The sequence below is a fragment of the Dipodomys merriami genome, unplaced genomic scaffold (assembly GCF_024711535.1).
Source record: "Dipodomys merriami isolate MVZ:Mamm:240054 unplaced genomic scaffold, mDipMer1.0.p SCAF_16, whole genome shotgun sequence".
NCBI lineage: Eukaryota > Metazoa > Chordata > Mammalia > Rodentia > Heteromyidae > Dipodomys > Dipodomys merriami.
This window is the reverse complement of record NW_027202937.1, coordinates 26,235,520-26,354,051: the sequence shown is the minus strand read 5'-3', so window position 1 is coordinate 26,354,051 and position 118,532 is coordinate 26,235,520. Positions and strand designations below refer to the sequence as shown.

Sequence of the window (118,532 nt, the reverse complement as noted above, 5' to 3'; positions counted from 1 at the left end):
GGAACCTCCATACTACTTTCCAAAGCGGTTGAACAAGTTTACACTCCCACCAACAATGCAGTAGGGTCCCCTTCTGCCCACATCCCCTCAAGCATTTAGTGAGCTTTTTGTTTTTTTGTAATATAATCTGTTATTTTTCAGATGTTATACGAAGGGGTTACCATTTTCATGAGTCAGGTGGTGAGTACATTTCTTAGACAATGTCACCTTTTCCTTCCCTTTGCTCCAGTTTTTCCTTCCCTTTTCTACCCACGAGTTGCATAGTTTATTTTCTACATAGTATATACTGAGGACCATGATTGCATTTGTTCATCCTTCCTCCCTCCCTTTCTGCCCCTTCTTTCCCCCCTTCTCCCGACAAAAGAATAACCTAAAAGCAAAACCAAACACCACCATCACCAATAACTACAAAAAACATGTTTCCATTTCTTGGAATTTGTTTCGATAAACAGTATTTTGAATGGTCAGAGAAGTTACACCTTTGGGTTTCTCGCCTAAGGGTATGCTCCTTTAGTCAGTGTGTTTGTGTCTTGTGTAAGTTATCATGTCCAGGTATACTTTAGATCTAACTTCCACATAAAAAATAAAAATATAATTGAAATTGTATTTTATTTTCTTTAAGTAGTTGTACAAAGAAGTTGCCATCCAACAAAGCAGTTTATGAATACAATGCATCTTGACTGATGTCACCCCTTTCACCATTTTCCACTATCCAAACCTTCCCCCTCCTCTCAATTGTCTTAATTTTGTAGGACATGCATTGAATTTTATGACCGCATTCTCTCCCCTCCCCCTTTTCTCTCTTAATTTGTCTACCTCACTCCCCTTGATCCCCTTCACCTTTCAAGTACACGTTTCCTGGTACTTACTTTGTTGTACTGTGAGCCTTCCTAAGCAATTACACCATTTGAATTCTCCCTCGGATATAACATATTTCAGTTAATGAATTTGTGTACACTGATGTCTTTTTGCTGCCTAGATTTGGGGGTTTGGGAGCATCTTCATTGCCAGTTCTTTATCAGAAGTTGGTTTGCTTGATCTTTTGTTTTTGTTCCAATTTATTCTATAGAATTTTGATTCATTAAATCTAGTTTCTAGACTGGGTAATGTAAGAGAAGATCATATGATTGCCTCAAAGGTGTATTTTATTTATACACTACCTGGGAAAAACTGCTGTGTATGGCAGGTCCTTCTTTTGGCAATTCCTCAGGTATATACTTTCTCCTGGACTGCACCTCTAAGTTGTTTTCATTTATTTGTGCAGAGAACCTGCTAAGTACCAGTCACAGGGTAGAACTGGTATTCCAAGCAGAATGAATGTGTGGACATTCACTGATTTAGAGTCATGAAAGGATGTCTATTTCAGTAAAAACAAATAAATAAATACAAATAAAAGTTCAGATGGATGGGCTGGGATAAAAGACCAGTGAATGAGAAGCAGAAGAGATGACTCAGAGGCATATTCATTTAGTAATTTCTATGAGGTGTCAGTTGTGGGCGTGGCCCTTGGCTCTTGGGGTCAGTCCAAGGTGGAAATACAGAGAATTTTCTAATACTATCATGAAGTCATGGACATGGATGAGATGAACTGCCAGAAGAAAAGAGAGCTAGGAGCCTACAAATCCACATCTTTTTAAAAGTAGGGACAGAATGGGTGGGGTGAAATGGACAGAGTGAGTTTGATCAAAGTTATCTGCATGTATGCCATAAACATCACAATGAAACCCCTTTGTGCAATTAATTTATGCTAGCAAATATGCTTAAACATTGAATCATGAGGGGGCTGGGAAGGTGGTTCAGTGGTAGAGTGCTTGCCTCACATGTATGAGGCTTGCCTCACATGTATGAGGCCCTGGGTTCGATTCCTCTGGACCACATAAGCAGAAAAAGCTGGAAGTAGTGCTGTGCTCAAGTGGTAGAGCCCTAGTCTTGAGCTGAAGAGCTGAGGGGCAGTGCCCAGGCCCAGAGTACAAGCCCCATGACCAACAACAACAACAACAACAAAGTAAAAATTGAATCATGATTGAACAGTCCAACCCTTCTCTTCATTTAGTTAAAATATTCCTAGGTCAATACATATCTTTAAAAGAAACATGGTTTTTCCAACAGTAAGAAATTGTTCCTTCAAGAGAAAAGCGGGGATAGAAAAGTGGGCACCAGAGAAGAGATGGCTGAAAAGAGAAGTCTGAGAAGCAGCAGAATACCCTTGGAAAATAGGATAATTTAGACCAAGGAGAGAGGGATTTGCAGAAGAGAAAGAAATGAGGAAAGCAAAATAAGGATGTTTTTTAGAAGAAAGGCAATTGCAATTCCAGGAGGAAAATTAATGTTGCACTTAAATTTTGGTGCAAAAACTACAGACTAAATTTTAGATGATATGAGCATGTAAATTGGAGAATGTATGTGAGAATTTATGAATTCTAAAGATCTTGTAGAAGAAGAAACATATAAGTCCTTTACTTAGCCATTGGCCTTTCATTTCCATTGCAACTAGGTGCACGTAATTATCTATATGTTCATCTGTGGGTGTTTTGTGCCACCGTTATTTCTCCTGACATCCTAGAATTGCATGGTGAAGAGCCACCCCTTCTGTCATCTGAAGTGTCACCCCATGCCTCACTCCAACCCTGTCTCAGCCTCAATGACAAGTTTGTGACCTAACATTTAGTCGATGAAAAAGATCCAGAACCTTTTCTGAACCTTTTCAGAACCTTTCTGACTATAACTCTTCCCTCAACTCTCAACTCTTCTCCAACTGATGTCAAATGATACACATTATCTGCTAGAGAAATACTTAAGCTCGTGATTAAAATTTTAATCCTACACTCAAAACTAGTTTTTCATGGTTCATTAGTCAAATTTCCAAGTGGTGGAGGTGAGTTCGCTTAGAAGAGGAAATTTTGGTCTTGTTGCCTTTGTACCTGTAGCAATACAGCACAGCGTGTGGGAGCATGTGGGAGAGGAGATACTCACAGGAAGCTGGATGGGGGAGATGGAGAGAGAGAGAGAGAGAGAGAGAGAGAGAGAGAGAGAGAGAGAGAGAGAGAGAGAGAGAGAGAGAGAGAGAGAGAGAGAGAGAGAGAGAGAGAGAGAGAGAGAGGAGGGGGGGAAGCTGAGACTGATGCTTCTCTATCCCTTCCAAGGACACATCCCAAATGGCCTACCTTCCTCCCCTAGGCCACACCTCCAAGAGATCAGTCCTCTCCCAATGGTGCTATTGAGTAAGAACCAAACTTTTAATATAGGCCTTTGGGGGATTTTCAAAACCCAAACTATAACATGTGATATAAATAAATAAATAAAATCCTTCGTATACTCCTATAATACTTTATCTGAGTGACAACCTCTGTCCTTGTTGCTATTCTATAGACTCCAGCATTGTTAATTCTTTTGATCTTGGTTCAAACTAAATGTATATTTGTCAAAATTATTATTTAGGAGATGGCAGTTAAAAAAATAAACAAAATGAACCTGAGCATTAATAGTTGCCTGTGATATCACAAGTCATCACAAGGTAGCAGTGTTCCACAATATTTAGTTCTGGAAACAATGTGCAGTATAGTGTGCTTTGTTAAGAAAGTCAGTGATTTCACAAAGTATAATTTCCCTGATTAGGAATGAGATACACTTATGTGCGAGTTGGTACCTAATTATTTGTATTTTTTAAAACAAGGATAAATAGATAATACATAATAATAAAAAAATCAGACAGCTATAGTAGGTGATTTTTTTGTCTCTATCAGTCCATTATATTTCACTTGATAAGCACTACCAAATAATAGAGTATTATTATTGTATTGTTAAATTGCATATCTTGCTACTGTTAATGTTTTGGCATGTGTCACTAAAACGTCTTTTCACTTAGTTAAAAATGTCTTCATATTTTGCAGTGCTGGGGACTGAACCAGGTTTTCATGTACACTAGGAAAATGCTATGACTGAGCTATCTCACCAACCCGTAACACTTTCAACCGACATGTAATAATTTACATATTTGTAGGACACAGTGTGATATCTCAATATACACTAGACAATGTATAACAGATAAGGAGAAGTTATAAGATTCATCACTTCAGACATGTGTCATTTATTAGCGTTTGGGACCACTCGGAAGCTTCTTTTACTCATTTAAATGTTTTGTATTTAATTTTGTTTCTTTTGGCAGTACTATGGATTGAACTCAAGGCATCAAGCTTGCTAGACAGGTGCTTTACCACTTGAGCCATGCTGCCAGCCCCTTTTTTTTGGGTCCGGTCGTGGGGCCTGAACTCTGGGCCTGGGCACTGTCCCTCAGCTCTTCAGCTCAAGGCTAGCACTCTACCACTTGAGCCACAGCGCCACTTCTGGCTTTTTTCTTTTTGCTCATGTGGTGCTGAGGAATCGAACCCAGGGCCTCAGGCATGCAAGGCAAGCACTCTACCACTGAGCCACCTTCCCAGCCCCGCTGCCAGCCCCTTTTTTGCATTGGTTAGTTTTGAGGTAAGGTCTTGCTTTATACCTGGGCTGGTCTGGGCTGCAATCCTCCTACTGTGCTTCCTTGTGTCTCTGGGGGTGACAGACACATGCTACCCTCGCTAGTCATCATGTTTCCCCTGTGGTTGGGATGACATGATACCATGATACCATGTCCAGCCATTGGTTGAGATTGAAGTCTCATGAACTTTTCTGTCCTGGCAGCTTCCAACAGTGACTCTGTAGTCTCTGCCTCCCAAGTAATCATCTTTAATTTTAAAATAAAATTTAATTTCAGAATAGTTTTAGATTTGCAGAAAAATTGCCAAGCTAATGAAGAGATTTACCCAGTGCCTTTATCATGAACCTCTGGACATTTCTATGGTCTGTCACAACTAATTAACCAATCCCCTCTGTGTGTGTGTGTGTGTGTGTGTGTGTGTGTGTGTGTGCGCGCACGCGCATGTGTGCGCGCGCGTTTAAAATTAAGGTTGGAACTCAGTAACTCTCGCTTGTTTGGTTATTGCTCTACCACTTGAGCCATGCTTTCTGTTCAGTATTATGCTGGTTATTTATGAGATGGAGTCTCTTGCACTTTGTGCCTAGGCTGACTTTGAGCCACAATACTCCAGATCTCAGTTCCTTGAGTAGCTAGGGTTAAAAGCATGAAACATTGGCTCTGGGCTAATCTTGATATGTTATCATAAATTGAAGTCTCATACTTCTTTCATAATTTCTTAGTATTTACCTTATTTCTTTTCCTGGTCTATGATCTCATCCAGAATACACTATTATATTTAGTAATCATCTATGGCACTTCTGCAAAAACTTAGAAATAGAACTATTGTGTGGTCTGGTATTCCTACTTTTGATTCTATATTCAAAAGACTTGAAGATCTCCAAGTGGTATCTTCACTATATTATTCATTGCAGCATTTCTCACAGGAGTCAAGTTATTGAAACAACTTAACTTCCCAGAAAGAAAATATAGAAGATACGTATAGTAAAATACTCTTCAGCCTTAAAAATAAGAAGATCACTAGTATAATGAGGCATGCCTGTAATCTCATCAACCAAGGAGGCTGTAGAGTTCGATACCTGCCTATACTTGTTGTGAGATGCTGAGTAGATAGATAGATAGATAGATAGATAGATAGATAGATAGATAGATAGATAGAGAAATAGATAGAGATAGATAGATAGATAGATAGATAGATAGATAGATAGATAGATAGATAGATAGACAGATAGACAGATGATAGACAGATAGAAATCCAACCATATGGAAGAGCCTGGAGGACATTAGATCAGGTGGAATAAAGCCCTCTCTGTGTGGTTTTACATAGACCAGGTATCAGAAATAGCTCCTACAGACACAGGAGACTAGTGGCTGCCAGGCAGGAGGAAAGGGGAGAATGGGAAATGGTTCAATGCCTATAAAGTTTCAAAAGAAACATGCAGAGCTTTTTCAAGCAGCTCATTCTAAGAGAAAGAAATCACTCCTGTCCACTAAAGCATGGGTACTTGTAGATATGTTTTTACCAGTGCCCAAGGCTTCATGCTTTTTCCAAGATCAAGAGTGACAATTGCACTCAAGGATACTCAACAGCACCCGAGCTTCGTCCCAGAGCTAGCAGGCAAAAAAGCTAGAGGAGTTTCTGTCTGTATCTAGAAGATTAAAAGATGGGGAAACCAAAACATTGGACTGGAACTCCAGCTGCAAGCACCCCTGTGAGTGACTTCTGGGGTGTGGGCTGGGAACCTGATACCCAAACCCAGCTGTCTGTCAGTAAGCTGGTGCTTCACCTGGTCTGCTCCCCAGCCCTTCCACAGATAAGGTTTGAGGTTGTTCAGACCAGGAGGAAGTAATAAATTATATCACCTGGAGCATGTTTGCTTCTGTCAAAGCTACTCTGAGGAACTGATCTTATCAGTTATCTGATCTAGGCCCAGCAACTTTGTTTATGTGTTTCATTCACTGACTTAGAAGATTTTATGGAAATGTGACCCAGCATCATGTTACTGTCCAACAGGAAGTTCAAATAAAATTTAAAATGTAGACAGGGGGCTGGGAAGGTGGCTCAGTGGTAGAGTGCTTGCCTTGCATGCCTGAGGCCCTGGGTTCAATTCCTCAGCACCACATAAGCAAAAAGAAAAAAGCCGGAAGTGGTGCTGTGGCTCAAGTGGTAGAGCCTTGAGCTGAAGAGCTGAGGGACAGTGCCCAGGCCCAGAGTTCAGGCCCCACAACCGGACCCAAAAAAAAAAAAATGTAGACAGGGACATAACAAAGGCCAGTGATTAGTGGAAATCTAATTTTAATTCCTAGCCTCTTTGAAACCTTAAAATTCACAATCCTCCATCCATCCATTTCTCCTTTCCATCCTTTTCTCCCTTCCTTCCTTTTTCTCCCCTCCCTCCCTCCCTTCCTTTTCTTTTTCCTACTTTTTCTTCTCTGTGTTGAGATTCAAATTGAGGACCTGTGCTTACTGACAGATGTTCTACCATGTGAGCCATTCTTCCAGCCCTTAAAATTCGTAATTCTTGATTAAGGTCACACTGTGACATAGAGAAGTTTGTTTTGGTTTATTTTATTTTCAGTCCTGGGGCTTGAACTCAGGGCCTGTGCACCATCCCTGAGCTTCTTTTTGCTCGAGACTACCACTTAAGCGCAGTGCCACTTCTAGCTTTTTCTGTTTATGTGATGCTGAGGAATTGAACCCAGGGCTTTGTGCCAGCTAGGCAGTCACTCTACCACTAAGCCACATTCCTAGCCCCTGGTTTGTTTATTTTAAAACCTCAGGAAATCCATGTAGTCTTTTTCTAGAAAAGAAAGTGAATATGACCTTCACATTAAAAAAAAACGAACCTATAACAACTCTACCCAAGCCTTTGACATTGTTTCAAAATGGCACAATACTAAAATTTCAGTGGTATTTATTAAGATACTTGTTATTATTAGACTTATAAACTTCTTTATGATGATTATTTTTTACATATCTATGTCAGCACCAGGGTTTGAACTCAGGGCATTTTTTGAACTCTCAGCATTTTTTGTGGGTGTCATGGGCGCTGAACTCTGGGCCTGGGCACTGTCCCTGAGCAATTCAGCTCAAGGCTAGTGGTCTACCACTTGAGTCACAGCACCACTTCCAGCTTTTTCTGCTAATGTGGTACTAAGGAATGGAACCCAGGGCCTCATGCATGCAAGGCAAGCACTCTACCACTGAGCCACCTTCTCAGCCTGGCTCTCAGCAATTTTGCTCACAGTTGGTGCTCTACCATTTAAGCCACAACCCCACTTTAAACTTTTGCTAGTTAATTGGAGATAAGAATCTCAAGAATTTGTTTGTCTGGCCTGGCTTTCAACCTGAGTCAGAGATCTCAGCTTCCTAAGTAGCTAGGATTATAGACTTGAGCCACTGGTGCTTGGCTTTTTGTAATTTTTAAATGACCTTTTTTAAAAATCTAAGTTGGATAATTTCTAAATCAGTGTTTTCAAATTCAAAAGCACCTTCTTCTACCCTCTCCAGTCAGTTGTGGAATTTGTGTGTGTATTTTTTTCATTTCAAATACTTTACTTCTTAGTTCTAGATTGGTTTTGTTTTTAGTAGTTTTTCTAACTTATTAAACTTGGACTTGTTAATGCCTGGTATTGAATACTTACAAGGTATAGTGGATGACTGTGTGTGTGTGTGTGTGTGTGTGTGTGTGTGTGTGTGTGTGTGTGTGTGTGTGTGTGCGTGTGTGGAAAGAGAGAGACAGAGAGAGAGAAAGAGAAAAAGAGAAAGAGAGAGATTGACTATGGCCATTAGGCACTAAGAAGGTTTGAGGAGAGGGAAGAAGGGGTCCAATTATGGGTACCAAAATATAGATAGGAGGAATAACTTTTAGTATATATATCTGTATCTATATATACTATATATATAGATATATATTTATATATTTATATATAATATAATATAATATATTATATATATATAATATATATTATATATATATAATATATATAATATATATTATATATATAATATATAATATATATTTATATATATATCTATATATATAGTATATATAGATATATATATATAGTATCCCATAGCATAGAAAAGCCACAATAGCACAGTAGTTGTCAACAATTATGTATTTCATAAAGAACTATAAGAGAACGGTCCAAAGTTTCCTAATAGAAAGAAAAAATAAATACTTAAGGAGGTGGAAATGCAAACTAGCCTTATTTGATCATTTATGTGCACACACACACACACACACACACACACACACACACACACACAAAGAGACGTTCAAATTCTCTCTTCCTTGCAGTGGAATTGCTGGTCTTTTTTGTTTGTTTTTCTGCTGGTCCTGGGGCTTGAACTCAGGGCCTGGGCATTGCCCCTGAACCTCTTTGCACTCAAGGCTAGTGCTCTACCACTTGAGCCACAGAGCCATTTCCATTTTTTTTCCTGAATAGTTTATTTAAGAGTCTCAGGGACTTTCCTGCCTGGACTGGCTTTGAACTGTTATCCTTAGCTCTCAGCCTCCTGAATAGCTAGGATTACAGGCATGAGTAACTAGCACCAGATCACTGTTGCTGATTTGTTTTTGGTTTTCCAGCTATTGCTTTTCATTGACCACCTTGGGTTCTTGTCTGTTTAAACAGTTCCTGGGTCAGTCCAAAGTTTCCAGTGAGTTTACGCAGGCTTTGCACTTGTTCTGTAGCTACCTCTTTCCTGAGGTCTCTCCCCTTGGTTTGGAGCCCAGACCCCATCCTCTGACAAGTCAACAGCCCTGAGCTTCAAGCTCAGATTCCAGCTGTCTAAGCCTATGGCTGGGGAAATGTGGGAGGTGGAGGGGGCAGCAACATAAGTAAGAAACAGAGCTGGTATCCTTCCCCTCCAATTTCCACATTGTTTCCATGACCTTTGATTCCCAGGACCTTTAATAGTTACATATTAAAGTTTTGTGTAGGAGCTCTAATTATTACTGGGAGAAGAGTTTGTCTAATCAAGTCACTCTACTATATGCAGAACCAGAAATTACAATTTCAGTGGCTCTACCCCAAATGCTTTACAGCAAGGTCATGTTTGTGACCCCAAATATTTATATTTGTACTTTTTTCTAGCTTGACAAGTAGATATGTAACATCCAAATGATAAAATATATGTCCTAATTGACAGCATAACCTCAAGATTTGCAGGAGTTTCATATAACCTTTCTTTTGAGATTCCCTTTTATGTATATTCATTTTTATGTTTTCCATACATCCTTCCCTCTTCAAATGCTCAATTTTCAGTAGTTAAAGCTTAGGAGAGATGTCTTTCAATTCCCCATACGAAGTGGAGTATTTAATAGTGTGTGTATTTTCAAACTACCAGCATATTTCTTATCGAGAATAAGCAGTTCACCCTTAGTATATGATTGCCATCAAGATGGTAGCTGACCTAGCAGCTTCATGCTTCTTTCAGACTCTACATTTGAGCCTTTTCAATTTCTAGGAAGATAAGCAATCTCAAAGAAGGTGTTATTACACAGCCTTCTGGAAGCTTCTAATTGAAAATACTTTGTAAGCCTATCATTAATGTTAAAAAAATCTCTTAAGTTCTTTGTATTTAAGATCAACAGTAAAACACTTAAGTAGAAGAAGCTGGTGCTGGTGGTTTATGCCTGTAACCCAGCTATTTAGAAGGCTGAGATTGAGAGTCTCACAGTTTGAGGCCAGCCGAGGCATACATGTAAGACCCCTTAATAGTTGAGTGCAGTAGTGTGTGCCTGCCATCTCAGGTACAAGGGATATTAAAATCAAGACAATCATGGTTAGAGGCCAGTCTGGGCTGAAACATCACTGAGAAGCTGGGCATAGTGGTGTACACTTGTCATCCCAGCTATGACTGAAAGTAAAGTATAGGTAGATCACAGTCCAAGTACATGCTGGAGTGGAAAGCATGGCTCAGATGTACAACACCTGCTTAGCAGATTAAGGCCTTGAGTTCAAACCTAGTACTGCAAAAACAAAACAAAACAAAGTACTAGAAAAAAACCTTAAATCTTGTATGTGCAATGCTCTTTAAAAAAAAAAAACCAGCCAGGTACCGATGGCTCACACCTGTAATCTTAGCTACTCAGGAGGCTGAGATCTGAGGATTGCTGTTCAAACACAGCCCAGGCAGGAAAGTCCATAAGACTCTTATCACCAATTAACTACCACTGTGGCTCAAGTGGTAGAGTGCTAGCTTTGAGCTGAAGAGCTGAGGGACAGTGCCTAGGCCCAGAGTTTAAGCCCCATGACTGACAACAAAACAAAACAAAACACTAAAAAACCCCAAACAAACAAGGAAGACAAGCACTGATGTCTCATACCTGTAATCAAAGCCTGGGCAGGAAAGTCCATGAGACTCTTTATCTCCAATTAAGCACTAGAAAAAACTGAAAGTGGTGCTGTAGCTAGAGTGTTAGCATTGAACAAAAGAGCTTAGGGACAGTCCCCAGGCCCTGAATTCAAGTGCCACAAGAAAGAAAGAAAGAAAAAAGAGAGAAAGAAAGAGAGAAAGAGAGAAAGAAAGAAAGAAAGAAAGAAAGAAAGAAAGAAAGAAAGAAAGAAAGAAAGAAAGAAAGAAAGAAAGAAAGAGAAAGGAGGAAAGGAAGTAAAGAAGGGAAGGAAGAAGGGAAGGAAGGAAGAAAAAAGAAGGGAAGGAAGGAAGGAAGGAAGGAAGGAAGGAAGGAAGGAAGGAAGGAAGGAAGGAAGGAAGTCACTACATGTTTCTTTTCAAAAATATCTTTAGGGTTCCAAATATAAGGTTTAATTGTTTGCTATCCATGAGCAATGGATCAAGAGAGATAAGTAATAATACCTGAGATATAGATCAATTTGAAAATCCACAAATGTCAAATATGTTGATGATTTTCTAGCTCAGGTCTCTGATTCTGTGTCTCTGCCTGGAACCTACTCAACACCTTCACTGAGCAATATAATATTTAGAGCTCTGCACTATCAATTCTGAACTCCTCCTTCTCCTTTGTCAGTCACCTAGCTTCTCCTCCTGCCGTCTCCGTTGACAGCAACCCCATGGTCCCAGCTGCTGAGCTCCCATCTTTCTCTTCTTCTACACATTAACAGGATGCCAAAGGCTGTTCATTTCACAACGAATTCCAAGTGTGACCATACCACCTCTGCTGCCACAACCCTAGCAAGCCACGGTCCTCTCACCCATGTGTTGTAGTAATAGCCTTTTAACCAGCTTCCTGTTTCCATACCCAACACTTCTCACTCGGTTCTCAACAGACCAGCCAGAGAGGTTCTGTCAAAACACGCATTGAATCATGTCCTGCCTCTGCTCAAAACCCTCCAAGACTTCCCATGGGAAAGGCACAGCTGTGCTTGAGCTCCGTGAAGACCATCTCCTCTCCTGCTCTCCCCTGGCTAGGGCAAGCTTGCTACTTCCCATCACCAAAACCCACCCTTCCTTCTCTGGGGACTTTCATGGTGTGATTTGACCTACATGAGATATTCTTAGTGACGCTTTCCTGGAACTTGTCACAGAAATTTGTCTACTTCCATCCTGCCCAAACTTGCAATTCTCTTTCTGTCTTGGTGGTTTGACGGTTGCTATATCAGAATACTACAGATTGAATACTTTGTAAAGGAAACAATTTTTTTCTTATGATTTTGGAGCCTGGGAAGTCTGAGTGCCTCCTTCCTGCTGTTTTCTTGCTACATCACCCCATAGCAGAAGACTAGAGGGGTGAGAGGCAGCAATAAGAGCTGTATTTGTTTTTATAACAAACCCATCCATTCCAGCCTGTAATCCTAGCTACTCAAGAGGCTCAGATCTGAGGATCGTGGTTTGAAGCCAGCTTGGGCAAGAAAGTCTATGAGACTCTCATGTCCAATTAACCACCAAAAAGCTGGTAGTAGAGTTGTGGCTCAAGTGGTAGAGCACCAGCCATGATGGAAAAATCAAATAAGGGCATAAGTCCCTAAGTTAAAGTCCCCATTGTGATACACACAAAAACATGCAGTTAGAAGAGACTCGTCAGGTATCTATGTATCATTCGAATTGAGCCCAAACTCCCATAATATAAAATGGATCGTATAAAATATAACAATTGTAGAGCATTTAATACATTAAGTAGCATTGTATAACCACCACAAATACTGTGGAAGTCAATGATAGACTTTGTCGTTTTTCTTTCTTCCTTTTTCCCCCCTTCCACAGAATGTGCTAAGGGAAATATAAAGAATAGAGTCAATCTGATTATATAAAATAATATTTATAAAAATGAACTCCAGGAAATGGAAACAAGAGGTTTTCTTCTTTAAAAAAATAGAGTGAAAAGAAAATGTAATTAACCCAGAACTTATCTCTGTGAAACAATTTCTACCTTTCTCAACTCATACTAATATTTTTCTACCCATTTTCACCAGTGTCCTTGGGGTGTGTTAGGACCAGTTCAAGAACTACCACGCTTACAACCTGAACACTGCAAGTGCCTTACTAGATGACTGTCATCTCTAGACACTGTATTACATCTTTAAAGACACAGGAAAATGCATGGTTATGGTGCTCATTACTGAGAACCTGTCTTCTGTCCAGCAAAGTGTCCATTGGGGACACTTTGGCTCAGGCTCCCTGAGGAGCTCTCACTGATATGGACCCTTCCTGTACCTCCAGCCAGTTCCATGGGTGTAGAGAGTGAATGGCAGGGTGCTCATACTAGAGTTCATTAGGCAGTAGTGCTGGGCTGAGGTCTTCAGAAGTTATTTCTCCTTCTCCAGGATCTCATGGGGCTATTGCATCTTTCAGTGTCCACACAATGTGGAGAACTTACCTCTTCCTCCTGCTAGGTCCTAGGCTGGGACTCTGTATGAATTTAGAACTTCTGCTGGAAAACACTGAAAGAATAAGATGTAGTGTTGGAGTGAAAATTTGGTTCATCTATTCCTTACTGGATTATTTAACCCTCCTTCTACCAAGGCTGGTGCTCTCCCACTTGAGTCACACCTCCACTTCTGGCTTTTTGGTGGTTAATTGGTGACAAGAGTCTCACAGACTACCAAAGCTGGTTTCAAACCTTCATCCTCAGACCTTAGCCTTCTGTGTTAGCTAGGATTACAGGAATGTGCCAACCCAAGGCACATTCTAACTAGTCAAGTTGGAGTGTGAGGTTTTATCAGTGTGCAACTAGTTTTGATTTATGATGTTACCAGTTCCTGAGCATCACCGTGACATTTTTTCCTGGCATTTTTACAACTGATCCAGATCACTGAGATCATTGGCAATTCTGTCACCACTTGCTCGGGCAGCACACGTATAACATTTCACAGACTACCGGCAAACTTGTTCTCATCAAAGAATTGGATCTCAAGGATCTAGTGGCCATAGCTGACAATCGGGGGGGGGGGGATTCTCCATCAGTAAGGATAGAAGAATGTTGAAATATATCCATTCAGTTTTTCTTGAGTGTATAAACTTGTCTAATCTTAGATAAGTTTACTAATTTAATTTTTGTCTAAATAGGTCAAGATTTAGAAGTATTAACAGGGTAGCTATGCTTTAGGTGCAAAAGGCAGAGTGTGTGAGATGGTGGAGAGAAGGGAATGAGGTGACTTCAGGAAACCTGCATCAGTACTGTCGTGAAATAGATATCTCCAGGCAGAGGCTCTTCAAACCTTTCTCTTAAGGAACATTTGAAAATATAGTTTGTTTCCCCATTGTTTCCCCAGGCGGAGGCCTTCGCTGGCAGATGGGTGGCATTTTCACTCAGTGATGCCACAGGTGGCTAAAGTTCTTTCTCTGTCTCTCTTCTTGTCCATCCCCAGGGCCCTGAAGGAGCTCCTGCTTTAAAAGCTTTATCAGAAAGCCAGAAAACACAACAGAAATCCTAACGCCATGTAGGTCGTTCAGGTGTCTAATTGAGGACCAGAAAAGCTTGCTGTAATGGCTTACTAATTTAAAACACATCATGGATGGAGCAGCCAAAGAGAATTTGTTTCCTTTGCAGTAAGAGAAATGGAAATAAAATTAATAGGGTGTCAGTAAATGAATTTGAAAAATGTAAGGCAAAGGGATTAGTGGTAGGAGCTCAGGTGGTTTGTCATGTGTGGGTTAAAGATAGAAATGGCAAAGGGTAATTGTTGGCTTTCTACAAATCTTAGATTGCCTTTATTTATGATACATAAGCTTTAAGGAATGATGAAATATGTTTACCTAGTAAGTAAAAGAAGCACAACTAAATATTATCTCCTCATAAATATGTAGCAACGAAACAATTTCCACATAAACACACTTTCAGTCCATTTATGTATCAGATATTTACTGTATTTTACATAAGAAATGAACTTATAATATCACTGCTAAGGAGTGCCAGATATAAATAAATGGGATACCCAGATGAATTTGAATTTCTGATAAATGATGAATACTTTTTTTGCTATATATATCACAATATTTGGAGGTGATATACTCAAAAATGACTCATTCTTTGTTTGAAGTTCACATTTAATTTAACAGATTTGATTTTCTTTTTTTTTAATTTGGGTCCGGTCGTGGGGCCTGAACTCTGGGCCTAGGCACTGTCCTTCAGCTCTTCAGCTCAAGGCTAGCACTCTACCACTTGAGTCACAGCACCACTTCCGGGTTTTTTCTTTTTGCTTATGTGGTGCTGAGGAATTGAACCCAGGGCCTCATGCATGCAAGGCAAGCACTCTACCACTGAGCCAACTTCCCAGCCCCAGATTTGATTTTCATTTGTTAACCCTGGCAACTCTATCACTAAAGCAAATTCCATCAAATGGAAGATGCAGCTCTCCAGGAGGCAGAGATTACAAGGATTGCAGTTGGAGGCCAGCTGGGGCAAAATATTAGTGAGACATCCCCATCCTGCCCATCAATACTTACTTAGGGTTCATAAAACTCACTATATCATGCCATGTACCCCACTTCAATGGAACCTCATAGATAAATGTCTTCATCAAAGCTAATGTGTGGGGAGGAATATGGTGCAGAAGACAACCTGGATTCAAATCCCAGGCCTTCCACTGACTTTCGCAGTAGGTCACAGGACAACAGTGAGGTCCAATAGCTACATGTTCAGGGCTGAGAACAGAACTGTACATAGTGAGTGCTGTATTGAGCCACTACCAGCTGACAGTTCAGCAGTGGTCATTTAAAAGCAAGCATAGACCTTGAGTATTCTGGAAACCCTTTCCTTTGAGAAAATAAAAAGCGGGCTATAGAGTCCTGGTGCACCTATGCTGTGGCAAGCACAGCATGGATTTATTAGGTTAGAATATTAGGGTTTTATGGGTCAGGTGACCTACACAGAACACTCGATGGTTTAAAATGGAACTTGACTTACTGTAAGTCAATTACTAAAAATGGGTATTATATACAATTTTGAGAATGTTATTTTGTTACGATTGTAAAAAGTTCTTTCCTTCCTTTCTTTTCCTCTTCCTTCTCTTCCTCCTCCCTTTCTTCTTCCTCCCCCTCTTTTTCCTCCTCTTCTTTCTCTTCCTCTTTCTTCAGTGTTACTGGGTTTGAACTCAGGGCCTTGGGCTTACAAGGTAGGTTCTTTACCACTTTAGAAACACCCCTAGTCGGTTTTTTACTTTAGTTATTTTTTTAGATGGAGTCTTTTTGCTAGCCTGGCCTTGGACTATAATCCTCCTCTTGGACTGTAATCCTACTATGTTTGCTTCCAGTATAACTTGAATCACAGATGTGCACCACCATACCTAGTTTGTTTGTTGTAAGGAGATCTCATTAGCTTTTTGCCTAGGCTGGCTTTGAACCACAATCCTCCCAACCTTTACCTTCCATGTATCTGGGATTACAGGTGCATATCATTCTGCCCAACCTCTCAAAATCTGTTTCTTATGTAATCTGTCACCTTTGCTTGAAAACTACGTATTTTCATTCAGTGTTAAAAGCACATTTCAAATTTTATTTTTGTGATGTTGAGGTTGAACCCAGGACCTTTGTGGTGTTGGGGATTAAACCTAGTACCTTAGCTGGGCGCCAGTGGCTCATACCACCAAGCTACTCAGGAGGCTGAGATCTGCAGATCACAGTTCAAAGCCAGCCTGGGCAGGAAAGTCTGTGAAACTCTAATCTCCAATTAACCACTAGAAAACTGGAAGTGGCGCTGTGGCTCCATGGTAGAGTGCTAGCCTTCAGCTGAAGAGCTCAAGATCCAGAGTTCAAGCCCCATGACAAAAATACAAAACAAAACCCAGTAGCTTGAATAAGTTGGCAATGCTCCCCACTGAGTACACCCATCACCACTTCACATGTTTCCAAGAAGTCTTCTGTGATAACATAGTACAGACAAAGGTATTTCTAAAATAAACTACAAAATGGTTATATTAACAAGTTTTAGTATTTCTTGAGAAGCTTTCAGGGTCACAATATGAATAATTCACCTTTCTATTTGTGTTTTGAAATAATCCAACTATACCACTTTAGATGTCCTCATTACATTTCATTGAATGTCAGCAATTACATTTATGAAGAATAACAAAAGAACATTAAAGCTATATTTAAATAAAACATCTCAATTCTAATTTTGAAATCTAATCAGAAATACAATAATAACTCACCAAATACACATTGTCATTCTTAGGTTGTTTCTTTTAGGAGGACCATCATGTTAAGAAAACATATTCAAGTTAATTGCTAAAAAGTGAAAGTTCTTTAAAGAATTTCTTTGTTTTGATTTTAGACAGGGTCATGCTGTGTAGCCCAAGTTGGCTCAAACTTGAGATCCTCCTGCTTCAGTTTCCCAAATACTAGAATTATAAACATATGCTACCACACCAAGCTAAAAACAAAATTCTTTTAAAAATAATTGTTAGCTACTCAGGAGGCTGAGATTTGAGGATCATGGTTTGAAACTAGCCCGGGCAGCAAGGTCTGTGATATTCTTATTTCCAATTACCTATCAAAAACTGGAAGTGGAGCCAGGCAGTGGTGACTCATGCCTGTAATATTAGCTACTCAGGAGGCTGAGATATTAGTTTGAAGCCAGCCTGGGTAGAAAAGTCCCTGTGAGACTCTTATCTCCAATAATTACTCAGAAAAGCCAGAAGTGGTACTGTGGCTCAAGTGGTAGAGCACTAGCTTTGAGCCCAAAGAGGTTCAGGGACAGTGCCCAGGCCCTGAGTTCAAGCCTCAAGACAAAACAAAAATAAAACTTGGAATGGAGCTGTGGCTTAAGAGGTACAGCACTAGCCTTAAGCACAAAAGGCTTAGGGACAGTACCTAGTCCCTGAATTTAAGCCCTAGGACCAGCACACACACACACACACACACACACACACACACACACACACACACATACACACACACACTCACACACACACACACTCACACACACACACACTCACACACACACACACACACACACACACTCACAGAGTTTTTTAAAAAAGCATAATTGCCAAAAAAGCAGAAACCTCAACTCCTGTTCCAGCTAGTAACCTAGGTGAAGTTAGACCAACATTTAAACATTTTTAACCTTCCTTTTCTTCAGTTATTTTTGTTTGTTCCTTTGGCAAAGTCCAGCCTTTTGCCTGTCTTCTACATGCTGTTAGGAGTTCCTATTGCTGGGCAAGGTTTCTGTATACTATGGAATATTTCCAACTGGTATTTTCCTCCACTGAGTGGCAATTCCACTCTATTTCTTCATTTATAAGAATCTCCCAGCTCAACAAGAGAGTGAGCTGCTACCTTGCATTTCACTTCCTGCATGCATACCAACATGGCCCCTGGGGATATCTTTCATAAATCCTCATTGCCAAAGGTAAAGAGAGGACCCGCTCTATCCAAATAACTGACTTCAGAGCCCAGCCCGGACAGACACGCCTCCCACTCGTCTATCCTGTCTATCTTGGAGGAGGCTGCCTGTTGAGGAAAAGCCAAAGTGGGTATGAGAGTCCAGCAGTCCCCTGAGATTTTCAAAGGGACTTTTCCTGCTGGAGAAGCTGGCCTGGCGATCGAGGCTGTAGGGTCCAGGGTGTCTGGATAAATGGAGATCGTGACATTTTCAGCAGCATAGTTACAGCTGGAAAGGCCAGGCACCTCCTGCCCACTGTCACTGTGTCTCAGAACAGGGTGCTGGTAGGCCTGGCAGGACACTTTGGTGGTGGTGGTGATAACTGTGTGCAGGGCTGGTGGGGTGGTAAGGTACCTGCAGGGCTGCTCTGGGTTAGAATAAGGGCATGTGGCTTTGGCCTGGCATTGTCCATGGTCAGTCCTGTCCTCAGGACCAGCGTTTCCAAGCGTTGGTTTCCAGCCATGCTGTTGATTGAAGTCAAAGCTTCTTTCGTAGTTGCTATGGGAGTTGACATCATATTGTAGCGTGTTCAGATGAACCAGGTCTGTGTCCTCAAGGATACCCGTAGAATCATTGCAAAGAGTCAGATATGGGCTTGAATTTGTCTGTCCAGAATTTACAAATTCATAGCTGCAAGAGGACCGAGGCAAATAGATCCTTGGGTTTGGACATTTCTGAAAGGGGAGTGTTGTGTCTTCTTGAAAGGAGGCCAGGTCATAGTTAGCTCCGGCAGCCTCAGTGTTTGGGAAGGAAGGGCCAGACTGCCCTGGAATTGGGAAGCTGGTGTCAGACATTATATCAAATAGCTCAGGGGCCTCCAGGGGAGGCATGCTGTGGAAATGTCCCCTGGCATCTTGGTCCTGTCCTGCCTACAAAAGGACATAAATACAGACAGGTCACATGGAAGTGATGTGGACATCTTTCTCCATAACAACAGCCAGTCCCATAAAGATAACCCAAACCATTTTGCTGCAGGCACTGTGTGGGGAATCATGCGCTGCTAAAAGACCTGATTTGAGACTGGGCCCCCGAGGTTGCTAATCCACCCACACTGGATGGATCTGAGGGGCCAGGGCTCCTGTTCTCCCCATGTGATCCTAGGAGCTACTCAGAGCTGCATTGAATATTTTAAATATGGGGGCTCGATATATCTACCTTCTCGTAAGGCTCTGTAACCATTGAATGTATGAGACTCCTAGATCCATGTTAGGCACATGGAGGGGCTCTAGTTCCCTAATCCTGACACTAACACTGCCTGTCAGCCATGCTTTGGTGGAGGAGCCAAATAGGACCAAGTTGGTTAGGGAAATTGGATCTGTTTTTTTTTTTAATTTAATTTAATTTAATTTGTGAACATACTGTACAGAGGGGTTACAATTACATGGGCAGGATAATGCGTACATTTCTTACCAAACATTGCAGCCTCCTCCTTTGGTTTACCCTTCACATCCCTTCCCAGCCTCCCTCCTCCCCCCCAATCCCAATCCTTCTCCTTCCCCCCCTTCCCCCCCCTGCACCGATGTTGTAAAGCTTGTTTTGGACGTGACAACTTGTACTTCTCATTTTTGTGTAAATAAGGTTAGAGTTTGTATTGTAAATGTCTCCCAAAGGTCTGTGTGTGCTTGGCCCCAGGGTAGCACTATTGGAAGTGGTGGAATCGTGATGGGGTGGGGCCTAGTGGGAGGTTTTAGGTGACTGGGGATATATCCTTAAAGGGGACAGTGAGACCCTGGCTTCATCCTCCTGTTTCTGGGGATGAGGTACGGGCTCCCTTTGGCCATGCAATCCTTTATCATCATGATAGGCTGCCTTACCACAGGCCCAAAGCCATGAGCCAAGAAACCAAGGACTGAAACTTCCAAAACCAAGCCAACTCAAACCTTTCTTCTGTTTGAGTTGAGTGTCTCAGATATTCTGTTAAAATAGCAGAAAGCTGACTAACACCAGGCACTGGTGGCTCACTCGGGAGGTTGAGATGCGGAAAACTGTGATTCAAAACCAACGCCAAGCGGAAAAATCTTTGAGATTCAATTTCTCAATTTCAATTCACTAAAGGCCAGGCTGGAAGCATAGCTCAAGTGGCAGAGTATCAACTAACTGTGAGCAGGAAAGCCAAGGTGCTAAGTTCAAGCTCTGGAACTGGCAAAAAAAGAAACAGAAAAAAGGAAGGAAGGAAGGAAGAAAAAAGAAAGAAAGAGAGAAAGCAAAAGGAGAAAGAAAGAAAGACAAAGAAAGAAAGAAGATGGCAAAAAGAAAGAAAAAGAGAATAGAACAGGACTAAAAAACAAGAGATATCTGACTAACAGAAATACAAGGACCCTCTCATGGATAACTTGCTAACTCCTGGGTGATGCAGACATATACTCCCCCTTTTAGCACAATTTGCCTTTGGAGGGTTCAATTACAGTTAACCAACATCCAAAAATATTAAATGGAACATTCCAGAAAAAAACTATACATTTTAAATAACTTTAATTGTAGCATATTTTATAGTTTTATTATCTGTTACTACGCCTGATTTATGAAGTACATGTTACCAAAGGTGTGTATGGACAGAAAAAAAGCATGTGATACTCAGGGCTGGGTACAATTTGCACTCAGGCTTCTACTGGGGGTGGCTTTCTTGAACACTCCCTCAAAGATAAAAGCACTTCACTCCAGTTCTGTCTGTATCACTGTGGAACAATCACCCTGGTATCACGGTATCAAAACCCATCTTCACTGCATCTACTTGGAGAGGTTTTTCACTGTTTTAGTTTTTGGTGTGGTTTTTTTTTTTTTTTTTTTGGTCGGTTGTGGGGCTTGAACTCTGGGCCTGCGCGCTGTCCCTCAGCGCTTCAGCTTAAGGCCAGTGCTCTACCACCTGAGCTACAGCATCACTTCCTTCACTGTTTTAAAGAAGCATTTAGAAGCTAGGTGCCAGTGGCTCAGGCCTATAATCCTAGCTACTCAGGAGGCTGAGATCTGAGGTTCACACTTCAAAGCCACCTGGGGCAGGAAAGTCTGTGAGACTCTTATCTCCAATTAATCACCGGAAAACTGGAAGTGGTGTTGTGGCTCAAGTAGTAGAGCACTTGCCTTGAGCTGAGGAGCTGAGAGACAGTGCCCAGGTCCAGATTTCAAGCCCCATGACCAACCAAAAAAAAAAAAAAGAAGAAGAAGAAGAGAGAGAGAGAGAGAGAGGAAGCATTTAGAACTCCCTACCCCAATGTTTAATGACATTTGTTGTTAGAGATAGATGTTTTTTCACACCGGATCACACTTTTGTGATTCACACATGGCATTCATATTTCAGTCACTTATCAGGGTATTTTGCGATAAAAGTGAACACAAATCACAGTGCACGGGCAGCTCTCCCTTACCTGGGTTTCTCGGACTCTCTTTCTCTGTGGCTGGTAGAAAGAGGCCATCTGCCTCTTGAGCATACTTCTTCTAGTTTCTGTCTCTGATTTACTCTCTGGTCTTGGGTGATCATGAACTCCCTTGGCCTGTGGTAAGGAAGAAATAAACCACCTGTTTGTGCTTCTAAAGGAAGATGGCTATTCTGGTAGTTGGTTTTAAAAACAGATTCATTAAGACTTTTCCAAGATACCAAGTTATTGTATTTTTTTTCAGAATGACAAAAAATTAATGCAAACAACCATCATCAATAATAGACTTTTAAAAGACTGACTTGTTTTACCCTACTAAGTGAACTATGACTTGATTCACTACATCAGGCCCTTAATGAGTGGTGCAGGCCTGTAATCCCAGCACTCAGGAAGCTGAGGCAAGAGGATCACGAATTTTAGGCTAGTCTAGATCACACAGTGAGATCATGTCTGCAAACAATCTTCTTTTAAAGGAGCATATGCTGGGCACCAGTGCTTCATGCCTGTAATCTTAGCTACTTAGGAGGCTGAGATCTGAGGATTGAGACTTGAAGCCAGGAAGGTCTGTGAAACTCTTGTCTCCAATGAACCAACAAAATACTGGAAGAGTGGGTGTGGTTCAAGTGGTAGAGTTCCAGTCTTGAGCAAAAATAACTAAGGGATAATGCCCAGGCCTTAAGTGTGTGTGTGTGTGTGTGTGTGTAAACAGAGAGAGAGAGAGAGAAAGAGAGAGAGAGAGAGAGAGAGAGAGAGAGAGAGAGAGAGAGAGAGAGAGAGAGAGAGAGAGAGAGAGAGAGAGAGAGAGCGCACATAGTGTATAAGCTAGTGGTCACCAGGGGATCAACTGCTTATTTCTTTTTTAAAAAAAATCTATTTAGGGGCTGGGAAGGTGACTCAGTGGTAGAGCACTTGCCTTGTATGCATGAGGCCCTGGGTTCGATTCCTCAGCACCACATAAGCAAAAAGAAAATAGCCGGGAGTGGCGCTGTGGCTCAAGTGGTAGAGCGCTAGCCCTGAGCTGAAGAGCTGAGGGACAGCGCCCAGGCCCAGAGTTCAGGTCCCACGACTGGACCAAAATAAATAAAAATAAAAATAAAAATAATCTATTTATGTATCTATCGATCGATCGATCCACCTGTCTATCTTTGCCAGTCCACTTAGCTCTCTTGCTCACCTACAACCTGAGCCACACCTCAGACCCAGCATTTTGCTGTTTAATTGGCAACGGAATCTGCCTGGGCTGGCTTTGAACCTCCTTCTCCTGAGCCGTTAGGATTACAGGCGCAATCCCCCTATTTCTGACCACTGGAGCTATAATTGGTTTAGCTGAGTTAATACAGGAGATGTCCCCATAGGACCAAAGCACCCATCGCGGCTTGCGTTCTCCCCCAGCTACCTGAAAAAATATCGCGTTGCCATCCAGCCTCCAGAAATTGGTTACAGGGTACCCGCTGTGCCCTCGGCAAGGAACCAGCTCCAAAGAGGCGTGACAGTTGGGGCACGTTTTCTCTGCAAAACCCAGAGGGAGACGTATGGTGACCAACAGCAACCTGGTTCAAAGGCTCTGCAGGACCAAAGGGGATTCCCCCTTGCCTCTGTGCCACCCAGCCTGGCGCTCACTTTGCTGTTTGAGTCTGGCCTTGTCGCAGATGGCAGGACGCAGCTGCAGGCGGGAGCCATCCGGTAGGGCGCACGCGCGTGCGCATACCACCACTCCCAGGCACGACTTCTTGAGGATGTGGCCATTGTGGTTGTTGGTGTTTCTCATGGCCCAGCCGCTCAGGTGGCGCTGGGCCTTCTTCTCCTGGCTGCTGTAGATGAAGCGCACATAGCCATTGGGCCACTCACAGAAGTGATCAAAGTGGGTGGGCTCCTGGGAAAACAAGATGCCTTCATTTTATGGAACCCAAAGCACACGGGCCAGGCTTTTCACGTTCTCTAAGTATATAAGAATACAAACCAGTTTCTTAGAAATTGACAAATGTTGAATAACTCCAAGTTAGGCAATTACACTTCTGCCATGCATGCCATACTGATCACCCATTCATTAATGTTGGTAAACACTTGTATATGGAACTAGTTTGGCTAGCCTTCATACCAGGTGTAGGTAATTGGCACAAATATTATGATGCCAATTTTGCAGAATAGGAAATGAAAGCCAGAGAGGTTAATAGACTTGTCCAAGTACACACAGCTAAGCTCTGGCTGTAGGATCTGTTCTGGAAGTTGGATTCCAGAGCCTGGGCAAATTCTCATTGTGTTTTTTTTCCCCTCCATGTCTTTGTGTGTTTAAATGTTGAAAACATTTTCAAGTTGAGTATCATAATAGCGAAGAGTGATTGGAGTAACTGGGCACTGGTGGTCCCACCTGTAATCCTAGCTCCTTAGAAGACTGAGATCTGAGGATGGCCAACCCAGGCAGGAATGTCCATAAGACACTTATCTTCAATTAACCAGCAATAAAATACAGATGTGGAGGTATGGATCAAGTGGGAATGCATCATCATTGAATGGAAAAGCTAAGGGACAGTTTTTAGCCATGTTAGGAACATGGCCCTGAGTTTAAGCCCCAGGACTAGCACACACACAAAAGTAATTGGCTGCTTTTCCACTGAAATGCAACTAAATTTGTAAATATCTGTAAAAGCACTTAGCTCTCCCCCAAAACCTGCCAGTCACCTCACCAAGGATACCCACAGGCTATCAGAGAGGTAAGAGCCATCTCTCAGCTCTTAAAGTTTAAAACAGCACTGATGACACAGCCACCATAGTAAGTCTTCAGCTTCACACGTTGATGATCCAGCCTGGCACAGGACTATTGATCCCAGCCCCAGTGATATGGAATTGTCATTCTCCTCAACAAAGAGCTTATAAAAAGTCATATGTAAAATACTGAGCATTGCTTTAGTGTCAATATGCTGTTATTTATTATTTGAACCACACCTTCACTTCTGTCTTTTTGCTGGTTAATTGTAGAGATGACTCTCACAGACTTTCTTGTGTGGGATGGTTTTGAACCATGATTCTCAGATCTCAGCCTCTTGAGTAGCTAGGAATGTAGGCATAACCCAGTTGTGCTCAGCCCCAGGTTGTTTTTTGTTTTGAAACAAACTTCTTACATAGCCCAGGCTGGACTCAAACTTGAGAGATCCTGCCTCCGCCTATAAGAGTTGAGCCAACAGGCATATGACACTATACTCAGCTCCAAAATTGAGTGTTTTTTTTTTTTTCCAGTCCTGGGGCTTGAATTCAGGGCCTGAGCACTGTCCCTGAGCTTCTTTGCTCAGGCCTGTATTTCTACCACTTGAGCCACAGCACCACTTCTGATTTTTTCTGTGTATGTGGTACTGAGGAATCAAACCCAGGACTTCATGCATGCTAGGCAAGCACTTTACTACTAAGCCACATTCCTAGCCCCAAGACTGAGTTCTATTTTCTCTGATATGATAGCAACACACACACACACACACACACACACACACACACACACACACACACAGTAGATCTAGACAAGAGTTTGAGATTGTTATCTGTATCTACTACTTGATGATAGCTCAATAGCCTAAGAAAACAAATTTCAAGGACTCTCTGAAGGTCAGCTAGCCAGTATGGCTCTCTTTCTCTCAGTTACCCCAGGGTGCCTTCCCTTCTGAGAAGCGACACACATCCCTGATACAGAAGGAGTCTCCCAAAGGAATGAGATTTCCTATTTACTGGGAAGTCTAGAAGTTGACTGAGGGACCGGCCATTAATGCATGATTTGGATGCAGTTCCTTTCTAAAACACAAGATGTGCTTGTTTCCTATGAAGAAGTCCATGCACACAAAGTCAGCAACAGTGAAGCACACATACCCTCACTTGTGGTCCAGTTTCATGAAAGTACTACAGTGTGACTCCAAAGTGAGCAGATTTTAGCAATTCAAACAAGTAAAACAACATACTACACATATGCACATTCAAAAAAGTAGTGACCTTGGTGAGAGGTAACTCGCCTTGCTGTTGAATTCTATTCACTGAAACACTCAGCTGGCACTTGGCAGAGGCTAGAGCCTTTGCTGCAAGTTCATCTTTAAAATGTTTGGGCAAGCCAGGTGCCTGTGGCTTGCATGCCTATAATCCTAGATACTCAGGAGGCTGAGATCTGAGAATCAGGGTTCAAAGCCAGCCCAGACAGAAAAGTGCCGGTGAGACTCTTATCTCCAATGAACCACTCAAAAACCAGAAGTGGCACTGTAGCTCAAGTGGTAGAGCTCTAACCTTGAGTACAAAGAGAATTCAGGGGGGCTGGGAAGGTGGCTCAGTGGAAGAGCACTTGCCTTGCATGTATGAGGCCCTGGGTTCGATTCCTTGGCACCCATAAGCAAAAAGAAAAAAGCCACAAGTGGCGCTGTGGCTCAAGTGGTAGAGCGCTAGCCTTGAGCTGAAGAGCTGAGGGACAGCGCCCAGGCCCAGAGTTCAGGCCCCACGACTGGACCCCCCAAAGAGAATTCAGGGACAGAGCCCAGGCCCTGAGTTCAAGCCCCACAACCACCACCACCAACAACAACAATGCTTGGGAAGCAATGTCTATTTTCCCTCCATCCTCCACTGGAGACTTTAAAGTCACCGTGTGTGTGTGTGTGTGTGTGTGTGTGTGTGTGTGTGTGTTCACATGTGTGTGCATGCACACCCATGCTGCCTGAATCCTGTCCCTGAACTCAGAATCCTGTCCTACTCAGTCCCTCTCTCTCTGGGGCCATGCCCCTCACCTGTTTTATCTTTTGTTTTTTGAGACAGTATCTCACAAATTTTGCTTCGACTAATCTTGAACTCAAGATCCTCCTGCCTGTAAGTAGCTGGGATTACCAGCGCACACCACCACACCCAGCTTACTCTTCAGTAATGATTCAAACCAGTGTGACCAAACAGCTCCCCAGCTCATATCCCACTCTTGGCTCAAATGATAAGATGAAACAATTCATCCTGAAAAGATGGCGGTTCCTTGCCTTCACAGAAGTAAGCCTTGGGCAGGACTGGCTGCCTTAGCTCGCTGTGGAGTGCTCCGAATACATTGCTCAAATCTGGAAATCTGTGTGAGATTCAAGTTGCCTGCATTTAGTCTTAGCTCACAGCTTTGCCACCTGAGGACTGGTGGACTGATACATTTGCTGAGAAGAGAGAGTGAAAGAAAGCATGAACACAAGGGAATCACTGGAAGTAGACTCATCTCTAAACCGAAGTCGGCCTCCGTGGACAAGGTCCCCTGTACTCGCCTGTGGCATCTGTGGGTCGTTGATGTCCCAGCTGAGTTTCATCCCATAGGAACAACCGCTGTCCGAGTCCTGACCCGCGTCTGCCCGCATCTCCTTCCGACCTCCGTCCAGATCCTGAAAAACAGAAGAGAAAAATCGAAACAAGATGCACAAAGCAAGATGACTTTGTCACTTTGTAATAAGAGGGAGAGGGAGGGAGGGAGAGGGAAGAGGAGGAGAGGGGGGAGAGAGAGGAAAGAGAGAGAGGGGAGAGAGGGGGGGGGAAAGACAGAGAGAGAGAGAGAGAGAGAGAGAGGAGAGAGAGAGAGAGAGAGAGAGAGAGAGAGAGAGAGAGAGAGAGAGAGAGAGGCGTGGTCCTGCCCAGGATCGCGGTGTTGCTCTGATTCCCCGACAGCAGCAGTTGGGGCGTCTGCCCCAGGTTTATAAAACCCCGCCCCCAGCGCCCCGCCCCCGGAGCCCGCGGGTCCCCCACTCCCGCCCGGACCCGCCTGGGATGAAGTGCAGGAGCAATTAAATACCCCCCCCCCCCGCCCCAAGCAAAGAGAAACGGAGCCCAGGTGTTGGGAGCGGACGGCAAGTTGGGAGTATTTCCTCTAAACCCCACCTGATCGCAGAGGCTTACACGAAAGGGCCGAGATCCAGGCTTTGGGGAGATGAGTGGAGATTTTCCCAGCCAAGTCCGCAGTGGTGGGAACCGTACCTCGGAGCCCTTAATCGAAATAACCGTGCCCGCAGCTCCTTTGGGGCAGCCCACTTCGGGCCTCCTCGCTTGGCTTTGGCCGTCCTGCGGGTCCTGGTCGTTAAGTTAGACTTTCCGAAGCCATCCGAGGGGGCGCGGGCCCGCCGAGCACCTGGCTGGGTGGAGCAGGGCAGCGGTGAGCTCTGAGCTCTGCCGCGTTGATTCAGTAGCTGCAGTTCGCGGTGCTGACCCCGCGTCCTCAGGACCTCAGTTTCCTATCTGATCCACAAGGGATCCAGGCTCGGTGGGCTCTCAGATACATCCATCCATAAACACAACTGTAGAACTCATGCCTGTCATTCTGGCTACTGGGACGGGGGAGGTCTGCACTATCGGGTCAGGTTTCAGGTCAGCATTTGCAAAAAGTGTCCAGATCCATCTTAACCAATGAAAAGTTGGATATGATGGCCCACGCAGGTCATCTCAGTTAACTAGAGAAGCTAAACAGGAGGAGGATGGTAGGCCAGGCCTGAAGGATAAAACGCAAGACCCTATTCAAAAACAAAACACAAAGGCACAAAGGAAGAGTTTTTTTTTTTCCTTCGTGGTTGTTTTTGTCTTGTTTGATCTTTTATCTATCTTCAGGAGGGTAAGGGGGCAGTACAGAATGGAGGGACAAAGGGTGAACAGAGCAGCAGTGGCACTCATTGGACACTGTGTGGAAAATGAATTATACAACTTGTGGGTGGAGATGGGAGGGAAAAACTGGGAGAAAGCAAAGGAAGGGGTGACCTCGTCCAAAAAGAAATGTACCCATTACCTGACTTGTGTAACTGTAACTCTTCCCCACATCACCTTTATCATAAAAAGTAAAAGTTAGAAAAAGCACAAAGGGCTGCTGGGTGTGGCTTAAGAGGTAGAGGTGCAAGGTCTGGAGTTGAGTCTCAGTAACACACACACACACACACACACACACACACACACACACACACACACACACACACACACACACACACAGGAACCTGTTAGTAAGATACTGTCTAGGAAACAGCCAGAGGAAATGCTACTTAGTTCATGCTATCTTGGGAGGTGTTTGGGGGCTGGGGAAGCTCGGGGAGGGGATGTAGGGCTCCCCGGGGAGGATGGGAAGCGTCTTTGTTAGCGCATCTGCCTTAGGACAACAGAAACCTAGAGGCAATGAATCCACTGAAGTCTCTAACATTGCTGTTTGCAATCCCAGGGTCCCATCGAGACAGCGAAGAAAGACTGACTTCGGGCATTTATTCCCCAAGCATCTGTTTTGCAGCCGGCACGCTTCTCTTCCAGAAGGGAGAGGATGAGCTGATCCTTTAGGAGGGCGTTGGACTCCGTGATCCGTCAAGGCCGGCCCTCGACCCAGGCCAGGTGCAGCGCGCACCCCAGGCGGGCGGGCTGCACGCAGCCTCGTGCCCAGCGGCTTATGCTGGAGGAATCAGTCACTGTAAAAGGGAGGAAGAGCAGGCGCGTTTTAAGCCCACGACTTCGAGAAGGATCCTTCACGCTCCTAGACTGTTCGGTTTAGGAAAGTCACTTTTCAGAGCAGCCCTGCGGCTGCAGCAGTCCAGCGACAATGGCGGCTGCGGGCAAGCTTTGCGCACCCTTGCTCTGGCTGGCTTTAAACTGGAGTCCTCCAAACGCGTAATCCTATCAGGGGAGAAAAGTCCTAGCGGAAGAAAAAGATTTGTTGATGTTCAGACACTCTCCCTGAACTTCTCTTCTGGAAGGTCGGGTGGGCCAGGGGTCCCGGTGAAATTCACTCGCTCGTGCTCCCTCACCACTGAGGGCTAGGAGGAAGCTTCCTCTCCCCGATCCACACAGCTTTTACCCACAGACTTGCGTCTTTCTGTCTTCCATGTTCTCAGCTCTTGCCATTCAGTTGCTTGTGTGTGTGTGTGTGTGTGTGTGTGTGTGTGTGTGTTTCAAAACTGTTATCTATAGGAAGTGTACTCATTACCTCACTCATGTAACTGTAACCCTCTGCATAGTATCTTTACAATAAAAAAAAGAAGTCATACCATTAATGTCCAACTAGAAAATTAGTCACTTCATTACTTTAGTAACATAAAGTTTCATTGACTACTTAAAATCAGGTATACTAATACTAGCTAACTTTGCCACTTGAAAAAAAACTGTTATCTATAATCAAAAGTATATATTTCATTGAATTGTGATACAATGTATATTTATAAATGTTTTAACAAGCCAGGTGCCATGGTTCATACCTGTAATCCGATCTATTCAGGAGGTTGAGATCTGAGGTTCACAGTTCAAAGCCAGCCCAGGCATGAAAAACTGTGAGACTATTGTTTCCAATGAACCACCAAAAAGCCAGAAGTGGAGCCAGTGGCTCAAGTGCTCTCTTTGAGCAAATAAAGCTCAGGGAGAGTGCACAGGACCTGAGTTCAAGCCCCAACAAAGACGGGGAAGTAGGGGAAGTGGGAGGGTGTTAACAATAACATCAGTAGACATTGCCTTTAAAAATACATAGAAAATAATTTGGCGTCTTACTGCAAACATCTCTATGCTTTTGAAATGGTCCGAAAGTCTCAACCTTCCAAACTAGAAACACATATAACCTTTAACATTAAAAGCAAATAATTTTCTGAGTCGATTCTGGTATTTAAAAAAATAAAATAAAATAAAAATAAAATCACAGAGACTCCACCACATTTAGTATTTTTGAAGAATTACAACATTTATTCTAAGTTGCCCTAAAGTTATGTGCTGCAAAACATGGCAACAGAAGAAAAAATAAATATAAAATAAACGAACAAATGTATATCCTATTGTTTTTAAATAGCTCCCAAAGATTTGAATGCATACTCTCACAACGTTTGAAAGGATGTATTTTTGTTCTCAAATCTAAAAATAATTATGAACTTTTCTAAGATTAATAACATTAAAGTTTTTATTGTCTAAAACAAGATAAATTTAACCTCTTTTGACAGTTTTTAGTATTTTTTCTGCTCTAGTCGTTGCATTGACTTAAATTATATTCATGTGGTCCCTGCCTTGATTACTAGTTTAATACAGTAAACACCTATTAATTCAAAAGGAAAGGAACAAGCCTTTAATCTGCCAGTTTTAGATTAAAACAGACGAATGAATGACTGGATATTTAAATAATATTTGCCGGGAAATGGATATGTCCAGTGTTAACATAGGAACTGTTTCCAAAGGACCCTACACGTGTGTAAGTCCTGGGTTTAAGTAGCTGGAATTCTCATTAGACCTCTTATATGTTTTGTTTGGATGTAGATCAATACCTTTTGTAAACACCACATGAAATACAGCGTCTAGCTCTGTGACAGGGCGAGTTTTGCACAAAGGATGTTTGAATGTGAGGGGTCGTTTTTAAAAAGAAAAATCTAGTCTCAATCTATTTTTGCCAGGTGTTGGGACAACAGGTCATCTGCTGACTACCTAGTCCTTGGCACCACTTAAGATTATAGGATGGGGGTGAAATCCAATTCGCTTTTTTTAATCCCCCAGAGGTGCTTTAAAACACACCAGACACCATCACCGCACCCACACCCCGTCTCTTATGCTATCAGGAATATATTCATCAGTGTTGGTGCAAATCTGGTTGCTACAGGAAAGATTGAAGTTGCGATCAATATGATCTGCTCCAGGTGGAGAGAAACTGATGGAGACTTTGGCGCGGGCTTTGCGGGCAGGTGCGGCGCGCCGGCAGCGGCGCCCACGTGGCCGGACCTGTGAGCGCCACCCGCGGTTCTCCCAGCCTCCAAACGCCGCCTTCTAATGGATTTCAGGAACAGGTTCATCCCATTACAGTTCCTGGAGGAGATTCAGCTCCTGGAGCGGGCTGCGATCCCGACCCTCCGCGTTTCCTACTCTTCCGGATCTCAGCTCGGAGGGATCACCGCTGAACGAGGCGACCCGGGACCGGGGGCGCTGCGGGAGCCTGGAGATGCAGGGGGTGAGTGAGCCCCGCGTGCCGGGGCGCGCCGACCCCTTTCCGTCTAGTCCCGGCGCCCGGCCCACCCCCGGTGTCGGGCTCGTGCGCGGGGGTCAGCTTTCGTCCGGGGTGCACTGAGCGTTCCTACTGTCTGAGGTTTGCTTGGAGTTCCTGGGCAATCAGTCTTCAGTAAGGAAGGATATTGGAGCAATCCCGTTCAGAAAGAGTGAGATAAGTTCATTTCCAGTTGTTCTAGATGATTCTTCCGCCTCCCTCCTTTCAGTTAATTGCAAGAAAAGACCATCTCCAAGACTGTGTTTTGGTACCGCGCGAGAGAAGCGCCTTCCATCTAAATAGTATCCTGGCATCTGCTGGGGGGGGGGGGGGGGAGTCTAGATTTGAGTCTTTGATTGAGTCTTTGTTTTTCATATTTAGAAATAATGATGGTAATAGTGTTGTAGAATACACTGACATGTAAAGATTTTGGTCAAGTTAATGGAAATCCGATTTAGGTTAAAACACTTTTTTTTCTTTTAGAAGAAATTAAAAAAAATATTGTGTGTATTGTATATGTTTTATACCCATCCTAGAGCCTGGGCACTGTCCCTGAGCTTTTTTGCTCAAGGTTAGTGCTCTACCACTTGAGCCACAGCTCCACTTCCAGCTTTTTTGTGTGTGTGGTTAATTGGAGATAAGAGCCTCTCAGATTTTTTTCCTGCTCAGTCCTGATCTCAGCCGCCTGAGTAGTTAGGATTGACATGTGTGAACCTGGCTGTATTATACTTTTTAATTAAATTGGTGGATTGAACTGAGAAGAATAATGGGACGTTATGTTTTGTAAATGTAGAGTGCAGCTCAGGGCCATTCCCCAAAATGAGTAACCTGTCCCTTGTGAGTGGTTTTTTTGTTGTTGATGTTGATGTTTATACCCCCAAATTTCAGCATTTCTACGTTACTCTAGTTCTTACATACTGTCAACTAGTAAATGGTAGAGTCAACAACTTTGTCACAAATATAACTTTAAAGTTGTGGCTAGGCTGGAGAGACTTTAAAAAAATTCTCATTCTGAAATAGTTTATTAATCTTGTTTCTATTTTATAGTCATTACAGATATCATTCTGTTTATTATAGACTATATATACTAAAGAAAGGCTGGATATTTTTTAAATGATTAAGAAAAACACTGCCAGGCTGGGAAGGTGGCTTAGTGGTAGAGTGCTTGCCTAACATGCATGAAGCCCTGGGTTTGATTTCTCAGTACCACATACACAGAAAAAGCAGGAATTGGCTCTGAGGCTCAAGTGGTAGATTGCCAGCTAGTCTTGGGCAAAAGAAACTCAGCGACAGTACCCAGGCCCTGAGTTCAAGCCCCAGACTGTCAAAAAAGGGAAAGAAAAGAAAAGCACTGTCTTTGCCTTAATGGCATGAGGGAAACAATACCAGTCTTTATTTTTATTTTGAGAGCTTGAAATGCATTTCTTTGGAATGATTTCTTTTTAAGGCACATTTTTATTTCACACAGGAAAACAGAAGTCCTTTGCTGTCTGTTGAGGAATATGAGGGGACTGGGAAGGCCCAAGATGCTTTCTGGGTAAGGAAGGAGTTCATCTTCTATTCTGTACATGTTCTTGCTAGTTCTGCAGTCTTGGTGACTCATCTGCATTATCATTCCTCCAGGGCTCACCCCAGAAGCAGAGAAGGCTTTGCTGTTTCCTCTTTTTCATCCCCAGTTTATAAGTCTGCACACCCAGATTGACCTCCATATTGGAGTCTAAATTTTTATTTATGTTTTTTTTTTTTATTTTTGTCGGTCATGGAGCCTGACCTCTGGACCTGGGTGCCGTTCCTGAGCTCTTCAGCTCAAGGCTAGCACCCTACCACTTGAGCCACAGCACCACGTCTGGCTTTTTTCTGCTTATGTGGTGCTGAGGAATCAAACCCAGAGCTTCACACATGCACTCTACCACTGAGCCACCGTCCCAGCTAAAATATCTTACCCCTTAGCACTCATCCAGCTGGAAGTGGAGAAACCTGAACCAAACGTGTAATTCCTTTCCTCACAGAACTTGCTGTGAGGGGACAAGGAACCAGAGCAGCCGGGCACCAAAGTAGGTATTATTGTGCAAAAGAATTGTGGGTAGCAGGAGGCACTCCACCTAGTTCTGATTAGGCTGCTTTGGAAGACTGGAACAACAAAAAAAAAACGTGATACCCACCATGTGAAAAGTGGTGGGGAACACTTGTCTAGCCAAACTGCCAGTGCAAAGGCCCTGCACAGGGAACACTTTGACTTATTCTAGGACCCGTGGTAGGAAAATCAGACTGAATAAGTTGATGGAGATCAAATCACACAGAGCCCCCTGAAGGGAAGGGTTTGGGCTTGTTTTGAGTCCCGCAGAAGAGGTGTCAGCAGGCAGAATCAGAGGCTTTTTTTTTTTTTTTTTTTTTTTTGCCAGTCCTGTGGTTTGAACTTAGGGCCTGGGCTCTGTCCCTAAGCTTCTTTTGCTCAAGGCTAGCACTCTATCACTTGAGCCATAGCACCACTTAGGGCTTTTTGTTGTTGTTGTCGTTTATGTGGTACTGAGGAATCGAACCCAGGGCTTCATGCATGCTAGGCAAGCACTGTACCACCAAGCCACATTCCCAGCCCAATCATGGGCTTTTGAGTTAGAGAATCTGAGTGTGACTCTATCTGGGTGGTCTCTGGAAGTTCCTGACCTTCCTCCTCCTTGCTTCTGCCTCCAGACACAGGGTGTCACTTCTCAGCTTGGTGGTAAGGACTGAATGAGAACTTTCAGCAGACACTTAAACATAAAACGCTTCACTCTGTGGGTACTCATTTAAGTGGTGTGACCTCAGATACTGCTTTCTTATTAAGTCAATGCTAAGAAGAAATGGAACTGTATACAGTAAAATGCCTAATTGAAAGATACTGTATATTGTAACATAGTCTGTGATCATTGCACTGGATTTTTCCTGCCTGGACTGGTTTTGAAAGATGATCCTCAGATTTCAGCTTCTTGATTAGCTAGGATTATGGGTATGAACCACCAGAGTCTGGCTAGATAGAGGCTTGGGTTTTTTTTTTCCTGTCAGAATGTACAATATTACTGCTCATCTTTATCTATGGTCATCTATATTTGAAGAGCAGATTTCCTTAAATTGGTTGTTTCTCAAATGTTCCCAGCCTTTGGAATGACCTTACGGGTTCCCCTGGGAGTCTTGGAGCGCTAATGGGTCTCCCCAGGTGTTGTTAGTTTTACCAGTGATCCAGGAGCCACAGTCTGAGAACCCTTGTCCTGATCCAATGGAAACATGACTCATTGGTTAAGTGATGGTTGAGGCTTCAAGACACAGCTCTCTGGGGGTGCACTTTCCAATTTTATTTCACACTGAGTTATCATCAATAATGAGATTGCCCTAGAAAACAATTGCTCTGGGGCAAAAGTAATTCACAAACATGATCACTTTTCCAGCTTCAGTCCCTTATTACCGATGCGGTCCATGGTAAAGGATTTCAGAAAATAAAAGACTATCTTCAGAAAGAGGATCAATTTCCTCAAAAATATAATCATCTCCTCTTAAATCATCTCGACAGATCACTAAATAAGGCAAGTATGTTGTTCGGGGGTACTAAAATACCAATGCATAACTATTGGTAAGGGGTTTGATTTCGTGTACTCTAATACTTAGGAACTGGACAGAAATGAATTTCTTCATGTTTCGCTGTTGCTAAAGTGTCTTCAGAGGTTCTTCAGAGATGACCTCAGTGAAGACCAGTGTTTGCTGATTCAACAGGGACTGATCCTGAAGATAAGTGCCACCATTTAATTTTATGTGGCTCTGGGTGGCTTAGAGAACTAATGTGAGAGTTTTTTTTTTTGGGGGGGGTGTAATTCAGTGACAGAATACCTGCTTAGCATGGGGGAGGGCCTACGCTGCATTGTGAGAAATAAGACAACTCCCCTCCCCCAAATGAGTGTATATTCACTTTACAACTTCCTGTTTCTTTGAAATCAAACTTGAAAATTAGCATTCATTCATGGTGCCTCTGTCCAATTGGAAATGAATCTCGCTGAGTCTCCTGTGTTTGTGTGGGCAGAGCCCTTAGGGAGCAAGAAGGTTTGACCAGAAATAAACTCACCACATCTGACAAGCCTTATGTAGTAATGGCTTTGATTTTAGTGAATTTACAGTCACCTGGAGAGTCTAAGCAAACACTGCCCCAGGGTCTGGTCACTAGGAGCTGTAATTTCTGGGACTGAGATGGATGCCAGGTCTTTCAGGTTTTCCCAGTCAGTATTGAGGACTGGGTACTTTGTCACCTTCAGCAGGGGGTCTTGGATCCCCCTCTTCAATATGCACAATGCATTGAAGGTCAAGCAAGAGTTGCTTACCAGAGGCTTGTGTTACTAACTTCTTGTTCAGCTGAAGATTTCTATGCAAACAGGATCTTTGTGTGTCTCTCTCTGTCTTTGTTTCTTCTGTGTCCTCTCCTCCCTCCCTACATTCCTTTGTACTAAGGATTGAACCTAGACCTTATGCTTGCTAAACAAGTGCTTTACCCCTTGAGCTGTGCCAACTTTTCTAAATAGCTGGGATTATAGGCATGTACTTTCATGCCTAGTTCAGAATTTTTCCTTTTGCTTTAGATTATTTTTCAGACAGGGTCTAATGTTTATGTCCAGGTTGACCTGTATCATGATCCTTCTATTTATGTCTCCTGAATAGCTGGAATGACAGGTGTAGGCCACCACACTCAGTTTTATTGGTTGAGATGGAGTCTCTCAAACTTTTTGCTCAGGTTGGCCTTGAACTGATCTTGACATCTGAGTAGTTGGGATTACACATATAAGCTACTATACCTGGCTTTAAAAAAAACAAAACAGTCTCAGGAAAATTGATACAAAGATAGTCATGGTTTTATTGAGCAAATATGTTTTAAGGAGTTGTTACAGAAATTTCTTTAGAATCACACCAATCTTATGAATTTAATATGAGGGTGCACAAATATATATTCCATAGAAAAAAAATCTCTAAGCTGGGAGCTTTTGGGAAAAGAAATGTAGCCAGTCTGGAGGCATATTTACTGCAACCATGATACTTCTGGAACACTGTACAACTTGTTCCTCTTTTTTGTGTCAGTCTTGGGCCTTGGACTCAGGAACTGAACATGCTCCTTAGCTTTTCATTCAAGGCAATCGCACTACCCCTTGGACCACCACTCTAGTCCCAGTTTTGGTGGTTAATTGGAAATAAGAGTCTCACAGACTTTCCTGCTTGGGCTGGCTTTGAACCACAATGCTCAGATCTGAGCCTCTTGAGTATCTAGGATTACAGGTGTGAGCCACCAGTGCCCACTTCATTCTTTTCTTATAATATTTTGTTTACCTCAGCTTCTCAGACCTGCAAGACTTGGTCCTGTGGTGGGAGGTGTAGGTTTCCTCACCTTCCCCTCAGTGTGGCTTTCGGGAGTTGCTTCTAGCTATATCTCCCATTTTCACTGATTTGTGAGAACTCCTGTAATTCTTTTTTTGGTGATGGTTTTATTTATTTACTTATTTATTTTAGAACTTCTATAATTCTGTCTCAGTTTGACTGTCTTTTGAAATGTTCTACATGGGCAACCTCAGAGACAGACCTAACCAGAGTGTTATAGCATTTATGGGAAAGGGTCTTTGGGGGCGACTTTACTCTAGTGAGAAAAGTGTTCCATGAAGATTGTTGAGCTGGTAGAACTCAGCGGCATGAGGTTCCATTGGTATCTCTTCTGTATACATGGCCTCCTGGCTTGAAAGAATCACAGGATTTCTGACCATGGAAGACCTTGCTTCAAGCATGTCACTGATGAGTGTCACAGAGGACTTCTTGGACAGCCTTCTGGTAAGGGAGTGGCAGCCACAGGGGCAGGTGACCAAGGGGATAGGCATCTTCATGTGACTGGTAAGACCTGCCTTTTTATAACATGTGAATTTTGTTAAAGGGTTCCTGTGTTTTAGGATTAGAATATTATATGAGATAGTAATGGATAGTATATGTATTGTATATAAAACCCTATATAAACATATATAACTATATATACATATTAATATGCATATGCCTGTATATGCCTATGTATATATATGTATATATAGATATAAAACCAATGATTACATATTTATATGATGTGTATATGTCTATCTAGATCAATATAGATAAATATAACCAATGGTATAGAAAGCAGAAAAATCAGCTAGACACTGGCAGTTCATACCTGTAATCCTAGCTATTCAAGAAGCTGAGATCTAAGGATTGCGGTTCAAAACTAGCCCAGAGAGGAAAGTCCATTTGACTTATCTCTTGTTAACCACCAAAAAGTCAGAAGTAGAGTTGCAGTTGAAGTGGTAGAGCACTAATCTTGAGCAAAACAAAACAAAAAACTCAAGGACAGTGCTGAGGTCCTGAGTTCAAGCCCTAGGATCAGCACCAACAAACAAAACCAAAACCAAAAAAACCAAACCAAACCAAAAAAAAACAGAAGTTGCTAATTCTTTTTTTATTTTCATTTTATTAATGTAAATATATTACACACCTAGTTTTAATAAAGTCAGTAGGCTTTTTCTTTTTTTGGGGGGTGGTCTGGTCATGGGGCCTGAACTCTGGGCCTGGGTACTGTCCCTCAACTCTTCAGCTCAAGGCTAGAGTTCTACCACTTGAGCCACAGCGCCACTTCTGGCTTTTTTCTTTTTGCTTATGTGGTGCTGAGGAATCGAACCCAGGGCCTCAAGCATGCAAGGCAAGCGCTCTACCACTGAGCCACCTTCCCAGCCCCTCAGTAGGCTTTTTCTAAGATTCTTTTCTTCTGTACCTGAAGTCAAGTTCAACTATTAGAAAATACTAGCACTCATGCAATAATGTTATAATGCATAATACTATTTTAAAATAATATAAGCTGTACTTTTTCTTTCTTTTTATTAGATTATTTGCCAGAGTAGTAGTGATGAAGGTAAGTATATTAGTTGGTACTAATTGGCTTTTGATTTTCTTTTTACATGTAGTTTATAAAAGGGGAGATTCAAATGGCTTGTATAGTTATAAAATGATACCCCCCATTAGTAATCAGGGAAAATCAAGAGGTTATTCTCACCATATATATTGGGGAACAAGTCCTCTCACATTTTGTGCACTGCTGGGACAGGGGAATAGCATAGCTATTTTAGAAGATCATTTCCAAGCATCTACGAACTAAAAATGGACATGTGCTGTGACACAGAAAGTTCTTTGCAGCTGGCAGAGGTAACAACTGCTCCTCTCATCAATAATATTCACAATTATATATAACATATAAATACTGTATAAATGTGTGCACTAATGTTCATTACAGCAGTACCACTCAAGGTACAGTCTTTGGCAACTTGCTTAGCGGACTTGAAAGCTTGTTAGAGATATCAGAAATGGAGTGGAGGCTCCAGGGAAGGTGCTTGGGTTGGCATGGTGGTCCAGGGAGATTGCGGCTTTTCTTTATCATTTGATTTTTTTAAAAGAAGAACTCATATACAAGTATTTTTCTCCATTAAAAAACAGAAACAGCACCACTAAGAGATTGGGGTCTAGACCACCTCGATGTGTTTCCATGGACAAATGTCTATTTTCTGGCCATCAGCTTCATAACTGATACTCACTGATGTGGAGGCCAGTTCACCACATCATCAGTGTGAAAACCAGTCCTCCGTCCCTCTGTCCCTCTGTCCCTCTGTCCCTCTGTCCCTCTGTCCCTCTGTCCCTCTGTCCCTCCGTCCCTCCGTCCCTTCCTTCCTTCCTTCCTTCCTTCCTTCCTTCCTTCCTTCCTTCCTTCCTTCCTTCCTTCCTTCCTTCCTTCCTTCCTTCCTTCCTTCCTTCCTTCCTTCCTTCCTCCCAATATTGGTGTTTGACCTCAAGACCTCACACTTGCTGGTGGGGGCTCTCCTATGGGAACTAGTCTACCAGCTCTGTGTATTTTTTTAAAATAGGGTCTCACTTTTATGCTGGGACTCTGTCCTATTTGTTTGTTCCTGTGTTGCTTGGATGACAGGTGCATGCCACCACATCCAGCCATTGTTGGAGATGGCACACACTTTCTCTTGGGCTGACTTTGAACCACATCCACTGATCTCCATCTTCCAAGTAGCAAGGATTGCAGGCTGAGCCACCACCCCTCACTGAAAATTAGGTTTTCTTAAAAAAATAACTTGACCAGATGAATAAACAAATATATTTATGCCTTTGAGAAACCAATTAATAATCAGTTCTACACATCATCATGGGACAAATGATTTGCATGAGGTTTCTTTGTTAATATTAAATATTGCTATAACTATGTTTTTTAAAGAATATTTTGGTACAGAGATTAGAATAATTAAATGATACTTAGGGGAAAGTGGGTTTGAGGATCATGTTTGGGTTTTCTTTTTGTTTTTTGTTTTGTTGGTTGTGGGGCCTGAAATCAGGGCCTGGGCACTGTCCCTAAGCTTTTTCACTCAAGGCTAGAGCTCTTCCACTTTGAGCCATTGCACCACTTCTGGTTTTCTGGTGGTTCATTGGAAAAAGAGTCTCATGGACTTTCCTGCTGAGACTGGCTTTGAACTGTGATCCTCAGATATCAGTCTCCTGAGTAGGATTACAGGTGTGAGTCACCCAGTGCCTGGCTCATGTTTGGATTTGCTGACTACATGATGTTAGTCATGTTGTAATGTTGAAATGTATTTGTAGTAAGGAGGTCTTGGGTTTGTGTGAGACATATTTTAGTTAGCCACTCAATGGGAAGACAATGTTTTGCCATTTTGAACCAGCTAAAGTTGACCCTGTGACTCAGGTGTGGATTTGTTCCCTAAGGATGAATGCATTGCAAGTTGTCTCCCCTGTGGCAGTATTTCTTTACGGAGTGGGACCCAGTGCAAGGCGGTTCAATCACTGTAGCACAGACCATGGGAGGATATTAATATGGGTCTCGTATGACTGGACTAGGTTACAAAGGCTGTTGGGTGGTCTCACCTTGATCTCTTGCCTTCTCTTCCTTACACATGCTCCTACCCCTGTGATTCCACTACCAGAAGTCCTCAGGGAGCTCAGCAGAGGATTTCACTCTGCTCTTGAGCCTCTAGTGCTGGGAGCTAAATAAATCTTTCTCCTTCTAAAAGGACTTAGCCTCAGGTATTTTGTTTGAGCAATAGAAAATTGACTTACAGCTATTAGTGATTCAGATGACTTTCTGTCTCTCAAGAGTATACATTATGGTAGCATTTTAGAAAACTTTCGAGTTAGGTTTTAATGTTTTTTGTTTAATTCAAGTTAAAGGTAATTTGAGATTGTGAATTATGGTGCTGTGGATTCAAAGTACTTTACATATTGGAATATTTCAGAAATGAGGGCCATCTTAATGCAGATCTGTGCTTTCTTTCTTTTCTTTTCTTTCTTTTTTTTTTTTTTGGTCTGGTTGTGGTGCCTGAAATCTGGGCCTGGGCGCTGTCCCTCAGCATTTCAGCTCAAGGCTAGCGCTCTACCACTTGAGCCACAGCGCCACTTCCAGCTTTTTTCTTTTTTGCTTATGTGGTGCTGAGGAATCAAACCCAGGGCCTCATGCATGCAAGGCAAGCACTCTACCACTGAGCCACCTTCCCAGCCCCAAATCTGTGCTTTTTTATGGCACTTATTTTTCCAACAGTCTTTATTTTTTTAAAAGTGAGCGATTATACATTCTGCACTGGGTGGTAGTTGAAGAAATTCAGGACCACAAGTTTAAGTATGTACTGTGTGTGTGGATGCCTTTTTTTTCAATGACTATGATTTTAATTGTAGCTGGAAGCAGACCAAGCTTTACCACGTCCCTTGTGTAGAACTGATCAATCCTAAATCTCCCCCCTCCCCCTCCCACCCCCCCCCCCCTTCCTGCTCTGCAGAAGTTATCTGCTTGTTCTTTGGGGCATGCCTTTGACAGATACTATTATGCTTCCAGGGAAAGCTCAGATGTTGGATTTCTTCATAAGTGGCTTAGGATTCTTGGTGGCAGAAAAGACCGTGAATCACTTGATTCAGCAGCAGGTGAGTTCAAAATAACACACAGGGGTTCAGTTGATGTCCCCCCCAAACCTCAGAGAAGGTTGTATATTTGTCTCTGTTTTGTATCTTCCTCATTTCCCCCAAGGCTCTGGGGACTCTGAACTGCATATTGGATGTTACACCCCGGGAAGAGAGAAAAAAGCTGTCCCTGTCAGAAGGCGCGTGCTGTCTTATGTAAGTAGCTTTGCACTTCATTATGCGAAGTTGCAAGGGCAAAAATCTCTCCTCTTTGTCTTCCACAGACTTCATCTCTACTAGATACTAGACTTGGGGCTAGGCAGCCAGATTGGAGAGAAAAAGGTAGACTTTCCTAGGCTCGTTGTTGTTGGTGGTGGTCATGGGGCTTGAACTCAGGGCCTGGGCAGTATTCCTGAGCTCTTTTGCTCAAGGCTAATACTCTACCACTATGAGCCACAACACCACTTCCAGTTTTCTGGTGGCTAATTGGAGATAAAGAGTCTCACTGCCCTTCCTACCTGGGCTGGCTTTGAACCATGTTCCTCAGATCATGAGTAGCTAGGATTACAGGAGTGCCTGGCCTTCTTAGGTTCTTTTTATATTAGGAGTTTTATGTATTTTCTTATTTATTGTGCCAGTACTGGGCTTTATCTCAGAGCCTGGGCTCTATGTCTCAGTTATTATTATTTTTTTTCTTAAGTACGGCACTCCAGGTCTTTTTGGCAGTTAATTGAGGATGAGGCTCACAGAGTTTTCTACCTGGGCTGACTTCAAACCATAATCTTCAGATCTCAGTCTCCTGGATAGCTGAAATAGCAGACATGAAACACTAGTGTTCAGCAATATTAATATGCTCAAAAATATTAATATGCTTAAAAATTGTCTTTAGCATCAAATGTGTGTCCTTTTCAAGCAGTAGGTTCTTCTTTTTTTTTTTTTTTGGGGTCCGGTCGTGGGGCTTGAACTCTGGGCCTGGGCATTATCCCTCAGCTCTTCAGCTCAAGGCTAGCGCTCTACCACTTGAGCCACAGCACCACTTCCAGCTTTTTTTTCCTGCTTATGTGGTGCTGAGGAATTGAACCCAGGGCCTCATGCATGCAAGGCAAGTGCTCTACCACTGAGCCACCTTCCCAGCCCAGTTCTTTTTTTTGTAAATTATATTTTTAACTTTTGTTTTTATTGTGGGTGTAAACCACAGCAGTGATTCAGGAGAGAATGATGAGAAACTGGAGAGCAGGAGCTAGAGGGAGGCTGCATGTTCAAATCCTGATCTTCCACTTCCACTCCAGCCCGTTCCTCAGTCTGTTTGCCCTGAACATGGGGTAAACTACTATTGCCTGTGTGGTAGAGTGATTCAGGTCCAGCCAGCCAATCCATTTAATGACCACATTGAGTGCTTTTAGCCAAACCAACGAGGCATGGGTTTTGCCCTGCTTTTCAGGTGATGGAGTTTGTTCTTTGGGGGAGGAATGTTGGTGATCCCGTTACAGTGATGTAGTTTTCAAGCTGTAGAATTTTAAGGTATGGTTTTAAGGCAAGAGGAAAAGCAGCATCCTTTTGTGAACGTTGGACCTAGACATGTGACTCTGTGGCCCACGAGCCAGCATGGAGGCCATGATCATAGAGCAAACTATAGTGTAGGGGCTAGGCCTACAGGAGGTGACTATGAGCCTGGTGCTCATAGTCATCATGACTGCTTATTCACTAGTCTTATGGGGTATCGTTTATGCATTTGAATTTATCCTAAAATATTATTGAATACATTAACGAAATCACTGTGGCTGGTGGTCTATTTAGATTTAGAGAGCACCTGACCTGATGTTTCCTTCAAGCTTTCAATAGAATCTTGGGATCAGACTACTTTGTTTCTAGAATGTTTGGAATATTCTGGACATGAGAGGTAAAATTGGTTAACACAAAATTCAACAGAATTCCCAGTGGTGCCATTATTTGTTTTTACTTTAATACTAACAAATCAATCCATTTATTATGAGAAACAGAATTACCACAAGGTTTCTAAACAAATAAAGTCTTTAAAATGGGAGATTTGCTGGGGATGATGAGGGGATCCTGTAATCCCAGCACACAGCAGGCCAAGGCAGGAAGATAGTTCAAGACCAGGGTGAACCATAGAGTATGAGACCCTGTCACAACAATTCAATGGCTAGGGGGAAGTCTAGTGTAGAGCCCTTGCTGATCTCAGCAAGATCCTGCGTCAGCCCCCAATACTGGAAAACACAAAACAAAACAAAAAAACAGAAGAGATTTTTTTCAGACCTTAAGAAAAAGATCAACCTCACACTTAGGTTGAAATTCTGAAATTAACATATACTATGGGAAATTCTAAAGTGAAGGTGTAATGTGATGTGATCCCGCTATAACTCTGATCAATTCTTATTTATTTTTGTGTCAAACCTGGGGCTCGAACTCCAGGACTGAGTGCTGTCCCTTTTTCCACTCAGGGCTGGTGCTCTACCACTTGAGTCACAGATAAAGAGCCAGTTGGAGATAAGAGTCGCACAGACCTTCCTGCTTGGGCTGACTTTGAACCATGATGCTCAGATCTCAGCCTTTTGAGTAGCAAGGATTATAGGTGTGGGCCATGGGTGCCTGGCTTGATCTGACCGGTTTTTAAAATAAGATAAAACACATCATAGGAGAGAACAGGATCAGCTATGTCTTTCTGTCAGTGTCAAGCTGTGTGAAAGGACACACGCCCCCAGAGGCTGGTGAGGTCACAGAGTTATAAAACTCCAGAACTGTAGCATTAGAGGAATCCTTAGAGGTCTTCAGGCTTAAATTTCCCCTGTGAAGGGGAAATGGAGCCTCAAAATGTATAGCAGTCCAAACTTCTTAAAAGTCATAGAGAACTGGGTACTAGTGGATCATGCCTGTAATCTTGGTTGCTCAGGCTGAGATCTGGGGATTGCAGTTCAAAGCCAGCCTGGATAGGAAAGTCCATGAAGTTCTTATCTCCAATTAACCACCAAAAGGCTGGGAACAGGGCTGTTACTCAAATGGCAGAGCACTAGCATTGAGCACCAAAGCTCAAGAACAGTGCCCAGACCCTGAGTTCAAGCCCAGGACAGGCACCAAACAAAAACAACCATAGGGATCACAAATATAGAAGCTGGAGAAGATTTTTCTATACAAAGGTACCATTTTCACACTGTAGAAATTCTGATGTTTCATCTGAAATAATTAAAAAATAAAACTTTGCTTGAAAATTTAATATGATCTAATCAAGTTTCACCTCTTAACTGTTCATTTTGGTAAAATATAATTTATCTAAATGTTTCAGGATGGACTTTGCAAGGACAATCCTGACTGTGGGTGGTAAGACATATTTAGAGTTTTAAATACTTGGGTTATCCAATACTGCATATTCTTGAAACTTTGGGGGATAAATTGTTAAGATAGGTATTAAAATTTTAGTTTAAATTTTAAGAAGTGGTACAAGGGGGTTTCAGTTATGCAGACCAGATTATGTGTACAATGCATCTTGATTGATGTCACCCCTTCCATCCTCCTCCTCCATCTTTCCCAAAACCATTATTTTAAACTTATTTAGAGAGACACTTGGATGCTGAACACCTTGGGCAATAGTGACCATTCATTCGCCTTCCAGATCCGCTAAATTTTAGTATTTGCAATATTTGTTCCAAATAATTGTTTTTCTCTCAAGGCTAGCAGTCTGCCACTTGAGCCACAGCGCCACTTACAGCTTTTTAATGGTAAATTGGAAAAAAGTGTCTCACAGCTTTGCCTCCTTGAGCCTGATTTGAACCTTGATTGTTTTTCTTCAGATCTCAGCCTCTGAGTAGCTAAGAGGAGCCACTGGTGCCTGGCTTCTAATACTTTTTTAGAAAAAAATAAGCAAGAGTCACAAATAAAGTCTCCTGCATCTGTGCCCCAATTTCACTCCCCTCTCTATAACTCATATTTGTTTTCTCATTGTCATGCTTACTCTTCTCTGTTACTCATAAGCACCCTTACTGTTCTGTAAATTTCAAGAACATTACATAAAAGCCATCCTCTTGAACATACTTAACCTATAGTTCCCTTTTTATTCTGAGAATCATTCAAGATTTGAACATATTAATCTATGTGGTTTTGGTCTCTCAGCTATATAAAATATCACAGTTAATCTTGGGATGTTATGTTTTGTGGTAGAAATATTTTTTACATGATTTATTTGTTTAATGTACTTAAAATGTGAAGCCAACTAATATATTGTCAAAAGTATGTGTACCAACATATTGTTTCTCTTAATTAAGAGAACAAGTTGCAGCTTGTAATATTAGTTACCTAGAAGGCTGAGAATTGAGGATCCTGGTTCGAAGCCATCTGGGACAGGGAAGTTTGACTTTTGGCTCCAATTAACCACCAAAAAGCTGGAAATGGAGCTTTTCCACAAGAGGTAGATCACTAGCTGTGAGCAAAAAAAGCTCAGATAGCACCAGACCCTGTGTTCAAACCCTAGAACTGGCCTGCATATGCACATGTCCACACACACATACAAATACACACACATACACATACATACACACGCACATACACATATACACATGCACATACACATATACACACATATACATACAGTGAACAAGTTATTTAAATATAATTTCTATCTAATCTTAAATATAATTAAATGACCAAAACAGTTGCAGATACAGTACTGGAAATACCATAGAGCTGCAACTAAATTGGGCTCTCTTGGAGCAGGGGCTGATTTGGAAATTCCCATTCCCTGTTTCTTTGTGTCCAGGATGATGTATGTGATGGCTTTATTGTGTTTTCAATCTCTAGATTACAACCAACAGGTGTCTCTTACTGAGGCATTGTATAGAATGACCACCAAAGCATCAAGGGATGATCTTGTTCACCAGTGGTTTGAGGATGAGGTCCTGGCTGAAGCTTTCAAAGAAATTAAGGGCCGGGAATTTGAGACGGTGAGAGTTTTCCTGAGCTTTGTTTGTAAGCATCCTCTGCTCTGCTGGGTGTCAGCCTTAGGGGAAGATGATCTTTTCCTCAGTAGGATGAAGTTGGTATTCTTAAATTTCCAGGAACTTTGAGGGCAACAAACTTGGGGCCCTCCCAGGGGAAGTAGATAGAACTTCTTAGAGGTAACTGAGCCTGGAGACAGAATTCTGTGGGTTTCATAGATCCAGGAGAAGATGTACAGGTAGCAACTTTCCTCCCTTAAAGAGGCAGGAAGAGGTGAGAGGAGAAAAGAAGGTGTACTGTAGCCTTGCCAAGTACAGCCTTGATGATGGTAGACACAGCCTGCCATGCTCTAGTGGCAGAGAGCATTATGGAGTGGTGGTGATGTGAGCCTTTCAGCCTCCACAGTGGGAGGAACAACTCCTAGTATCTTCTTGTGACTGAGCTTATTATGATTGCTTCTTTAAGTAGCACAGAAGTAACTTCATGCTTGGCTAACATGTTTTACCTCTTCTGAAGTGTTCCTTTCTTGTGATGCTGAGGATCAAACCCATGTCAGGCAGCACTCTTCCATTGAGGTACATCTCTAGACCTAAAAAAAATTCTTTAAATAAAGGTTAGGCCCTTAGGAAAAGGTATAATTAATAACAGGAGTGCTCATATTAATGAAACTGTACAATCTGGATCATTACATGATTCTGATTTTATTATAACTTTTATTTATAATTTTTTTGGTTGGTTGTGGGACTTGAACTCAGAGCCTGGGCACTGTCTCTGAGATTTTGTGCTGAAGGCTAGTGCTCTACCCTTTTGAGCCACAACACCACTTCCAATTTTTTTTGGGGGGGAGGGCGGTCAGGAGCCAGTGACTCATATCTGTAATTTTAGCTACTCAGGAAGCTGAGATCTGAGATCACAGTTCAAAGCTAACCTAAGCAGGAAAGTCCATGATACTCATATCTCCATTAAGTAGCAAAAAAGCCAGAAGTAGAGTTGTGACTCAAGTGTCATAGTGCTATCCTTTTGTGGAAAAGCTAATGGACAGTACCAAGACCCCGAGTTTAAGCCTCAGTACCAGAATTAAAAAATAATTGCCATTTGAACTGAGACCTCATGTTTTTTGAGCTGATGCTGTACTACTTGAACCACTCCTCAGCTCTTTTCTTTACTGGTTATTTTGTCTCTCTGTATATGTGTGTGCATGTGTGTACACATATGTGTGTACACACATGCACACACATGCGCAGGCACATATATGTGTGCCTGCACGCCAGTGTTCCTGACTTGAATTCAGGGCCTGGGTTCTGTCCCTGAGCTTTTGTGCTCAAGGCTAGTACTCTACCATTTGAGCCACAGCTCTACTTCAGGCTTTTTTTGGTGGTTAATTGGAGATAAAAGTCTCACAGATTTTCTTGTCCGGGCTGGCTTAGAACCCTATCCTCGGATCTCAGCCTCTTAGATAGCTAAATTACAGGTGTGATCCACTAGTGCCCAGCTTCTTTTTCTTTTCACCTTTTCTTTGTTTCTTTCTTTTTTTTTGATGGAGTCTCACAAACTTTTCTATCTGGAAAAGCTACCTGAATAGCTAGGATTACAGGAATGAACCATTGGTCCCAGGTTTCTGATTTTATTAAATTTTTATATTCATCTCAGATTCTGGGCTACCGCCATATAGAGGCTGCATGTTTAGCCTGGATTCAAGATAGCTTCGATGGAAAGATCATGAATTTTGTGGCTCTCCCTGACTTGGGGTTGACCCTGATGCATGTGATGTTTGTATTTTGGCAAGGTAGTAGACTTACAAAGCCCGCATGTTCAACCGCAAGATGGAAACAAACGCCAGCTCCCAAGTGTGAATTCACTGAGAAAAGCAGAGGGCCTGGGGTCCTGTGGGCATCTAGACACTGGGTCCTCTCTCTCCATTTCACTCCAGCAGCAGGCAAACAGAAAATCTGAGAAAAAGCAATTGGTGTGTTTTTTAAAATCATTTCCCCTCCTGAGCCATTAGCTTCCTAATGAATTGCTTTTAAAGAAAGACTTAAACTGCTAAGGCCTACTTCTTGCTGAGGTGAGATTAGGCGTGATGAGAATTTGGCCACAGTAGCCAGTCCTGGCAAATAAAACCAAACAACTGGACCTGCAGTGTGCCTTTACCATGTTGGGACAACAAATTCCCTGCTGGGAGAATGCTAAATACAGTCTTTGCTCTTAGACCATAAGACAGAAGAATAACTCAGGAAAGTATGGCTTGGAACTCCTAGAAAGCCAACATGGCAATGGAAAATACACCCAGAAAATCTCCAAGTCGATGCATTGAAAGGTTGTGGCTAGTGCTAGGCAGGTGTTAGGAGATATTGGGGTTGAGCCTTCTCTTTGCACAACAAAGTTGTTTTCTCCCTTCCCCTCCTTCCTTCCTTCCTTCCTTCCTTCTTTCCTTTCTTCCCTCCCTCCCTCCCTCCCTCCCTCTCTCTCTCTCTTTCTCTTCCTTCCTTCCTTCCTTCCATCCCTCCATCCCTCCCTCTCTCTTTCTCTCTCCCTTCCTTCCTTCCTTCCTTCCTTCCTTCCTTCCTTCCTTCCTTCCTTCCTTTCTTTCTTTCTTTCTTTCTTTCTTTCTTTCTTTCTTTCTTTCTTTCTTTCTTTCTTTCTTTCTTTCCTTTTCCCTTTCTTTTCTCTCTCCTTTCTGTATATCCTAGGCTGCTCTCTCATAATTCTCCTACTACAACTTCCCAAGTGCTGGGATTATCTGCATGTACCCCCATACTCAGTTTGCAAAGTATTTTCAACATAATCTTTGAAAATCCTTATTGGATCTTATTTCTTTGTTGCTTTGTATGTCCCTCCCCCACAGTATAACCCGTTTTCACTGTATTTGATGTCGGTATAATTTGTGGAGAGGAAGGGGAAAAACAAATCATTTAAATAGGGATACAGGTGGACCCATTGCAACAATAAGATGTATAAGTCGTTATGTCGAAAGTGCAGTTTGCAACTTTGGGGGGGGGGATGGTGGGGAGAGGATAGAAGGGATGGGAAGGGGAAACAAAGGAGGAGGCTACAATGTTTGATAAGAAATGTACTCATTATCTTGCCCATGTAATTGTAACCCCTCTGTACAGTATTTTCACAATAAAAAAAAGAAAACCCTTATTGGATCCTGGACATTTAGAAGTAAGTACTGGACTGCATGTGGTAGTTAGAGTACTATTAACACATCTTAATTTTTCAAATAAAAATCGTTTGCATATTTACCTTGAAGGATGTTCGACAGTTTCTGAATCACTTAAACAACAAACTTGGTGACCAAAGAAGGTAAGATGTCTCTCTGGACATTATTTTGTTGACAATCTGTATCCTAAAAATGTGCAATATTTTAGATCACCCAGGATGTGTTTCACATTGGGGAAGACCAATAATGAGAGACCACTAAGGGTTCATTGATTAGCTACCTCAAGATAGCAGACCATTCTGCCTGGTGACTTGTTCTATTGTGTTTTTAAATTATCTGGAAGCTAGGCACCAGTGACTCACACCTGTAATCCTAAATACTCAGGAAGCTGAGATCTGAGAATCACATTTCGAAGCTAGCCCAGGCAAGAAAGCCCATGATACTCTTAACTCCAATTAACCACCAGAAAACCGGAGTGGAACTGTGGCTTGAAGTGGTAGAACACTACTTGCCTTGCATGAAAAGCTCAGGGACACTGCCCAGGCCCTGAATCTAAGTCCTATGACTGAAAAAAATTATCTGGAGCATATTTATATAAGATATGGTAAAATTTTAATTCTAGAAGCCTTCAGTGGGTCTATAGATTTTATGAAGAACAATGTCACTTGAGGTTAATGTTGATAGACATATAAAAGACAGGTAAGTCCTTGATGAAATGATATTTGATAAATGCATTCTTTTCTTCAGAAATCTTGCCAAGTAGTTTGGCTGAGAAATTTTTAGTGCTGGCAAACTTGGCCAATAGACTACCAGATGGAGATTTGATATCTCAGAGCTGTTCCCCATTTCCAGGGGTCAACTCCCCCATCCCCACTCTGAATAAGGAGACTTACTGGCATACCCTCAATTATAGATTCTGGCCACAAGAAGGTCTGTAGGTTGTCTATGGGGTTCACTCCTAGTTTTATTCTTTAATTGTGAGGTGTTTTTGCAGGGTCTATTCATTTCCGTGCATTGCTGCTTTTGCGGATGAGCATGAGGTATGTTTGTCTTTGGGGCATCATGGGGGTGGTATACAAAGAAACCCACAGATTACATAGTTAGGTTAGACTTAGCTCTTGTTGCTCAAAGGAGTTCTTAAAGCTGAAGATGCTAACTTCCAACTTCTCCTATAAGATCCCAACTTGCAAAAGGAGAGCTCTTACCATAATCAGGCCTCATTGCCAGTAGGTTTAAGGACTCTCATGTCAGTGTCGGAAGAAGGAATATTAGAGTCTGCACAGTTCAGGTACAGGAAGCTTGCTTATGCTACTTATTCACAGGTAGCATTATTCATGCCTGCATTGGAGGGAAAGGGTGACATTTTCGCTTCTCTCTCCTTTCAATTGGTGTCCCCTCTTCCTTCCCCAGCAACTCAGGGTACTCTCCACCTTATATTTCATAGGACAGTGACTATCAGGAAAGCTGCCCTTACATATAAAGTACCTTTATAGTAGAGTATGGGTACTTTCACTGGTACAAAGTACGTGTTCTTGCTTTCATTCTATCTTGTATTTTATAGTGCAAGGCTGGCCAGTTTTACTTCACTCTCTTCTTTGATTTCTAGAGAAACCAATGCCCTTGATGGGCACAATCCAAACCTATGACACCTCAGATTCAGGGTGGGATGTTTGTAAGTTTCAGAGCCTTGGTTCAGCTGAGGTTGCCTGGTCCCTGGCTGCTAAATGTCCCCCTTTAACCATTTCCTTGCTTTGGATTCAGTACCCACTTCACAGTCTCTGGAGCTGAAGTTTCAACTCACCATCACATTATATGTTCTTTCTCTCTAGAACTGATTGTATGTGTGTCTGTGTCTGCCTGTATCTGTGTCTGGGGTTTGAACTCAGGCCCTTGTGATTTGTAGCCAGGGTTTCTGCTGATAACTCATTCCTCTAGTCCCCTGATGATTTTTTGTACTGGTTATTTTTGAGAGAGAGAATCTTGATTCCTGCCCAGGCATATGTCAGGAACTGTGATCCTCCTATTGGCTTCTCATCATAGTGATGGTGACAGACATTTGTGCCAGACCTAGTTTCTAGAGCTGATTTTTTTTCTTTTTCTTTCTTTCTTTTCTTTTTTTGTCGGTCATGGGGCCTGGACTCTGGGCCTGGGCGCTGTCCCTCAGCTCTTCAGCTCAAGGCTAGTACTCTACCACTTGAACCACAGAGTGCTTCCGGTTTTTCCTGCTTATGTGGTGCTGAGGAATTGAGCCCAGGGCCTCATGCATGCAAAGCAAGCACTCTACCACTGAGCCACCTTCCCAGGCCTAGAGCTGATTTTGATGCTTGTATTTCAAGTCTATATAGTTTTCCTTTGGTGGTGAAAGGATTCCACACTGGATTCTTGTAGGCTCCCGAATTTCTATCAACTTCACCCCTCATGCTGACTTCTAGTGGCATGCATTGTGAGTGTAGCCTTCATCCAACCTCTGTAGCTGTTAAGTAGGCACATATGATGAAAGGTATCTCAGCAATATTTTTTATAGGCAAAGGAAAGCAAGCTGTAAGTCTCACGTTTAGAGGAATGAAAACATATGTGTATATATATATATATATATATATATATACATATGTATGTGTGTTGTATATATATGCATATATATATATATATACATACACACATATGTGTGTGTGTGTAATCCAAATTCTGAAATGCTCCAAAATTCCAAACTAAGTGTAAACATGATGACACATGAAAAATCTTGCAGCTGGTCTCATGTGAAGCACAGCCAAGCACAAGTGCACTTCGAGTATTGTGCAAAAACACTCCTCTAGGCTATGGATATAAGGAGTGTCTGAAGCTAAGCATGCTTTGACTCGGGTCTCATCCCAAAGATGATTCCTTATGTTTGTGCAGGTATTCCAAAATTTAGAATATGAAACTTGACATACACATTTTTACTAAGAGATGTTCAATCTGTCCTCCCTGATACTTGTTTAGAGATCTTCTGGGTAGAAACAAAGCTTTGTTGTGCTGGGAAGGTGGCTCAGTGGTAGAGCGTTTGCCTTGCATGCATGAGGCCCTGGGTTCGATTCCTCAGCACCACATAAGCAAAAAGAAAAAGCCGGAAGTGGTGCTGTAGCTCAAGTGGTAGAGCACTAGCCTTGAGCTGAAGAGCTAGCTGAAGGACAGCGCCCAGGCCCAGAGTTCAGGCCCCATGACCGGACCCAAAAAAGGAAAAGAAAAAAAAAAAGAAACAAGGCTTTGCTGTCTGGGGCTATCTGGGTGCCAGTCAGTGGCTCATGCCTGTAATCTAGCTATTCAGGAGGCTGAGACCTGAGCAGCCAGCTAGGGTAGCAAAGTCCATGCGACTCTTATCTCCAATAAACTACTCAGAAAAAGCTGTAAGTGGTGGTGTGATTCAAGTGGCAGAGCACTAGCCTTGAGCCAAAGAAACTCAGGGACAGTGTCCAGGCCCAGAGTTCAAGCTCTAGGACCAGCAAAAAAACCCCAAACCAAAAAACCAGAAACAAGACTTTGCTAATTTAGCTCATGGAAAGGATCATATGAGAATTAACCCCACACTGTTTGGATCTCTCTTTTCCTTCTGACTTTACTGTGTGCACTTATAATAGTAAATTAACATGAAAGTAATTTAAACTCTTTGAGTATTAGCTACTCCAATCACCATTTATATTTGGCCATGTAATTTCCTTTTTCTGAAAGTTCCCACCATATGCAGTGTGGATTATTACTGTTTTAATGTACAGCTCCTGTCTCTGTGATTTTCTCCAAAAATGTGAGGGTAGAGTCACCTGGAATATTTAAATCTCTATTAAACATTTTAAGGGCATGATAGGATCCTATGGTTTATGCCTATAATCCTAGATACTCATGGGGCAGCAATAATCTTGGTATGGTGGCATGTGTCTATGGACCCAAGAATATGGGAGGCTATAGTGAGGAGGATTTCAGTATGAGCCTGATCCTAGGCAAATCATGAAACCTTATCCAAAAATAACTAATGCACAAATGACCTGGGGTGTAGCTCAGGTGTTAGAACATCTGTGTAGCAAGTATGAGGCCTGAATTCAAACCACAGTACAAATAACACACACATCTGTCTCTGATCTCTCTCTCTCTCTCTTTCTCTCTCTGTCAGATATACACACACACACATACACACATCTCTCATCTCTCTATTGAGAGAGGAATATTGCCATTCATGGGCAAAACCTACAACAGCTCCAATTCAGGATAGAATCTTCAGAGATTTAAAGCCCTGGCTTAGCTGAGATTCTTTTTGGGTTCGGAGCCCTCTTCACAGCCTCTGGAACTAAACTTGACACTCACAACTCGTGTGTGTGTGTGTGTGTGTGTGTGTGTGTGTGTGTGTGTGTGTGTGTGTGTGTGTGTGTATGTATGTATGTGTGTGTACATGCATACTAAGGACAGTGGGATCTTGGAAATGGTCATTTAAAATTTAGATTCTTACTCCCTGTATTTTGCATAACTGAGTCAGATAGTAAAAAGAGACTCTGTATTATTAGGATATGTTATTCTAGGAAAGTACAAATTCTAATTTTATTTGACTCTCTGATGTGATTTTTTTCCTGTATCTTCTTTTTGTTGAAATTCCCTTATAGATGAGAAAGCCAGCAGATGAAAACTTAGAAAAATTTTGGATCGATTTCAACCTAGGAAGTGAGAGTGTAACTTTTTATATACACAATGCTGAGGTAATGAGGTTTGATTTCTGAGTGACTGAAGGACTTGGGAGTTGTTCACATGTAAACATGATATATGTACTCCTGACTTTCTCCTGTTTCTTAGAGTCCTCTGTGGGACACAATTAGACTTCAGAAGGAAGACATGGTTAATTTCAGCATCACAGGTAAGGTGGTAACTGCAGACTGCCCCACATGTTGCTCCAAGTGTTGCGTCTGGTTGTATTTGTGCTGGGTGTTTAGTTGGTCCAAGGGCAGATTTTGATTTTGCTGACATGGAAGAAGGCCATATGATGTGCTGCAATGGAAGGTACACTGTGCTTAGAGCCAAGGCCTGGGGTCCTAGTATGGAGGACCTCTGTGTGTGTGTGGGGTGTGTGTATGTGTGTCTGTGTCTGTGTGTGTCTGTGTCTGTGTCTGTGTCTGTGTGTGTTGACTTAATGTACATTTGTAATGTGAGGGAGTCTCATTATGATATTTCTGTATATAACACACAGTGTATTTAAATACATTTATTCCCTTTACTGTATCCTACTCATCTTCCCCATGTAACCCTCTTTCAAATGGCATTTTGCATTTCATTATGCTCTATTCATGTGTATGTGTGTGGAATATCCCCTGATCTTCTTTATCTCCCAGTAATCCCTCATTTTCCTCCCTCCCACTGACCCCCCCTCCAAGATAGTCTCCCTTTTATATTCATGTCTCACTACCATTACTACTATCATTATCATCATCATTTTAGGAATATACTCCACAAATGAGTGAAGGCATGCAATATTTGGCTTTTTGACTTCCATAATGATTGCAGTAGTTTTGCCTTCTCACCATTGATGGTTCCTTTGTTTTGTGAGTTTCAAGTTCAGTTGTAAACCTCAAAAAATTAAAAGTAGAACTACCATGTGATTCAGCAATGCCATTTCTCGGTATGTATGCAAAGTAATTGAAAGGAGAGTGTCAAAGATACAACTGTGTATAGCACACTATTGCTACCCGTAATAGCACTATTTGTAGTAGACAAAAGGTAGATATAAATTCGAACTTCCACTGAGGAACAAATGCATAAAAATGCACGGCTTATTCATATAATGGAGTATTATTTAGCTTTTTATTTGTTATAGGTTGTGGGGCCTGAATTCAGGGACTGGGTGCTCTCCCTGAGCTCGTTTGCTTAGTGCTAGTACCTACCACTTTTGCTCTCCCTGAGCTCGTTTGCTTAGTGCTAGTACCTACCACTTTTGCTCTCCCTGAGCTCGTTTGCTTAGTGCTAGTACCTACCACTTTGAGCCACTGCTCACTTACAGTTTTCTGGTGGTTAATTGGAGATGAGTCTCACGGACTTTCCTGCCCAGGCTGACTTTGAACCATGAGCGTCAGATCTCAGCCTCCTGAATAGCTAGGGAGTTATAGGAGTGAGCCACCAGCACCCAATTTATTCAGCTTTTAAGAGGAAGAGAATTCTGCCTGGCGCTCATGCTTCTCAGGAGTCTGGGATCTGAGGATTTGTGCTTCAAAGATGGCCCAGGCAGAAAAGTACCCATGAGACTCTTATTCCCAATTAACCACTCAAAAACTGGAGGTGGTGCTCTGGCTCAAAGTTGTTGAGCTCAAGGACAGTGGCCAGGCCCTGAATTCAAACCCTACCACTGACAAAAGAGGAAGAGAATTCTGACAAGGTTAGAAATGGATTTCAAGATCAATGAAAGTGGTTACTATGGTAAATTGTTGTGTTTTATTCAAGTTTTTGGATACAATAAAAACAAATAGTTCTCATATCTGTCCTTCCTCTCCCCCAATCACAGTGGTGACCAATGAGTGTACAATTTGAAACAGAGTGAGTTATTCAATTTGCATACTAGGAGCAGTGAACTTTGCTTTGGATTTAGAAATGTGGGATTTCAAATAGAAATATTGGAATATATAAATAGCATATATATGACATCTATATCTATATCCAATAGGCTAATATCTATCTATCTATCTATCTATCTATCTATCTATCTATCTATCTATCTATCTATCTATCTATCTATCTATCTATCTATCTATCTATCTATCTAATGTTCTCTACCACTTGAGCCAAACCTCCACATCTGGATTTTTGATGTTTAATTGGTGCTAAGAGTTCACTGGATTTTTCCTGGTTGAACTGATTTTGAATTATCTTCAGATCTCAGCCTCTTGAGTAGCTAGGATCACAGGCATGAGTCACTAGCACCCTGAGGGCTTAGGGTATTTGAAAGTCAAATACCTGCTATATTAAACAAAATGGCTCAGTAAAAACCTTAAGTTGTAGCTAGGCACCAGTGACTTACACCTGCAATTCTAGTTATTCAGGAGTCCGAAATTAGAAAGCTGGAAGGTTTTTGGTTCATAGTCAGCCAGGCAGAAAAGTATACTAGACTTTATTGATAAATTGTGTGTATATATAAATACAAATGGTAAGATAGTTAATATTCCATCATCTTATTTCAGAGAGGTCTGGAGAGTTGAGAAACATACTATGCAGTTGTTTAGCATCATAGCACCTTAAACTCTCTACTGCACTAATACTCATGGTGTACTATGTTTTTATTGTTGTTAGAAACTGAGACGATGAAGGTGCTCCTTGTGAACCTGAAGAAGCCACTTATTATCAACCAGAAAGAAGTGATGAAAATAGAAATCCATTTTGATGTGCTCTTTGACATATCACAAGCAACCATTCAAGCTTTAGGGGAAGACAGACAGGTAGTAGATTTTGCTCTTTTTGATGAGTTTACAATGTTATAATGTGTTTCTTATCTCTTAAATTTTTCACTGGAGCTGAGTGTTGGTGGCTCACACCTGTAATCTAAGCTACTCAGTAGGCTGCAACCTGAGAACCAAAGTTCAAAGCCAGCTGGGGCAGGAAAGTCCATGAGACTCTTACCTTCAATTAATCACCAGAAAACTGGAAGTGGAGCTGTGGATCAAAGTGGTAGAGTGGTAGCCTTGAGCAAAAAGAACTCAGGGACAGTGCCCAGGCCTTGAATTCAAGCCCTATGACAGACCAAAAAAAAAAAAAATCTTTATTGTGTTTGGATATGACTATTTGTCCAAGCAGAAGCCGTGATCTTTATAATGAGACAAGTTGAGAGTTCTAGCTTCCAATCCCATTACTTCCCTTCTTCTCCATTGTTGTCCTCACCTTGTAGGTAACAAAGCCTCTGTGCCCTGTGGTGCTTTCTTCTACACATTGGGAACAGTTCTTCACCTTGTTCTTCTGGGGATCTTGAGGCTATGTGTGCCCTCAGGGCTGCTTCATATCTCCTGTTCTCAGCAACTTCTAGCCATGGAGGAATAATTAAGGATAGAGTTTCTGGGCTGGGGATGTAGCTCAGTAGTAGAATACTTGCTTGGGAAGCAAGAGTCCCTGGGTTGGGCCCAGCAGTGGTGGATGGGGGAAAAGGGCTTTTCACAGAGTTTCTCTTAAGTTCTCCCCATAGACTTATCATAGAAATGATTTGTATATCTCCCATCTTGCTGGGGTCTCTGTCTCCCTGTGTACATACAACAAGCGCTTTTCTCTGTCACAGACTAGACAAAGCAAAGAACTTTGTGAGAGGAGAGGATATGCTACAGTGGTAATGGCCAGTGGAGTGTTAAAGTGGTCAGTGGCCTAAAGTCAGGGAGTCTTGGGCCAGCCTCTTGTTGGTGTGAGTTGTATATGAAGGTAGTTTATAGATAACCAAGTGGTATAAAAATACAAGTTTCAGAGCCTTCTCATGGATGAGGATGAAAAATAAGTAAGGAAAATGAATTGCTGAAATAAAACAAAAATAACCTTCCCCGTCACATTACATTGGCCTGACCTGACAAGCTTGCCTTTCTTTAGGAAAACCATTAAAATCACAGGCATTTGCACATTTTATGATGATCAAAAGGTTTGGGAGGGAGGTGTGCATGGGATGAAGGCCCTAATGCTAGAGTAGGAGCCCCTGTGGGCGCGGATGGGACTGGAGCATGCTGGAGTGAGGAGCTCACTGCAGACATGCCAGAGACAGCCTCAGTCCCTGCGTGAAGCAGGGATTAGAAGTTACCAAGGGCCTTAAGACTGCGAGTAAAGACAGGAGAGCATGGCCTGATGGTCCTGACACATCAGTAAATATGAGAGGTGGGGTAAAAGGTCATGTTGCTCCTGTCCCTCAAGAGTCAGAAGCCTAAGGGCCTGGCACGGACTCAGGCTCTGGTGAAGGTTGCTGCATGATAGCATGGCACAGGGCATTGGAAGACTGGACAGAACACGTGTGCTAGGGAGAGCTCCCTTTTAGAACAGAGCCACTCCTGAAGTGTTGAACTCATGCACTCATCCATGTTTAGGTGGATCCATTCATGAGGATAGAGCTTTCATTCATAAAGGTAGATCTCTCACCTTGCAACACTACTGCATTGGGGATGAGATTATAGCCCAGGAAATGTGAGGAGCAGATGAAAGCAGAGCAGCTGGGAAGACACCAGAGTGGGCAGCCAGACCTGGTCCTGGAAGGAGGGGAGACAACAAGAGCTGGGAACAGTCAAAGGATCCTTCAAAAGGAGACAAAGAGAAGACTAATTTGTCAATGTATCATGTTATACGCTTTAAAATCCTTCCCCCACTTTGTAAAGCAACTGCCTTTAAAATGATAGGGTTTTGGGTTTATATTTCAGAAGTTGCCTGAACAGATGAAAATTTCCTCAGAACTTTCCAGTACGCTCAAAAAAGAAGACAATAAGAGGCCTAATGGCGATGAAGGAGAAACAGGTATGTTCAGATTCTGCACACTGTAAAAGCATGATGATCCCTTATTAACACTCTCTATAAAAGCATGATGATCCCTTTCCTGAAAAGGTCCCAGAAATCTCAGGGTCATTAGATAAGAGTAAGAGGCATGAGCTGGGAGCCAGTGACTCATACCTGTGATCCTAGCTACTCAGGAGTCTGAGATCCGAAGATCACAGTTCCAAGCCAGCCTGGGGAGGAAAGGCTATGAACCTCTTACCTACAATTAAGCAACAAAGAATTGGAAGTAGAGCTTTGGCTCAAGTAGTAGAGTGCTAGCCCTGAGCAAAGAAAGCTAAAAGGCAGTACCAAGGTTCTGCGTTCAAGTTCCAGGATGAGAGAGGGGAGGAAAGGAAGGAGACACGGGAACGAAATAGGGGAGACTGACTGATAACGTCTCTTTTAGGGGTCATTTAGAAATGACAAAGAGCAGGACTTCTGGGTGGCAGGAGGCTCCTGCCATCATACCTGTAGTGTTACCTCCCATAGGGCATTTATCTGCAGCAAAGCACAACCTGAGATTGAAGGACAGAAGGTCAGCAGGAATCAATTTTATTCCCACTATGAGAAATTAAAAGCAATGATATTTTATAATAGTATTTAAAGTATGATAAGCATTCAAAAAGAGATTTGTAAGACCCTCCCCACCTCCATACACATAGAAGAGTATAGAACACTGCTGAGAGAAATGAAGACTAATCTAAATGGAGACAGATCATATGTTGGCAGTGTCAGGGAACAAATAATCTTTGTCATTAGAATTTAACCTCAAAATAGGAGGCACCAAAGGGCCAGTTTATACAGGGTTTCTTCCTAAGGGCTGTGGTTTCTAATTTGAAGCAAAACCTAACTCTTAGCTCTTACCAAAAACTTGATAACATACTGGAAGGGGGGGGTGTGGTTCAAGGAAGAGTAGTGGGAAGGCTGTCAGGTTTAAATGCTTTGTTCTGAACATGTATAGAGCAGGCAGAAGAATCCACTGACCTGGTAGAGTTAGGTGGTGCTGAGGAGGACCGCTGCCTCTTAACAGTTCCCTGGAACCAGCAGCCTGAGACGACTCATGTGAGTATCAGATAAAAAGAAGGTGGTGCTATGTCCTGTTGGGTACTGACAAGCAGATGCCTTCCCTCCTCCCCTGTAGACCATTTCCTCCTGGCCAACCAGCTGCCAAAGTCTTGAGCATCTCCTCTGCTAGATTATTTTTGTTGGCTAAGTGTGTGGGTGCTCTCCTTTGTGAGATGCATGCAGGACTGATCTCTGCCTTGTTTACTCATTTGGGATCTGGAGAGTAATGTGTAGGGAAAGGAACCCAGCGTTGGGAGTCGGGCATGAACTAGCTCTGGGACCACTTAGACAAATTAACAATACTGCTGCTGGGGCTTCCTATCAGTGGTGATGGCAAGTTCATAGGTGTGGCCTTAGGCTTTAGAAAATGGGGTAAATAGGGCTGGGAAGGTGGCTCAGTGGTAGAGTGTTTGCCTTGCATGCATGAGGCCCTGGGTTCGATTCCTCAGCACCACATAAGCAAAAAGAAAAAAGCCGGAAGTGGCACTGTGGCTCAAGTGGTAGAGCACTAGCTTTGAGCTGAAGAGCTGAGGGACAGCGCCCAGGCCCAGAGTTCAGACCCCACGACCGGACCCCCCCCCCAAAAAAAAGAAAATGGGGTAAATTACAGCTAGACAGGAGTGAGAAATTCTGGGGTAAGATTTCCCAGTGGGATGACTACAGATAACAACACTGGGTGTTTCAGAGCACTGGAAAGAAAGGACTGTGAGTGTGTTCATCACAAAGAAATGATGCTCAGGGCAGGGCATGGTGGTTCACACCTATATCTCAGGAGGCTGAGACTGAGAGTTCTAGTCCAATCTGGGCTATGCAGTGAGACTGTCTCAAAAAAACCACCACAAAACAATACAAAAGGTGAGGGGGGCAGGGGAAGAAGACAAAGATAAATGTTAAAAACACTTAATTTAAATATTTCATGGTATATTCAAGCATTAAAAAATTACATTAATGTACATAATTTGTGCATGTGGCAGTTAAGAAATTAAAGAAAATATGCTAGAGCACCTGCTTGTTATATATAGATATCTAGTTTTTAATTAATTTCCCCACATCCTACAGAAATGTGATGGTGGTGTCATGATTATTATGTTTAACAACCAACATTAATCCTTCAGATGAGATGCTGCCATTTTCTTCTCTGCCAGGGTTGCAATCTGTGACTCTCTTACATAGTAACAAACCCTTTCTTGTGACTGGATACAAAGCTTTTGGAGCAGCCAATGCTTATTTAGAGCCAAGTTGAGTAAATAAAGAGTTTGGGATTCCATTGGGATGCTTTTCCTAAGAATTGTGAAGTAGTTACAAAAGACATTCAAGAGACCTCAAAGGAATCATAACATATTTTTCTTCTTCTTGCAGCCAAAAAAAGCAGCTGATCGATCACCCGAAAAATCGAAACCAGATACAGAACAAGGTCTGATATGTTTTATAGATTATAAGGCCCAATTAGTATCTAAATGTTTCCTGAAGATGCGGAATGTTGAATTTGTTTTTAATCTTTGTTATTTTGGAGTTATTACAAAGCAGGTGAATTCTTCAAATGTACAAGAAGCATCAGTTCAAAGTCAGGTTCCTGAATTAGGTGACAAATCTAAGTAAGTGACTTAAAATTTTATTCTGATATTACACGACATAGGTGTACAGATTCACAGGGCATAATGTGATGTTTCTGTACCTCGTACCAACTGACCATCCTGTATCCCAAATGCCTAGAACAGAAGTGTTTCAGATTTCAGGTTTTAGAATATTTGCATACACATAATGAGCTACCTTGGCAATGGGACCCATGTCTAAACACAGAATTTTTTTTGTTCCATGTACACCTTATACCCACAGGCTGAAGGCCAAATTACACAGCCTTTCAGTATGCCTGCATGCCTGCCACTTCACTGCAGGATACCAGCAGTGGCATTCTCCACTGAGACATGATGTTGTCACTCATTAAGTTTTGCATCTTGGAGCATTTAGAGTTTCTTTTTTGTTGTTGTTGTTTTTGTTTTGGTTGGTCATGGGGCTTGAACTCTGGGCCTGGGCACTGTCCCTCAGCTCTTCAGCTCAAGGCGATTGCTCTACCACTTGAGCCACAGTGCCACTTCCGGTTTTCTAGTGGTTTATTGGAGATAAGAGTCTCAAGGACTTTCCTGCCCAGGCTGGCTTTGAACTGTGATTCTCAGATCTCAGCCTCCTGAGTAGCTAGGATGACAGGCGTGAGCCACTGGCACCGGCTGCATTTAGAGTTTCTAGGATAAAGACTATCAGCTTTTTGTTGACAACCCGATCTCAATTCCTTTAGATATTGACCCAGAAGTGGGATTGATAAATCACATATTACTTCTAGTTAATTTGTGTGTGTGTGTGCAGGCTAGTACTGGGGCTTGAACTTGGCTTCACATTCTCCTTTAACTTTTTCACTGATACTCTGCTACTGATGTCATGTCTTTACTTCTGGTGTTTTTTTTTTTTTTTTTGTGAGGGGGGCTAGTTAATTGGTGAAAAGAGTCTCACTAACTTTTCTACCCAGGCTGGATTTGAACTGTGATCATCAGTCATCAGCTTCTTGAGTAGCTAAGATTACAGGGGTAGGCACCAGGGCCTGGCTGTATTTTTAATTTTGGAGGTATCTCCATGCTGCTTCCCACAGAAGCTTTATTGGCATTCAGTGTGGGAGGGTTCCAGTTACTCCACAGCATTTCAGAACTGTTATATATGTACATACATGTATACATGTGTATAATAGCCCATAAGCATGTATACATGTATATACATCTATATGCACACATACAGACACATGCATACACACATATGCATGCACATGCACACATGTGTGCATGCACATACATGCCAGTGTATGGCTATATGGCATGTACATGTGCATATATATACATGCACACATGCATGCATATGTATATGTATAAGCACCTGCATGTGTACATATGTGTATATGGTTATATGTGTGTAGATGTACATGTGTACATATATATGTATATATGCTGTGAATAGACATTTCTTCAAAGACCACCCACTGGTGGCTACGATGTATACAGATGCTCAGCATCCGCAGTCACCCCTGGGGCCAGGGAATAGAAGTGCCACACCTTAGCATTATGTGGTTGCAGATCCTACCCTGTCTTTTTACTTGTTTATTTATTTATATAAGTGGTCCTTCTCTGTCAGATAATCTGTGGAAATATCCTGCAAGATAAGAAGTATGAATGGGTACTTCCTGTGCGTGGAGCTCAGGAGCAGGGGGGACATGGCCCAGGAGGGGGAAAAGTGAGACCTGAGGGACTCAGGCAGGTGATAATTGCACTAATCCATTAAATTTGGTCTCAATGGTTTTAGGGAAGACTCTGCTTTTGAGGGGGACCGAAAACAAGAAAGAAGGAAGTCGGTAATGTAAATTTTTTTTTATCTTAAGGCAATTCTTAATTTAAAAAGTATAAATATCAGCTGGGTGCTGGTGGCTCACAACTGGATTCCTAGCTATTCAGGAGGTTGAGATCTGAGGTTTGTGTTTCAAAGCTAGCCTGGGCAGAAAAGTCTGTGAGACTCTTGGCAGGCAGAAATGGAGGTGTGGTTTAAGTAGTATAGCACCAGCCTTGGGCAAAAGGTAAGGGACAGCACCAGGCCCTGAGTGAAAGCCCTAGTACTGGCACAATACATGCATGTATACATACGCATGCAAACATATATGCATACACACATATACATATACATGTATTTATACATACATATTATATGTATACATGTATGTGTGTGTATATTAAGGTACACTTAAATTACCTTTCCTGAATAGATTAATCTTGTTCTAAATTTATAATCTTTTATAGCCAGGCTTAATTTCAAAATGTTTCCAAAAGCCTTCTATCTGTGTTTGGGTCTTCTAAGATGCAGAGAAACCTGTCGTTTTGTTTTCTTGTGCTGGGCATCAACCCCAGAGCTTTGCATATGCTTACCACTGAGTTCCATTGCTAGCCTAGAGTCCTGACTACATCCCTAGCCTGGAAAAAACATTTCAACTATGCTTTGCCATTTGAATGTATGTGTTGGAGTTGTGGTATTGGCATAATATTCAGGTCCAGCTGCTTTTGTTCTCCAGCGGTAAATGTGATCAAAGATGACTTGTCACCCTTTGTATTTAGCAGCTTGGTTGGGAATCACACAAAAAAAAGAATAATCCTTTTCTTCTTTTTTTCTCTCCCCCTCCTTCCTTCTGTACGTTTTTATTATGGAAGCGAGCACAGTCTTCTAACATAATTTGCTTCTCTTATGTTTATTATAGCATGTTTAGTCTGCATGCAGCAAAATGTTTACTTGCACATAAGTGACATTCTCCTCCTAGTAAAGGTTCTTACTGATCAGCAGTGTTTGTAAAAGTCTAATTACAGGAAACATCTCTTCTCTGATGACAGTAAAGATTCAAGTTCTAGTCCCAGTGAAAAATCCTGGACCAGTAACAGCAAAAAGAGATACCTAAAGCCATACTCTAGGAGAAGAAAGTCAAGTGTCAACCATAGCATGAGAAGTGAGTGCCTGGGGTTGGAGGGGAGGCTCAGTTGGTAGACAGCTAGCCAATGAGTGAAAGCGGCCTCAGGTTCTGAGTCTGAGTCTCAGACCTAGAGGAAAAAAAAAAGTTCCTGCTTGTCTTCCTTTGTCACACATACAACAGCAAATACTTATTTTTCAGCATGTGATGGGACAAAGGGTACCAAAGAAATGTGTGATGTGAGGCCTTGTCCCTGTGAGAGTTACATCAGAAAGGCCAAGGCCAAGAATATGCACTTAACCAGCAATTGTTAGATATGAGTCATGGGTAAATGGACTGGGAGTTCAGGTCAGAAGAATCTGGCATGAGCTAGAATCATCTGTAAGGAATCATCTGTGAGAGATAACTCTCAGAAAAGGAACAGGATTTGAAGGGCTGAGAGGTAAAACTGGCTAAAAAGGTAACACTGATCAAAAGAGGCTGAGATAAAATTACCAAAGTGAAACCAAGGTCAGAGTTTGACATTGGAGGGTGAGGGCTTTGGAGCCACAAATTCATGCTGGTGGGAGAAGTATGATTAAATAATTAGAACAGCACCCAAAGAGTAGACACTTGAACAAGTTGTCCCAAATGGGAACTGGGATACCTAATGAAGAGGGTGAAAAGTGGATTTCCTTCCATCTTGATCAACGTGTTCTTTGTGTACCTACTTTCTTTTGTATTTTAGTATTACCGCTTTCCCCCGTCAATAGTGGCAGTGATCTCAAGAAACACAGAGTAAGTAAACGTTATTGGGCTGCTGTGGGGCCTTATGGATCAAACTGCATATTTCAAAACCAAAACACAAGATAATTTTCTGAGAATGCAAGAGCAACAAACCAATGGCTCACTGCCAGTAGAAACAGCAAGGACTCCTCGGCCTTTGGTGTGAATCTTAGGTAAAGATGGAGAAGTTTTTCTCATAGTTCCCAGACACTGCTAAAGGCTCTTTATTATGAAGGATGCAGGAAACTGACTTCCTACAAAAAATATGCTCCCTGAACTAGCTGCATTTTAAAGCAAACTTATTGATTTTATTTTTGACATGTTACTTTGAGCTTCTGATAATTTCAGCATTTACACATAATGAAATGATATATGTATATGCATCTAGATAGACATCAATACATTTTACATATGTGTATGAAATACATAAACCAGAGATAATCACCTAGTATACAGGAGCTTTATAAGGTGTGGCTGCTGCGATTCTGAGTATCTCCTCCTGACTCGTGCAGAAATACACTGCGCAGCTAGTGTTCAAACCACTGGTTCCACCTGCCGGGGTCTCGTTCCCTAAGGACAGAGATAGGTCAAATCTACATGCTAGAGTATGGATACTTATTCCTTGGTATCTGTGGCTGGTTGATTCCAGGACCCTGACTGGATACTAAATCTGTAAGTGATCAAGCCTCATAAAATGGCATAGAACAGACCTGTCACCTATGCAGATCCTTCTTTATGCTTCAAATTGTCTTTAGATGACTTAAGATGAAATGTAATATGTAAATTCATTATTTTGTTGTATAGTTTAGAAAAGTAATGACTAAAAAATACTTGTACACCATGACTACAACTGGTAATGTTTTTCTGAGTATTTAAAATCCACACTTGGTTGAATTTGTGGATGTGGAATCTGTGGTTTTGTCCTCAGCATTTTTCAGGAAGGCAGAAGTGTGGAGTTTGAACTTAAAACTGAGCAAGGAGGCTTTGCTTGCTTGCTCATGGAGTCTCACCTCCAGCCTGGCTTTTTGCTGGAGATAGTCATCTAGCACACTTTTCTGCCTTATCTAGCTTCAATCCTTTGAATCTTAGCTTCGTGAGTATCTAGGATTACAGCTGTCCTTAACTATTGGTTCAATAATCAACCTGAAATAATGAATTGTCTCTTAGAAGAATGAACCAAAGGAACTGATTCAAATAGACACAGTTTGGGTTTTAAATAAACATCAAAGAAACACTACAGGTTTGAGACTCAAACTGATTAACCAACAAAAAGTCTGAGTTAATTTCAGTGAGAGCATTGTTGATTTTCAGTTTCAAATATTATTTTCTGTGCCAGAGTTCTGAGACAAGAATGTAGAGCAAGCATTGGTAAACATTATTTGTAAAAGGCCAAGTAATAAATATTTAAATTTCTTGAGACATAGTCGCTGTGGCAACAAATCAACTTTGCCTTTGTAGCCAGAAAGCTACAAAGTGGAGTATGGAAATGAACAGGTGCACTGCATTCCAATAAAGCTTTATTTACAAGAATAAGCAGTAGGTTTATCTTCCCAATCCCTAATTGGAAGTGTTTCTCAAACTTGAGTAATAATCAAAATGCCCAGAATGCTTGCTAACACACAGATGACTGCCAAGCCCATCTTCTTTGGAGATGGAGACAGGAGAATCACAAGTTCCAGGCCATCCCAGGCAAAGTTAGAGATGGTATTCAAAAAAACAAACAAACTGCAAAATGAAAGAGCTGGTGGTGTGGCTTATGTGGCTTATGTGGTAGGGCACTTTTGGGATCTTATATCTTAGTGCTTATTATTGAATGCAAGAGATCCGATACTTCAACTTTCTTTAAAAATATCAAAAGTATCTTGCAAGTTTTGATACAAAGCTTTGAGTGGTTATGAATGTTTAACAAGGATTATATTTTAGGCTAACACTCTGACACCAGTATGGAAAGACCTCCCCATGCAAAACAACACCACACCTCCCACGATTTCTGGAACAAAACCCCACGGTAGTTCCACCTTAACTCCTAAAGATTCTGCACAGAAAGTAGGTATGCACTTTTCAGTTGATTTATGTAGAAAAAAACTATATTTGGGGATGGGAAGTGTGAAACGCAACATCTTGAAAAAATATCTAGATGCTGAAAGTGTAAAGAAACGGTGTTTTTTCCCCCCCATCTAATGTCTCCATTAGCAAAGGAAGGAAGATCACATGTCTTAATTTCACTTTGATATCTGAGATTCAGGACTGGGAAAGTGGCTTAGTGGTAGAGTGCTTGCCTAGCATGCATGAAACCCTGGGTTAGATTCCTCAGTACCACATAAACAGAAAAAGTCAGAAGTGGTGCTGTGGCTCAAGTAGTAGAATGCTAGCCTTGAGCAAAAGAAGCTCAGGAGTAGTGCCTACGACCTGAGTTCAAGCAGAAAACAAAAATGAACAAATAAAAACGCAATTCAACTCAAATGGTTCCAGGCAAAGCTTGGTAAAATTTTTTTTGAAAGGATCGATAATAAGCCAGGGAGCGGTGTGTATGTATTTCTGTTTACAGTTATAAAATTAAATAGCCCACTAGTCTGGGGGGGCAGATTTTCTGTGATTCTCTCTCTCTCTCTCTCTCTCTCTCTCTCTCTCTCTCTGTGTGTGTGTGTGTGTATGTGTGTGTGCGTGTGTGCACGCGCATGCACGTGTGCGCGTGTGCACGTCTCCCATTTAGCTTAGCTTTTTCACTCAAGGCTGGTGCTCTACAACTGGGCCACAGATCCACTTCGAGCTTTTTGCTGCTTAATTAGAGATAAGAGTCTCATAGATTTTTCTGCCTCCTGACTAGCTTGGATTACAGGATAAGCCACCAGTGTTAACAAAGCTTTAACTTTTAGTTTTTAAACTTTATTGTAATTCTTTGCACCTTTTATGTTTGTAGATGTAGAGCTTTTCTTTTGTTTACATCCATCATTCTATAGCTTATTCCATTGTTGGGCATGTAATGGCACTTATTAAACATTTGGCTGACAGCCTCTTGCCTAGCTGCTATTGGCAGAAAAAAAATAGGAAAAGGGAAAAGGAGAGAAGAATAAGTAGCATCAACAAAGAAGGCAGCAAGAGGGGGGAAAAAGACCAAAGAAATTGAAACAAAATAATGAACAAAATGACAACAGTGAGTCCTTATTCTTAGTGATTACTTTGTAAATGGATTAAACTATCCAATTAAAAGAAGCACTGATTGAGTAGATTAACAAGCAAACAAACTCAGTCAGAGACTCATATTAGTCTGAAGGAAACACATAGGCTAAAAGTGTAAGGCTGGAAGAAAGATATTCCATACAAATGACAGCCAAAAAAGAGGCGGCAGAAGTGTCTATATTTGGACAATAAATGCTTAATAAAACCTGTCATGATAGATAATTTCTGTATGAGGATAAAGGGGTCAATTCATCAAGAAGATAGTAACATTTGTAGATATATATGCACCTAATATTGGATCACCTCAATATGTAAGGCAAATATCTTAAAGGAGAAATAGTTCATAACACAGCATCAGTTCAGTTAGCCACTTTCAAGGATGGAGAGAGTGTGGAGGCAGAAAACCGTGAACTTGGGTACTGAAGTGGGACAAATGGCCCCGACAGACACCATTCCAGGTAGCAGCATAACATGCCTTCCCCCCAAATATCCTCCTCCTGGGTAGGCTGGGCCACAAAAGAAGAAAGTATTAACACATTTAAGATTAAAATAGTTACAAGTATACAATGGTACAAAACTAGAAATTACCAACAGGAAAGATTGGGGGATAATTCACAAATACACAGAAAATAGGCAACATAGTGTTGAACAACCAGTGAGCCATAGAAGACATAAAAGTGTAAGTTAAAGTGCCTTGAGACAAAAGAAAATGGAAATGAAATACTCCAAAATGTGTAAGATATAGCAAAAGACACTAAGAGGGAAGATTACGGAAATCAATGCCTTCATTAAAAAAATAATCTTGAACAAATTAATTTCACACAGCAAGAAACAAAAATTAAACTAAGCCTAAAGCTAGTAGAAGGAAGACAATAATGATTAGAACTGAAATAAATGAAAAATATATAGAAAGAGAAATAGATCTATAAAGCTAGTTGATTTCTGTACCTTGTATTCTTGTGTGCTGATTTTGTATCCTTGGAACTTACCTGATACTTTTTTTTTGTAGTTTTGTAGTTCTCTCTTTATAATGTCCAATATAGATTCATTTCTCTGTCTTTTCTGGGCTTCTTATATGATCATGATTTTGTGACAAAATTGACATTTAGCTACACAAACCAAGTAAAGGAGAATTCTAAATGTGACTAATTATGATCATTTCGATAGATGCAGAAAAAAATGTCTGAAAAAGTAAACACTCAGTTTGGTACTGGCGGTTCACGCTTTTATTCCTAGCTTCTCAGAAGGCTGAGATCTGAGGATTATGGTTCAAAGCCAGCCGGCAGGAAAGTCTGTGACTTTTTTTTTTTTTTTTTTTTTTTGTGGCTTGTGGGGCTTGAACTCTTGGGCCTGGGTGCTGTCCCTCAGTTCAAGGCTACTGCTCTACCACTTGAACCCCAGTGCCACTTCTGGTTTTCTGGTGGTTAATTGGAGATGAGAGTCACATGGACTTTCCTTGCCTGGGCTGTCTTTGAACTGTGATCCTCAGATCTCAGCCTCCTGAGTAGCTAGGATTATAAGTGAGAGCCACTGGTAGCCTGGTTGAGACTCTTATCTCTAATCAATCACTGAAAAATTTGGGAGTGGTATTATAGTTCAAGTGGTAGAGCACTAGCCTTGAGCAAAAGAGCTTAGGGACAGCACCCAGGTCCAGAGTTCAAGGCCCACCCAAGATTGGCACAAAAAAAAGGAAAAAAAATAAACATCCTTTCATGATAAAATTGCTCAACACATTCAATCTATAAGGAATATTCCTCCACCTATTAGAGGCTAGATACAAGCAGCCCACATCTAACAGCACTCATTGGTGAAAGCTGAAAACATTTCCTCTAGGGTCAGAAGGCGATGGCAAGGTGCCTGTTCTCACCACTTGTGCTCAACGTTGTCCTGGAACTCCTACTCAGAGCAATCAGGCAAGGCAGAGACATATTGGAAAAGTTTAATTGTTGGCTCGCGACTGGAGCTTATAGAGAGAAGACTCCAAAACTACCCAAAACAAAACAAAACTCATCAGCTCAGTAAAGTTTTGTGTCAAGGATACAAAACCACATTACAAGAAGACAAGGTACAGGGGCTGGGAAAGTGCTCAGTGGTAGAGCACTTGCCTTGCATGCATGAGGCCCTGGGTTCGATTCCTCAGCACCACATAAGCAAAAAGAAAAAAAGCTGGAAGTGGCGCTGTGGCTCAAGAGGTAGAGTGCTAGCCTTGAGCTGAAGAGCTGAGGGACAGCGCTCAGGCCCAGAGTTCAGGCCTTATGACCGGACCTTCCTCCCTCCCCCCCCCCTCCACCCCTCCCCGCAAAAATAAGAAGACAAGGTACAAAATTAACATACCCAAATCCATCTCTCTCTTTCTCATGATTCCTGATTCTAGTGGCCAAAATTCTGTTGCTCTCCCACAGAGGGTAAAAGTAACAGGTATATAGCTGCATTTTTGAAACGCTGACAGGAGAACTCAAGGGTCAGTGAGAAATTAGAATCTGTGATACATTAACCTGTCAAAAGTGCTAAGATGACAAAGAACTTTTGAGAGAAAATTTGAGAAATACTTGTTACATTTAACGGTATTCCCATTAGACTAGCTACAGGTTTCTGAGCAGAAACTCCTGACCTTAGGAATCCATTGAAAGACAAATCCTGGAAGAAAATCAATTCCAGCTATACCCAGAAAAACTACCCTTAAAAAATGAAGGAACAGCTTCTAAGAGAAATAAAAAGAGGGAATTCATGATCACCAAGCTAGCCTTACAAAAGATTCGTAAGGGAGCTGGACAGCCAGAAATGAAAGGTAGCTACTGTCATGAAAATATGGAAAGTGTACATGCCACTGGAAGGGTGGATACAGAGAACTAGAAAAGAATATTATAGAAAATCATCAAAGCAAAAAGATGAAGAGAGGAAGACCAAATGGTCAAAATGACTAGAGGAAAAGAACAAAATGAAAGAAACCATTGCTCATCTATCCATCTTAAATGTCAGTGGATTTAACCCTCCAAAGAAAAGCTACAAATAAAGAGACCCAAAACCATTCTGCCCTCCTCAGTGAAGACATAGTTTAAAAGAGAAAGGCTGGATAAATGATATTTTAATAAATTTAAATAAAATTTTATATATTTAAATATTAAAAATAATTAAAATTAAATTTAAATAAATTAAAACAAAGTGAGCAAGAATTGCTATACTTACACTTGACAACATGAATTTGTGAGAAAAACTGAGAGGCAAAGAAAGCTACTATATAGTGCTCAAATGATCAAGGAAATTCATAAAGATATATGTAACTGTTGGTGAACTCAGTTTTATAGTTTGTGTTTTGTGCCAGTCCTGGGACTTAGAGGACTTGGGTGCTGTCCCTGAGCATTTTTTCCTCAAGGCTAATGTTCTACCACTTGAGCCATAGCCCCACTTCCAGCTTTTTTTGGTAGATAATTGAAGATAAAAGTCTCGTAGGCTTTCCTACCCAGTTTGGCGTTGAACCATGGTTCTTCAGATATCAGCCTCTTGAGTAGCTAGGCTTACAGGTGTGAGCCACTGGTTTCTGGCTCAGTTTTATGTTTTGCAAAAACATAAAAGAGACCTAAAGAGATGACAGACTCCAACATGGTAACAGTGAGAACTTTAACAACCCACTCATCTGTGGGTCATAGAAACCCCCAAAAATTTACAAAGAAAGATCTGGTCAGATGGAGTTTATTACTATTTACAGACATTCCATCCAACAGACAGACAACATAGCCTTTTCAACAACACATGGAACTTTCCCTAGACAAGACCATGTATTGGACCACAAAAAAGCTTTAACAAATTCACAAAATTGAAGTCCTAGCCTGTGGGTTGGTGTGTGTATGTGATCACAATGGACTGAAACTGGAGGATGGCAACAAAAATTTCAGAAATTATAGAAATGTAGGGAGAGGGCTGGGAAGTTGGCTCAGTGGTAGAGCGCTTGCGTTGCATGCCTGAGGCCCTTGGTTCGATTCCTCAGCACCACATAAGCAAAAAGAAAAAAGCCAGAAGTGGCGCTGTGGCTCAAGTGGTAGAGCGCTAGCTTTGAGCTGAAGAGCTGAGGCACAGCGCCCAGGCCCAGAGTTCAGGCCCCACGACCGGACCCCCCCCCCAAAAAAAGAAAAGAAATGTAGGGAGAGCAAACACACTCTTGAGTCAGTAGTAAGTCATCAAGGAAGTCACAAGAGAAAAATTTTTCTTGGAACGAGTGAGATGAAACACACCAAAACCTGTGGACTACAGTAAAAGTACTATCTCTAGCAACAAGTACCTACGTTTAAAGATCAAAAAACTCTAAATATGCATCTCAAAGACTTATAAAAACAAGACCAAACCAACCCATAATGAGTAGAGGAAAAGATGTGAATATTAGAGCAGAAATAAGTGAAATAGGGACTTAAAACAAAACAGCCAGGTGCTAGTGGCTCATACCTGTAATCTTAGCTACTCAGGAGGTTGAGACCTGAGGATCAGGGTTCAAAGCCAGCCCAGGCAGGAAAGTCTGTAAGATTCTCCAATTAAGTACCAGAAAACCAGAAGTAGAGTTGTGGCTCAAAGTGGTAGTGTGTTAACCTTGAGCAAAAGAGCTCAGGGATAGCACCCATGTCTTGACTTCAGGACCCACGACTGACCAAAAAACAACAAAAAACCTACCCCAAAACAACAGTGAAAAAGATCAATGAGAGAGAGAGAGAGAGAGAGAGAGAGAGAGAGAGAGAGAGAGAGAGAGAGAGAGAGAGAGAGAGAGAGAGAGAGAGAGAGAGAGAGAGAGAGAGAGAGAGAGAGAGAGAGAGAGAGAGAGTGTGTGTGTGTGTGTGTGTGTGTGTGTGTGTGTGTGTGTGTGTGTGTGTGTGTGTGTGTGTGTGTGTGTGTGTGTGTGTGTGTGTGTGTGTGTGTGTGTGTGTGTGTGTGTGTGTGTGTGTGTGTGTGTGTGTGTGTGTGTGTGTGTGTGTGTGTGTGTTCTTGAATTCAAGGCCTGGGTGCTGTCACTGAGCTGCTTTTTCTCGAGGCTTGAGAATCATAGCTCCACTTCCAGCATTTTGGTACTTAACTGGAGATGAGTCTGACAGACTTTCCTTCCAAGATTGGCTTCCAATCATGATCCTCAGATCTCAGGTAGGATTTCAGGTGTGAGCCACTGGCACTCGGCTAAAGAGCTGATTTTTGTTGTTGTTGGCTGTGGGACCTGAACTCTGGGCCTGGGAGCTGTCTCTCAGCTCTTCAGCTCAAGGCAAGCACTCTACCACTTAAGCCACAACGCCACTTCCGGCTTCTTCTGCTAATGTAGTGCTGAGGAATCAAACCCAGGGCCTCATGCATGCAAGGCAAGCACTCTACCACTGAGCCACCTTCCCAGACCCAAGAGTTGATTAAAAAACAACAACAACAACAAAATTTAGCTACATTAATGAAGAAAAGGAATTATGTAAAGTCAGAGATGCAAATAAAAGGCATTACAAACAGTACCACTGAAAAATAGAGAATCATTGCTGATTTTTATGAAAAAAATATATACTAACAATGAAAAGCCTAGAAGAGGTGAACAAATTTTTGAATAAATATTTAGCAAAACTAAACTATGAGAGCATATAAATACCAAGTAGACCAATAATAAGTAGCGATGTTGAATCAGGAATAAAATTTCCCATCAGACTAAATACCAGTACAAGTTGACTTGATTGCTGAATTTTGCCAAACTTTTTTTTTTAATATGCTTATTCATCTGGAACTGTTATGTCTTGTATTCAGAACTTCAAAGTACCTACCGATTCAGCGATGGCTCTTCCTTGGAACACTCAAAAGCTGAAGAAAATGTGTCTCAGGTATGATTTAATTGGTGGCGGTTCATTTGATTTTCTAGAGTTAGAATTATATTGGCATCACATGACTTATTCTTTAAAAATTTTTATTACTGTGTATTTTACAAAGGTGGTTTCATTGTGATGTTTCCAGACATGCATATTTTAATCAAATATATTGCTACTTATAACCTATTCTCTCTCCTTTCAATAAATTTTTATTATGTATGTATATATGTATGTATATATATATGAATTACTTCAATTGCATTCAATCCCCATCTCTCCGCACCCCCCACCCCACCACTGCCCAATCAACTTCTCCTTTTACCATTTCTCCAGTTTTCTATTCTAATACAGTATCCTTGTTTTACCTCGTGTCATTATTATTTTGTTGGTTATTTTGGATCTAGATTCTGAATATAAGAGAGAATATGTGATATATATCTTTCTTGGTCAGGCTTATTTCACCTAACATGATTAGCACTAGTTCTACCCATACACCTAAAAATAGCATCCTTCCACTGTTGTTAAATAATACTCTTCCACTGTTGCTAAATAATACTCCAGTGTGTCTGTGTGTATATGTGTGTGTGTGCATATATATATATATATATATATATATATATATATATATATGTCATAAACATCTAGGCTGATTTCATACTTGGCTGTTTGTGAGTAGTGATGCTATAAATATAGTGTACAGCTATCTCTTCAGATTATTCCCAGGAGTGGTCAGGCATAGTTCTATATTAGTCTTATTGTTAGCTTTGTGAAGAACCTCCGTACTGATTTCCATAGTGGCTTCACTAATTTACATTCCTACCAATAGTGTATATGTGTTCCTGCCTTCTCAGCTCTTGCATTCCTACCAGCATTGGTTGGCTGTTTGTTTACTCCACCATTCTGATGGAGTTGAGGTTGAAGCTCGGTGTCATTTTGATTTGCATTTCCTTTATGGCTTAATATACCTGATTATATTTTTTGGCCATTTGTATTTCTTCTTTTTGAGAACTGTTATTGCATTGTTTGTCCTTTTGGTGTCAAATTTTTGGAGCTCTTTATTATTCTGAATATTAATCCTTTGATGAAGAACTGGAAAAGATTTACTCTCATTCTCTGCATTTATCTCTTGATTCTATTTTTTCCTTTGCTTTGTGAAGCTTTATAGTTTAAATACAATACCATTTGTCAAGTTTTCTAAAATTTCCTGAGACATTAGAATCTTATTCAAAAAAGTATTTAATAATCTATATATTATGTAGATTACATAATATAATACATATTATATATGTATTAATATATTTTTGAGGGTGTTTCTTTTGTGTCTTCTTGTAGTAGTTTCAAGGTTTTGTGTCCTACATTTGAATCTTTGATCCACTTCGAATTAGTTTTTGTAAAGATAGGTGTTTAGTTTCTGTCTTTTTCATGTGGACATTACCTTTTCTCAATATCATTTGTTTGAGATTGTTTTTTATTTCTCCACCATATTTTTGGAGCTTTTGGAAAAAAATCTATGCTATAAAAATCTGTGCTATAGATGCACAGACTTGTTTTCTGGATCTTATTCCATTGGTCTGTAGTCTATATTTCTAGTAATTGTTCTTCCTCCTCCTCCTCTTCTTCTTCCTCCTCTTCTTCCTCTTCCTCTTCCACCTCCTCTTCTCCTTCACCTCCTCTTTCTCTTCCTCCTCCTCTTCTTCTTTTTCTCCTTCCTTCCTTCCTTCCTTCCTTGCTTCCTTGCTTCCTTGCTTGCTTCCCTCCCTTCTTCCTCCTCTTTTTCTTTTCTTTTCTCTCCCTCCCTCCCTCCCTCTCTCTTTCTTTCTCTCTTTCTTTCTTTCTCTCTCTCTTTCTTTCTCTCTCTCTTTCTCTCTTTCTCTCTCTCTCTCTTTCTCTCTCTCTCTCTTTCTCTCTTTCTTTCTCTCTCTTTCTTTCTCTCTCTCTTTCTCTCTTTCTTTCTCTCTCTTTCTTTCTCTCTCTCTTTCTTTCTCTCTCTTTCTTTCTCTCTCTCTTTCTCTCTCTCTCTCTTTCTCTCTCTCTTTCTCTCTCTTTCTTTCTCTCTTTCTTTCTTTCTCTCTTTCTTTCTTTCTTCTCTCTTCTTTCTTTCTCTCTCTCTCTCTTTCTTTCTTTCTTTCTTTCTTTCTCTCCTGCTCCTGCTCCTCCTCCTCCTCCTCCAGTTTGAACTTAGGGCCTCATACTACCCTGACTTGCTCTGTTGAGACAAATATCTAGCCATGCTTTTTGCTGGTTATTTGGGGGTACAACAAGTTCATGGACTTTTTGTCTAGGTTGGCTTTCAAACTATGTTCCTCCAGATCTCAGCCTCCTGAGTAAATAAGATTATAGATGTGAGCCATTGAAGACAAGCTATGGATGTCTTTGTACTTTGCTGCCCCCGCTTTTAAACCTGTGGTGCTGTAGTATAATTTAAAGTCAGATATTGAGATACCTCCAGTATTGTTCTTGTTGCTCAGGGTTAGTATCCTTATGCTTCTCTATGAATTTTTGGATTGATTTTTCTATTTCTATGAAAAATGGCATTGAACATTTTATGAGAATTATGTTGAACCTTTAGCTTGCTTTGGTTAGTATAGCCATTTTTATAATATGAATTTTGCTGTTCCATGAACATGGAAGGTCATTCAGTCTGTCTTCTTTAGTTTCTTACTTGAAGTATTCTAATTTTCATTGTGGAGGTCTTTCACCTCCTTTGTTGGGTTCACTCTCCATATTTAATTTTTTTGAGGTTCCTTTGAGTGGGATTCTTTTCCTAATTTTTTTTATCGTGTTCCTTATTAGCATAAGGAAAAACTGATTTGCATTTGTTGACTGTGTTCTGCCATATTAATGAAAGCTTATAAATCTAAGACACTTTGTGTACTGGAACTTGAATTCAGGGTCTGGACACTTGGCTCAAGACCAGCCCTCTACCACCTGAGCCCTATTCCACTTCTGGTCTTTTGGTTGTTCCTTGGAATAAGAGACTCATGAACTTTCCTGCCCAGGCCATTTTGAACTGTGATCCTTAGCTCTCAGCCTGGTGAATAGCTAGGGTCACAGTTTTGAACCAGCTTTGTTGGTGAATTCTACTCCTGCCCCCAGTGATATTAGATTTGAACTTATAGTGTTGTGCTTGCTGGGCATGTTCTCTCCCCCTCAGCCACGCTCCCCACCTTCATTTTTCTTTAGTTTATGAGAAAGTCCTGTGTTCTCCACCCTCTTGCTCCAGCCTCAAACCACTGTCCTCCTTCTTGTGCCCTCCCCTATAGCTGTGACCATAGTGTATACCATCAACTCATTGGCAGAGATGAGATCTTACTGCTGACTTTGGCTGGGCTTGCTTTATCTTGAGATACAGGTGAGAGCCACTGTACTTAGCCTTTTAGCAGATTCTTTATAGTCTTTAAATATTGGATAATATCACTATTTAGTCTCTTTCTCACTCCCTCTCTCTCTCTCTCCCTTTCCCTCTCCCTCTCCTTTCCTTGGAACTTACACTTGGGGTCTGGGCACTGTCCCTGAGTATTTTGCTCAAGGTTGGCACTCTACTGTTGAAGCCACAGCTCTATTTCTGGCTCTTTGATGGTTAATTGGGGAGAAGAGTCTCACACACTTTTCTGTCCTTGCTGGCTTAAAACCACAATCCTCAGATCTCAGCCTCCTGAATAGCAAGTATTAGTGGTATGAGCCAATGGTACCTGTCTAAGTTCTTCCTTTTTGTTTGTGTACTTTTTATTTCTTTCTCTTGCCTTATTGCTCTGGCTAAGAATTCAAGCACTATATTGAATGAGAGTGGACAAAATGGACACACTTTTCTAGTATTTGATTTTAAAGATGATGGCTTCATTTTCCCCCATTTAATTAATATGATATTGTCAAGAGGCTTTTCATGTAAAGTATGAATTATGTTGGGGTATATTCCTTCTATTCCTTTCTTTCTTTCTTTTTGGTTGGTCATGGGGCTTGAACTCTCTGGGCTTGGGCGCTGTCCCTGCGAGCGCTATACCTCTTGAGCCACAGCGCCACTTCCGGTTTTCTAGTGGTTTATTGGAGATAAATGTCTCACAGACTTTCCTTGCCTGGGCTGGCTTTGAACCGTGATCCTCAGATCTCAGCCTCCTCAGTAACTAGGATTACAGGCATGAGCCACCAGCGCCAACTTCTATTCCTTTCTTTAGAACACAAATGTTACCTGATAACTGTAATCTTCCCTCTTAGCACTTCCGTTGTTGTATCTCAAAGGCTAAGTTGTGGTTTCCTTTTCATTTCAACTCTAGACTTCAATTCTGATTTCTGTCCTTCTTTCTTTTTCTTTCTTTTTTCTTTTTGTTGGTTGTGGGGCTTGAACTCTGAGCCTGAGCGCTGTCCCTCAGCTTTCAACTCAAGGCAAGTGCTCTACCACTTGAGCCACAGCACCACTTCCCACTTCCGGTTTTCTGGTGGTTTGTTGGATATAAGAGTTTCACAGGGGCTGGGAAGGTAGCTCAGTGGTAGAGCGCTTGCCTTGCAAGCATGAGGCCCTGGGTTCGATTCCTCAGCACCACATAAACAGAAAAAGCCGGAAGTGGTGCTGTGGCTCCAGTGGTAAAGTGCTAGCCTTGAGCTGAAGAGCTGAGAGACAGCGTCCAGGCCCAGAGTTCAGGCCTCATGACCGGCAAAAAAAAAAAAAAAAAAGAGTTTCATGGATTTTCCTGCCCGGGCTGGCTTTCAATTGTGATCCTCAGATCTCAGCCTCCTGAGTAGCGAGGATTACAGGTGTGAGCCCCCAAGCCTGGCCCGTTACACTTTTATCAGTCACATATATCTTTTCCCTACTTTGCTTTTGTGTGTGTGTGTGTGTGTGTGTGTGTGTGTGTGTGTGTGTGTGTGTGTGTGTGTGTGTGTGTGTGTGTGTGTGTGTGTGTGTGTGTGTGTGTGTGTGTGTGTGTGTGTGTGTGTGTGTGTGTGTGTGTGTGTGTGTGTTTGTGTGTGTGTGTGTGTATGTGTCTGTGTGTCTGTGTGTGTGCCAGTCCTGGATCTTTAACTCAGGGTCAGGGAGTTGTCCCTGAGCTTTTGTGTTCAAAGCTAGTGCTCTACCACTTAAACCACAGCTCTGGTGTGAGCCACCGGTGACTGGCCCTGTCCTTAATTGTTTAATAACCTACTGATACTCATTCTCCAGCTGTTTGAATATTTTCTGTTGTTATTGGGCTTTAACATTACTCATCATGATAAAATATAAAAAAATACACCTATATTCTTGTATTTGTTAAAACTTGCTTTGTGTTCTGGTATATAATCCATTCTGGAGAAAGTTCCATGGGTGGCTGAAAAGAATGTGTATTCTGTGGCAGTGATCCGTCTTCAGATGCTTGTTGAGTCCATTGGATCTAAAGTGTCATTGAATTCTGAAGTTTCTTTGTGGATATTTTCATCTGGATTATGTATCTATCAATGATAGGGAGGTATTGAAGTCTCTATTATTGTCTTGGGTCTCTCTATGTTTTTATTTTTATTTTTTCTCTCTTTTTTTCTCTCTATGTTTTTATATCAGTAGTGTTTCTTTATTAAAGTTGGAGCACCAACATTCCATGCATATGTGTTTACAATTGTTATATTCTCTTGATAGATCATTTCTTTTATCCATATGAAGTGACCTTCTCTCTCAGGACTAAATTTTTGTTTGAAGTCTGCTTTGTTAGATATGAACATATGAGCATATGCTTTGGGGCTCTATTTGTGTAGAAAGCCTTTTCCTATCATTTTACTCTGAGCCTGCATTTGTCTCTGTGTCAGAGGGCACTGAGTTGTGCCCAGGTAGGGTGAGAACTAACAGATACTCTGCCTGCTGGTCTTAGGGCTGGTAGACCTTGTTTAGCCCCTGTAAGGGATAGAAGGCTTAGAATATGTCATGATTCAGATGGTATGGCCTTAGTATACTCAGTCCTACCTGTCAGCAAATATGCTTGGATGCAGTTTCTAGAGGTGAGCCTTATTCTTCTCAGCAGTGACCCAACAGTTCACCTCCCTGTGTGGCCTGGGGGAGGAAGCTGTGGATGTGGCAGCAATCAGAGGGTTTGTGCTCGGGGCTTCAGTCCCTTGTAGCAGCTAACACGTGCAGCCAGTAGGCAGGCTCTGGAGGCTGAACACCACTTGCAGCCACAGCTCAGGGCTTTGCTTTGATCACAACTCTCAGAGGATTGTATTTGCTCCTCACCAGGGAGAGCATGAACTCTGCCACCATGTTCTTAACTGCTGGTGTTCCCTCACACATTTAGAGTCCTCTGGGGGACCACATTAGACTTTCCCTTCCATGACCACATCTCCTGGCTAGCTACCACTCAGACATTATGGCAGATCATCTCAAGGCTCCTTGTTTTTAGCCCTCGTGCTAACAATCTCAAACAAGAGACCCTCTTTGCAGATGGTGTCTTGCTATAACACTTAGATGTGGGCAGTGACAGAATGTCTTTCTTCCATGCTAGAACATCTGATGACTCCACAAAGCCCCATGTTCATTTAAGACTTGTGGGAGATGGGAAGGAATTACCTACCTTGCAACCAGTCTGTCACCAGGACCTTCTGGTTTACCTCATGATTGTATCTTTAGTTTATTCCAGGAAGCTGGGGACAGTGTTTTAATCTATTTGCTGCTTTTCTCTGTTGCCTCTGTGTCTCCATATTTTCTCTGTGATTCCCAATGTTCTCTCTCTCTTTCTCTCTCTCTTTCTTTCTCTCTCTTTCTCTTTTCTTCAGAATATCAAATCTCCTTTGTCACCCTGACTCTCCTCAAATGATGTACAGTTTGAATCTACCTTCTAACCCTGCCTGCTCCCCCCCCCCCGCAGAAGTACTGGGATTTGAACCCAGGGCCTTGCAGTTACTCAGGCACATTTGTAGTTAAGCCACTCTATCAGTCTCTCTTTGTGTTGATTATTTTCAAGATAAGGTCTCACTTTATGCCTGATCCAGCCTGAATTCTCTTACTTGTGCTACTCTTCATCACTGGGATGGCAGGCATGTGCCACTGCACCCAACCATTATGCTTTCAAATGCACAACACCCAGCCATTGGTTGGATAAAGTCTCATGAACTTTTTCTTTGTGTATGTGCCAGTCTTGGGGCTTGAATCTAGGGCCTGGTTGCTGTCCCTAAGCTTTTATTGCTCAAGGCTAGTTCTCTACCACTTGAGCCACAGCTCTACTTCCAGCTTTTTGAGGGTTAATTGAAGATAGGAGTCTCATGGACTTTGCTGCCTGGGATGGCTTCAAACTGTGATCTTTAGATCTCAGCCCTGTGAGTAGCTAAGATTGCAGGTGAATGAGCCGTTGGTACCCAGCTCATGAACTTTTATATCTTGGCATGAGTAACTACAATTACAGGTGGAACCCCCTGAACAACAGCTTGGCTTACTCTTTTTAAAACATAATCTAGCACCACTTCTCAATTTGTAATTAGGTACGTGTGTGTATATGTGTGTGTATTCTATGTGTATATATGTGCATATACATGGTAATTTTATATATATATATATATATATATATATGTATGTTTCAGATTGTGAACCAAGATTCATTAGTGGAAAACACTGCTTTAAAACATAAGCTGCAAAACTTGGAAGACAGAGGTGAGAAAATGATAAGCTCCTTTTGTGGAACAAAGAATTAATCTGGGCCATTATTCAGGTTACATTACAGCCAATAAAAATCACTCTGCATAGTGATTGTCACTAGACCATCACATCAGCGTGAGCTGCTTATCATCTCTAAATGTTCATGGAGGCTGAGAGGACAAATGAGAGTTCCATCCAATCAGGAACCAGAATCTTAGCTCTTTTGCTTACGGCTAGTGCTCAACTACTTGAGCCATAGCTCCACTTCTGACATTTTGCTGGTTAATTGGAGATAAGAATATCTTGGATTTGTCTGCCTGGTCTGACTACAAACTGTGATCCTCAAATCTCAGCCTCCTGAGTAGCTAGGATTAGTAGGCATGAGCCACCAATGCTTGGCTGATATTGAACATTTTAAAATGCAGAATTTTAAAAATTGAGGCCAGGCTTTGGGTGGTTGCTACAAATTTATCATTAAGAAACCAATAAACATCCCAGGGGCTGGGAAGGTGGCTCAGTGGTAGAGCGCTTGCCTTGCATGCACGTAGCCCTGGGTTCGATTCCTCAGCACCACATAAGCAGAAAAAAAAGCTGGAAGTGGCGCTGTGGCTCAAGTGGTAGAGCACTACCCTTGAGCTGAAGAGCTGAGGGACAGCGCCCAGGCCCAGAGTTTAGGCCCCACGACTGGACCCAAAAACAAAAACAAAAAAAACATCCCAGAAGCGGCAGGCAGGATAGGTAACCAGGAAAAAAATTCAGCTATTGTTCAAAAGATGTTTGAGTAATTTCTGCTGTAAAAAGGCAATTACCTTGAAAATATTTTGAGCTGGTAACTCCATCAGTATTGGATTTCATGTTTATGATGCAGAAGATCTGGTTTCAACCTCTAGCACCCTCTTATTCCCAGAAGCAGAGATCCTAAAACATTTCAAAAGTGCTGCAGACTCTTAACAACAGCATTAATTAAATGCCAAAATCATGTTTTCCTGTTCACTGTGGAATTTTTATGTGTGGTGCTCCCAGAAAGTCAAGTTAACTTAGGACAACTTACAATTTTGCATTTTATTCTCACCTACCTTTGTAGAAAGGCCTCTAGAATCTGGTAGAAGTCAGGTAGATAGGTCCTTTGTTTCATTCTGGCCCATGAGTATCAAGTCCAGAGCTTGGCAGAGAGAATGCAGTAATTGCTGAGAATGAAGCTAAGAAATCTATAAAACCTTAATATTAAATCATAAACCTCAGCAGAATTCCATACTTGAAAAAAGTTATAGTCACACATAAATATTTATGGTCAAATGGCTTACATATTTATATGCTCCAATCCATAAAAAGGGTATTTTGTATGTTATCAGTTCTTAAGAAACATTGGTAGAATAAAAAAAAGACATTGGCATTAGGAAAGAGCTCTTCCTATCATATCGAAGATCTTTTTCTTTTTGCTTTCAACAATTTTATTATGCTTTTTTCTGCTTCTTGGATTCTAGTATTATTAAGTTCATAATATATAAATATTATATATTTACATATTTATATTTTATATAATATATAACAATATAATGTATAATATAGATTATATTAGTGTACAAAGGAGTTGCCATTCACTGAAGCAGTTTATGAATACAGTGCATCTTGAATCAATATCATCCCTTTCAATAGTCCCATCTACCCTTCCCAACCTTCCCCTTCCCTGGCTTATCTTACTTTTAGGTTGTATATTGAATTTTTTGCAATTTAACAAATCAGTTTATGTGTATAAGGTGTCACTTTAACACCTCCCGTCTTTGGCCTCCCCTTTCCCTTACAGTTCTCAATTCTGTGGTATATACAATAAGTTCTTGCCTGAATTCTCCCTACTTCCCCCTTCATTCTTCTTCCCCTCTCCTCTCAGCCCTCCATTCCCCCTTTGCAAGTACCCATTTCCTGATACTTATTTTGTTGGGTTTTGACTTAGTCTTAAAAAAAAATTCTACTATTTATGCTGTCTCTAGAGTCCATTACCCTTCAGTTAATTCATTGGTAACACCTTGCTTATCCTTCAGTTAATTCATTGGTAACACCTTGCTTACCACCCAGTGTGTTTACTTTCAGATTTATAGGCACATTCTAGCTACCACAAATGAGGGAAACCACGCTCTGGCGCCCTTCGCTTAGTATAGTTTTTTTTTTCCCCCTAAGATCTTTTGATAAAGAACTCTATTCTGGCTTGTCACACACTGTTGGCCTTTATCATTCTATGCCACAAGGTGTCACTTCAAAACAAGATTTTAAAATGCCCTAACTTAGGACCCTTGCTTATTAACTATAGGATTGGTCCTGTCCTTAAAAGTGGCTTTTAGGGAAGTAAGAGTTGCAAAATGTAATGTGTAACTTTTCATTAAACTTGTGCCCAGTAGGCCAGGTAAGTGCAGAGTTCTCTGGGTGGCAAAATGTTGAATGGAACTGAAAAAAAGCCGAGTTCTTGAGGAAGTAAGATCCTCCCAGCACACACTCAGAGCTAGCATTCTCTGTGACCACTTGTATGGCTACTCTGTTTACTTTTTAAGGTGGTTTATATAGCGTTAGCCCCCTCTATTTTGTTTGTGCCAGTACTGGGGCTTGAACTCAGGGCCTGGACATTGTGCCTTAGCTTTTGAGTCAAGATTGGTGCTCTGCCACTTGAGCCACATCTCTACTTCTAGCTTTTTGGTAATTGGTGGTACGAGCCTAGGCTGCCTTCAAAGCACCGTCCTCAGATCTCAGTCTCCTAAGCAGTTAGGATGCCAGGCATTAGCCATGGCACCTGGGAGTTTTAGCCCTTGTGTGAGAATGTTGAGAAATTGCTACCTAAAAGAAGCATACAAAAAAAAATCTGCAGGTCTGTGATGAGTCAGAGTGAAAGAACGTGGAGATGGGGTGAGGGAGAGGGCTGGGATTTCGTTCAGAGCAGAAGAGAATGCATACACTGACCACATTTCCTTGGAACCATTATGCAAATAAAGCTGTTTTAATTGTGGAGCCCTCCCCTTGCCTACCCATGTGTTACTTTGGAAACAAACAAGTCAGTGACACCATGTAGGACTCACATCCTCTCCTGATATAGTTCTTGCTCCTGTGGAGGAGGTCTCTTTTCTTTGAAGAGCCAGGCCTTTAGTGCAGTGGGAGTAATACAAGCATTGTGCTTCAGTGTGCTTCAAAGAATGGTTATTTATTTATTTTTGGGTCTGGTCATGGGGCCTGAACTCTGGGCCTGGGCGCTGTCCCTCAGCTGTTCAGCTCAAGGCTAGCACTCTACCACTTGAGCCACAGCGCCACTTCAGGCTTTTCTTTGCATTTTGCTTATGTGGTGCTGAGGAATCGAACCCAGGGCCTCAGGCATGCAAGGCAAGCGCTCTACCACTGAGCCACCTTCCCAGCCCCCAAAGAAGGGTTCTATATGCTCCAGAATCTCCATCTCCAGGCTAGCCTTGAGTGAAAAAGTTCAGAGACAGTGCCCAGGGGCCCTGAGTTCAAGCCCTGTGATTGACCAAAAAGAAAAAAAGAAAGAAAGAAAGAAAGAAATGGGTACTGTATTGAAAATTTAGGTTCGTGTCCAAAGAAAGCTTTAGTGCAGTTGTATGGGGGAAATGCCCCGATCAGAAGGAACCCCGAAGTCCGTAGGTCTTGAGAATGTGCTTCAGCTAGTTGGTGACCTGAAGGAGAGCAGGGCAGCAGGAACAGAGTGAAGGAACAGCATCTGCCCTCTGCTCCTCCACTGTCTGCCAACCGCATCTCACAGCTCCCCACACTCACACCAACATTCCCACTGAGCGAATGATAGAAATCACATCCCAGGACTTTATGAGGAAACAGTGGTTACTCGATGATATGTGAAGACAGAAGCCGTTCACTCATTGCTCACACCTGTTTTCCTAGCAACTCAAGAGGCTGAGATCTGAGCATCACAGTTCAAAGCCAGCCCAGAACAGACAAATCTGTGAGATTCTGATCTCCAGTTAACCAGCAAAAAGCTGGAACTGGTAGTGTGGTTCATCTGGTAGAGTGCCAGCTGTGAGCAAAAACAAAAACAAAACAGGTGAGAGTTAAAAAAAATGTAATGAGAGTTCAGGGTCCTGAGTTCAAGTCCCAGTGATACTCTGCAATTTAGCTGGGTGCCCTGAAAATATTTTTTTTAGGAGCTTCATTTATTTATTTTATGTTTAATTGTTATTATAAAGATGATATACAGGGTTGCTATGGCTCCATGTCAGGTAAAGAATACATTTCTTTTTGGACAATTATGATATAATTCTTTATTTTTTTATTTTTTGTGAACATACTATACAGAGGGGTTACAATTACATGGGCAAGATAATGAGTACATTTTGTTTACCCTTCCCATCCACATCCCTTCCCAGCCTCCCCCCGCCTCCCCACCCAGTTCTCCCCCCCCCCGCCCCCCGCACCAAAGTTGTAAAGTCCTGAAAATATTTTTTAAAGCCTATGGTTACTGCTTTTTAAGAACACTACGTTTATCAAGTCTGTCTGTACTTTGCTAAGCAGAATGTTCCAGCTCATCAAATGGTTGCTTATCCCTGTAGAAACTACTTCAAGCATCAGCAGATATGTGTGTGTGTGTGTGTGTGTGTGTGTGTGTGTGTAAAATCAGCTTTTCTATTTAGGCTCTGCTTAGTAATTTGTAACAGACAAGGGATGAGATCCGCTTGTAGAATGTCAAGGTGTGAAAAGAGGACAAGATAAATTTGGGATAAAAGGCACCAGTGTGCTGTTTGCTTTTATACATGCCAGATGGGAGTTTGGCTAAGCCAAAGCAGTCAAGATTGGAAGAAGAGGCTCCAGGATCCCCCGATTTGGAAGGTAACTTCACATCCCCCCACTGTTAGACATATCTGCGTGCAATATGCCTCTGTGAATTGCAAGGGAGTTACATCCTGCAGGTCATGTGGCTGGGAAGGCCTTCAAATGGAGCCTTTTGTTCCTTAAGAGGAAAGCAAATTGTTGCACAAGTTGTAGATAAAAGAAGTCAGCCTCCCACGCTGACATCTGCGTGGCTGCCCCTTTTCTTTGTGGCCACCTTCAAGGCCTAAGCATTGCAAAGCTGTGGGTCTTGCTCTGCTTATCTGATGGCTATTGACTAAATCCATGCTAATTAAATTAGTCCATACCAATTAAATTGACTCATGATATCAATTAAATTCATTTATACTTATTTAAGCTATATCAAGTAAAGAGAATGATTTAAAATTTGTGTATGTAGGGGCTGGGAAAGTGGCTCAGTGGTAGAGCGCTTGCCTTGCATGCATGAGGCCCTGGGTTCGAGTCCTCAGCACCACATAAGCAAAAAGAAAAAAAGCCGGAAGTGGTGCTATGGCTCAAGTGGTAGAGTGCTAGCCTTGAGCTGAAGAGCTGAGGGACAGCGCCCAGGCCCAGAGTTCAGGCCCCACGACCAGATCCAAAAAAAAAAAAAAAAAAATTGGTGTATGTGTGGGGCTGGCCTGCATGAATGGCATCACATGTTTTGAGAAAGATAAATTTGGAGTCTAGAGGCGCCACACAGCGGTAGGTTCATGTCCTGGGTTCAAAGCCTGCCACTGTTGGTGTGAATTTGTGCAAGTGACATGGTTTCTGTGTCCAATGTGGACCCTGGCAGCTTCTAATTCACGTTTGATTTTTTATAAATTAATTTTTTATTCTATTTAACTAGTCATGCAAAAGGGTTTTCAATTCAGTATGTCAGTTTGTGAGTGCAATGCATCCTGATGAGTGTCACCCCTTCCATCATTTCCCGCCCCCCCCCAGTCACGTGGTTTTGATAAGGAACAAAATCATCAGATGGATGAAAAACATTTAGAACAGATACCTCATAAACCCTTGTGAAACCAACACCTAGAATGAATCTGCTATCCCAACTTATCACTACTGGCATGCTCTAACCATTGTTTTTAAGAATACTGCTTATAACCGTTGCTGTCAGTGTTGCTCCAGGGTGAGGTCTAGGCAGCTAGTGGGGTGTACTAGGGCTTCTGACAGATTGTTCCATCCTCCAACCAGCAGATGGACCAAGCTTGTCTACTTCAAACACAGTTTTAGTTGTTGTTTTTTAAAAATTTTATTTCTGTTATTTACTAGGCATTTTTCCTTCGTCCTCAGAAGAGCCAGAGGATTTGAATGGTTCTGCTTTTGTAACAGCCCTGGAAAACTTCACTAGGGAAATGAAAAAAAGACACGAGGTAATAAAATGAAGAAAGAAGCTCACTAGGAACCCAGAAGGGGTGTGGGGAATCAAATGATCCAGGCAAATACTGCATGATCTCGATTTCCCCCCCTTGGGATCCTTGATTCTCTCTTTTAAAAAATAGTGTATAGTCATTGCACAAAGGAGTTTCATCATGATATTTCCACATGTGCATATAAAGTATTTCAATAAAAGTCACCCCTCTATTACTTTTTTTTAACCCTCTCACCTCCCCCCCCCCCCCAGGTCCAGGGGCTTAAATTCTGGACCTGGGTGCTGTCCCTGAGCTGCTTTTTTCCAAGGCTAGCACTCTACCCCTGGAGCCACAGTGCCACACCCAGCTTTTTGTGGTTTATTGGAGATAAGAGTCTCAAGGATTTTCCTTCTTGGACTGGCTTCAGACTATGATCCTCAGATCTAAGCACCCTGAGTAGCTAGGATTACAGGGATGGGCCACTGGTGCCTAGCTTCCCTCCCTCCTTCCCTCCCTCCCTCCCTCCCTCCCTCCCTCCCTCCCTCCCTCCCTCTCTCCCTCTCTCTCTCTCTCTCTCCCTCCCTCCCTCTCTCTCTCTCTCTCTTTTTACTCTAAAAAACTTGGATTAGAAGTAGCAAAAAGACTAGTAGTGAGCAGGGCTCAGAAGCATGAGGGAAGTAGGGGGAAGTAGGTTAAAGGGTACACACTTTCAGCCATACAATGAGTAAGCAGAGCATGGAGACATGGCTAACAATAACCTGCACTCAATGTCTGAGAAGTCAGTAGATCTTTAATATAATATGAAGGTAACTATGTGTGGTGATGGTAACCATTTCAGTTACCATTTTACAATGTGTATGTATGATACAATATCATGTGTAGCCCTTGAATATGAACACTTTCTTTTTGCCAGTTATACCTCATCGAAGCTGGTTAGGGTCAGGCACCAGTGACTCAGTCTTGTAATCCTAGCTACTCAGGAAGCTGAGATCTGAGGATCATGATTTGAAGCCAACTCAGACAGGAAAGTCTGTGATACTCTTATCTCAAATTGACCACCAAGAATCCAGAAGAGAAGGTACAGCACTAGCTTTGAGGGATAAAAGCTAAGGACAGAACCCAGGCCCTGAGTTCATGTCCCAGTACAGGTATACACAAAATAAATACATAAGGTTGGAGGTAGGCAAGGAAAAAGAAAGAAAAATTAACTCATTATGAGTTTGAAATGGGAAATTCCTATATTAGTTGTACCGTAATCCTTGTACATGAAGATGCTCTTGAGTCTTTAGAAGGTATATTTGTTTTTTTTCTACCATCCTAGTTTTGTCCCTTGATGGATTGCTCCAGTTGGTTTCATTGGTAGCATTCTAAGATGGCAGGACCACCAGGAAGCAAAGTTTTGGTCACAGTAACAGACAAGGAGTAGGGACAGAGGAAAAGACCTTGGGTCAGGTGTGGAGGACAGGACTCAGGGTAGGAGGTGGCAGATGTGGTGGGTGTCAGTTGTAGAAGGACACCCTTAGAAACATGGAGCCTATAAGGTGCCTCAGAGCCTTGTTTACAAGATGAACATGGCCATTTCAAGTGCCTCCATTTTTGTCTTGTTATTTGCAAGTCCCTAATGACGTACATATTAGCACCTTTGAGAAAAATATCTTACCCTAGCCAACATTGATTGAGTTACCTTGGAAGAAAGTTTTAAAGTCTTATTTTTCTGCCATACCAATATGAACCAGTTTTACGATGGAAATGTGTCCATAGTGTTCAATATGTATATGGGTAGCATGATGTATATTCTCTATTTTCTCTTGACCTCTGTAATATAAAACCTAGACTGGGTGCTGTGGCTTACTCCTATAATACTAGCTACCCAGGAGGCTGAGATCTGAGAATCGTGGTTCAAAGCCAGCTTGGGCAGGAAAGGCCATGAGACTCTTTAATTAACACCAGAAAACTGGAAGTGGCACTGTGGCTCAAAGTGGTTGTTAGTCTTGAGCAAAAAAGCTCAGAAACAGTGCCCAGGCCCTGAGTTCAACCCACATAACTGACAAAAAACAAAAACAAAAACAAAAACACCCAAACCCTAGGTAATATCTAAAAGGAACATAGAACAACGTACTGTTCCTTAGCTGTAATGTTTGTCATGAATATTGTGGAGCTGGTGATCAGCTTTAATGCAATGCAACTCAGTGTTGTAGTCATGTCTTACCCAAATATGATCATTTTATTTTTTTTCATATCTTTTAGCTTAGGCACAGAATGACTCCACCTCATTCAGAAAAGGCAAAGAAAGCACCTGATTGCCTAATCAAACTTTTAGACCAGATATTCCTGTGCAGGTAAGTACTGGGTTTCAAAAGAAATCCACAGAAGTATGATCATTCACAAACCACAATCATCCCACCAGTGTTATGTTGGCCTAAGGAACCAATACCCAGAGTTCCCTTTAGGTGGCCAGTTCTCCATGCAGAAGGTGAGGATTGAATGATGTGTTCTCCTAAGGCTCTCATTGGCCTGCCTATATGTGGTACTGGGGATTGAACCCTGAGCGTCATGCTCACTAGGAGTGCCCTACTGCTTGAGTTCTACTCTAGTCCATCTCCCCCCTACCACCAGTCTTTTAAAAATTCTGTTTTAAATTTTTAATTGTTTGGTCTTACTAACTTTTCCCAGGTGGGCCTTTGAACTCAAGATTCCCCTATTTCTGCTCTAAAATTCTGTTCTTAATTTTTTTTTTTTTTAATAATTTACTGCTGGGAGCTGCTTGCTCTTGCTTATAATCTTAGCTACCCAGGAGGCTGAGATTGGAGGATCTTGGTTTGAAGCAAGTCTAGGAAGGAAACTTTGTGAGATTCATTTTTTTTTTTTTTTTGGTCTGTCGTGGGACTTGAACTCTGGGCCTGGGCGCTGTCCCTGCACTCTTCAGCTCAAGGCGAGCGCTCTACCACTTGAGCCACAGTGCCACTTCTGGTTTTCTAGTGGTTTATTAGAGACAAGAGTCTCACGGACTTTTCTGCCCAGGCTGGCTTTGAACCGCGATCCTCTGATCTCAGCATCCTGAGTAGCTAGGCTTACAGGTGTGAGCGACCAGCACCCGATATGAGATTCTTATATACAGTTAACTAGCCAAAACCTGGAAGTGAAGGTATGACCCAAGTGGTAGAGCACAAGCCTTGAGAGAAAAAGATCTTCATGTATCAGAGACCTTGAGTGCACACAGAATTATAATTCTGTGGTACACACAGAATTATAATTCACTTGTGAAGACAGAGCAAGCATGGATGAATATTTTAAAATTCTGGATAAATGCTGAATGGTGTGGCAATACCATAGCATGTCATTCAGCCTGAAAAAATAATTCAATTTTGACCCATGCTGCAACACGAATGAAAAGAATATGAGAAAAATATTGTATTATTCCACTTAGATAAGGTACCCTGAAGAGTCTGTGAAAAGACACATGGTGACAGACACAAAAGAAGTTTCTAGAGGTTGAAGGAAGGGACAATTATTATTTGATGGGTAAGACATCTGGGATGATGGGCATTGTGAATGTACTTAATGCCATGAAATCCCACACTTAACATGAATTATGTGTATTACACTACAATAAAATCATGTGCACTGTGCACACATTCCCCCTTCTACCCGCCACCATAGCTATATAGCAAGAAGTATGTAGATAGCTAGACTGCAGAGGGTAGAGACAAGGTTAGGGACTGGAAATGGGAGGGGGATGAGTTTCCATAGTGATTAGAGTTAAATTCAGATAATAGCAGTGGAAGTGTCTCCTGAGTGATGTTTTCTTGTTCAGAGGAAGCAAGTATAGAAATTGCTACTTGTTGGTAAGTATGGCCTACTTGGAAGGAAGGAAGGAAGGAAGGAAGGAAGGAAGGAAAAAAGGAAGGAAGGAAGGAAGGAAGGAAAAAAGGAAGGAAGGAAGGAAGGAAGGAAAGGATGGTATGTCAGTTGGGCTAGCTGAAGTAGCCAGTCTTTTAGGGTGGAATACATGGTTTTAATAGAAACATGTATTTTTCAAGTTTTTTTATTGTGAAAATATGGTACAGAGGGGTTACAATTACATGGGCAAGGTAATGAGTACATTTCTTATCAAGCATTGTTGCCTCCTCCTTTATTTTTCCCTTACTGTCCCTGCCCTCCCATCTCCACGACTACTCTCCACCCCCACAAAGTTGTAAAGTTCGGTTTTTGACATAGCATCTTGTACATCTCATTGTTGCAATGGGTCCACCTGTATCCCTATTGAAACAATTTTTTCCCTTACACTCCCCAAATTATACCAACATCAAATACAGTGAAAACAGGGGTTATACCGTGGGGGAGGGACATACAAAACAACAAAAAAAATCACCTTATAAATATGTTAGAAACAATAGCAAGAAAGAAAAACCACTTAAGTCCTTATCTTGGGGTTCATTTTGCCTAACATCAACTTACCTGACCTTTTCTTTCTTTTTTTTTTTGGGTCCATTCGTGGGGCCTGAACTCTGGGCTTGGGCACTGTCCCTCAGCACTTCGGCTCAAGGCTAGCATTCTACCACTTGAGCCACAGCACCACTTCTGGCTTTTTTCTTTTTGCTTATGTGGTGCTGAGGAATTGAACCCAGGGCCTCAGGTATACAAGGCAAGCGCTCTATCACTGAGCCACCTTCCCAGCCCTTATCTGACCTTTTCTGTCAAGCTTTTATGTATACGCAGTGTCACTTGTTCAAGCAAGCTCTTGAAGGATGTTGGTAGAGTTCATGTTATGTCTCAGCTACATATTCAGTCTATAAATGCACCCCAAGCAACACTATGGACACAGCATACTTGTAAGACAGAAGTGACTACTGCTTGTTGGTCAGTGTTCTGGTTATTAATAAATCAGTGGGCTAATCAGCTTATAAAGAGAAGTTTATTTGGTTCAGTGTCTGTCTGGACTGGTTTCAGTCAGTCCATGATGCATTGACCTTATTGCTTTGGGCTTGAGGAGGGAGACAACTTATGTTGGGTAAGCCTGGCAGAAGAAAACAAACACTTATCCATAACCAGGACATGAAAGCAATGAAAGATGCTGGTCCAACAGCCCCAATCAAGGGCACAACCCCAAGGACCTAAAGACCTCTCAGCTAGGCTCCACCTCTTAAAGGTTCCACCACCTCTCAGTAGTGCCACTCTGGGATTAAGCCTTTAACACATGGCCATGATGGCACATTCAACATCCAAACAAGGGAGCTCTTGTCTTCCTAGAACACTCAGTCTAATGGCAAAGAAAGACAAAAAGCAAGCAAGCAAGCAGTTGAGAAACAAACACAGTGGCAACAAACACCAGAATGACAACGGTTGGAATGTTGCGTCTGTTAGAGCTAAAGCACAGAGGTAAAGAAGGGTATATGAGCTCATCTCTGACCTGACCCATAGCTTTCAGGGTCACCCTAAGGCCAAACAGAAAGGTTGATAGGTGATGGATGTAGAGAGGATGCAGAACTGCCATTGCCTCTTCCCTGGGGCCATCTGTCTTGTGCTGTATAAGAAAAGTGTGGATCTGCCAGCTTCCTCTGGGAAGGCTAACAGGACTTTATGGCATTGGACTTCAGGGGTTGGACATTAGCAGGTGTGGAGGGAAGGGAGAAGGACACAAACACGAGTAGTTCTGTAATGAGACAATTAACAAAGCTTGCCTTTGGTTACACACAGCAGTTTCAATGACATCTGTTACTCTTACATTATCAGACTGAACAAACTAGAGGCATTTCACAGTTCTGTTCTTCAAGAGTTCAGAGATTTGGAAAAGGATATTCAGGCTCTACAACTCCTTGAGAAGGAGGCGCTGGTGAGTTCTTTGGTTTGGGATGTTCTTTGCGTTTGGAGACAGTCTTAGGCAAGTGAGTATTAACTTCTTAAACCTTTTGTTCAATCGTAGGAGTTTTGGAGTAGACAGTCTGCGGATCTGAAGTCATTTTGTGACCATCAAGCGCTAAGGTTCTTCTTTTTTTAAAAAACCCTCTTGTTTCTGGGAGTATTTTGATGGATGTAGGAGGTACTGACTGCTTTTGCTGGCCTATGTGTGGGTGGTGAGGTCAAAACTCATCTCAGAGTTCAAAGAGCTGCATCCTGCTAGACTGGCCACTTGCTTGGGTCGTCTCCAAGGATGCCCCCTGGCTTAAGAACATCAGGCAGTGGCTGGGAAGGTGGCTCAGTGGTAGAGCGCTTGCCTTGCCTGCCTCAGGCCCCGGGTTCAATTCCTCAGCACTACATAAGAAAAAAGAAAAAAGCCGGAAGTAGTGCTGTGGCTCAAGAGGTAGAGCGCTAGCCTTGAGCTGAAGAGCTGAGGGACAGCGCCCAGGCCCAGAGTTCAGGCCCCACGACTGGACCCCCCCCCCAAAAAAAAGAACATCAGACAGGCAGTCCAAAATTGATATTACAGAAACATCCAAATTTCTGTGATTTTTTTTGTTTTTGTTCCAAATTATTTAAAAAATAACATGAGTAGATTTACATTTCTGCATAAATACTTAGTGATTTTAGTAATGTACTTTATTATATCCTTTTTTTTTTTTTTTGTCGGTCCTGGAGCCTGAACTCTGGGCCTGGACACTGTTCCTCAGCATTTCAGCTCAAGGCTGGCGCTCTACCACTTGAGCCACAGCACCACTTCCAACTTTTTCCGCTTATGTGGTGCTGAGGAATTAAACCCAGGGCCTCATGCAAGGCAAGCACTCTACCACTGAGCCACCTTCCCCTATTATATCCTTGATAGAATAATATCAATATATTTTTCATACAATATATGCATATGTTAAATATATGCATAAATACATATGTATACACACACACACTCACTTTGGTGGTTCCAGGATTTGAATGCAGGGCCTTTGTGCTTGCTAGGCAGACCATTTTACCACTTAAGTATAGACCCCAGCCCTTTTTGTTTTAATTGTTTTGGGGATAATCTCATGTTTTTGCTTGGACTGTTTTTGTTTGGACTGTGATCCCCCTATTTATACTTCAAATGTAGGTGCATGCCACCACACTAAGGATAGGTTGAGATAGGATGACTTAAAACACCACCCTTCTAATCTCTATCTTCTAAGTAGCTAGGATTACACGTATGAGCTACTGTGCCCTGCCTACATAAATTTAAAAAAATAACACATGGATTTACTTGGCTATACTTTTTTTTACTCTAATTTGTCAGTTTAACAGCTGAAGCTGCTGCTCCCAAAGATTTGGAATGTTATCTACAACCCATGTGGGGAATGGAGAGCAAAGTCTGCACCTCTGTTTCTGCTCTGGGGAAAGCCCTAGTGCTCCTACTAGAGTAATCAGAAGGGTCCCCACATGATTTGTAATGGGAAAAACTTACTTTCCCAGAAGCACAAATAAATTAGATCAAGGATTGGCTGTATTATGATTTTTACTGTATATTTCAAGCAGAAGGATTCTTTTAAGACTTGTTACCTATCCTACTATTTATTCCATGTCATAATAATGAGGATGCCTGTAAGGACCATTTTCAAAAACGTTTTACAAAGCCAGGTGCCGGTGGCTCACACGTGTAATCCTAGCTACTCAGGAGGCTGAGATCTGAGGATCACGGTTCAAAGCCAGCCCAGGCAGGAAAGTCCGTGAGACTCTTAGCTCCAATGAACCACTCAGAAAACCGGAAGTGGCACTGTGGCTCAAGTGGTAGAGCACTAGCCTTGAGCTGAAGAGCTCAGGGACAGCACCATGCCCAGAGTTCAAGCCCCATGACTGACCAAAATGAAACAACAAAAAAAAAACACCTTTTTACAGTTATAGCCCTCTATGGAGCATTAGATATGATGGAGGTAATATCTCTCTTTAAAACATCTTCACTGAATGCCTGTGATTGTGAGTTAATCTCAAACTTCTTTGAATCAGGACTTCTCATTCAATTACTATATGTTGAGGATCCTCAAGTAGCTTTGGCTACATTATTAATTAAAATAGAATTGGGAGGAGTGGTGTATAATTCCCTCAACTCACACATAGAATCACATAGGAGGATCACATTTCAAGGACAGCCCATGCAAAATGTTAGCAGGACCCACACTTCAACAAACCAGTCTGACATGGTACAACATGCCTGAAAGCCCAGCTATCTAGGTGGTATAGACAGGAATATTATGATCTGAGGTCAACACTGAGGATCACAAAATCTCAAGATCGAGAGTCACACAAGTAGCTACAGCCCCTCCTCTGTCATGTTATCTCAGTGATGGTTTTGCATATTTGGTCAGAAATGAAAAATACTTCTCTCAGATAAGATTATTTCAGCCCTAACCTAGAGCTGCCAGAGTGAAGGACTCAATGCTTTGAATAGGAGTCATGAGATGCCTCCTGGGGATTTAGGTGCTGGTTGTAATGACTAGGACTTTCCATAAGACAGAGTGAAGAGAGAATATTAATAGAATACCATAGAGCCCCTATCCACTATCAAGAAGTGTAATGATCTGTGAACTGGAACTCATAGATATATGTTTTTGTTTTTAAAAATGCCTAATATGGATATAGTAAGAATGGACCAATTTCTTCCAGGCTTAACCCAACTAAACCTCTGTAAGGAACCTGAGGCCTGGTTTATATCCCTCAGGTAGGTGCTCGTTTATGTTGTTCAATATGAATTGGGGTGGGGGAAGAAAGCACTGAAAAATATCCTCCTGCTTAGTACAGACTGAATCTCCACAGATGAGCTCCCTTCCAACCTAGAAACTACTCCTCTGGTCTGAATCATTCAGTATTCCTAACCCAGTGCCTACCCTGTATCAAATATACCACAGCTGGGTGTTTACTTATAGATTTATAGGCACATTCTAGTTATAACCAATGAGGGAGACCTTGTCACCTATGTTTCTTTGGGTCTAGCTTACTTCACTTAATATATTTTTTTTCCAAGTCTTCCCATTCCCTTACAAATGGTACACTATCATAGTTTCTGATGGAAGAGTAGAATTCCATTATGTGTATTTACTACATTTTTTTTGATCCATTTGTCCATTGAGGGGCACCTGGGTTGATTCCATATCTTGGCTATGGTAAACAGTGCTGCAATGAACATGGTTGTGCTGGTAGCTTTAGTGTGGCCTTGTTTGTGGTCTATTGGATAAATGCCCAGGAGTGGAATTGCTAGGTTATAGGAAAGCTCTATGTTTAGTCTTTTGAAGAACCTCTATATTGCTTTCCAGAGTGGTTAAACAAGTTTACAGTCCCACCAACAGTGTAGTAGCATTCCCTTTTGGCCGCATCCTCACCAGCATCTGACAGTGTTACTTTTCTTGATAATGGCCATTCTAACTGGTGTGAGGTGGAATCTCAATGTTGTTTTGATTTGTATTGATTTGCATTCTTATTTCTCCTTTTGAGAAATCTCTCTTTAAGTCTTTAGTCCCATAAACACACTGGATATTAAAAGACAAAAAAATACACTTGAGCATGATAAAATATACAGGTCTCTAAACATTCACACAGTGAGACTAAAGGAGGATATTCTTTTTTTTTTTTTAAATAATATAGCTACAATTATTTCTTTTTTTTTTAATTTTATTTTATTTTATTTGAGAACATACTGTACAGAGGGGCTACAATTACATGGGCAGGATAATGCATACATTTCTTACCAAGCATTGCAGCCTCCTCCTTTGTTTACCCTTCACCTCCCTTCCCAGCCTCCCCCCTCCCCCCACCCAATTATACCCCCCTCCCCCCCCCCACCCCGACATTGTAAAGCTGGTTTTGACATGACATTTTGTACTTCTCATTGTTGCAACAGGTCCACCTGAATTAAAGGAGGATATTCTTAGGAGAGGATCACAAAGGCTCAATAGCTATGTGCATATGATCACATAAAATCATATTTATCAAAATGAACTCTAAGAAATGGAAATGAGTTTTTTCCTTTGTTGTTTTTCTGTACTGTATGTCTTGTTTGTTAGTTTATCTATCTTTGGGAGGGTAAGGGTGCACAGAAAGGGTAGGACAAAGGGTAAACAAACGAACAATGCAGCAGTGGTACTCACTAGACACTATGTTGAAAATGAACTATACAACTTGTGGGTGGGGACAGGAGGGAAAAGCTTGGAGAGAGGGATGGAAAGGGTGACATTGTTCAAAAAGAAATGCACTCATCACTTGACTTATGTAACTGTAGCCTTTCTTTACATCACTTTACAATAACAATAAAAATATATTGAATTTTTTCTGAAGGAAGTCAGAAACAGGACAAGTAAACAAAGTAATTGCAGGTCTACTCAGTGCCTTTAGGAATACCTTGAGTTATCTCACATTGATAGAGGGCAGAGGTGTGACCTCTTCTGGAAACTAAAATGGAAGATGAGGTAATTTGTGACATTAAACAATGAAGTGAGGTGGGAGAGAAGGTGAGGTCTTTGAGAAGCAGCAGGTGGGAGGGGAACCATTTCAATTTCAATTAGGAGTGTGGTAGTCTTCCTTTGTCCATGGGGCCCATTTTGAGGAGTTATTAAGGGTGACTGGTGGGAATATGCCTGGGTTTGGAACAAAGGCAGTGGGGATGGGGAGAAAATAAGCTAGCTTTTACTTTAAGAAAGCCATTCTCAGTGTTTATTGAGAATTGGTTGAGAAGTGAGGAACAGAAGAGAGCTTGACTCTATTCTTTAGGTCAAGATAGTGGTAGGAAGCAGGACACAAGAGGAGAGAATGAGAGAGGCAGATGTGTTTTGGAGCTGGAGTTTAGTATACACTGGAGAGATGGAAGTCGTGAAGAATGGAAGGGAATTAGGGCATCTCTGAGATTTCTGTCTTTAGTACATAGGTGAATGGTGCTACAAGCTAGGGGAAGATTCAGAGGAATTTATGGGTCAAGTAGAAACTAGAGATTTTTTTGTCAGTTGTGGGTTTTCAACTCTGGACCTGGGCACTGTCCCTGAGCTCTTCAGCTCAAGGTAAACACTTTACCATTTGAGCCACAGAACCATTTCCAGTTTTCTGGTAGCTAATTGGAGATCAGAGTCTCATGGGGACTTTCCTGCTCAGGTTGGCTTTGAACCATGATCCTCAGATCTCAGCCTCCTGAGTAGCTGGGATTACAGGTGTGAGCCACTGGTGCCCAGCTGAAACTAGGGATTAAAAAAAAAGGTTTTCTTTTTCAAATGCCTGGGCATATTCTAAGTTTTGATGGTGATAACTTAGAGCATATGCACAATTTTCCAGGAAAATGCAATGTACCAAAACGGACCCCCTAAATAGATAGGAAACCTTCACTGATACATGTTAATAAAAGAAACAGAGCAATTTGTTAAAGAAGCACCTAGCAAACATGTGCATGTCTCAGTCTGTTGTAGAAAAACCTACTTCTGCCTCCGAATTCTATAAATGATCATTTTAGTGCTATTGAAATTGACACACACACACACACACACACACACACACACACACACACACACACACACACACACACACACACACACACACACACACACACACACACACACACACACACACACACACAGCCCCCCCACCCCTCCCCAAATACCTATCTTTTTCGCAGTGATTTTTCTCTCCTTTGGTATATTCCCAGTAGTGGAGTTGTTGTATTAATAGCATGTCTGCTTGTAGCATTTTGAGGAATTTCCATGCCGTTCCTCACCAAGTTTACAGCTACATTCCCAACAACAGTTTCTGCAGTCTCCTCTGTATGCTCATCAGGATTTGTTTGTTTTTAATAGCTATTTTAACTGGGGTGAGATGATATATCTTTGTGGCTTTGATTTGCATTTCTCTGATGACTAGCAAACTAGAGCACCTTTTCATATATATGCTGGCAATTTTGTATGGGTTTTGGGAAGTGTCTGTTTAGTCGGTGATCCCAATTTTATATTTGATTATTTGGTTTATCTTTGTGTTTAGCTTCTTGAGTTTCTGGAGATCAATCCCTTGTTAGAAGAGTAGTTTGAAAATCTTTTCTTGTATTTTGTAGGTTGTGTCTTCATTCGTGTGTATATATGTGTGTGTGTGTGCAGGTGCACAAGTGCATGTACACATGTGTGTGCTTGTGACAGTACTGGTTCTTGAACACAGGCCCTCAAGCTGTGACTCATTTTTTTTTCCTCAAGGCTGGATCTCTACCACTTAATCTTGGCTTCACTTCCACCTTTCTGCTGGTTAATTGGAAATAACATTCTCTTTAATTTGTGTTCCTAGTCTGGCTGCAAATTGGGATCCTCAGATCTCAGCCTCCTGAGTAGCTGAGCCAGCTGCTTTCACTCTTCACCCTCTGCTGTATAGAAGGTTCTTGGTGTGATACAAATAACCCCATTATTATCCATTATGACCCCATTATTATTCCTGTGTTACCTGGGCCTTTGGAGTTCTATCATGAAATTTTTGGCTATCCCAATGTCTTGAAGTGTTCCTCCTTTGTTTTCTTAGTGTAATTTCACCGTGGCCTGTTTTCTATGTAGGTTTATTGAACCATTTTGAGTTGAGTTTTGTGTATGATAAGAGGAAGAAAGTGAGTTTCACTTTTTTGCATATTTTAGGCAGCTTTGCCAGCACCAGTTATTGGAGAGATTGCCCTTTCTCTACCATATAGTCTTGATGCCTTCAGGAAAAATCATTGTGTTGTATGTACACAAATTAATTTCTAGGTTTTCTGGTTTGATCCATTGGTCTATATGTATGTTTTTATGCTGTGACCATGCTATTTGAGTTATTATAGTATAATAGTAGTATACTTTGAAGTCAGGTATTCTGGTGCTGAAAGCATTATTGTTTTTTGTCAGAATTGCTTAACCTATTATATGTGTATATATATATATATATATATATATATATATATATATGTATAGCTCCATATCAGTTTTAGTATTTTTTTCTATTTTTGTGAAGAAACACATTGAAGCCATAGATTGCTTTGAGTAATATGGTCATTTAAGAATACTAGTAACAATGAGATGTACAAGACACTGTTGAAAACAAACTTTACAACTTTAGGGTGGGGTAAGAGTTGGGGAGGTAGGGAGGGAAGGGATGGTAGGGGAAAAACAAAGGAGGAGGTAACAACACTTGATAGGAAATGTATTCATTACCTTACTCGTGTAACTAATGCCTCTGTATAGTATTTTTACAATAAAAATATATGCAAGACAGAATATTAGTTTCTCTTTTTCTCTTCTGGAGTTCTCTAAATTCTTTTGTCAGTGCTTTATTTTTTTATTGTACAAAGGGGTTTTACTTTAGCAAATCCATTTATGTATACAATGCTTTTTGATCATAATTACCCCTCAGATAATCTCCCTTCTCTTCACTCTCCTTTCCCAAACCAGTCTCAGCACACATGTATACAGTCACATGTAGATAGAGTATTTTGTTGATATTTTCCCTTCTTCCCATTAATTGTTCAAAAGGGGATTATCATGGCGTCTCACACATGACTATACCGTACTGTATATAATTTTTATTGTGAAGCTCTTTCCTTTCTTTGGTTAAATGTATTATAGAAAAGCCATTGTAAATGGTGTTGGCTTTTTATAAAATTTCTTTCATTCATTATTAGAGATGTTGGATATAGGATTCTTGGTTGGTATCCTCCTTCCTCTTCTTCTTCCTTCTATTTCTCCTCCTTTTAATCCCATTAGCTTCTGGCCTGTGCAATTTTTGCTGAGAAATCTGCTGAAAGTCTTGTGGGCATTTCATATATGTGACTTTATACTTTTCCTTTTCTACTTTCAGAATATCTGTCTTGTCCTTTTTGTATTTTGTCTAAAATAAGCCTTGATAAAAGATATTTTTTTCTTGTTAAATCCAGCTGGGGTTCTCTGAGTTTTTTAATCTTCATATCTAAATGTCATTGAAGAATTGGGAAGTTTTCAGCTGTTATTTTATGAAATACCTGCGGGAATAGCACAGGTAGCCCCAGAACCTTTCTACCACCACCACCACCACCACTACCACCACCACCATTGCCACCACCGCTACCACCACCACTACCACCACCACCATCGCCACCATCACCATCACCATCACCACCACCACCACCACCACCACCATCGCTACCACCACCACTATCACCACCACCACTACCATCGCCAGCTGTAGTCTCAGTAGGTTGAGCAGCAGGTCTACCCTCCTTCCCATGGGCGAACGCAGATGGGACTCGGGGTTGTGGCTGTGGTGGATGCTAGTCCTGAAGCTGCAGGCTTTTTATGTCTATTTTTCTTTTCCTCCTGGAATTCCCATAGTGCCACTATTTGCTTGCTTAATGTTTTCCCATAAATATTTCTCTCCTCACAACTCAGTAAACTGAGAAGAGCTGTCTTTTAAGTTCAAAACTTCTTTCCTTCTTTGTGCAAGCATGATGTGAAGGCTCTCCATGATGCTTTTTGCTTTAGTAGTTGGTATGTTTAACTCCAAAATTTGTGACTGGTTGTTTTATTACCTCTTTGATGTATTTTTCATTCCTATCCTGAATTTGTTTTCTCAGTTCTTCTGTTGTATTCTATAGAGTCGCTTTGTAGGAATGAATTCTTCATTTAGCTATGGTATAAGGTGTCTGTTGGGTAGGGGCTTTGCCTTTTGTTGTAGGTGAGCTATAAATGCAGCTTCTGTGTGATTTCTCCACCTGTGACTGACGTCAGCAGGGTCTATAAGTGCCTCAGTAGTCTAGACTGCAGCAGGTCATGAGGGGAGCTGTTTTGACATTGTGGTGGTTATTGGTCTCCACAGTTGCATGTCTTCAAGCCTTATAGATTCCAGCATTCATGGCACTGGGAATATCATAGACTCAGTGGTACAGAGTATGGAGAAGACTGTCCTCTCTAGTGGTACATGCAGATGACACCAAAAGTTGGCATCAACAGTCATGATCCCAAAGTCATAGGATGTGGAGAAAACCTTATCTCAGTTCTTCAGGGTGAATGTCAGATATGCCTGGGTACCAGCAGCCTTAGTGCTGGAGCTTAGGGTGAGATGGGTCCTACATGTGATGCTGGGCTGTGAGAATTCCATCTTGAGATTGTAGTCTGCCATAGAAACTTTCTCTAGGTGCTACGTGGTGACTGTCAGTGCTTGAGCTTATTGCGTGGGCAGCCACTTTCCTGGGGTGAGATCCTGATAGCATTATCCTCAGGTAACAAGGGATGGGTGTCAGTGATGTTGGGGCTTTGGGCACCAGCAGCTTGGTCCCAAGTCTGTGGGCTGTAGGGGAGCTTGTATGTGCAGGTAACGTTTTGCCATGACACTTGTATTCACGCTGCTGGATGCGTAGGTTGTAGGAGAGACCTTCCTGCAGTCCTGAGGGCAGAGTGTAGGCGACACAGTGATTCATGGCTGGATGTGGTTAGGAAGGTTCTTAGGTCACACAGGACAAAGCCTAGAACTGAAGGATTCGTATGGAACATTCCCAATAACATCAGGACTGGGAACTATTTCACCATCAGTTACATTCCCTAGCATACTGAGAATGACAGGAATGTGCAGCTGCACTAGTTTATTCATTGAAATGAGGCACTCAGTAACTCCCCCAACCTGGCCTTGAACAGCAGTCCTCTTGATCTCTGCCTCCTGAATACTGGGGATTTAAGCATTTGCTGCCATATCCCATAACATACCAGATCTTGATATCTCTATATGTTTTACAAAAATATAAAAATAATAATGATCAACTTTTGATGTTTATATGTCTTACCAAACTTAAAAATAGTAATTGTCATATTTTGATGTTTTTATATAGAGTTTTACCAAATTTAAAAGGAATAATCAGCTGGGGCTCAGTGGTAGAGGGCTTACTTAGCATGATTGAGGTCCTGGGTTTGATCCACAACACTGAAAGAGAAGAATAGATAAATAAAATATAATTAAAGGAATAATCTTCCCTATGTGAGTGAGTCTGGTAAGCATTCAGGTTCTTGCCTAAAAGCTGGACAAAGACAGATGGGAGAAGACATTATAACTGGGTTAGGGTGGCTCATGCCTGTAATCCTAGCTACTCAGGAGGCTGAGATCTGAGGATCACAGTTCAAAGCCAGTCTGGAAGAAAATTATAGATCAGTTTCATGAGTTAGCATAAGTACAAAGATGCTAAAGATTTAGCAAACCTAACTCATCAGGACTCTGACTGTGTATGTATTAAAAAGGCAAGAAAAAAAGAGATCTTTTGAAGTAGGTGTAAAGGTAAGTGTGTGATTTATCATTTTAAAAAACTGTTTTATTTCACTCATTAATGGAATAACCACATAAATGTCAAGGCAAGTGCCATACCACTGAGCCACCTTCCCAGCCCAACCACATAAATGTCTCCATAGATTTGAGGGGAAAAAACGCATCTGATAAGAATTCAACATCTATTTTTGTTTCTTTTGTATGTTCTTCCCCCACAGTATAAATAACTCCTGTTTTTACTGTATTTGATTCTGGTGCCCTGCATCTTGTCTATACATTTTTTTCTAATTTGGGGAGGGGAAGGAAATAAATAAATGCTTAAAGAAGGATACAGGTTGACCCATTGTAATAATGAGATGTACAAGACACTATGTTGAAAATGAACTTTACAACTTGGGAGCAGGGAGGGAGGAGTTGGGGAGGTGGGAGGGGAAGGGATGGTAGGGGAAAAACAAAGGAGGAGGTAACAACACTGGCTAGGAAATGTACTCATTACCTTACTCATGTAACTGTAACCCCTCTGTACAGTATTTTTATAATAAAAATATATTAAAAAACATTAGCCAATAAGCAAAACTCAGAAAACTGGTGCTAGCATAGACACCAGATGTCTCCACTGTCTGAAGGCAACATAGAATGTAGTGGTGAAGACATGAAATCATTAACAAGGTGCACCAGTTCCATGCTGAGTCTACTGGGTTCAGTGTTCTGTGAGGTTTGTAATATTAAGGTTTACATGATCAGCATCCCCACACAACTTTTCTCCAGCAAAGTTCTGTTCCAGTTCAGAGATAAAGGAGGTAGAGAGGGTGGCTTCACTTAAAGAATAGTTTTGTAGAATCTGGAAGGACTCTAGGCACCAGAGACTGGGGTTGGCTTGCGAGTTGTTAGAAGCCGTGCTCTGCAGGGAGATCTGAAGCCTGTTACCCTGATAAGGTTCATGGATTGTCATTGTTATTGGGAACAAAGTTGTGTGAGGAGCCAGAAGTGATTTTAAAAGGCCAGGAAAGGGACACAAGTGGTTTTTTTTTTCTTTCTTGCTATTGTTTCTAACGTATTTATAAGGTACCATGTGATTTTTTTTTGTTGCTTTGTATGTATGTTCCTCCCCCACCGTATAACCCCTGTTTTCACTGTATTTGATGTTGGTATAATTTGGGGAGGAGAAGGGAAAAACAAAATGTTTAAATAGGGATACAAGGACCCATTGCAACAATGAGATGTACAAGATGTTGAAAAATGAACTTTACAATTTAGGGGGGTAGGGGTATGGGGGGTTGGGGGGGAGTGTAGTTGTGGAGGTGGGAGGGAAGGATGGTAGGAAAAACAAAGGAGGAGGCAACAATTCATGATAAGAAATGTACTCATTACCTTGCTCATGTAACTGTAACCCCTCTGTAAAGTATTTTCACAATAAAAAAAACTTATTTAAAAAAAAAGGCCAGGAAAGTGTGGTCAGGAAGTTGGGTGTTGAGCTGGGTGTGGTAGCTCATGTTTATAATCCTAGCTACCTGGAGGTTGAGATCAGAAGGATTATGGTTTGAGACCAGTCCAGGCAAATTGTTTCTGAGACCCTCACCTCAACTAATAGTTGGGCGTGGTAGTGTACATCTATCATCCTAGCTATGATGCAAATAAAAATCAGAGATTGTTGATTAGGCCAGCCAAGGCAAACAGTAAGATCCAATCTCAAAAATAACCAGAGCTAAATATGCTTGTAGGCATGGCTCAAGCAATAGAGTACTTGTCTAAAAATCTAAAAGTCCTTAGTCAAGTCCCAGTATTAGAAGTGGGGGAGGGAAATGGAGGAGAGCAAGTGAGAAAGTAAAGAGGAAGGAAGAGAGGGAGGAGGAGAGGCAGGGGGGAGGGAAGAAGAGAAGAGAGAAAGGAGAAAGAAGGAAGAATAGAAAGAAAGGGAGGGAAGGAAGGGTAGGAAAGAAAGGGAGGGAAGAAAGAAGGAAGGGAAGTAAGAGAAGGGAGGAAAGAAAGAAAAGAAAGGAAACACACACACACACACACACAAAGGGTATTGTCTGTAATGGCGATGCAGTCTGGAAGTACATAGTTGATATGGGCTCAAAGCAAACGCTAGACACGATCAGGCATTGGAAGTGGCGTTGGATTCTAGGAGTCCGTGTGACATGTGACAACCTTGTAGTTGTCCCTGAGACTAATGGCAGGCAGGCACAGGGACCTCCACAATGCAGAAGAATGGCCAAGGTGTCACCAGGAATTGTCAGAGTCAGCATAGCACATGCATGGGGGGGGGGGGTCCCAGAAGAGGTTTGCCCCTCTGGCTGGCTGGCTGGAAGGGCAGGCTGAGAAGCTCTGCTCTGAAATCCCTGGGAAGAGAAACATTTGTGACGTCAATTTTTTTTTCTGGTTCTGGAATATTTGTGTGGATTTTCCTGGTTGAGCAACCCTAATCCCCAAATCAGAAATCTGAAATACTCTGAAACACGTAAAGCTTCAGATTAAGGGTGTTGAACCTGTCCTACAATTAGGAGAAAGCTAGAGCTAGAGAGGGGGAGGGGATGTCCCACCCTCCAAAGGGGCCATATTTGGACAGAGTCGGGGAGATTTATTCTTTTCCTGAAAACATCTGTTTGCTGCTGACAGATTGGATTATGGGGGGTGGGGGTAGGGAGTGGGAAGACATGGAAGGCCAGTTGGTCTGGACATGGGAAGGGTCAAAGAAACCTAGAGTCTGAATGGGACAAGAAATATCCTGGTGGTCTTAGGGAGACCAGCAGTAAACAGATAAAACCATTCCTTTCTTGGACATCGTCTCTTTAAAAGGACTATGGCTCCCCCCACCTGTACACCCCCCCCCGTTGAGCCCTTTGAATATGTGGTTCATGCCCAGTGTTATAACAATGTGGGTTTTATATTGTGCAGCTTTGAGATTTTTCTCAGTTTAGAAGTCTGAACTAGGTTTATAAGTAGACTACCTGCAAATACATCTTTATGGGTGCAATTTGGTTTAATGACTTGAGAGAAAACAAAGTATGCGACTTAATAACAAAAGCTATGTTGGTATCTAGAGTTATGCTTTGTAATGTTTTGGCCTAGGGGTTCTACTTGTAGGATTTTTATTTGTGTGTGTGTGGGCAGGGGGATGGGGGAACAGGGGAGGATGCCGGTCCTGAGGCTTTAACCCAGGGCTTAGGCACTGTCCTTGAGTGTTTTTGCCTTTACTACTTGAGCCACAGCTCTACCTCTGGCTTTTTTGGTAGTTAATTGGAGATAAGAGTCTTGCCTGGTGCCGGTGGCTCACGCCTGTAATCCTAGCTACTCAGGAGGCTGAGATCTGAGGATCGAGGTTCAAAACCAGTGGGGGGCAGGAAAGTCCGTGAGACTCTTATCTCCAACAAACCACCAGAAAACCAGAATTGGCACTGTGGCGTAAGTGGTAGAGTGCTCACCTTGAGCTGAAGAGCTGAGGGACAGTGCCCAGGCTCCAAACTCATGACTGGGGGAAAAAAAAAAAAGAGTCTCATGGACTTTCATGCCCCAACTGGCTTCCAACCTCAATCCTCAGATCTCAGCCTCCTGAGTAGCTAGGATTACAGGCGTGAGCCACCAGTGCCCAGCTACAGGAAATGAAAGATGAAGTTAGAAACATGAAAAGATAGATAAAACATCTGTATTGTAAATCTGATACTATTAGACATTGGAAGATGTCTCCATGCCCAGTAACTGTTTGATTAAATAGATATATATTCTATATGATATAGATATTAATGAGTTACAAGCACACCTATAATCCCAGCTACTTGGGAGGTGGAGTTGGGGAGAATTGCAGTTTGAGGCCAGCCTGGGCAAAACCTAAGGCTAGCAAAACCCTCATATCAACAAAAAAAAAGCCAACGTGGTGGCATGTGATGTAGTTCCAGCTGTAAGGGAAGTATTGGTAGAAAAATCAAAGTCCAAGGATGACCCCAAACAAAAGCATGAGACCCTATACCCAAAGTGACTAAAAAGCACAAAAGGGCTGGTGGTGTGGCACAAGTGGTAGAGCACCTGCTAGTAAGCACAAGTCCTAGAGTTCAAACTCCTCTATTCTCCCCCACAAAAAGACTTAGAGTCTATAAGTTGATTTAACAGTGAATAAAAAAGCTGTTAAGATGCATTGTACACATAAATTGACACATTGAACTGAAACCTCTGGTACAATTACCTAAAGATAATAATAAATGCACCAAAGGGTGTAAAGAACCTTCTAAGGAAATCACCCAAAATATCAGTTACCTCGGAAACATCCTCAGGAATGTTGTTAAGAGGCATCTAGAACATAAACCTCTTATGTATATGTATGCAATGACTCCAAAGCATTCAACACTCATAGGTGGCACTCTACTACTTGAGACACACCTCTAGTTCCAGGATTTTTGTTCTTTTTCTTCCAGTCCTGGGGCTTGAACTCAGGGCCTGGGCACTGTCCCTGAGCTTCTTTTGCTCAAGGCCAGCACACTACTGGTATAGAGAAGCCAGCTCCACTTCTGGCCTTTTTTCTATGTATGTAGTACTGAGGAATTACACCCAGGGTTTCATGCATGCTAGGCAAGCACTCTACCACTAAGCCACAGAGTTCCAGGGTTTTGCTGGTTAATTGGAAATAAGAATCTTGAGGACTGTTCTATCTGGGTTGGCCTTGAACCTCTACCCTCAGATCTTAATCTCCTGTGTTAACTAAGATTGTTAAGTGTGAGCCACTGGTACCACTTGTGCATGCATCTTGAATTATGTTACTGAGAAAATGCTACTTTCTTTTGACGAAACAATAATATTAATAAATTTGCAACTCAAAATAGGACTGACAGAGGATATAGAGGAAAGACTAATCTGGACTAAGAATGTTGGACTCGTTCCCAGCTCTCCTGGAGAACAGGATCCGATGTGAATGAGTTGTATGTGCTGCATTTGGTGACAGGTAACAGATGGGACTCCAGAAGCCAAGCTTAGCAGAGATCTGATTTTTCCACTCTGGGGAGCAGCTTGGAGTGAGGTAATTCAAGGTGGCGTAGCAGCTTTAAACAGTCTTTAGGGACCTGGGTTCTTTTGGCTTTCTACTCTCTGTCTTTGGCATGACTTTGGATTTTACAGTCATAATGGCCATTCTCTCTCTACACATTTCTTTTTATACTCTAGGCAGGATAAAGAGAATGAGCAAAAGGTAACAACGTATGTGGCAGCATTCCCTTCTCCTTTCTCAATGAGAGGAACAAAAATGGTCATGGAAAGCCAAACCAACAGACATTTTGTGCTTACCCCACTGGCCAGTACTGAATCACATGCTCTGCCCTATTTGCTAGCGAAACAGGGGAGGTGAAAATTTGGGCACATTACTGTCCCCTTGAGTCTCCACAAAGAGTTCTGTTAATAAAAAATCAGGGGACATAGAAATCAGGTAGGGGTCCAGCGCAGTCTACTGTGCTTACGTTCAGTTCCCTATACTGCACAAAGTAAAAGAGTCAAATTGCATCGATGGTGTGTCTGCTCTTCTCCATGGGCGTTGATGCTGGCTTTGGACACGGTGGGAATCTCTTCCTCAAGAAGTATAATGACGCCTCCAGACCTTCCCCTTGCTTCTAAGCATCTAGGTGAGCTGAATGCCAGTCTAGAATCAACATCTAGCTTTCATCCAGCACAGCCCAAAGCCAGGCCACCACTCTTTAACATAAAGAATAAGTCATCTGCTGTGTTAGCCTGCTGAAAGATGGTATACTAGAAAGTCACACAGCTAAACCTCAAAAATGCATGCAAGCTAACCTCAACTCTTGTGTGCAAATTCAAGCAAGACACAAACCATACTGCAAACCTAATGAAAACAATAGAGAAAATTGGTTAGAGTAAAAGTGGATACACACGTGAGCCTCAGAGCCCCGATGCATTGTTGCCTGGGGTTTCCACAGGCCAGGATTAGGTATAGGCTAGCATTCAGGTTGGCACTAATTCCAAGGCGCAGACTGACTGACTGATGGAACTTAAGGATCAGGTGTGAATCTGCGCATGCTCCTTATAGAGACTAAATAGTCTTGGGCTGAGGGCTGAATAACTGTAGGACCGAGAGGTTACTGTGGGTCATTGTTCTTGCCCTCTGTGCATGTGTACTGTGGTTAGGTGAGGGAGGGGGAGTCCTGGTCAGATGAGCCCCCTCCTTATCAGGACAGCTGCCCCAGGACACTTTCTTTTTAAACCAGCTTCTTTATGAGGCCCTTTAGGTAGGATTTACTTGATGAGCCATTTGGTCATCTCAGACTTGTCTTTGAAGGTTAGGAAAGGCATGCTTTTTAAATTTTTTCTTCCTTTTTCATTGTCAAGGTGATGTACCGAGGGGTTTCAGTTACATAACTAACGTAATAAGTACATTTCTTGTCAAAGTTGTTACCCCTTCCCTCATTTTTCTCCTACTTTCCCTCCCCAGAAATCCCCCACCAAGTTGTACAGATCAGTTCCAACATATTGTCTTGTTTATGACATTGTTGTATTGGTTCTCCCTTTGTGCTTTGTCTCACCCTTCGGTTGTTCCCCTTCCCTTCCCTAATTCAGATAAACATATATACAATACCAGGGTACCAAAATCAAATACAGTGACAACAGGAGTTATACCATAGGGGTAAGGACATACAAAAGAAACAAAAAATCATATAATACATTAAAACAATATCAGCAAAGAGAAATCTCTTGTGTCCATGTCTTAGAGTTCGTTTTGCTTAACATCATCTTATATGGTCATATAGCTATTATTTTTTTTTTGGTCTGGTCGTGGGGCCTGAACTCTGGGCTTGGGCACTGTCCCTCAGCTCTTCAGCTCAAGGCTAGCACTCTACCACTTGAGCCACAGTGCCACTTCTGGCTTTTTTCTTTTTGCTTATGTGGGGCTGAGGAATCAAACCCAGGGACTCAGGCGTGCAAGGCAAGTGCTCTACCACTGAGCCACCTTCCCAGCCCCTCATATAGCTATTGAGCTATTAGGCTCATCTGCTAAGATTATCCTAGAAATATACTAATTATTGCAAATAAGGGAAACCATGGGACCTATGTTTCTTTGAGTCTGGCTTACCTCACTTAATATGATTTTTTCCAAGTTTTTCCATTTCCTAACAAATGGGGTGGTATCATTCCTTCTGAGGAAGGCAAACAATCCCACTATATATATATATATATATATATATATATATATATTATATAACACATTTTCTTGATCCATTCATCTACTAGGGGCATCTGGGTTGGTTTCATATCTTAGCTATGATGAATAATGCTGTGATAAACATAGTTGTGCTGGTAGCTTTAGTATGGCCTTGTTTGTGATCATTTGGGTAAATGCCCAGAAGTGGGATTGCTGGGTCCTAGGGGAGCTCTATGTGGAGTCTTTTGAAGAACCTCCATACTGCTTTGTATGGCTAGTGAAGATCTTCTCCCAATCCGTGGGCTTTCTATTGACCTTGCTAGCTATGTCCTTTGCCATGCAGAAGCTCTGCAATTTCATGCAATCCCACTTGTCCAACCTTTCTTTGATTTGTTGTGTTTCTGAGTCTTTATTAAGAAAATTTTGGTCTGTGCCAAGGAGCCCTAGGGTTTCTCCTATTCCATCCTGTAATGTTTTCAGGGTGTCTGCTTTTACTTCGAGGTCTTTGATCCATTTGGAGTTGATTCTGGTGCAGGATGATATATAAGGATCTAACTTTAGTTTTCTGCAGGTGTTTAACCAATTTTGCCAGCATCATTTACTGAAGAGGCTGTCTTTCTTCCATCCTATTTTTTTTTTACTCCCTTATCAAAGATTAGGTGGCTATAGGTCTCCGGGTTAATTTCTGGGTCTTCAGTTCCTCAGGTCTGTTATTTTGTCAGTACCAAGCTGTTTTGATTACTACGGCTTTGAAATACAGTTTGAAGTTTGGTATTGATATTCCTCCAGCACTGTTCTTTTTGCTAAGGAGTGTTTTTGCTATTCAGGGTCTTTTAGTGTTCCATATGAATTTTTGGATTGCTTCTTTTTTTATTGATAAGTTTTTTTATTGTGAAAATACCATACAGAAAGGTTACCATTACATGGGCAAGGTAATGAGTACATTTCTTCTCAAGCATTGTTGCCTCCTCCTTAGTTTCCCCTTCCCATCCCTGCACTCCCAGCTCCCCCGCAACCCCCCCTCCTGCCAAAGTTGTAAAGTTTGTTTTTCGACATAACGACTTGTACATCTCATTGTTGCAATGGGTCCACCTGTATCCCTATTTAAACAATTTGTTATTTCCCTTCCCCTCCCCAAATTATACCAACATCAAATAAAGTGAAAACAGGGGTTATACTGTAGAGGAGGGACATGCAAAGCAACAAAGAAATCATCTTATAAATATGTTAGAAACAATAGCAAGAAAGAAAAACCATTTGAGTCCTTATCTTGGGGTTCATTTCGCCTAACATCAACTTATCTGCCATTTCTGCTTGTCTCAGATATATACTAGTTATTGCAAATAAGGGAAACCATGGGACCTATGTTTCTTTGGGCCTGCCTTACTTCACTTAATACAATTTTTTCCAAGTCTTTCCATTTCCTAACAAATGGGGCAATGTCATTCTTTCTGATGGAGGCATAGAATTCCATTGTGTATATATACCACATTTTCTTGATCCATTCATCTACTGAGGGGCATCTGGGTTGGTTCTGTGTCTTAGCTACGGTAAATAATGCTGCGATAAACATAGTCGTCCTGGTAGCTTTTACGGTCTTGTTTGTGATCATTCAGGTAAATGCCCAAAAGTGGTATTGCTGGGTCATAGGGGAGCTCTATGTGAAGTTTTTTTGAGGAACCTCCATACTACTTTCCAAAGTGGTTGAACAAGTTTACACTCCCACCAACAATGCAGTAGGGTTCCTTCTGTCCACATCCCCTCCAGCATCTGTTATTAGAGTTCTTGATTATAGCCATTCTAACTGGGGTAAGGTGGTATCTCAGTGTTGTTTTGATTTGCATTTCTTTTATGGCTAGGGAGTTTGAGCATGTCTTCATGTGTCTATTGGCCATCCTTCTTTCCTCTTCAGAGAAGTTTCTCTAAGTCTTAAGCCCACTTATTTATTGGGCAGTTGTTTCTTTGAGGATTTGTTGTTGGGGGATTTAATTTTTTGAGTTCCAGGTATATTTTAGATATGAGACCCTTGTCTGTTGTATGGCTAGTGAAGATCTTCTCCCAATCTGTGGGCTTTCTATTGATCTTGCTAGCTATGTCCTTTGCCGTGCACAAGCTCTGCAATTTCATGCAATTGAATTGCTTCTTCTATTTCATTAAAGAATGAGGTTGGGATGGGTATTGCATTGAATTTGTAGATAGCCTTTGGAAGTATTTGCCAAAGTTTTGGGTCAGCTTGAGTAACTTGGGAGCGGAGTCCATGGGGTTTTTTAAATACAAGGTCATGGGGCGGGGGAAGGATGGGAAGGGATGGCAAGGGGAGGCTACAATGCTTGATAAGAAATGTACTCATGGGGGCTGGGAAGTTGGCTCAGTGGTAGAAGCGCTTGCCTTGCAAGCCTGAGGCCCTGGGTTCGATTCCTCAGCACCACATAAGCAAAAGGAAAAAAGCCGGAAGTGGTGCTGTGGCTCAAGTGGTAGAGCGCTAGCCTTGAGCTGAAGAGCTGAGGGACAGCGCCCAGGCCCAGAGTTCAGGCCCCACGACTGGACACAAAAAAAAAAAAAAAAAAAAGAAATGTACTCATTATCTTGCCCATGTAATTGTAACCCCTCTGTACGGTATTTTCACAATAAAAATAAAAAATAAAAAAATACAAGGTCATGTCATCTGCAAACAGGGAGAGTTTGACTTCATCTTTCTGTATTTGGATCCCCTTTATGTTGCATCTTATTGCTCTAGCTAGGGATTCTAACACTAAGTTAAAGAGGAGTGGAGAGAATAGACATCCTTGTCTCATTCCTGAATTTAGCGCAAATGGCTTTAGCCTTTCACCATAAAGTATAATGCTGGCTGCAGGTTTGCCATACACAGCCTTAATTATATTGAGGAATGTTCCATGGATTGCTAATTTCTTCAGAGCTTTCATCATAAAGGGGTATTAGATCTTGTCAAATGCTTTTTCTGCATCTATTGAGATGATCGTGTGGTTCTTATCCTGGCTCTTGTTGATGTGATGAATTACATTAATTGACTTACATATATTGGACCAGCTTTGCATCCCTGACATGAATTCTGTTTGATTATGGTGTATGCTTTTTTGGTGAATTGTTAACGTCAATTGGTCAGAATTTTGTTGAGAAGTTTTGTGTCAATGTTCATCAAAGAAATAGGTCTATAGTCCTCTTTTTTTTGATGAGTCCCTGCCTGGTTTGGGGATGAGAGTTATGCTGGCTTCATAGAAAGAGTGTGGTAGTGAATTTTTACTTTCAGTTTCATTGAAGAGTTGGAGGAGTATTGATGTGAGTTCTGCTTTGAAGGCCTTGTAGAATTCAACTGTGAATCCATCTGGTCCTGGGCTTTTCTTGGATGGGAGACCTCTTATTGATATTTCTATTTCAATGCTTGATATGAGTCTGTTTAGTTGGTTTAAAACTTCTTGGTTTAATTTGGGCAAATTTTTATGAGAAAGCTGATATACAGAGGGGTTACAGTTACATCAGTTAGGTAAAAAGTACATTTCTTTTTGGACAGTGTCACCCCTTCCCTCGCTGTCTCCCAGTTTTTTGTTTTTTTGGGTCCAGTCATGGGGCCTGAACTCTGGGCCTGGGCGCTGTCCCTCAGCTCTTCAGCTCAAGGCTAGCGCTCTACCACTTGAGCCACAGCACCACTTCTGGCTTTTTTCTTTTTGCTTATGTGGCGCTGAGGAATTGAACCCAGGGCCTCAGGCATGCAAGGCAAGCGCTTTACCACTGAGCCACCTTCCCTGCCCACTTCCAGCTTTTTTCTTTTTGCTTTATGTGGTGCTGAGGAATCGAACCCAGGGCCTCAGGCATGCAAGGCAAGCACTCTACCACTGAGCCACCTTCCAGCCCCGCCTATGAGATTCTTATCTCCAGTTAACCACCACTGCATTTGTTCACCCTTTGTCCCTCCATTTCTGTGCCTTCCCTTACACTCCCAAAGACATATAAACAAACAAGACAAAAAGAAAATAAAAACAGTAACAAAGAAAAAAATCTTGTTTCCATTTCTTGGAGTTAATTTCTGTAAATATTATTTTATATGATCAGAGGCAAATAGGCATTGAGCCTTTATTTTCCTCTCCTAAGAGTATTCTTCAGTCCTGTGTGTAAATGCCTAAAGTACTGTACAATCTATCATGTATTCCTGGGTATTTTAGATCTATCTTCCACATATGATAGAAAACATGCACCATTTGTTTCTCTGAGGATGGCTTACCTCATTTACCATGATTTGTTCTACAGCCATCCATTTTCCTGCAAATGGCATAATAGTCTTTCTAATGTCTGTGTAAAATTCCATTGGGTATAGGTACCACATTTTTTTGATCCACTCATCTATTATAGGGCATCTGGGCTATTTCCACAACTTGGCTATTTTGAATAGAGCAGTAGTGAACATGGATGTGCAGGTGTCTATGGTATCCTGGTTTGTGTTGTTCCTGGTAGGTGCCCAGGAGTGGTATGGTTGGGTCACAGGGAAAATCTATGGTTTAGATTTTTTTTTATAAGAAAACTCCAGACTGCTGTACAGAGTGTTGTACTAGTTCACATTCCTACCAGCAGTGCCAGTAGGGTTTTTTAATCCCCATATCCCCACCAACATTTGTTGTCTGAATTCATGATGTTGAACAATTTAACCAGGTGAGATGGAATCTCAGAGTTGTTTTGATTTGCATTTCCTTTCTGTCCAGGGATGATGAGCATTTCCTCCTCCTCCTCCTCCTCCTCCTCCTCCTCCTCCTCCTCCTCCTCCTCCCCCTCCTCCCCCTCCTCCCCCTCCTCCCCCTCCTCCCCCTCCTCCCTCTCCTCCCTCTCCTTCTCCTTCTTCTCTTTCTTCTTCTCCTTCTTCTTCTCCTTCTTCTCCTCCTTCCTTCTCCTTCCTTCTTCCTTCTCCTTCTCCTCCTCCTCTTCCTCCTCCTCCTTCTTCTTTTTCTTCTTCTCCTTCCTCCTCCTCCTCCTCCTCTTTCTCCTCCTCCTCCTCCTCTTCCTTCTTCTTCTTCTTCTCCTTCTTCTTTTTTATTCTTTATTCTTCCTAGGCACTGTCCTTGAGCTGCTTTTGCTTAAGGCTAGAACTCTACCACTTGAGCCACTGCGCCACTTCTGTATTTTTTCCTCTTTATGTGGTGCTGAGGAATTGAACCTAGGGTTTCATGCATGCTAGGTGAGCACTCTATCACTAAGCCACATTCTCATCCCTGGTTTATTCTTTTGAGACAGAGTCTCAACTATGTAAGGGGTCTTGCCATGTTATCTTAAGCTGGTCTGGAATTTGTGAACCTCTTGTCTCCAATCTCCTGCATGCTGGGATTATAGGTGTGCATGCCACACCCAGCTGTCTCATTGAGTCCTGAAGGGCCAAGAGGTGATGCTGAGCTTTGACTATATATTGTCTTCTCTTTTCTTTCCCATCAGTGTGAGCGGCCTGAAGAAGGTCAAACTCAGTGACCCTTGGCAGGGGTCACATCCTTTACATCCTCCAAGAGGAAAGATCGGTGCTCAGAGATTGGTGTTCAGAGTTCGGTGCTCAGAGATCGGTGCTCATTCAGTTCGCTCAGCACTCTGGGAATTGCTCAGCTACAATCAACTAGTATTTTGCAATCATGTCACACCCCATCTGTACACAATAGTGTTTCCATTAAATTTGGGGGCAGGTCATAGGAAGTTTGGGGTATTCAGTAATTTCAAGAGGTGTTGCTTTTTTTCCTTACGGTTTTTAAAAGTAAAACTGATTTTGAGGGAATGGTTTCCCTTTTTGTGGAAACCTAAACTTCAGCAGCACCCATGTAAATGTGATTTAGCATATCTCTTTAAAGGAAAACTTTAATTTGACAATGATGGAAACCGTGCAGATGAACATAGCCATGTATTTAAACAATAAAGCTGTAGGAGCACTCATTTGTGCTGCTAATATCCCAGTTCTTTCAGCACTTTAACAAAAGCATCCTGTTTCTCTTTTTTTTGGCGGGGAAGGGGAGGAGAGGTGGGGTTGGTACCTTGGTTGAATTTAAGGCCTTAAGCTCTCTGTTTGCCTAGCTGATTCTCTACCACTTGCACCATGCCTCCACTGCAGCATTTTGCTGGTTCATTGGAGATAGAACCTTATGCCCTCATGGAATTTTCTGTCCTGGCTGGTTGTGAGCTGTGATTCTCATTTCTCAGTCTCCTGAGTTGCTGGGATTACAGGCGTGAGCTACTAACATCCATCTCAAAAACTGTCCTCCTTAGCAGATGAGAAATAGTTATCATGTGATGATTACTAAATGTTCTCATGAAGTCTGGATGCATGAAGACACATATACAGCTGAAGATTCAAATTTACTTTAAAACAATGAGAGCTATGTAATGTTAAACCATTTACAAAGTAACTATGGTCAAATAGGAAAAGTCAGCCATTTAATTAAACAGTCTGTTCACTATATAGCTTAATAAATTACATTATATGTCACATGTATTTGCCCAAAATATTTAAGATCTTAATTTTTGGTAAACTTTTTTCTTTAGATTTTTTTTTAGAGGGGTGATAGGAGGTTTTAACTCAGGGCCGCATGCTTGCTGAGAAAGTGCTCTACTACTTGATTCATGCTGGAAGTCCTTTTTGGTTTAGTTGTTTATCAGGTAGGGTCTCATTTTTGTACCCAGGGTGGTCTTGACCTACCATCCTCCTGCAGCTGACTTTCTTTGTGCTTTGGTTAGCAAACATGAACCACCCAGACCTAGCCTGTAGCTTCAGATAGGGTCTCACTTTTTTGTCCAGGCTGGACTTGAACTTCAATCCTCCCGGTTTCCACCTACTGAGTAGCGAGGGTTACAGGTATGAGCTACTGTACCCAGCTAGAAACTTTTTCAAGGGTTTTGTTTTAGTACATTGTTCAAATGCTTTAGAGTACAAGAAAACTTGGTGGGTTTTTTTTTTTTTTTGAACTTGCAAAGCATTACTAAGGTTGAACAATGTCACCTTAGGTATAT

At 41.8% G+C, this 118,532-nt stretch overlaps 2 protein-coding genes across 2 annotated transcripts; one reads left to right on the top strand and one right to left on the bottom strand.

The window, feature by feature from the left end:
• Positions 1-18,230: 18,230 nt before the first annotated feature.
• Gcm2 (glial cells missing transcription factor 2) lies at positions 18,231-26,998 on the bottom strand. Its single transcript, XM_070023325.1, has 5 exons — positions 26,909-26,998; positions 23,277-23,529; positions 23,053-23,165; positions 21,648-21,773; positions 18,231-19,154 (listed from the first exon to the last, which is right to left on the bottom strand). The coding sequence occupies exons 1-5, from the start codon at positions 26,996-26,998 to the stop codon at positions 18,231-18,233; spliced, it is 1,506 nt and encodes a 501-aa protein (XP_069879426.1).
• A 2,198-nt stretch (positions 26,999-29,196) lies between these two features.
• Sycp2l (synaptonemal complex protein 2 like) lies at positions 29,197-97,537 on the top strand. Its single transcript, XM_070023323.1, has 32 exons — positions 29,197-29,264; positions 31,181-31,303; positions 31,422-31,566; positions 33,068-33,136; positions 35,022-35,156; positions 35,239-35,358; positions 37,324-37,428; positions 38,503-38,530; positions 41,516-41,601; positions 41,705-41,793; positions 44,879-44,913; positions 46,387-46,529; positions 49,778-49,830; positions 50,682-50,727; positions 54,313-54,405; positions 54,500-54,560; positions 56,978-57,126; positions 59,065-59,155; positions 60,135-60,235; positions 61,598-61,833; positions 63,581-63,629; positions 64,616-64,763; positions 65,452-65,501; positions 67,413-67,539; positions 74,424-74,497; positions 82,013-82,082; positions 86,823-86,900; positions 88,173-88,273; positions 90,500-90,591; positions 93,986-94,085; positions 94,176-94,234; positions 97,462-97,537. Exons 1-32 carry the CDS (start codon positions 29,197-29,199, stop codon positions 97,535-97,537), a joined length of 3,000 nt encoding a protein of 999 aa, XP_069879424.1.
• The last annotated feature ends 20,995 nt before the right edge of the window (positions 97,538-118,532 follow it).

What these genes read in the sequence shown, in the direction of transcription:
- Gcm2 (XM_070023325.1), bottom strand. Translation starts at nt 26,998, where the DNA reads ATGCGGGCAGACGCGGGTCAGGACTCGGACAGCGGTTGTTCCTATGGG. An exon ending in ACGACCCACAGATGCCACAG is followed by an intron (nt 23,530 to 26,908) that starts GCGAGTACAGGG and finishes TTGTTTTCCCAG; the next exon opens with GAGCCCACCCACTTTGATCA. An exon ending in AGAGAGTCCGAGAAACCCAG is followed by an intron (nt 19,155 to 21,647) that starts GTAAGGGAGAGC and finishes GTCCTTTTGTAG; the next exon opens with GCAGGACAGGACCAAGATGC.
- Sycp2l (XM_070023323.1), top strand. Translation starts at nt 29,197, where the DNA reads ATGGCGGCTGCGGGCAAGCTTTGCGCACCCTTGCTCTGGCTGGCTTTA. An exon ending in TGTCAACCATAGCATGAGAA is followed by an intron (nt 64,764 to 65,451) that starts GTGAGTGCCTGG and finishes TTTGTATTTTAG; the next exon opens with TATTACCGCTTTCCCCCGTC. An exon ending in AAATGAAAAAAAGACACGAG is followed by an intron (nt 88,274 to 90,499) that starts GTAATAAAATGA and finishes CATATCTTTTAG; the next exon opens with CTTAGGCACAGAATGACTCC.